We start from the raw sequence: 135,802 nt of genomic DNA on the forward strand, positions 1-135,802 counted from the left end.
TGTCTATGATAGCTCAGTTCTAGCTTGTGATGTTTGGAGGTAAAGTAATAGAGTATTCCTCCGCTTAAAAAAGAATGACCCTATTTCCTTTTTAGTGTGTTTCAAAAAGAATGATTCCATTCTTTTTTTTGAAAGTACTTTAACTTTTCACGTGGCATGTTTTAGATTACGAGATTAAAAGGCATTTTGATACATTTTACATAACTTTAATTTAGAACCACAAGATTAAAAAATCTTGTTTCCTTTCTTAAACTCCGTTTCAAGTCAAATTAGGTCATCCTTTTTGAAACGGAGAGAGTACTATATGATACATCCATAACACTTGCAACAATAGTGATGAGCCTCTTTTTTCTTTTCATTTCTTTTGGGATATATGTCCACTAATTCAATGAGGAATTATTAGCTTGTTTTCTTCATCTTCTTGTGTTATTTTATATATGATCCTTATTACACTGTGAAAGTTACAGAATTGCAGTCTATTGAAAACTTGACAGATGTATTTTCAACTTAATATATTGTTATAATGTCTTTAAGAAGTAAAAAGAGCCAAAAGAGAGACAAATTTTCATACTTTTGGATTCTTGACAAAAGAGAGTCTATTGCTAACTCTATTTAGTAGCATTATAAAGAAAATAGCATTAGAAGGAACTTTTAGAAATGGTTCCAATATTCTAAGGTTCCTTTTACACAATGAAACCAGAAATTTGTCATTTTCTCAGGAGTTGGAAATACCTGATAGAGCACCTACTTGTGTAAATGGAATTTTGGCTGTATTTTTTTGTACATATGCATTAATTTACCTTTCTTCTATGGGACAAAGACTTCTATTTCTTAGGCCCTTCTGAAGAAACAACGTTGTCATTGCTATGTCGTACGCAAAAAAAAAAAGGTATTTTCTAAGAATATACAAGGTACACTCAAGGGTTTAGTTGAGGAAATGAGTGGAGTGAAAACCATGGGTCAAATCCCAGCAGAAACCCAAAAATCAGTGTGATACTTTTCTAGTCGTCTCATTATTGGTAAATCTGTACTTGTGTGCCAGTAGGAAATGATAAGTAGCTGATGGAATAGTCGAGGTCCGTGCAAACTAGCCACTGAAACCACCATGACATGGTGATAATTTTAGGGTTAACAAGTGACAGGAAGCTACAAGGAATCTTTATTAATTTACTTGATCACCTAGCAGTTTAGTTATTTAAGTGAAATTCCACCTTAAAGTGCATTATATTTCACTACCATTTGTCGATATATCTTGATAATAACTCAACCATGTCCTTTGCCTATAAATTCGTAGTTTCTTTCATTTGGCCTAAACACCACAAAGATCCTATAGTAGTCATCTTTAATGGCATCAACTAGTAAACTTGAAAGCAAAAAGATCAATGGCACTGTTGTCGTTGTGAAAAAGAGAGCTTTAGAGCTTGTTCCATCTGAAGTGGTTCCACAGAAAGTTTATGAGATTCTTGGAGACAAGGTTACACTGCAGCTTATCTCTTCTGTTAATGGAGATTCAGGTGATCACTTTTTCCATTTTTCGAATTTCCTTATTCTTCGCTGTGGTTATCCTTTTGTCAGTAGAAAATATAGTGAATGTTTTGTACTTCTTTTTATTTTGTGAAATCGTGGTCTAAGATGAGGTTAAATGTATGGTCAGCGATGATTGTTGTTATAGTAATGATGTAGTCATCCTTTTGTCCCTTTGTAAATTTTATATTTACTTGTGATATTGTGGTCATCCTATTGGTCCTGCGTTATATATGAATTTTTAACTTTTGAATAATGGGGAATTTTGAAGTTGATGATTTTATTCTTGAAATGAAAGAAAATAAAGGGAAACTTGGGAATCCAGCACATTTGAGAGATGAGAATAAAGTAGGCGATGAATCAAAGTTCAGTGTCACATTTGATTTGGACGAAGAGTTTGGAGCTCCGGGAGCATTCATCATCAAGAACTTCAATCCTAATGAGTTCTTTCTCAAGAAACTGACTCTTGAAGTTGATGATCCAAGTCATGGTGGCATGCATTTTGTCTGCAAGTCTTGGGTTTATCCAGCTGAAAAGTACAAATCTGACCGCATATTCTTTGTGAATCAGGTGAGCACTTTGTTTTTCAAATAATATGTATATCCATACGCCTATGCAGTTTATGACAGAGCACTTTGTTTACATGATGCAGGCTTGGCTTCCAAGTGAAACTCCAGTAAAATTGCGCTGGTATAGGGAAGAGGAATTGTTGAACTTGAGAGGAAATGGAATTGGGAAGCTTGAGGAGTGGGACAGGGTTTATGACTATGCTTATTACAATGACCTTGGAGAACCTGAAAAGGGTTCAACTTATGTCAGGCCAATCCTAGGAGGATCTACAAAGTATCCTTATCCGCGTAGAGGAAGAACCAGTAGATCACCAACAAAAACAGGTAACTCATTTCTGCATCACACTGATCTTTACTATAAGGCATACCATTTTTCGTATGTCTGATTTCCTCAAATTTTGAGCAGATCCTAATTCTGAGAGCCGGCTCCCACTGCTAATGAGCTTTGACATTTATGTTCCAAGGGATGAAAAATTTGCACCCTTAAAGATGACCGACTTTATTGGAATAGCACTTAAGGTCATCGTTCAGCTCCTTGTCCCCGAGCTCGAGTCTTTAGGAAACATCAACCTTAATGAGTTCAACAGCTTTGAAGATATTTTAAAAATTTATGGAGGAGGAGTCAATCTTCCTGATGATGTTTTGCAGAGAAGTAGTGCAGAGATGCTCAAGGAATTTATTCAAAGTTCTGGTCATGAGTTTCTTAAGTATCCAATGCCACAGGTTATAAAAGGTACTTTTGGATGAAAGAGTAACAGTAAGTCAATCCCCAAAGGCAATATTTCCTTTTANTGCAGAGATGCTCAAGGAATTTATTCAAAGTTCTGGTCATGAGTTTCTTAAGTATCCAATGCCAAAGGTTATAAAAGGTACTTTTGGATGAAAGAGTAACAGTAAGTCAATCCCCAAAGGCAATATTTCCTTTTATGCTTTGTGCTTTCTCATAGTTTTACATGGTTGCAACAGAGGATAAGTCGGCTTGGAGGACTGATGAGGAATTTGCAAGAGAGATGCTTGCTGGAATAAACCCTGTCTGTATTTGTGGCCTCAAAGTAAACGAATGTTATCTTTTCTTCCTCTAGAATTTCTAATCTTGTCTATATGAAAAGAAAAGGAAAAAGGAACCACACATAAAGTATTCTTAGGTCCTAACTACTGAACAAAATTCACATTATCCCTATCTTTCTGAAGTTACTTATTCTTTAGTTGAAAAATTATGAGCTGAAACTCTTTTTCTGCAGGAGTTTCCTCCAACTAGTAAGCTGGACCCCAAAGTCTATGGTGACCAAACTAGCAAAATAAGCAGAGAACATATTCAAAATCAGTTGGATGGACTCACTATAGAAGAGGTTCTATGAGTTGATTTTATGGTTCTTCTAATTGCCTGTTTAACTAAACTGGACCTGTATCTGATAAATACTTACCTTATTAGGTGATCAAGGGGAATCAGCTTTTCATATTGGATCATCATGACACATTAATGCCATATATGAGGCAGATCAATATGACAAGTACAAAAATTTATGCCTCAAGAACTCTCCTCTTTCTACAAAAAGATGTGACTTTGAAGCCGCTAGGCATTGAACTAAGCTTGCCTCATCCTGATGGAGATCAGCATGGTTTCATTAGCAAAGTTTTTACACCACAGGAAGATGGCGTTGACGCTTCCATATGGCAATTGGCAAAAGCTTATGTTGCAGTCAATGACTCTGGGGTTCATCAGCTAATCAGCCACTGGTGCTTAAACTTGAAAAATGTTTTTTTATGGCCAATGACCATCAATTTAGTTGTTTTCTTTTCAAGAACTTCTTTGAAAATCTGTTATTTTTGTCAGGTTACACACCCATGCCACAATAGAGCCAATTGTGATCGCGACAAACAGGCAACTAAGTGTGCTTCATCCTATCTATAAGCTTTTGCATCCTCACTTTCGTGATACAATGCACATAAATGCATTGGCTAGACAGACTCTACTTAATGCCGGAGGAATTCTTGAGCAAACAGTTTTCCCTACAAAATATGCCATGGAGATGACCTCAGCAGCTTACAAGGATTGGGTTTTTCCTGAGCAGGCCCTTCCTGCTGATCTTATCAAGAGGTAGGTAATTCACTACTTAATCTCCACAATTTACTTGAAGGATTCGATAAGTACACAATGGAAAACAGTTTCTTCAAATGCTTTTGTGATTTGTATTGTGCTGTAGAGGTGTGGCAATTGAGGATCCTGAATCAGAAAAAGGTGTCCGTCTTCTAATCCAGGACTATCCATATGCTGTGGATGGGCTAGAAATATGGGCAGCTATCAAAAGTTGGGTTCAGGAGTATTGCACTATCTATTACAAAACAGATGACATGATTCAGAAGGACACTGAACTTCAAGCCTGGTGGAAGGAACTCCAAGAAGAGGGACACGGTGATAAGAAAGACGAGCCATGGTGGCCTAAAATGCAGACCCTCAAAGAACTGACCGATTCATGCACCATAATTATCTGGATTGCTTCTGCTCTTCATGCAGCCATCAATTTTGGGCAGTATCCTTATGGTGGCTACCTACCAAACCGCCCCTCAATGAGCCGAAGGCTCATGCCTGAACCAGGCAGTCCAGAGTATGAAGAGCTGAAGACGAACCCTGAAAAAGGATATCTGAGGACAATTACACCACAACTTCAAACTCTCATTGGAATTTCTGCTATAGAAATTTTGTCAACACATTCTTCAGATGAAATCTACCTTGGCCAAAGAGACACTCCTGACTGGACTAACGACAAAGCGCCATTACAAGCTTTAGAAAGATTTGGAAAGAAGCTAGCTGAAATTGCAGAAAAAATAATAAAGATGAACAATGACAAGAAATGGAAGAACAGAATGGGGCCTACTAAGATGCCATATACATTGCTTTATCATATAAGTGAACCAGGACTTACTGGAAAAGGAATACCAAACAGTGTCTCTATATAAAGTTGTTATCTTTACCATCATTTGCACTAGACTTCAATAACACTCTTCCTAATTATCTAATTTGGAAGTTAAGACTAAAACAGCAACAGTTTGTAACTAATATTTGAATTATCTAGTTAACTTTGGAAAAATATTTCTTTTTTATTATATATAAAAAGTAAATAAAAGTTGGTACTGTGATTTTGGAGTGATGACATTTTCTCTTCCAAGTCTTAGTTCTGTATATTTGACTGACTTATAAAGTTTTCAGTTGATTATGTAGATAATGTCAAGCTTAGAACAGAACTGACTTTTTATGAAATGTTTAATTTAATATGAAACTCTACTTAATTGATATTTAATCTTATAGTCCAACTGACATCTTTAAACTAAGTTAGCCAATTAGGAGCTTACAACTCTAGAGCAAAACAAGTTTAAGTTTAATTGACTTTCTTGAAAAATGCCAACTACGTTATTTAAAATGCTGCAAAGTATCCAATGACATGGGCAGTGATTCTTTATTGTAATTGCACATGTACCTAAATCTTATATTTCTGTCTGTAACTATTTATCTTTTTTTAAATAATTATCCTTAATTATTTGTTCATTTTAAAAAATTAAAAAAAGATAATTTTTTTTATCTATTATATTCTCAATTAAATGTCTAATTTCTTTGAAAAATGTAAAACTTTTCATCCACTTCATAATTAATAGAGGTAAAATGATTTTCACTACGTAATCGTTATTAATTATTTTCTTAATAGGTGTGTCAATTTAAAAGTGAACACGTAAAAAAGAACTGAGGGATGACAGTCATAATTTACTATGCCCTCCATTCAATTTTTGGAGTCTTTTGAGGGTTATTTGATTCGTGAGATAAGAATAATAATCTCTAAATAAAATTTAAAAATACATTTTTTCGTAATTGATCGTGAGTATTAAGTAAACCCGATATTATTTTATCCCACTATTTATGCTAAAATGATGGAATTAGCTATAATCCCATATCTTATACTTGTCTGTTCCATTACACCAACCAAGCAACCCATTAAGGTTTTAATTACACATTCATTATTAAAAAAAAACTAGTAGAAGGCGTTATTTATGAAGAATTGGCTTTATTTATCAAGCCTTACAACTGACAAATGAGTATATACTTATTAATTTTTACCCCTTCAATAGCAACGGTAAAATTAAATTAAGAAAAACAATCAATTCTCTCTTGATTTTTTATGATAAAAATTATTTTATCTTAAACATTTTATTTTATTTTAGACTAAAAAGACACTTAAAAATGAGATCAATTTAGTAGATTTTTCAAAAAAATAAAAGATGCAAAGAGAATTCAAAAAAGCAAAATGACTTTGAACAACTAGATTGTAAACAAATATAAAGAATTTTTTATTTTAATTTTGGTTCTTTGGTCACAGTGAGGATCTATTATCGGAAGAAGTGTCGTAAATTTTTAAAATATATTTGTACAACTTGTAGAACAGTTGAGTTGAGAAGAATTAAAGTGGTTGGTCACATCTCAGAGTATTCAATGACAATATGAAACCAAATTTGATACATGTTCTGGGAATTTTCACCCTAACATGGTAATAAATTTAAGAATGTAACTTATGTTGTTCGATAATTTTTATATTATCAGTTAAAGTGATTACACTTTTCGTGGACGATTATCTATAGTTATCTTTTAAATGACTTGACAAAGAAATGTGAAAGGAGTTAAACGCTAAATTTAATAACCATATATGAAGGAGTTTTACTTTTATAAAATGAGTNCATGGTAATAAATTTAAGAATGTAACTTATGTTGTTCGATAATTTTTATATTATCAGTTAAAGTCGTGAACGATTATCTATAGTTATCTTTTAAATGACTTGACAACGAAATGTGAAAGGAGTTAAACGCTAAATTTAATAACCATATATGAAGGAGTTTTACTTTTATAAAATGAGGCCAAGAGTCTTTGTAATTAATTGAAGGACTGATTTGAACAAGTGAAGCTTCTTGTGCATAGGCATCAATGCTTTTCTTTGCTTATAAATACAAGTGCTAACATGTCTCATTTTCAGTATGAAAAGTTGGTTCTCACTTGAAACTTTTTCTGAGCAAAAATGTCTAGAAAGCTTTCAGATCCAAGTATGGATGAGAATGCCAGTAAAAAGGCAAGATATGAGGCTGGTGAAACCAAAACCATAAAGGGTACAGTTGTTCTGATGAAGAAGAACTTCTTGGATTTAACTGATGCTAAGGATGCTGTTGTTGACCAAATTGATGAGATTCTTGGACATAAGGTCTCTCTGCAGCTCATCAGTGCTGTTAACACTGACGCCGGTATGATATACTTTTCATCATTTTTTGAGTCGTATACACTGGCAGTATAAAGAATTTTTATATATTGGCGTATTTTAACTGGTTGTAACATGTAAGCCTTATTTTCAAGATACTAATCCCAATTTTAGATGACATGAGAAACTGTAACTGTTTTTTTTTTTTAGCTAATAAGGGCAGAGGAAAGCTTGGAAAGCCAGCAAATTTGGAAGGTTGGAAGATTTCAACTTTAACAGAAAGAGAAGCTACATTCAGTGTCAACTTTGAATGGAATGAGGAGATTGGAATCCCAGGGGCTTTCTTGATCAAGAACTCTCACCACAATGAATTCTATCTAAAAACTTTGACACTGGATGATGTACCAGGCCATGGAAAAGTTAAATTTGTCTGCAATTCTTGGATCTACCACTCTGAGTACTATAAAAAAGATCGCGTTTTCTTTGCCAATCAGGTAAGACTAAAGTTAGATATTCTCAGTTGAGTTTCAAAAGGGACTTATACCAGTATTTAACAACATTGTGTAAAGCTTTATAGGATCTTCTTGGAAGTCAGAAAATCATGGACTAATTGTGTAGCAAATGATTCAACTTAGTTCTGATAATAGTCATAATATCAGAACTTCAATGTAAATTTATTTCTCTGCTTAAGTAAAAACCTTTGATTTCTTGTTGTAGACTTACCTTCCAAATGAAACACCAGCACCCTTACAGTATTATAGAGAAGAGGAATTGGAAAATCTGAGAGGAAATGGAACTGGAAAGCGTGAGGAATGGGATAGGGTCTACGACTATGATGTCTATAATGATTTAGGTGATCCTGAGAAGGGTGAAACACACGTTCGCAAGATTCTTGGAGGATCATCTGATTACCCTTATCCGCGTAGAGGAAGAACAGGCCGGCCACCTACAAAAATTGGTTAGAAGATCTCAAAGTTCAATCATCTGTTCAATTTTTATCATTGTAACAGCATGAATTTTTCAATTCAAGCACCTTCATTACAAGAAGGGTGTTGTCTTTTATCTTTTTTTACAGATCCTAAAAGCGAAAGCCGGCTTCCATTAAGGAAAACTTTGGATATTTATGTGCCTAGAGATGAGAGGTTCAGCCCACTAAAGATGTCTGATTTTGCAGCAACTGGACTGAAATCAATATTTCAGTTCCTTGTCCCGGGGTTTTTAGCTCTTTTTAATAAAACACCTTTTGAATTTGATTCATTTAAAGATATGTGGAAACTCTATGAAGGTGGAATCAAGTTGCCTAGTAAATCTTTCGTGGACAAAATACGAGACCACCTTCCATTGGAGCTGCTTAAAGAACTGCTACGATCTGATGGTGATTACGCTTTTAAGTTCCCAATGCCACAAGTAATCAGAGGTAAGGGCTAAAACAAAAGCACTTTTTTGTTTGTTTTCTAAAGAATCTAAATAAGCATATGGCAATGTGCATGTGTTATAGATATTACACTTTATTGAACTGGTACTAGACTTAGTTCATTGAAAAACTCTTCTCTTTGAAATGTTTGGAGGGCAGAGGATAAATCTGCATGGGCAACTGATGAAGAATTTGCAAGAGAAATGCTGGCTGGACTAAACCCTGTCGTTATCCGCTGTCTCCAAGTACACTCGAGATTTTCTTTTCTAAGTCATCCCTTGATAGTTAACAGAACATTCTTTACACATAAAAATCACTGGTTGACCTGTTGATTTTCTGCTGACAGGAATTTCCTCCAACAAGCAAGCTAGATCCAACACTATTTGGTGAGCAGAGGAGCACCATTTCTGAGGAACATGTAAAGCACAATCTAGATGGATTGACCATAGAAAAGGTAGGTGTTGAAAGTTTTTCTTAGACCAGTTTTCTTCAGATATGTCGATTGTAATTGCTTGAACAAGGAAACATACGACGTAGGCGATCAAGGACAAGAGACTGTTCATTTTGGATCACCATGACAGCCTAATGCCATACTTGAAACGCATAAACACAACAACCACACAGACGTATGCCTCAAGAACATTGCTTTTCTTGAAAGAAGATGGATCCTTGACACCACTTGCTATTGAGTTGACTCGAGAGAATGAACAGTCGAGAATTGTTAGCAATGTACATACACCGGCAGAAACTGGTGCTGAAGCAACCATTTGGCAGCTCGCAAAAGCTTATGTCACAGTGAATGATTCTGGGTTTCACCAGCTTGTTTCTCATTGGTAAACTTTGTTACCATATAGTCCTCATCATTATGCAATGCCTGAGTGTGTAATGTGTTAATTCATCAACAATTCACTCCTCATTTTGACTGAAGGTTGCACACTCATGCCGTAACTGAGCCATTTATCATAGCAACAAACAGACAATTAAGTGTTCTTCATCCAATTTATAAGCTTCTGCACCCTCACTTCCGCGACACAATGTACATAAATGCATTGGCCCGTCAAATGCTCATCAATGCTGATGGAATTCTTGAAATGACTGTTTTTCCGGGTAAGTTTTCTCTGGAAATGTCAGCTACCATTTACAAGGACTGGGTTTTCCCTCAGCAAGCTTTGCCTGCCGATCTCATCAAGAGGTACATCACTTGCCTAAGTTCCAAAGATCAAAAGAATAATCATTTACCTAAATTTCTAACTGACTTGAACTTCTTTTGCTTTGTTTATGTCAGAGGAATGGCTGTGGAGGACTCAAGCCAACCACATGGCATCAAGCTAGTTATAGAGGACTACCCATATGCAGTAGATGGGCTCGAGATTTGGTCTGCAATCAAAACATGGGTGAGAGACTACTGCAACTTCTATTACAAAACTGATGAAATGGTCAAGATAGACACAGAACTGCAGTGTTGGTGGAAAGAAGCACAGGAGAAGGGGCACGGAGACAAAAAGGAAGAACCATGGTGGCCTAAGATGCAGACTCGCGAAGAACTCATAGATTGTTGCACAATCATAATATGGATAGCTTCAGCACTTCATGCAGCAATAAATTTCGGGCAATATCCTTACGGAGGATACCCTCCAAACCGCCCCTCAATGAGCAGGAGGTTCATGCCTGAGCCTGAAACTTCAGAGTATGAAGAGCTTAAGTCCAACCCTGAAAAGGCTTTGTTGAAGACAATCACTCCTCTGCCACAAAGCATACTTGGCATTTCGTTGATAGAAGCATTGTCATTGCATACATCTGATGAAGTCTTCCTTGGCAAAAGAGCTCCTGAATGGACCACAGATGAAGAACCATTACAAGCATTTGAAAGATTTGGGAAGAAGCTAGAAGAAATTGAACAAAAGATCATTAAAATGAACCATGATCCGAACTTGAAGAACAGAGTTGGACCTGCCAATATTCCCTACACTTTGCTATGTCCTAGTAGTGAGCTTGGACTTACTGGCCGCGGAATTCCCAACAGTGTTTCAATATAACTCTTATCAGCTAGAGAGCGACTAAGATAGATTCAGTTGTATTCGTTGCTTCCGCACAAAGAACTATGTGTACATATAATAAGATTATATTACACCTAATAACTCTAAAACATGGATTCACCTTTGCTTTCAGCCATATAAGAAGCTTTTTTTCAGTCACTTTGTGTTGGTATTCACTAAGTACTGGGAAAAGGCATGTGCAGCCTAAGTTTGCAACACTCTTTCACTTTCGATGCCACACCCGTGTTGAATTCTCCGAAAGTACACTACTTTTGGCGAATCCAACATGCAACCTTCATATTCCGATCAACATAGTGTGCAACAAACATGAACGATCAACATAGTGTGCAACAAACATGAATATGATGTTTTTGTATCTTACTTAAAAAATAATTATCTCATATTAATTGTCTACATTACCAAAACAAGAACTTATTTATTAACCCTATAATACCGTTGCAATTAATTATTGTTTAAGTATTCATATTTGTTTATATTTCTTAGGGAAATATTAGTAAAATTATGTTATTATTTGTAATTTTTTTAATATGCACATGTAAAAAGGAAAATAATCAACTAGCATAGGACGAAAGAAATTCTATTTAAAATCTGTTTTCTCCGCAAAACCTTTCCGGCCAATAAGTGGTTGAAATTTTAGGATTTGCGATGACAATGATCGTCAAAATCCAAGTGGTTCCAATAGTGCAATAATTAATTTTTTATTTTTGTGTATGGTTGATTAGATGAATGAAATTTCTTTACTTCGACATGAAAATTAGAACTACAAATTTGGGATATAATACTATTTTTTCCCTATGTTTCATCATTTTACTGTTGTTGTTTAAATTTAAAAGGAGAAATAGCCAAATAGGTAGAAATACTATGTTGTTGTCTTATTTTGATTTAAATCCTACTTAACATCCAATTTTACCCATTTGCTTCCAGAAATATTTATTTCAATTTATTTTTCATAAGAAATACTATGTTAGTTTGATTTTTCGGTTTTAAAGAAATATGTTGTATATTCTATTTTCTTGTAATTACTTTTTGTGTTTAATTTTATAAAAATGATAAAGACGTTGTTTTTCTTAAACAGTTAAACTTCTAAGATAAGATTTCAAAAATATTTTGAGAAATATCTTAGTAGGCACATGGACATAGATTTGACACTAAAAAAAGGGTTTTTAAAGTTGAAATTGAAAAGCAATGAATAAAATGAAAGTTATATTTGAATATAAATTTAACATCTTGAGACATTTAAACATAGAGTTGAGTTGAAATTTGGGAAAAAAGTTATTGAAATTGAAAGACAATATTTAAATCAATTTATAGAATTTAAAAAACTTATTATATAAAACTAACCAAAAATTCATTTCCATATAGTATAAACAAATTACTCTGTTTTAAAAATATTTTTATTAAAAAAGAATTTCCATGTTCAATCGCTACCCTAGGATATTTTAAAAACTTTTTAGTGCATCCATTTTATTTTTTATTAATTCTTTTTTTTCTCTCTCTTTATATATAAAATATAGTTGGGCCCGGATCTACCCGACCCAAATCTTGTTAAACAAGTTTCCAAGTTGGAAAAAAGTTTCAATGCCTCTTAATATAAAACCGTGAAAGCGGCGCCAAACGGAACTGGTACCGATTCCAAAAGCAGATGAATCAGAAACACCAAATTGAAGAAGAAAATGGCGGATTCTCAGACCGATTCGAAATTCTTCAGTGTTCGAATTGTTTCAATTGACTATTACATGACCGCTCCCCTTCCTGGTTTTGACATTTGTTACAGCAGTTTCCAAGGTCCTTGAATTTCACTACTCCGCTCGCTTGAATCGGGAGCACTTGTTTGCGATTCTTAATTTTTCTTTATATGAACAGGTGGGAGAGTTAATGAAGTCCCTGTGATAAGAGTGTACGGCGCCACTCCTGGTGGCCAGAAGACATGCTTGCACCTTCATGGAGTAAGCCCGAATTTTATATACTCGACTTTCTTGTATTTCTTGTTCTAAACATCTAACGAGCGGAGAGACTGTATTTAGGGTTTGATATATAAGTAGACTTTAGATGTGCAAGATTGTGCCAACTGTAATTAGAAAATAGGGTAAAGGGTAACCAATAGATCAGTTTTCTGTATAGTGAGAAAACATATGATATAGTTACCAAGAAAGAAGGATATCGACATAAAATAATTTCTGATAGGGAGAAAGCATATGATGGGGTGCCCAAGAAAGAAGGGTATCTACATAAAAAAAAAAGAACTTCTGATAGCTAGGGAGAAAGTATATGATATGGTGCCCAAGAAAAAAGGTTGGTAGGTGATTAGTAAGAAATAGTTTCGTACCAGGTATGTAAGTTCCATGATGATGCTTTTATCCATCAAAAAAAGTAAATAAATTCCACAATGGATATGTTCAAAAGAGTGATCCCAATGGCAAGAACAGCGAGAGGTTGAACCGGTACTTGTTTACCCTAGTTATAGATTATTTAACCAATATAATACATATTGGGATTCCGTAATGCATGCTATTCGTATGAGAAAGTTCTATGTTGTTTTTTTAAATTTTAAGAAGTCAATATTTTATCTCACATATTCAATTTCTCTTAAACCCTACTTAAATTCAAACTAAAGGCATTCTATGAAAAATGAAGTTATATCATTTTATTTTTTTGAACCTTTTCCACTTGCACAAAGAACAGTTTTGCTCTTCGACTGTACTCTTTTACTGTACACACCACAGAATACTGGTTTTATTATTGTAATTTAACATTTTGAATATGGTGAACATATGAATAGTGAGACCTGGGATTGCTTTACATGTCTATCTGTACTGTTGCTGGCCCCTTTTTTGCTGTTATTGTTATTTCCCAGATTGTGAAGAGAAGACGGTTTGGTGCATTTGTTCATGAATTCGTTTGGAAATATGTCTGTTTAGTTTCTTTGTCAGTAGTTTTTCCAAATAAGTTTTTCAATAAAGAAGGGTTTGAAGTTTTTTTCATTGAAACACCTCTTACACGAAAAAACACTCATGAATCTTTAAATAAAGTACCAACTATTGAAACACACTTTTCTCATAGTATTTTTTTCCAAAAGTCGCCCAAATGCATTGACAGTATATTAAGATAGTCGGTTTTTTTTTTTTTTTAATTATTTAGTGTTTTGACTTAGTATAAAGGGGATGTATACTATCTGAAAATTGTCTCCTCGCCTTACCAATTGAGACTTGAGAGTCAATGGTGTATTTGGAGTTGCTAAAAGAATAGGAGTTGTGTAAACATATGATATTTCATAGTGATTGGAATCTAGTGCTACATCGTAACATGAATGATACTTTAGCAACTTTCTCAAATGTTTTAATGTTGATCAAGATATGTTTAACAATATAAAAGAGGAGATTTATCTTTCCAACAAGATGCTTTAATTCTTTGAGTAGGATTACAAGGAAGATCATATAATAAGGAGGGTGAATCTGCTGTTGGCACTTCTTCTTTTTTTTAAAAAAAAATTGCATGCTTAAAGGATAAAAATCCTAGTCTGTTAAAATTTTCTCTCTTTTTTCCTGTTCAACCTTGGAATGAAACACTCTTTGCCACCGTTATCACAAAAAATGGTGTGGGCATCGTAATTGAAGAAGTTGACATGATTATACAGAATATTTGCTCGTGACTCCCTGGCTGACCTAACATGCATCATGTTGCAGGCCCTGCCTTACTTCTATGTTCCATGCTCGGAGCTCTTCCTCCAATCAGATGAAAAAGGTAAATGCACCTTTTAATTTCTCTCTTTGTGGGGGGCCATTGTGTGTAGAGTAAGAGGAAGTTGAAGTGGTGTGTGTTTTGATCCAAAACTAATTACTTAAAAGTGGAGAAACTTTTTATTGACACCTTTAATTATAGTAAATCCGAAGGGATCTATTTCAATTGGAAAAATACGTACAAGCTTTTTGAATGCCTTGAGTTGTGTACTTTGATTGCTTTTACCTAAGGTTCTTATTATACGAAACCGTGGCGTGCATTAGTAGTTCAAGTTGTATGCAGAACATAATAAGAACAAGTTAACTCAAAAATGCGCGGGCATAATAAATTTTAGAAGCTTGTTAGATAATTTGTTTTCTACTGAAGTTGATGTTTCACACTGTTTCCTCTATATAATTATCTGGATTCAAATCTTTTAGGGAGCGAATGCACGAATGCTCTAGCTCTTGCTCTTGAGAAGGTGCTCAAGGTAAGTCTGATCTGAGAGGAGTATCCTTTATGCATGTGATTTTACAGGTGACACTTTTCTGCAAATTGCTGATTGAAATTATGCATGGACTTGTCTTAAAATTTCTTTCAGCTTAAAGGCAATGCTGGTTCCAAACGTCAACATGTCCATGGCTGCAGCCTTGTACGAGCAAGGAAGTTTTATGGTTATCATTCTTCAGAGGAACTGTTTTTGAAGATCTATCTGTATCCTACATTACCTAATGTTGGTGCTTTTTGCTGCGATTTAATGTAATAAGGTAGTAAAGAGGCATAGTAAATTCAAAAATAGACACGGTCAGATGGTCCCTGCCTCTTTATTTCTCAAGCCTTGAGGTTTGTTAATAACTGCCTGGCCCGAATAGTCATTCTGCCCTCTTTGGAATGAAGCTTCTTCTTCTTTTAGGATATTGAGGATAGAATTATTTGTAGTTTTCTTATACTCTCTCATCCCATTTTAATGTGCTGGATTGGTCTTCGCTAAATTTTAAGTGTAACATGCTGGAGTAATTATTGTATTGAGTCTGGTGAAGAAGGAGAGTTTGAGTGTGAAATATTTATGAGTTGGTTGAGGATATGGAACTCCAAATCTGAAGTAATATAAAGTAGTAATACTTCATATTAGTTTGAAATATTGGAGGCAGAAAAGACTTCCGTTGTAGGAAAGAGGTCATATTCTGAGATTATGGGTGGCAAAAACCCACCCAACCCATTTAAGTTTTGGCGGGTTGTTGACCCACTTATTCATTACCTCAACCCATTATAAATTGGTTGATATGTAACCCAAATTGGCTAATGAGAGATCTTGTCAAAATATTTTTTAAGAACTTTTTTTTTTCAATTTGATTTGTTATATATTGTCATAATAAAGAAAAAAACAATCTTATTAGGCACTAAAATTAATTTAAAAGAACAAATAAAACAATTAAGCTTAGTAAAATTTGGGAATAGATACTTGCTGCAACCTTCCTAGAAGGTGGTGGTGATACTGGATGCTCCTTAATTCTGTATATGGTTCTTGTTGTTGCAATGGTCATATTTCACAGTTATTACCAAAAATGTATTTTAACTGGTTGTAACATGTAAGCCTTATTTTCAAGATACTAATCCCAATTTTAGATGACATGAGAAACTGTAACTGTTTTTTTTTTTTAGCTAATAAGGGCAGAGGAAAGCTTGGAAAGCCAGCAAATTTGGAAGGTTGGAAGATTTCAACTTTAACAGAAAGAGAAGCTACATTCAGTGTCAACTTTGAATGGAATGAGGAGATTGGAATCCCAGGGGCTTTCTTGATCAAGAACTCTCACCACAATGAATTCTATCTAAAAACTTTGACACTGGATGATGTACCAGGCCATGGAAAAGTTAAATTTGTCTGCAATTCTTGGATCTACCACTCTGAGTACTATAAAAAAGATCGCGTTTTCTTTGCCAATCAGGTAAGACTAAAGTTAGATATTCTCAGTTGAGTTTCAAAAGGGACTTATACCAGTATTTAACAACATTGTGTAAAGCTTTATAGGATCTTCTTGGAAGTCAGAAAATCATGGACTAATTGTGTAGCAAATGATTCAACTTAGTTCTGATAATAGTCATAATATCAGAACTTCAATGTAAATTTATTTCTCTGCTTAAGTAAAAACCTTTGATTTCTTGTTGTAGACTTACCTTCCAAATGAAACACCAGCACCCTTACAGTATTATAGAGAAGAGGAATTGGAAAATCTGAGAGGAAATGGAACTGGAAAGCGTGAGGAATGGGATAGGGTCTACGACTATGATGTCTATAATGATTTAGGTGATCCTGAGAAGGGTGAAACACACGTTCGCAAGATTCTTGGAGGATCATCTGATTACCCTTATCCGCGTAGAGGAAGAACAGGCCGGCCACCTACAAAAATTGGTTAGAAGATCTCAAAGTTCAATCATCTGTTCAATTTTTATCATTGTAACAGCATGAATTTTTCAATTCAAGCACCTTCATTACAAGAAGGGTGTTGTCTTTTATCTTTTTTTACAGATCCTAAAAGCGAAAGCCGGCTTCCATTAAGGAAAACTTTGGATATTTATGTGCCTAGAGATGAGAGGTTCAGCCCACTAAAGATGTCTGATTTTGCAGCAACTGGACTGAAATCAATATTTCAGTTCCTTGTCCCGGGGTTTTTAGCTCTTTTTAATAAAACACCTTTTGAATTTGATTCATTTAAAGATATGTCGAAACTCTATGAAGGTGGAATCAAGTTGCCTAGTAAATCTTTCGTGGACAAAATACGAGACCACCTTCCATTGGAGCTGCTTAAAGAACTGCTACGATCTGATGGTGATTACGCTTTTAAGTTCCCAATGCCACAAGTAATCAGAGGTAAGGGCTAAAACAAAAGCACTTTTTTGTTTGTTTTCTAAAGAATCTAAATAAGCATATGGCAATGTGCATGTGTTATAGATATTACACTTTATTGAACTGGTACTAGACTTAGTTCATTGAAAAACTCTTCTCTTTGAAATGTTTGGAGGGCAGAGGATAAATCTGCATGGGCAACTGATGAAGAATTTGCAAGAGAAATGCTGGCTGGACTAAACCCTGTCGTTATCCGCTGTCTCCAAGTACACTCGAGATTTTCTTTTCTAAGTCATCCCTTGATAGTTAACAGAACATTCTTTACACATAAAAATCACTGGTTGACCTGTTGATTTTCTGCTGACAGGAATTTCCTCCAACAAGCAAGCTAGATCCAACACTATTTGGTGAGCAGAGGAGCACCATTTCTGAGGAACATGTAAAGCACAATCTAGATGGATTGACCATAGAAAAGGTAGGTGTTGAAAGTTTTTCTTAGACCAGTTTTCTTCAGATATGTCGATTGTAATTGCTTGAACAAGGAAACATACGACGTAGGCGATCAAGGACAAGAGACTGTTCATTTTGGATCACCATGACAGCCTAATGCCATACTTGAAACGCATAAACACAACAACCACACAGACGTATGCCTCAAGAACATTGCTTTTCTTGAAAGAAGATGGATCCTTGACACCACTTGCTATTGAGTTGACTCGAGAGAATGAACAGTCGAGAATTGTTAGCAATGTACATACACCGGCAGAAACTGGTGCTGAAGCAACCATTTGGCAGCTCGCAAAAGCTTATGTCACAGTGAATGATTCTGGGTTTCACCAGCTTGTTTCTCATTGGTAAACTTTGTTACCATATAGTCCTCATCATTATGCAATGCCTGAGTGTGTAATGTGTTAATTCATCAACAATTCACTCCTCATTTTGACTGAAGGTTGCACACTCATGCCGTAACTGAGCCATTTATCATAGCAACAAACAGACAATTAAGTGTTCTTCATCCAATTTATAAGCTTCTGCACCCTCACTTCCGCGACACAATGTACATAAATGCATTGGCCCGTCAAATGCTCATCAATGCTGATGGAATTCTTGAAATGACTGTTTTTCCGGGTAAGTTTTCTCTGGAAATGTCAGCTACCATTTACAAGGACTGGGTTTTCCCTCAGCAAGCTTTGCCTGCCGATCTCATCAAGAGGTACATCACTTGCCTAAGTTCCAAAGATCAAAAGAATAATCATTTACCTAAATTTCTAACTGACTTGAACTTCTTTTGCTTTGTTTATGTCAGAGGAATGGCTGTGGAGGACTCAAGCCAACCACATGGCATCAAGCTAGTTATAGAGGACTACCCATATGCAGTAGATGGGCTCGAGATTTGGTCTGCAATCAAAACATGGGTGAGAGACTACTGCAACTTCTATTACAAAACTGATGAAATGGTCAAGATAGACACAGAACTGCAGTGTTGGTGGAAAGAAGCACAGGAGAAGGGGCACGGAGACAAAAAGGAAGAACCATGGTGGCCTAAGATGCAGACTCGCGAAGAACTCATAGATTGTTGCACAATCATAATATGGATAGCTTCAGCACTTCATGCAGCAATAAATTTCGGGCAATATCCTTACGGAGGATACCCTCCAAACCGCCCCTCAATGAGCAGGAGGTTCATGCCTGAGCCTGAAACTTCAGAGTATGAAGAGCTTAAGTCCAACCCTGAAAAGGCTTTGTTGAAGACAATCACTCCTCTGCCACAAAGCATACTTGGCATTTCGTTGATAGAAGCATTGTCATTGCATACATCTGATGAAGTCTTCCTTGGCAAAAGAGCTCCTGAATGGACCACAGATGAAGAACCATTACAAGCATTTGAAAGATTTGGGAAGAAGCTAGAAGAAATTGAACAAAAGATCATTAAAATGAACCATGATCCGAACTTGAAGAACAGAGTTGGACCTGCCAATATTCCCTACACTTTGCTATGTCCTAGTAGTGAGCTTGGACTTACTGGCCGCGGAATTCCCAACAGTGTTTCAATATAACTCTTATCAGCTAGAGAGCGACTAAGATAGATTCAGTTGTATTCGTTGCTTCCGCACAAAGAACTATGTGTACATATAATAAGATTATATTACACCTAATAACTCTAAAACATGGATTCACCTTTGCTTTCAGCCATATAAGAAGCTTTTTTTCAGTCACTTTGTGTTGGTATTCACTAAGTACTGGGAAAAGGCATGTGCAGCCTAAGTTTGCAACACTCTTTCACTTTCGATGCCACACCCGTGTTGAATTCTCCGAAAGTACACTACTTTTGGCGAATCCAACATGCAACCTTCATATTCCGATCAACATAGTGTGCAACAAACATGAACGATCAACATAGTGTGCAACAAACATGAATATGATGTTTTTGTATCTTACTTAAAAAATAATTATCTCATATTAATTGTCTACATTACCAAAACAAGAACTTATTTATTAACCCTATAATACCGTTGCAATTAATTATTGTTTAAGTATTCATATTTGTTTATATTTCTTAGGGAAATATTAGTAAAATTATGTTATTATTTGTAATTTTTTTAATATGCACATGTAAAAAGGAAAATAATCAACTAGCATAGGACGAAAGAAATTCTATTTAAAATCTGTTTTCTCCGCAAAACCTTTCCGGCCAATAAGTGGTTGAAATTTTAGGATTTGCGATGACAATGATCGTCAAAATCCAAGTGGTTCCAATAGTGCAATAATTAATTTTTTATTTTTGTGTATGGTTGATTAGATGAATGAAATTTCTTTACTTCGACATGAAAATTAGAACTACAAATTTGGGATATAATACTATTTTTTCCCTATGTTTCATCATTTTACTGTTGTTGTTTAAATTTAAAAGGAGAAATAGCCAAATAGGTAGAAATACTATGTTGTTGTCTTATTTTGATTTAAATCCTACTTAACATCCAATTTTACCCATTTGCTTCCAGAAATATTTATTTCAATTTATTTTTCATAAGAAATACTATGTTAGTTTGATTTTTCGGTTTTAAAGAAATATGTTGTATATTCTATTTTCTTGTAATTACTTTTTGTGTTTAATTTTATAAAAATGATAAAGACGTTGTTTTTCTTAAACAGTTAAACTTCTAAGATAAGATTTCAAAAATATTTTGAGAAATATCTTAGTAGGCACATGGACATAGATTTGACACTAAAAAAAGGGTTTTTAAAGTTGAAATTGAAAAGCAATGAATAAAATGAAAGTTATATTTGAATATAAATTTAACATCTTGAGACATTTAAACATAGAGTTGAGTTGAAATTTGGGAAAAAAGTTATTGAAATTGAAAGACAATATTTAAATCAATTTATAGAATTTAAAAAACTTATTATATAAAACTAACCAAAAATTCATTTCCATATAGTATAAACAAATTACTCTGTTTTAAAAATATTTTTATTAAAAAAGAATTTCCATGTTCAATCGCTACCCTAGGATATTTTAAAAACTTTTTAGTGCATCCATTTTATTTTTTATTAATTCTTTTTTTTCTCTCTCTTTATATATAAAATATAGTTGGGCCCGGATCTACCCGACCCAAATCTTGTTAAACAAGTTTCCAAGTTGGAAAAAAGTTTCAATGCCTCTTAATATAAAACCGTGAAAGCGGCGCCAAACGGAACTGGTACCGATTCCAAAAGCAGATGAATCAGAAACACCAAATTGAAGAAGAAAATGGCGGATTCTCAGACCGATTCGAAATTCTTCAGTGTTCGAATTGTTTCAATTGACTATTACATGACCGCTCCCCTTCCTGGTTTTGACATTTGTTACAGCAGTTTCCAAGGTCCTTGAATTTCACTACTCCGCTCGCTTGAATCGGGAGCACTTGTTTGCGATTCTTAATTTTTCTTTATATGAACAGGTGGGAGAGTTAATGAAGTCCCTGTGATAAGAGTGTACGGCGCCACTCCTGGTGGCCAGAAGACATGCTTGCACCTTCATGGAGTAAGCCCGAATTTTATATACTCGACTTTCTTGTATTTCTTGTTCTAAACATCTAACGAGCGGAGAGACTGTATTTAGGGTTTGATATATAAGTAGACTTTAGATGTGCAAGATTGTGCCAACTGTAATTAGAAAATAGGGTAAAGGGTAACCAATAGATCAGTTTTCTGTATAGTGAGAAAACATATGATATAGTTACCAAGAAAGAAGGATATCGACATAAAATAATTTCTGATAGGGAGAAAGCATATGATGGGGTGCCCAAGAAAGAAGGGTATCTACATAAAAAAAAAAGAACTTCTGATAGCTAGGGAGAAAGTATATGATATGGTGCCCAAGAAAAAAGGTTGGTAGGTGATTAGTAAGAAATAGTTTCGTACCAGGTATGTAAGTTCCATGATGATGCTTTTATCCATCAAAAAAAGTAAATAAATTCCACAATGGATATGTTCAAAAGAGTGATCCCAATGGCAAGAACAGCGAGAGGTTGAACCGGTACTTGTTTACCCTAGTTATAGATTATTTAACCAATATAATACATATTGGGATTCCGTAATGCATGCTATTCGTATGAGAAAGTTCTATGTTGTTTTTTTAAATTTTAAGAAGTCAATATTTTATCTCACATATTCAATTTCTCTTAAACCCTACTTAAATTCAAACTAAAGGCATTCTATGAAAAATGAAGTTATATCATTTTATTTTTTTGAACCTTTTCCACTTGCACAAAGAACAGTTTTGCTCTTCGACTGTACTCTTTTACTGTACACACCACAGAATACTGGTTTTATTATTGTAATTTAACATTTTGAATATGGTGAACATATGAATAGTGAGACCTGGGATTGCTTTACATGTCTATCTGTACTGTTGCTGGCCCCTTTTTTGCTGTTATTGTTATTTCCCAGATTGTGAAGAGAAGACGGTTTGGTGCATTTGTTCATGAATTCGTTTGGAAATATGTCTGTTTAGTTTCTTTGTCAGTAGTTTTTCCAAATAAGTTTTTCAATAAAGAAGGGTTTGAAGTTTTTTTCATTGAAACACCTCTTACACGAAAAAACACTCATGAATCTTTAAATAAAGTACCAACTATTGAAACACACTTTTCTCATAGTATTTTTTTCCAAAAGTCGCCCAAATGCATTGACAGTATATTAAGATAGTCGGTTTTTTTTTTTTTTTAATTATTTAGTGTTTTGACTTAGTATAAAGGGGATGTATACTATCTGAAAATTGTCTCCTCGCCTTACCAATTGAGACTTGAGAGTCAATGGTGTATTTGGAGTTGCTAAAAGAATAGGAGTTGTGTAAACATATGATATTTCATAGTGATTGGAATCTAGTGCTACATCGTAACATGAATGATACTTTAGCAACTTTCTCAAATGTTTTAATGTTGATCAAGATATGTTTAACAATATAAAAGAGGAGATTTATCTTTCCAACAAGATGCTTTAATTCTTTGAGTAGGATTACAAGGAAGATCATATAATAAGGAGGGTGAATCTGCTGTTGGCACTTCTTCTTTTTTTTAAAAAAAAATTGCATGCTTAAAGGATAAAAATCCTAGTCTGTTAAAATTTTCTCTCTTTTTTCCTGTTCAACCTTGGAATGAAACACTCTTTGCCACCGTTATCACAAAAAATGGTGTGGGCATCGTAATTGAAGAAGTTGACATGATTATACAGAATATTTGCTCGTGACTCCCTGGCTGACCTAACATGCATCATGTTGCAGGCCCTGCCTTACTTCTATGTTCCATGCTCGGAGCTCTTCCTCCAATCAGATGAAAAAGGTAAATGCACCTTTTAATTTCTCTCTTTGTGGGGGGCCATTGTGTGTAGAGTAAGAGGAAGTTGAAGTGGTGTGTGTTTTGATCCAAAACTAATTACTTAAAAGTGGAGAAACTTTTTATTGACACCTTTAATTATAGTAAATCCGAAGGGATCTATTTCAATTGGAAAAATACGTACAAGCTTTTTGAATGCCTTGAGTTGTGTACTTTGATTGCTTTTACCTAAGGTTCTTATTATACGAAACCGTGGCGTGCATTAGTAGTTCAAGTTGTATGCAGAACATAATAAGAACAAGTTAACTCAAAAATGCGCGGGCATAATAAATTTTAGAAGCTTGTTAGATAATTTGTTTTCTACTGAAGTTGATGTTTCACACTGTTTCCTCTATATAATTATCTGGATTCAAATCTTTTAGGGAGCGAATGCACGAATGCTCTAGCTCTTGCTCTTGAGAAGGTGCTCAAGGTAAGTCTGATCTGAGAGGAGTATCCTTTATGCATGTGATTTTACAGGTGACACTTTTCTGCAAATTGCTGATTGAAATTATGCATGGACTTGTCTTAAAATTTCTTTCAGCTTAAAGGCAATGCTGGTTCCAAACGTCAACATGTCCATGGCTGCAGCCTTGTACGAGCAAGGAAGTTTTATGGTTATCATTCTTCAGAGGAACTGTTTTTGAAGATCTATCTGTATCCTACATTACCTAATGTTGGTGCTTTTTGCTGCGATTTAATGTAATAAGGTAGTAAAGAGGCATAGTAAATTCAAAAATAGACACGGTCAGATGGTCCCTGCCTCTTTATTTCTCAAGCCTTGAGGTTTGTTAATAACTGCCTGGCCCGAATAGTCATTCTGCCCTCTTTGGAATGAAGCTTCTTCTTCTTTTAGGATATTGAGGATAGAATTATTTGTAGTTTTCTTATACTCTCTCATCCCATTTTAATGTGCTGGATTGGTCTTCGCTAAATTTTAAGTGTAACATGCTGGAGTAATTATTGTATTGAGTCTGGTGAAGAAGGAGAGTTTGAGTGTGAAATATTTATGAGTTGGTTGAGGATATGGAACTCCAAATCTGAAGTAATATAAAGTAGTAATACTTCATATTAGTTTGAAATATTGGAGGCAGAAAAGACTTCCGTTGTAGGAAAGAGGTCATATTCTGAGATTATGGGTGGCAAAAACCCACCCAACCCATTTAAGTTTTGGCGGGTTGTTGACCCACTTATTCATTACCTCAACCCATTATAAATTGGTTGATATGTAACCCAAATTGGCTAATGAGAGATCTTGTCAAAATATTTTTTAAGAACTTTTTTTTTTCAATTTGATTTGTTATATATTGTCATAATAAAGAAAAAAACAATCTTATTAGGCACTAAAATTAATTTAAAAGAACAAATAAAACAATTAAGCTTAGTAAAATTTGGGAATAGATACTTGCTGCAACCTTCCTAGAAGGTGGTGGTGATACTGGATGCTCCTTAATTCTGTATATGGTTCTTGTTGTTGCAATGGTCATATTTCACAGTTATTACCAAAAACAATAAAATAAAATTTTGGAATAGACAAAGTTATGAATTTCAAAAAAAAAAAATTGGGTTAGGTTGGGTATGATCTTGACCCGTTATATAACCCATTGCCTAACCCGTTTTGACCCAAGCAATTTTGGGTTGTGTTGGGTCTTGACCTGATTGTTGTCGATCCACCCAAATTTGACCCAACTCGCTCAATTGCCACCCCTATCTGAGATGCGACTATGGAAAAAGCAGGGTAAATCAAATAAGATTATTATATTTACTTGAGAAACTATTTGGTGTTTGTGCTCATATCTCTTATTATTTTGAGTTTTGCCTAGAAGTTCCTTGACAGAAATATAAGCTATCATCCACAAGACGTTTCACGTGCTGCCAATCTTCTTCTGGTACGTGTAACAAGTTTTTATTAATCTAGGTATTTCGGTCAAACATAACAGAGGAAGCAGTTGTTTGCTTTAAAAAATTTCCTAACATCATGCTGTTGTGAATTGTGATTGTACTACTTAGAAATCTAGGCTAGATATATGCAACTCCATGAAAGTATTTAAGATGCTGATTGGGTCTATGCTATAAAATTTTGAGATTGTTGAACTGCATTGTAACTGAACTTGGTGAATGAATAGCCTCCACGATATATCTTTAAATCAAATTATCAAACTATTTTAAGCTATTGCATGTTTTATTTACTGTTAACTAGAGTTTGCCTCTTCTTCTTCTTCTTCTTTTATTTTTTGCACACTGTAGTGCTTGGACTACACATAAGCCATTCCTTGGTAAATTAGAATGTGATATATCTGCTATCTTAGTGTTGCAACTGGCAAAGAAGCACTCCTTGACACTGAAATTTCTTTCACTGCCTTTGATATCTTAGGAATTGAAGGATGGACAATCATTTTCTTTTTCCTGTTATCATTACAATTTTCTGTTCCTTCTATACAGGGAGGTGCAGTACTGGATAAGTCATTACAGCCCCACGAATCTCATATTCCTTTCCTTCTTCAATTTCTGGTAACCACTTTTTAATTCATGGATAGTGAACTCTTGTATTACATACTAAAGTTATAAGGGGTTAAAAGTTCTGCAGGGACAGGGGGATGTTGTATCTCAAGCATATATATAAGTTTAGAAGTACTTAAAAGGCAAATAGATATGTTATAATTTTTTTAATTTGGGAATACATTTATACATACCAATATTAGCAGCACGTACATCTAGTGATGATTATCTCTGCATTTAAGCAATTGCCTTTTTATTTGGCCCTCCTTTGTGAATATCATAAGCTTTATTCCCTTATAGTAATTCTTTTGTCCTGGTAAGTGGAGAGGTCCATGTTTCAGATCTCAAACCGAAGGAGCATGTTTCACCTGTTATTTTTGTTTCTATTCTCAACCACTGATTCTTAAGTTCAGAAATATAGAGTGATTACTCAAAACTAAGAAAGAGAACTATAAACTATTGTTAATTTCAAATAAATTAAGTTACTCAAAGCTAAGAAAGCAATTCTGTGTTTGTTAATTCTCTGAGAACTGGTTTGCCGGCTTCTATATGGACAATTCTGTATAGTTGATCCCTTGATATGTCTTCTGATTGAACCTTATTAAGAAGTGATTAGTATGCTTGGTTGTTTTTGTATGGTTTATGATTTCTTATTAACAAAACTTGAATAGAATAATTTTGTTGTTCTCTCTCTTTCTTTTCTCGATTGCTTTATTTCTGTTAGATTTCGTGGTTAACTTAAAATTTTGATAAAATATATGCTGCTGTTTACTTGTCTCGCATATTATGACAGTGTACTTTTTTTATTTTTTTTTTCCGGGTAGACTCTCATAGTTAATAACTGGTGATGTTGGACATGCGCTTAAGGTGAAGATATGATATCTTAGTTTCAAAATTTCTTCTTAGTATCATATACCATCTTCACAAGTGCATTATGAATGCTGCCTTAGTTTCTACTTTCTAATAACATTTGAGATCCTTGCTTGATTCTCTCTGGCTTACTTATAAAATATTCTTACCCTTCATGCATAAAACTTTCAGGTTGACTATAATTTGTATGGGATGGGCCATCTACATGTATCTAAGATGAAGTTCCGCAATCCAACTCCAGATACTTTCTCCCCAAGGAAAGCCAACTGCGTTGACAGAAGAAGGTCTTCTGATATGTCCACTTCCACAACTGCAGAGTTTCAGGTAAAAGGGCTTTCACACTATAATAGATATGTTTGCTGTTAGTTTAATATGTGCTATTTATGGTATATAATATTTGTTACATCTCTTAGGTTGATTTAGATGGTGAGTCTTGTTTCAATATGCCAATTTGGATATCTTCTACAATTCCGGACAATTGGATGTGGAAATTCTCTATTCAGGCTGATCCTTCAACAGACCCAGATATCCCTAACATTAAGCGACAAAGTATCTCTGAACTTGAAGGAGATGCTAGTGTTGATGGTAGGTTGGTTTTTATGACTTGACAGACAACTTGTATGTGCTTACACTTCGATTAAATTTCTTAATTCGGTGTATGCTTATGCAGCAATTATGAATCAGCAGTTGATATCCTATATGTCGCTTTCACAAACCTGTTCCCAAGAGAAAATGGTTCAGTCACTAATACCGATTTGGGAGGTTTGTTAATAACCAAGTTTATTTCAGGCCCATTTATTTTTTCTAATCACTTTGGTTTATTTTATATGTTCTTTCTTGTATCAGGAGGAGTTTGCAAGGAATGGGGTGCATGAAGTGGGCTTGCCTCCTGATCCTGGTAAACCACTTCGAGATGATGTCTTGAGAACACTTTCACATTGGATTGGATATGAAGAGATCCTAATGGAATTAAGCAATGATGTGAAGGTTTCTTCTGATATGCTGCAGTCAGTCAACTCATCAATGAATGATGGGAACATTGCCAATATTGGACACTGTGGCTCTTTAAATAGTATACGAGAACCGTCCAGATGCCCAGAAGAAGGATTATTTCAAGATCATGTTTTGGAAAAAAGGGTGGGAACTGATGCATGTCCCAAAAAATTGTTAGCTGATCAATTGGAAGCAACTGTTTCCATGGTAGCCTCACAAGATGTGAAGGTAAATTAGGCCCCTGGTTGTTGACTCGGTCACTCTGTGCAACATTGCTGTTGTTTCAGGTGCTGTTACTTTGTTTACTAGGGCTCATGCCTTGCTTGGATGTGATCTCTGGTTGGACATCCTGAGCATTTGTTGCTTTCTATTGTTTGCTTTACATTTCTTTAATCTTCCAAGTATTCAATACTAAATTTTCCAGAATCCTTTTCCGATTCATATTGTTTGCAATGTAGGCTTCAGATCAGGACGCCTTAAGACTTCTAAACTGGCTTGCATCTTCTCAAGCTGCAGAGGACATAAACTCTGATGATGACCTTGCTCGGGAAACCATTTTGAGCCCTTTAATGCCAGCAACAACTATTGATACGGCGTTAGAGAAGGCAAATGTAGCCTATGAGAATGAATCTCAGCAAGAGTGTGAGGACATTCTTGATTCTGTTCACGATTGTTATTTTGAAGAATTAGACAGAAAGACTTCTCAGTCCATCAGCAACGATCATTCATGCAGAAGTTCAACGAGTATGATGATTCCTCAGCTGGATGGCTCCAATGATGATCCAAGCCCCATTTCTTTTGTTAATGAGTCATCTGAAACACCAAAAAGAACTGCGACATCTTCCCAAGCAGATTCTTGGAATAAGGCTACTTTAGCTACTAGCAATAAACACAAAAAGGAAAAAACAGGATATTGCTCTTTACCAATTGCTTTGGGTCAGAATTTGAATGATTCACATCACACACCTAGCAGTCACATTTGTGACGAAAGAGATGGCAGAGGAACTTCTTCTCACATGAATTTTAACAAATACCCTAATTTTCTAACGAGAAGTTCAAAAGAATCTGCTAATTGTGAAGTGGAATCTGGTATGATAGTTGAATGCTCTACACGTGATTTGATGAGGCTGAAAAGATCTTATCAGGCTGAGCCTTCTGAATATGGAAATCAGGTAAAAAAGGTACAACTTGGTGCAAAAGGAAAAGAAGATTCTTCTTTTAATTCAGAATCCATTCATGATGAGAAAGAGAAAATGCCTCATGATTTCTTGATATCTCGATCAGCGATCACGGATCAGCCTAGAGAATTTCATGAAAGGAACCCATCTCTTGCACTTCAGTTGCAGGTTGAGCCTGGTGACTTCAAAGCTGACAAATCAAATAGTCCTCCTCATGATAAGTTGCCACTTCTATCCAGCTCTATGCAGGAAAAGGCATCAACATCACAAGGGACTAAAGATCTATCCCAGCTTCCTGATGTTGAGAATAAAAAATCTGCCGTTTACATGGGAGGCTGTGGATGCTGTAGTTGCGAAAATATTGACAGCTGTGTGATATGTACAAAAATTTCAGATCCTGATCTTTGTACTTCTATAGTTGCTCCATGTTCTCGGTTCACATCTGAAACTGAAGAAAAATTTCCTGGTTGTGGGAAATTGCTGCAAATGAATGCTGTAGGTTTAAGTCAATCTTCTGCTTCTCCTAGTTGTTCAATATCTACAGTAGTCGGTGTATCTGCTGATGTTCTGGAACTTAAAGGCATGACCTTCATCAAGAAACCTCCTAAGGTGGAGTTCACAGATGAACCTAGACGCAATGCTCAGTCTGCATGTGGTACTCCTAGTTACCATGTCAACAAGAAAAATAAAATAAGGACATGTGATCAGGATAGAGGTTTAGATGAATGTCCCCCTTTCTTTGAGGGGAATTGCCTTGTAGGAGAAAAGATTTCCAGTGCAAATTGTGGAACAAGCAACTATGTTCCTTGTCAAGACAATTTGTTGGGTGTACCTGTTCACTATCAAAATGATGGATCTTATTTATACATGTTGACTCCTGTATATTCACCACCACGAAGTGAAAGTGTTCGTCGATGGCTGTCACTTGATTATGTAGATTCTTCTAAAATGGATGTGGTTTCAGGCCCATCAGTGTACCCATCAACAAAGGTTTGCTCTGATCCTATAGCAGAATCACAGGATTCTCAATCCACTTTTTGTGATCAACCTTTGATGTATTCTGGTTCAGAACCAAATCCAAATCAGCTTCAAGCTAACAAAAAATGTCAGGAAAGGAATGGCGTACAAATGAATCCTGTTGTCCCTGATGCGAGAATTAAACAAGATGAGGAAATTATTTTGAAATGTGAACCATCAATGCGTGGATCTCAAGATCTCTCCCAGATATCTGGTCCGGATAGAAAATCAAGGCTAACTCCGTTAAGTCAAACTGGCTTTCGAGACCCGGCTAGTATTGGTTGTGGACAGCAGTTAACAATATTAAGCTTAGAGGTCCAAGCAGAATCCAGGGGTGATCTGAGACCTGATCCTCGGTTTGATGCCGTAAGAATTATTGTTCTTGTTTTTCAGGAAGATGATGATTTTAGATCTGATACTCATGTACTTTTGCATTGCAATGGTGAATCAGTTCAAAGAAACCTTGATGGAGTATCTGAATGTAAAGTTTTAACCTTCATTGAAGAGAGGCAAGTGTTTTTTCATTTCATAAAGATGATTAATTCTTTTGACCCAGACATATTTATGGGCTGGGATATTCAAGGTGGTTCCCTTGGTTTTCTTGCTGAACGGGCTGCATACCTTGGCATTGGTTTGCTTAACAAAATATCTCGCACTCCATCTGAGGGCAATATAGCTTCTAGAGACTCTGAAGGAGGAAAACTAAGTGATATTTTATCTGAAGCTGTTGCTGCTGACCCAGTGTTTCATGAAGATGCTGCTATAATAGATGATGAATGGGGCCGAACTCACGCCAGTGGCGTCCATGTAGGGGGTAGAATTGTCCTTAACATTTGGCGACTGATGCGTGGTGAAGTGAAGTTGAATTTGTACACACTTGAGGCCGTGGCTGAAGCAGTGCTGAGACGTAAATTTCCATATATTCCTAACAAGGTATTGACAAATTGGTTTTCAAGCGGTCCTGAACGTGCAAGATACAGATGTATAGAATACTTTTTAGAGAGGACAAAGCTGAACCTTCAAATCATGAATCAACTTGATGTGGTAAATCGAACATCAGAGCTTGCACGGATTTTCGGCATCGACTTCTTTTCAGTTCTTTCTCGGGGTTCACAGTACCGTGTTGAATCAATGTTTCTGAGGTTGGCTCATGCACAGAATTATGTTGCCATTTCTCCTGGAAACCAACAAGTTGCTTCTCAACCTGCCATGGAATGTATACCCCTTGTCATGGAACCAAAATCTGGATTTTATGCTGACCCTGTTGTCGTTTTGGATTTTCAGTCACTTTATCCATCAATGATAATTGCATATAACCTCTGCTTCTGTACTTGCCTTGGTAAAGTTACTTCTACGAATGCTAATATCCTCGGGGTTAGTTCATATTCACCTGATACAAATGTGATGCATAATTTAAAGGACGAAATATTGCTCACTCCAAATGGTGTTATGTATATGCCTCCCAGGGTCCAGAAGGGGGTATTACCTCGCTTGTTGGAAGAAATTTTGGATACTAGGATTATGGTTAAAACAGCAATGAAGAAATTGGCTCCTGGACAGCAAGTTCTTCACCGGATATTCAATGCTAGGCAACTTGCTTTGAAGCTCATAGCAAATGTGACCTATGGGTATACAGCAGCTGGATTTAGTGGGCGCATGCCCTGTGCTGAGCTCGCTGACAGTATTGTCCAGTGTGCCCGTAGAACATTGGAAAGTGCTATTTCATTTGTTAACACAAATCACAGGTGGAATGCTAAAGTTATTTATGGTGATACGGACAGGTATTAGTTTATGCTGACTATCTAATTGAAATGCTTGCCAGGTTTTTAAAATCTCAACAAGCAGTAATCAATATTTAATGCTTGCACAGTTCCATTGATCTTGAAATGCCACATGGTTTTGAGTTACATATGAAATAGCTAGGAGGTGTAATGTAATGGAAAATAATTAGTTTTATTGAAACATTTAATGGTGATGAAATGCGTTTATTCATGCACATGCACTTGCTGGACTTGTTGATTCTTTTTTCTTCCAATCAGTATGGTATGAAGTCCAATAATTTATTTTCATGCTCCTCTTGTTTCTCTCCCTTTTCTGTGGTTTCCGACTTTGCACATTGTGTGTCTGACTGAGTTGGGGCATTGTTATCTGTCATATCTCACATTTTTATGATGGATAAGGAATGGTTGTGGCATTGGTGACTACACTAGGACTGCCAAATATTTTTAAAATGTCTGTGGGACATAATCAAGTTCTCAGTAGTATGTTTTGATTGCATCGTATGAGATATTTCTCATTTCAGCTACCATCTGATCTTGTCTGTGAATCCTAGTGGAAATTGGTGGTTAGTCTTTGGCAATAAAGTAGTTTTTCAAGTGTCCATGTCAGTAGCATCTTTTGACTGGATCATATGAGATATTTCTGAGTTANTACGGACAGGTATTAGTTTATGCTGACTATCTAATTGAAATGCTTGCCAGGTTTTTAAAATCTCAACAAGCAGTAATCAATATTTAATGCTTGCACAGTTCCATTGATCTTGAAATGCCACATGGTTTTGAGTTACATATGAAATAGCTAGGAGGTGTAATGTAATGGAAAATAATTAGTTTTATTGAAACATTTAATGGTGATGAAATGCGTTTATTCATGCACATGCACTTGCTGGACTTGTTGATTCTTTTTTCTTCCAATCAGTATGGTATGAAGTCCAATAATTTATTTTCATGCTCCTCTTGTTTCTCTCCCTTTTCTGTGGTTTCCGACTTTGCACATTGTGTGTCTGACTGAGTTGGGGCATTGTTATCTGTCATATCTCACATTTTTATGATGGATAAGGAATGGTTGTGGCATTGGTGACTACACTAGGACTGCCAAATATTTTTAAAATGTCTGTGGGACATAATCAAGTTCTCAGTAGTATGTTTTGATTGCATCGTATGAGATATTTCTCATTTCAGCTACCATCTGATCTTGTCTGTGAATCCTAGTGGAAATTGGTGGTTAGTCTTTGGCAATAAAGTAGTTTTTCAAGTGTCCATGTCAGTAGCATCTTTTGACTGGATCATATGAGATATTTCTGAGTTAGGAAACATTTATTTTGTCAGTAAATGCTTTGGGAGATGGAATCATGAGAGACGTTGACTAGAAGTTCAGAAACCAGCTTTGTTGATTCGTTGGTCAAATCAAAATGTAGTTTATTTTATTGCAGTTTGAAGCATTTAGAGCTTTGTTAGTGTTAAGTTATGCCACGTAGCTTCACCTATAATGAACCCAAATACTATCTCATTAGAAATTGAAAAACTGTGGATTCATTCATCAGACTTGATGTGTCACCTTTGATAATTTAAAGTTCATTTCTCTCATCATTTAGAGCTTTGTTAGTGTTAAGTTATTTTATTTGTCTTTGTAGCATGTCTTTTCTCCTTAAAGGATACATGATAAACAAGCTTCCAACCATGCCACAAAGTTGCTCCTGTAATGAACCCAAATACTTTCTCTTTAGAAATGAAAAAACCATGGATTCATTCATCAGACTTGATATGTTGCCTTTGATGATTTAGAGTTCATTTATCTCATTATTGTGTTGTTCTCATGCTTCAAGGTGAATCCCTGCTTTTGTTTTCGCAGTATGTTTGTACTCCTCGAAGGACGGTCTGTTGAAGAAGCTTTTCGAATTGGTCATGAAATTGCATCAGAAGTAACTGCAATGAACCCAAATCCAGTCACGTTAAAGATGGAAAAGGTTTACCATTCGTGCTTCCTCCTTACTAAGAAACGATATGTTGGTTATAGTTACGAGAACGTTGGCCAAAGCAAACCAGTGTTTGATGCTAAAGGTATTGAGACAGTACGAAGAGATACATGTGGGGCTGTGTCCAAGATAATGGAGCGCTCTTTAAGAGTCTTTTTTGAATATAGGGATATTGAGAAGGTAATTTTGATGTGTACCGACCTACGCCGCTTCCTTTAGTGTTATTAAAATTCTTTGAATATTTAAAATCGACAAACTTAGAACATGCTTGACTATGTGGGCTCAATAGCGAGTTCTGACATGTCACGACATATTTGTCTGTGCATGATTTGTGCACAGTTTTCAGGCATTTTACAGACCAACTTCTTTGCAAGAAGCCTATCTAAGCATGGATAATTTTCTGACTGGTAAATTGCATTAACACAGCATTGATAGGCAAAATAACCAGTCTTGAGTTGATGTTAGGCAACAAATACTGGTAGGCTAATGATTGGTTTCTATATCTAATCTGGTTTAGAACCAGTGGCTATTCGACTTTAAGCAGTCTTTTTATTATGTGTATACACATGTATGTGGTTGCTGAATATTTATCTTCAGTTCCTATTAATCTGTCATCTTTTAGCCTTCTAGAGCATGAAGTATAACTTACATTGATTGCCAAGTCTTGAAAGAAATCCCTTTGGAAGCTATTTTATAGGACTACTCCAGGTGAAACATTGCTAACCTTCATGCACCTTTTCCAATTGGGGATGGGGATGGGGATGGGGATGATTCGTATTGCTGACCTAACTAGTTTGGATTGAGATGCAGTTGATCTTTCTTATCTGTTTGGTGACTGGTTTGTGAATCCTAATTTCGGAATCTCGAGATCACCAATAAGAGGAAGCAGTACAGCAGCTCCAGCTAGTTCAATTTAAAGTAGTAAATTTACTAGATACTCATTTTCTGATTGGGTTGAAACAGTTATTGTCACTGCCATAAGGTTGATGTGTATGTTGATGGGAATTCCAAACTATGTATTATCTGTTATCAAAGATCTTTTTATTTGTGCACAGGTAAAATCTTACCTTGTGCGTCAGTGGAAAAAGATTATATCAGGCAGAGTATCTCTTCAGGATTTTGTGTTCGCAAAAGAGGTACGATTAGGCACCTATTCTGCACAGGCTTCTTCACTTCCACCAGCAGCAATTGTTGCCACTAAAGCAATGAGAGTTGACCCAAGGGCAGAACCTCGGTATGCAGAGCGAGTGCCTTATGTTGTGGTTCACGGTGAACCGGGTGCCAGGCTGGCTGATGTCGTGGTAGATCCCTTGGATGTTCTTTCAATTGATTCGCCTTACAGGTTAAATGACATATATTACATCAAGAAACAGATAATCCCAGCTCTGCAACGAGTATTTGGGCTCGTTCGAGCTGACTTGAATCAATGGTTTTCAGATATGCCTCGTCCAGGGCGGGAGGCTTCTGGTAAACGTCACCGATTTACTGCAAATGCACACAGAACTAGGATTGATTATTACTATCTGTCAAAACATTGTATCATATGTGGAGAACTGACCCAGGCATCTAGTTACGTCTGTCAGAACTGCTCCAGCAATGAAGCTATAGTTGCTGCTGCTTTAACAGGAAGAACTTCAGTATTGGAAAGAAACATCCAACACCTTGCTGCTGTGAGCACTTTTAACTCGTCAAGTTTTATTCTTTTATATTCTCTTTATAAAATTGATATTGATAGATGTTAACTTCAATCAGGGTTGATGATGATCCTTCTTCCCCCCTACCTGCTAATTGAGCTTCTCCTTTCTTCTCTTTAGAGCCATATAATGATCCACTTGACAGAACACAATTGGTCCTGAGAAATTTCCCCCTTGGCTACACATACGCTTTTGCTGCATCCTAGATTCTCCAATATCATTTTACACCTAATAGCATGTTACTGTGATATGCATGCTTACGATTATTACTTCCTTTTAGATATGTCGGCATTGTGGAGGAGGAGATTGGCTCATAGAAAGTGGGGTGAAATGCACATCTCTCGCATGTTCTGTTTTTTACGAAAGGAGGAAAATCCAGAAAGAACTGCAATCTCTCTCTGGTGTTACTACAGAAGCAGGTTTTTATCCCAGGTGTGTAGTGGAGTGGTTCTAACTAATGCCTCATCTGTGTCAAAGATGTAGACCGTTAAAAGGGTATTTAGATATTTAAGGAACAGTGTCTATATATATGTTGTACAACATTCTATTAAGTCTATTGTAAATATTCATGTGCTCCCCTAGTAGATCTTCCAATAGTCCTGTAAAATAAATTAAGCCTTGTATACTAACTGATTTTCATATTTAGTAATGGAAAGTGTAACCCAAAAGTTGTAAAGAAATATTTTATTTTTTGACAGAAAAAAATTGATATTCGAAAATCCCTTTCTACTGTTGCAATTTACTATAATTTGTGGTTGAAATGAATTGTCAATTCTAAAATTAATAAACCAAGAAACGATTTCGCATCAAATTTGAGTTTATACAGGGATATATAGTGTAATAAAAAGTAAAAAAGAAAAGAGACAATCTCAAGCTTCACATTCACATTTAAAGGTGCCTTTTGAAACACAAACAGAATCATATTTAATAAAAAAACAAAAGAAAAAAAATACTTATATTTTCTATATCAACTATCAACAAATAAAACATGGGAAAATATTTAGTTATTTGGTAAGAAGCAATCTATAGAAACAAAAGATTCTCTTGTCTCCTGAATTTTTTTTATTTAGACATTAAAATTAAGAGCCCACTTGAATTAACTTAAAAAAAGTAGTTTTTAAGTAAAAAATAAAAAGTCAATCTGAATTTAATTTTTAAGTTAAAAAATAAAAAGTGGGGAAAGACTCACTTTGATTTTGGACTTATTGGATTTATTTTTAGTTATTTTTGAATTTCCTAAATTATTTTTTACTTTGTGGAAACACTTCGTAACTTATTTTAAGTCATTCAAACGGATTCTAAGTTATGTTTCATGAACTTGTAATATAAGAACATGTTTCAATTAGATTCTTTGAGTTTTTTTTTACATGAGTTTATTATTGATTTATAAGGTAATTGAATTAAAGTCATAAAATATGTTATTTTCTTTAATTATACACATTTACCTTATTAAGTCATAAAATTCTAGACATTTTCTAGTTGAGATTGATATTTATAATTAAAAAAGATAAATATATATTATATATTTAATAAATAAAAGAAAAATTCGTATAAAAGTTTTTCAAAATTTTAAACATTTTATTAAGAGTTAAAATATTTAATTAAAATAAAATCTAGTTCAAACATCTAAATACAATATCTTGACAAATTTAAAATATTTCACATAAACTGATATTTGAATATTACAAGTTAATCAAAATTAAATCAATTTTCTATTCACTTGCAAGGGTTTAAGGTTTTCTCCCTCCAATGGCAGTGAGGGTTTAGCAGTTCTCCTTCTTCCTTTCTCCATCCTCTCAATCAACACAACCATGGTTCTTTCTCTTCTTCTCCTCAGACGCTTATCTTCCTGTAGAACAAAACCCTATCTTTTCACCCTTTCGCAAACGAAAACCTTCTCTTCTTTTTCACCTTCAGATAAGCCTTCTTCTTTATCAGCTCGGATGAGCTTCGTATTCGACCAAATCGATGCTATTGAGAAAGAGCGGTCAGAGAAGGACCAAACCCTTCAACGAATTCGGGCCTGGCGTGAATCCAAAAAGGGGAATCAAACCCAAAACCAAGACCCGGTTGGGTTAAGTTCGGGTTTTTCTGATGTGGGGTCATCGGAAATGGAGTTGGAATCAAGAAAGAATGATGGGTTTGAAGGTGGTGGTGGGTTGATGAGTAAGAAGGTGGAATTGATGCATCCGTGGCCTGAGTGGATCGAGTTAATGGAGCGTTTGGTTCAGCAGAATTACTTTGATCATAAGAGAAAAGATGAGGATAAAATGATTGAGAATTTGGGGTTCAGTTTAACTGGTGTCGCTGAAGATGAGGGTTTTGATTTTACCAGGGATTGGAAGACTGCTCAGACTGCTGTTCTCAATTTTGGCAAAGATCGTTTCGATATATTAAGGTCTGTTTTTTAATGAAGAACACCATTTTAACCGTTTATTGTTCCCATTTTTCTAATTAGGATTGAACTTTTAACCATCAGATGAATTTTATTGAGCCGCATTGTACTCATTGCTCAAGTATTTAGCTGGGCAATACTTGTCAAGCTTAGAAATGATGGTGTTCATTTTGTCCCCCTTAATTCACGTTTACTTTAGGTAGCTACTTTTGTAACTTAATTGACTCACTATTGAGGAGTTCTTGCTTTCTTCTTATATGACTATACTGTGAGAAGTACTGATGAATGAGATCCATAGTTGCAAAAAATGAAATCAGGTAACAACCTGAGAGCCTAGTTAATTAACTTGTGCAGTTTCCACTGTTCCTTTTCTTTCTAATTTTTTATGATATAGCGGGAGGGGGAAATGATTGAGGGGATTACTAGATGGGGAACAGATTCTTTACATACTGGAGGTTGAGGCAGCCACCAAGTAACCCCACAGTGAGTTTTTACTGTTCTCTCAAAAGCATTGCTGATAATTAGATTGTTTTGATTATTGAGTCGGAAGCCATCAATTTTTAGTTGATTAACCTCACCTTTTGTATCCCCGTCCCTACAGTTTAACTTGGAAGGAATTGAGCTGTTTGTTAAAGGACACTTAGAGTGTGCCATGACATTCTAGTGACAGACAATAACTCTTAATGCATGGGTGATCAATTGATTTCAGGTCATTGTTGAGACAGGATCTCCAAATTTTGGTTGGTTATGGATGCCCTAGTACAGACAAGAAGGTGGTTTTTTCTTCCAAGTTATTGAGGAAACACGTTCATCTGGACGAAGGGGATGTAAGTTTTGATTCTTTGTTGTAAATATGTATTTCTTGTCTTTTTAGAAGTCCCATTATTGATTCTTTACGAAATGTGGTTTCTCATTCCCATATTTCTTGTATTTACTTCTTGTTTTGGCTCAATTTATTATCTCGATGAATGTGAAGTCTTGACGAGATTTGCCATGTGATGGAGGAAGTTCACAGTTCTTGTCATTTCGTGCATTTTCTGAAAAGCATTGTCTATTTTAATCTTCTTGTTCTCAAAATGCATCAAGATCTCCTGTTAGTGACTTTGCTTTCAGAAAGGGATAAACTCTAAACTTAGCAGCACAAGATTTTGATAATAGAATGTTAAAATTCTATAGCTTTTCGGTGTTAACTTTATAATATAGGAATATTCTGTGTACAAGCAATATACCAAAAAGTAGAGAGCCTACATGAAAAATGGTTCCTTGAGAAATAGTACTCAATATGGAGAATAGGAACCTCATGGTGGTGCACCAAAATGAAACTAAAAACAAGAGGTTATATTATTCTCCAATGTGAAAAGTTACTTTCTGCTCCACCAAATGCTCTTTATTAACTAAATAAAATTGTTCATTTTGTAGCAGACTATGCTTTTATATGAGGCAATTACTCCATTCAACAATGTATTAGCTTAAGATCTAAAGAAAAATCAAGCTCTTCACCTAATTCACATATAGAGATGGTTTCAGATTAGCTGAATTGCTGGTAATGTTTATCTTGGACTTGGAGTGCTTGAGATTGTATCTTTAAAGCATCTGAAGATAGCTGTCGTATTGGACATACTGTAACATCATGAGCCAGTGTAAGGAAGCTTTTAAAAGTCTAAAGTGAGGTGCACATTGTTCTTTTGTACGGTGAATATTCACTATGATGACTTCATGATTTGTTGAGTATACTATGATCTGGGCTTTCACTATATGTATTATTCAATGACCAATCCAAGTTATTGCATGATTATATTTTGGTATATCTCTTGTATATGGCCAAGATGACCTTGTTATTATCAATGAAAACATTACTTGATAAGAAATAAATTGCATGATTGTATCAGGTTTGCAGTTCTTGCAATTTGAGGAGTTCTTGTGAAAGGGCATATTTACTTACCAATAAGGAGGATGAAGCAAGGACAATGGATGTCATGCGTGTCCTATTGACTTATGGTTTTGATGCAATCAATGGATCAGTTGATAATGAGAGTCTTATGAAGAAGAAATCTGTAAAGACTGTTGTTCGCAAATTGCTTCACGAAATAGTGAAGTTGAGTGCTGTTCCAATAGATCCAAATCTTCCACCTCCAGTTTTTAAAAAACCACCTCCAAAGGTGAAGCAGCCACCTCCCCCTCCGAGGAAACGAGTCGGACGTGATGACATTGAGATGAAAAAAGGAGATTGGCTGTGTCCAAAGTAGGTTTCATATCTTTTCTTCTGCCCTAAGCTTCCGTCATCCTTCTTTGGGAATCCACATAGGGTTTTCAATATAATGAAGTTATATTTCCTGATCCATCTTAAAAGTTTATTTGGACCTTTTCTATGCTGTTCAAATGCTATTGTTCAGAAAACAGTCCCAATTGATATCTGTAAGGCACTGTATGGCATGATGTGCTTCGACATCAACTTTTTTCCGTTGGATGGTCCTGAAAGGTCTGCTGTGACCGTTTAGTATGTCCAGCGCAAGCAAAGCAGGGCTTCACCTCAAATAGGGCAGATTGCGTGGTGATGAATTGTCTTATCTTCATTCTTAGTTCACCCTTGACTCTTATATCTGTTGATCTTGTATTTGGTTTTTATGATATGAACTTAGAGGGTTAGCGAAATAAATTGAACAAAATTTGTCAAATTTAGAGTTGAAACATCATTAACAAGTTACATTGCCAGGTGTGACTTCATGAATTTTGCGAAGAATACCATATGCTTACAATGTGATGCCAACCGGCCGAAGAGACAGCTGCTTCCAGGAGAGTGGGAATGTTCCCAGTATGTGCTTTACTTGCCTTTTCTTATCAATCTTCTCTCTTCTGCTGACATGAGTATATTGTTGATTTCAGAGCAAATGTGTTGAATTAATCAGGAAATGGTGTTTATTTTTGCTAAATTTATTCAAGCACCACAATGATAGATGCCTAGGCTTAGGCTTGAATCTAGTAGGAGTGGCAGTTTAACAAGTTCATCTTGATGAGGAGGACTATTAAGAAGCAACTTTTCGGTCTTCTCTTCATAGTCGGGAAATGGTGTTTATTTTTGCTATATTTATTCAAGCACCACAACAATAGATGCCTAGGCTTGGGCTTGAATCTAATAGGAGTGGCAAGTTTAACAAGTTCATCTTGATGAGGACATTTCTTTTCTTCATTGTCCAATCACCTTTCTCTGTTGTGCCTGGAACAAGCTGCAAATTCTATTAATGATTGCATATATGCCCTATTAAACTTGTACACTCATTTACATGCTCGTCTAAGTTGGCAATTTCCATTTGTTGCAAAATGTTCAGAAAAACATTTGTTGAAAGGCTTTTCGCTTGAGGCTTTCACTTTCTGATATGTTTCTTACATATTGATTTACCCTTTCTGTGACACTGACAAAAACAATTGTTTCCTTTTATGAATTGGCAGGTGTAATTTCTTGAATTATAGGAGAAATGTGGTATGTTTTCATTGTGAATGCAAGCGCCCAGTTGATGACTATATGGTTGCTCAACAGCAGGAGAGGCAACAAGGATCCAGGACACAGATGGATAAAATATCTCGCCGCCAAGATGTTTCTAATGCATGGAATTTTGATTTTGATGATGATGAGTCAGATGGTGCAGACATTGCTGCCTTCGAGACTGCAGATTCTCAGAAACTGGGTGAAGATTTTCCCCTGGATAGGCAAGAACGAAGAGATACTTCTAGGAGCAATGAAGATGGTTTCCACAAGAGCAGCAGGCCTCCAAAAGGTTACGAAACTGAATACCCTGCACCTGGGAAACCAGGGGTAGGCTTTAACGACTTTGATGATGAAGAAGATGATGTCGACAGCTATGAGATAGACAGTAATGGAGCAAACAGAAGTTCTAAAATAGATTTCTCGGATATTGAGGTCAACTCCGAATCTGAAGATATTGATAGTGTTGATGACACTTTGTTTGTTGGTAGAAGGAACAGTTCCCCCGCAAGCGATGCACATTTTAGACAGAGACATCAGAAAGGGGCATTTCGTGGTTCTGAGGATGCTGAAGTGGATTTTGACACAGATGATGAGCTTCCAATTAAAACTAATATGAGATCTAGTCAGGCTTCTTATTCTAAACCAAGATCTAGGAACAAAGGTGCCAAGAGTTTTGACTCTGATGACGATTATGGCCTCAGCTCCGACTCCGATGATAGGGATTTCAGAAGTCAGCAGAATAAAGGGAATAAATGGGGATCAAGAAAAGAATTTGGACGGAGAAGCAGCTCCTATAGTGAAGATGAGCCCTTCTCTGACTCAGAGAGCAACAAAGGTAGGTCATTTCACAAAAATAAGCAAAGAGGTGGTAAGGCTGGCAGATGGGACTCATCCGAAGGTCGTGGTGATAGGATAAGAGACAAACGATCCTCTTTTCGAGATAACATGAAAAGAAGTCCCAGAGACTCACGTGGAAGCAGCAGGAGAAGCCAAGATAATGGATATAATGATTCTAGAATCCGTGGACGTGAAGAATCTTATAAACAGCAACGAGGAAGAAATAGTAATTATGGTGATCAATCAGATAGTTACTTAGACGATGAAAGACATAGGAGACCAAGAATAAATGTACGATGAGTCTCAACATTCAGTTTATCATGTTGGCTTGCAGGAGTAGCACTATGGTCTCCTGAATGAGGAAATGGAAGGGTTTCCAGAAGTCAGAAACAGCATGTTAACTTCTGAATAGCCATCATCACGTCAGCTTGAGAGCTAGAATCTTCTTACACCTAAAAGAGATGCGCTACAAGAAGAAGTGTTTCAGTGACTGGGTACAAAGTTGATTGGCGAAAGCTTCATACAAATAATCCAACTGGGAAGTAGTGATGATTCCCAGGCGATGACTTCCTTGTAGCAACCCTAAGCTTGACCTGCAAAGATGCTTCAATCTTCTTCTAAGTTTTTCATTTACTTCAGCTGATGATAAGATCTACATGTTGTAACTATAGACGTTTTTCTGTATACAAAATAATTTGCTAATTATTGATATTGGTCCCCGTTGTTCGTAGTATCCTACAGAATTACACTTCATTAATGCTTTTGTTAGCTTATCTGGTTGCCTAAGTCAATACTGTAATCAAAACGACATGGAAATGTTGAGGTTCTCAGTTAATTTGTATACTAAAATGTAAATACCCCACATCATTCAGCTACTTCTACCGAGTGGGGAATTATTGTATATATTTTCAAGTTAAAACTCGAAGAGCAAATGTTAGTAATATAACTTTTTTTCATCCCAAACAGATTAAAATATTAAAAAGTTGCTATAAGAATTTGGTTATTTTGAAGTATATAAGCCAAGAAAATAATACTCTCTCTCAAATATAAAGAACATAAAAATCTTCCACTCTCTATGATTCATAATATATCTTCTTCCTTTCATAAATTTGTGCGGCTACTACGTTTACATCCCCACCATTGTCACTACGCGCCCCAAACAATCCTCACCGTCTCCGCCGCCACTATCACCCATCTCTGCCGTACTATGGCAACAGCCGTTGACCCATCCAATACTCGTCTCGGATGGATCGGTACCGGAGTAATGGGCCGCTCTATGTGCGCCCACCTGATTAACGCCGGATACACCCTCACTGTCTTCACTCGGACTGCATCCAAGGCTCAGGAACTTATCTCCATGGGAGCCCACTGGGTTGACACTCCAAAGGCCGTCGCTTCTCAATCCGACGTCGTTTTCTCTATCGTTGGCTACCCTTCTGACGTTCGCCAGGTAATCCTCGACTCGAACTCCGGCGCTCTTTCCGGTCTGCGTCAAGGCGGCGTCATCATAGATATGACTACTTCCGAACCTTCCCTGGCTGTTGAAATTCACTCCGCAGCTTCTGCCGCTGGTTGCTCCGCCATTGACGCCCCTGTTTCTGGAGGAGATCGCGGAGCTCGGAATGCTGCTTTATCCATCTTCGCCGGTGGAGAGGAATCCATTGTCCAAAGGCTTAATCCATTATTTAACCTTCTTGGCAAAGTTTATTACATGGGTGCCCCTGGAAAAGGGCAGTTCACAAAATTGGGGAACCAAGTAGTGATTGCTTCCTCTATGGTGGGACTATGCGAGGGCTTAATTTACGCGCATAAAGCTGGTTTGGATTTGAATCATTTTGTGGATGCCATTTCAACAGGCGCAGCTGGCTCAAAATCACTAGACTTGTATGGAAGCAGGATACTTAACAGGGATTTGGAACCTGGATTTTATGTGAATCATTTTGTCAAAGATTTGGGGATATGTTTGAGGGAATGCCAGAACATGGGTCTCGCTTTGCCCGGGCTGGCATTGGCTCAACAGCTCTATCTGTCGCTTAAAGCTCATGGTGAGGGTGATTTAGGAACCCAAGCTCTCATTCTAGCCCTTGAGAGGATTAACAGTTTGTCCCTTCAATCTGAGGCTTCTGCTATTGGCAAACCTTAGACTGATTATCTGTTTGATCCTTGACTACTCTGTATCCATTTCTTAATGTTAAAATGTCCTGACATTTGTATTTTGTATCGTTTATCCTTCTATGAGTGTTAATTTTCTTACACATATATAAGAAGGTGAGAGTTTGAATAATCTGTAGTTATTGATGAGACTTCCAGGGCAAAAGATCTCGACTTGAAGTTGTTGGCTACAGTTTCTTTAGTGTTCATTGTGAATCAGGCAGGAGTATAAAAGGCCCTGGATTTAGGTTGTCCAGAGAAGGTCTATCCGCAAGACAGCTGAAGAGCGCGTTGACGTCCATAGTGCATGATCTAAGCTATAGTTTTCTAAAAGTAAAAAACATTAAGAAATTCCAGGGAAAAACAGAGTCATCCTTTTTTATTTACTGCAATAAAATCAAGTACTATGGAGAAAAACAATACAGCTAAAGAACTACTAAAAGCATAGTTAAGCAGAAACAGTTCCTGGTTTTAACAAATACTTCCTTGTGACTCTGAAAATCCTAAACAAGCAAGCCTTGAAAACAATACAGCACCTGATAATTCTTTCTCCAAATTCCTCTGAGAAATGGAAGTAACTGTATCCCCATGACTTCTTTTATTGTCAAGCTGCTAAACGTCACCAAAAATGTTATGACAAAACCTATTCCTGCGCTCATTAAAAACCACAACCTTTCATCTTCTTCTTCTTCTTCAAATTTCTTGAGATCTCTTTTCTTGGTGGAGAGCAATCTGTAATCAATGGTTTCCCACAGAGTTCTGGATTACCTTCAAAACTCAAGGATTAGTGAAGGTTCCAAATTGGTTTTTTGATGGGATAGGGCCACCAAGGTTGTTATATGACAAGTAGTGTAGCGATTAAAGTCATGCTCAATGGGATAGAACCAAAGAGATGGTTAGATGAAAGGTCTAGTGTCTCCAGTTGCTTCATGCTCCCTATGTCTTCTGGAATTCTTCCTGATAATTAATTCCAAGATAAATTCAGAGACCCCAACGCTGACAGACCTGTAATTTCATTTGGGATTTCATCGTGAAGATTGTTGAAAGAAAGATCAATAAGATTCACTTGATCTAACGTAGAGGTGTATATCATCCTTGTTCCCTTCTTAATCAACACCATCTTGGGCGTAAAAACATAGTTTAATAGTAGTAATTTGGATGCCACTTGTAAAATTTGACGGACTTAAGACCTCTCAAATTTCCTAAGCAGGAAGGGATAGAACCTGTCAAATAATTATGGGAAAGATCAAGAATTTGAAGGCCAAAAAGTTGGTTAAGTTGTGGTGGAATGTGTCCACCAATCATGTTGTCTGTCATGCTAAGCTTTTGCAAAGATAATATACTTTCTCCGAACCACTTGGGTATGATGCCACTGATTTTGTTCTCTCCAATATCTAGTGTAAGCAAGCTTTTGCAGTTGCTTAATGATTTTGGAAGTTCTCCAAAGAGGTTATTACGACTCAATCTCAACCAAAAAAGTGAAGGTGGTGAACATAATGGAGGAATACCACCTGAAAAATTATTCCCGGACAAATCTATGACATGAAGTTGTCGCAAATCAGCCCACCAGTTAGGTATTTTTCCAGACAAATGATGTTTGAGAGGTCCAATCTCATTAGCTGCTTCACTCTTGTTATTGAAAATGGTATAGATCCTGTAAATGTATTTCCAGAAAGATCTATAACTTGGAGTTTTGTCATCACATGACCAATGTTTATGGGTATTAATCCTGAAAACAGGTTGTTTGCAAGATTCAAATGTGTTATATTTGGCCAAAGAGGTAACAAACCATGGAAGCTCTTGGAACTTAAGTCCACCACAACACCTTCACTGTAACTAGAATAGAAGTCCACTGTCCGGCTTTGGGATGAAGGAAAATTTACTAACCTTGGAAGATTTCCACCGATCACGCTATCTGATAGATCTAGAAACTGCAACTGTGAGCACATTGTCCAAAGCCAAGGTGTAGGATCTGAAATGGAGCCGTTGGAGAGAATAATAGTACGAAGCTGCTTTTGAGTTTTCAGCCATGTCGGCAACTTGGAGCCCAAAGCACATTTCCTTATCTCGATATATGTGAGGCTAAATGGAAGAATCCATTCACTGCTCAAGTGAGATTAAATATGGTTTCAGGTAAGGCTCCCTTCAGTTGGTTTTGTCCAAAGTCCAAAATTTCCAACCTTGACAGCTGCTCAATAGATGTGGGAATCGTTCCAGATATCTGCTTAAAAGATATACTAATCATCCTTAAGTTCTTCAAATGTCCTAATGAATTTGGAAACTGCCCTGTCAACCGGTTTCCAGCAAAGGCCTAACAACTCTAGGGTCGTGTTGCTGCAGCTAGACAACCCTTCCACTAATCTGCTTGTGTCTCCGTTAAGTTTATTCTGTGTTAGATACGAATCCTGCAGATCACAGAGTTTACCCCACTCAACATTTGATATTGGGCCTTCTATGTTGTTGATTGCTATATCAAGTGTCTCAAGGGTGGTGGCATTAGACAACCATTTAGGCAACACAGAGTTAACAAAGTTATTGCGTGAAATGTAGAGATAAGAAAGGGATGTCATATTCCAGTTGGGAAAGGAGTAAGGGAGATAGCGAAGATCACAGTTTTGCAAACTGAGAGTCACTAAAGATGGCAGCTTATTAAAAAACTGAAGCCAATGTGTTGCCGAAGAAAGGTTCACATAAGAAAGATCAAGATACTTCAAAGAGGACAAACCAGAAACCCAATTCAAATCTTTGATCCAACTACTTTCAACAGAAGCGTAAGGATAGGAGTATGCACGTAGGCTTAAATATTGTAAAATTCGACAGATTCCCAAATGAAGGAGGAATACCAATGAGAGATGAATGGGTGAGGTTAAGATATTGTAATTTTTCAAGAGAACCCAAGAAAGTGGGAGTGGAAAGTCCTTGGAAGTCATTTTCACCAAGGTCTAAATACTCTAAATGTATCAAGTCAAGTAAAGCAGGACTTATCTTGCCACCCAAGCACGTCGAAATGCCAGAAATCAGATATCCCATTTTCTTCTGATAGCAATTGCCTGATGTATCTTTGAGATCAAGCCTGATGACATTACAAGTTTGTACGTCACAAGAAACACTTCTCCAGATGCAGCATTCTTTGCCAATCCAAGAAGCCAATCGGTCAGAGGGATCCGTGAGACTTTGCTTGACTCTTAATAGGCCATTCCTCTCACTCTCAATACATCTTACTTTGGCTTCAGTAGTGTTTGTGAGAGTTAGAGAAGCAGTGCTAATTGCTTCAACTGAAACAAGTAGAGGAAGGGATTGAAGAAAGAAAATAAGTACAATAACTAAAACTTCCCCACATGCCATTTTGAGATAATCTTACAAGTAAAAGAGATGGTAAGTTTAAAGTATATTGCTTTTTAGTTGTGTAGTGCCTGTTCATATAGAAAGGCAACTATAAAAAAGGATAAATGTCACTCTCTAATCTTAAGATGGAAGAAGTAGCCTACCTAGTTGGTCTTCATTACCTATTTGATAAGGCATAAGTTTAAATTGAATACAAGTCCAACTCATTTAACTCTGTGGACTTTCCAAAAGAGAGTTGAATAGTACAAGTTTCTGCATTCAACTATGTATTTTAACTCAGGGCACTATTGTGAGATGAAAGTCTTTGTAGTATTAGTTGAATCATTAAGTGCAGTAGTACAGACTTCAATTGAATTTCAACTGTATATTCTAAAACTAAACTAGAAGTACTATGATTTAATTTTGCTTTTTAAAACGGTTACAGTAATTAGTAATGGAACTAATAAGCACTGACAGCATAAAATCTTTTGCACTATCAGTGTAATTTAACCTATGATATTATGTCAGTTTACGTTTATAAAAATAAAGGCAGCCTGGTGCACTAAGCTCTCACTATGCCTGATGTCCATCAGTGCATTGAATTAAATTCTGGTTCCGCCATATGTGCCAACACTAGCAGGAAATGGACGGTAAAGACAAGTATTATTTGTGGTCCTCTATGTACCGTAACTGAGTCAATAGCAAAGATATAGTGAGACTGATTATTCAACTCCAAGAATGAAATTTTACATTTATCTCTAGTTACATGAAAACAAGTAAGAAAGTCAGCTTACAGTAAATGCAAATTTAAGCAGCAAGAGAAATAAAAGGAAAAAAGACACTGATGTGAACTTTTTGGAAATAAGTATCACCCCACTAGTCTCACAGGCAAATAAGGACCACTTGAGTGGCTACAATATTGAATCAAAATAAGTATCTATTGCCTTTTTTTGTCTTTCTCAATCATGAAGAAAGATGGAATGTTCATCTCTGTACAACAAAAAATCTGTAATTGGAACTTCAGCTTTCTTTCCAAGAACCACTGAGAATATTAACTACCACACTTTTCCATCAACCTGTACTTTTCCATTAAATTCTACAAAACCCTTTGCTACCCTTTCTTCTTCTTTTACAGTGAAGTGTTATGGACAGAATTATGGGGATGAAGAACCTCTTTCTGCTTCTCTGGCATATGATGTTCTTGGTGTTGCTCCGAATTGCTCTACAGATGAGCTGAAATCTGCTTTCAGGAATAAGGTACTATTCCCTCCATCCTAATTTATGTGAAATTGTTTGATTGGGAACCGAGTTTTAGAGAAAAGAAAATTTTGTTTTTGAAACTTCTGGTCTAAAATAAGTCATATGAATATCTGTGGCAATAAGGGTAAAATGGGAGGTTTGAAGTTAAATTAGTACTAAATATAGAAATCTTGACATTCTTTTTCTTGGGGATTGATTAAAAAGAGAAAGTGTCACAAAAAATGAGACAGCGGCTGTATAGAATTTGCAGTTTTGGATAAATCATTAAGAATCCATGTCGATTTTCCTGTTTTCTTTTGAACTTCTGAAAAAGATGGACTCTATACTTTTTTGAGCTTGCAAGGTTCTTTATTTTTCTGGCTATGGATTCATGGAACATCACTTACTAGTTTAAAGTAGTAAGATAGACTTCATGCAGATTGCACACTGAGTTTTTGGTATAGGTGTTCTGGGGCTAATGATCTACGAAGAAAGGAGGTGGAACTGGGGAGTCTAAAATTCCTGAGAACTCTGTTTTTTTATGATTACGTTGGCATTAATCCGGCAAAACGAGGATCATTCAGTGTAGGTTCAATGGATAACGGGGATGGAATAGCTGCTTGAAAATTGCTAATGATGCTTCTTTTGTTTGGTTTAATAATTGATGGAAACAGGTTAAGAAGTTTCATCCTGATGTAAGGAGAGATGGGAATGGTTCGGATAAAATGATTCGCCGAGTCATTCAAGCCTATGAGGTAAATAGTCCTTATTGCTAAGGACGGCAAACAAATCAGCCAATTTGGTTCATGCTTTTTGCTCAACATTCTAGTTAGCTTTGCGTTATATAAAAGGAAAATCCAAAGGATTTGTCTTTCAAGGGACAACTAATTTAATATGCAGACAGTAAGATAGAAAAGCTGGAGGTAGATAATCCTTTAGTACCAGTTTTTCGATGAAATGGTAGAGTGCAGAGAATTGTAGGATCATTCTATACTTCATTATAAGATTTGGTTCCAAACTGTTCCACAAAACCTTAGAAAAAAATTTAAGGCCTCTAGTTTTACAGAGGAAATTCCAAAATCATAATGCCTTCTTTTAGTTGCTTAAATTTTCTTGCTCAAATGATAGCTGACTCCTACTGTTTGAAATGAATGCAGAAGTTGTCCAACTTCACAAAGTCAGAGATAATTGAAAGGTAAATTGGCTATGTAAGTTTATAATCTTAATGAATCTAAATCCCAAAATATCGAATTTTCACATCCTAATCTAGTGATCATCACTGCAGCATTTCATTGTTTTTATTTTTTGAAGTAGTGGTCCTTCAGGTAGTAAATTTTTACCATATTCACTGTTTGAGTTCTGCAGGGAATGCTTAGATCCGTTTGATCAGCCAGAAGGTGAAGCATTTGATCTCTTTGTTGATGAGACTGTTTGTATTGGAAAAGGTAACAACTCCTTTACTAGAAATTTCCATCATGATCAGCAGTTGCAAATAGCATAGAGGACGTTAGAAATAGTAGTTTGCTTCTTGTGAAATCCTGCTATATCAACTTCTTATTGAAGGCCTGCATTTTATGTTTGTGAAATAAATGTGGCAATGGACAAAAGTGCAATGGATGTCCATGATGTTTTTATTAGTTCAACATCTGGCACCAGTATATTAAACAGTTGTAATATCATTACAATCAGTATTTTTTTTTTGACGACAAGGGAAACCCGCAGCCGCTACCCTTTTGGGTGCACACAGGGTAAAATACCGCTCCTATGCAATAGCTCGCAAACCACATAGGAGAGGTAACCCGCACTAGGCAAGCCTGGTGCGACGAGCTCGACCCAGAAGGCAAACCCCTTGCTTTCGCTGGCAAGGGGTTTCGAACTTGAGACTTCTAACATGGAAGTTCCAAGCTCAAACCACTGGGCCACCGCAAAGGGTATCATTAAAATCAGTATTGATGCTTTGGTAATACTTTCATACTGTTACTGATCAATGCAAACATACTAATGCAGCTAAAAGAGCTCTGAAGTGTAGCAAAACCTTGTTTTCCATATTAAAGGGCTCTGTTTGCCTTGTCTGAGTACTTAGTAGTAGTTAGTAAGTTGTCACGCCTTGCACAAAAGGATCTCCTGGCTAATCCTGATACTAGTAGCTTTCTAAGGTCTCCACAGATATCTAAGCTGTACTCCAGCAATTTCATAATAATTTTTTTTCATTAGTGAATCCAGTGATGACCTCCTCCATCAGTTCTGTGATTTTATCTTCCGAAAAAATGTCATAGCCTGCAAGTGATTCTTCCAGTAGACTGTCTTTATGGAAACTATCCCTTCAATTGTCAGCATGTTTTGAATAATACAAAATTTGTATAGTTGCTGATCTCCCTCTTTTACAATAAATGCAGGTTGCCCATTTTCATGCGTTAAGAAAGCACCTCATGCATTCACTTTTTCCTCGTTGACAGGAACTGCACAAGCAACTTCTCAAGGTCATATAGTAGTACTGAATACTGCAACTTCTTTGTTACTTCTGTCAGAAATTAGTCAGCTAACAGGAAAATTTTAGTGAAATTTAGTGAACAAAAGGAAATCACTGAAAAACAAGATAACCTACATTAATTTTGTTTGGCCTATTAAACGAAGGTTTTATCCTCTCTTTTTATCTGGCTACTGAACCAAAAGGTCTATATATTCAGGACATGGTGAAGATTACCAAGTCCATCTTGCAGCTGGACAATGCCCCAGGAGTTGCATACATTATGTTACACCTTCTCAAAGAATAGTTCTTGAAGAGCTACTTGGCAGGTATCTTTACTCCGTGACGCAAATTTCATCCTGCTTTTGTAAAAGTGGAAGAAGGTAAACTTTTGAACAGGAAGAATCCCAAAAAAAAAGTTTATATAAATGTTTACTCAGGATAGCACCTTAAGTTATAAATCAGTTTGCTCTCCTTTTGGCTCCAAGTCGTTATGATTATATTTAACTGTTCTTTTTTGCTGCTGCTGCTGCTGTCCGTTATTTTCTAATCATTATTTTGTGAATTTTCTTCTTTGTAGCATCATGAGCACACCTTATGATACATCAGCAGAAGCAGACTTGCTTTATTCACTAATTGTAAAAGCTCGTTTTGAGAACAATCGCTACCAGAAGCCCAAGAAGCAGCCTAAGGCCTCAACCGAACATGTAGACTGGTTCTAAATCCTGAAAGTCCTCATAGAAAACCACCTTGTTGTGTGTAGAAACTCGGAATATGAATATAGAGACTGCCACTTCAAAGGCTATGCAATGCTGAAGTTTATCACATGAACGATGGGGGAAATTTGATTTGAGTTGACTGTCAACCTTATGCTATGTTATCGAAGACCTAAATGGTCTTCACTCTGCAGCAGCATATGAAATGCTGGGCACAAGTGTTGGGAAAAGCAGCTGCAACTGACTGTCTGAATATTTGGTAATATGAGATTGATGTAAATATTTACTAATCTTATTTTTTATGGTGGATTATGTTGTTTTACGCCCCACAAAATGATAGATTAAAACTCCATGTCTGTATGAAAATTGAAATGATACAGTTGAAGCAAATTTCGTCTTTAGGAAAAAACCATTGTTATTTACCTTATCGAGGAAGTACCTCACAATTTTACAAAACAAATTATACAATCTTGAAAGTAATAGAAGTTGTAAAGGAGAAAACTCTCCTGTTGTACCAACTAAGAAAGGACATCGAGAAAATATCTTCAAAGAACGAAGAATCTTTCAATCTTCAAGCAAAATCAATTTACATTCCCTGAACTGAGAATTGCTTTGATGTGGTTGAAGCTCGTGGTCGCTGTTTGAGTCCACTCATCATCATCTTCATCCCATCAATCTTCTGTACAGATTTTTTGCTCTTTAATGGTGAAGCTAACCTACTTACCAATCTTGATGGTGAAAATGACCTCATTTTGGAGGGTGAAGAAGCTATCTTGTTTGCCAATCTTGATGGTGAAAATGACCTCATTTTGGATGGTGAAGAAGCTATCTTGTTTGCCAATCTTGATGGAGAAAATGATCTTCTCAGTTTGGCAGCTGCAGACATCTTTGGGGACCTCTTGTTCAAACTTGTTGCTCTAGTAGGAGAGACAGAAATTTGTGGAGGGCTCCTGATTTTTACTTGAAACTTTGGTGGAGACTTCACCAAAGACTTAGTGCCCAAACTTGTTACTCTGGTAGGAGACACAGAAAGTTGTGGGGGGTTCCTGATTTTCACTTGAAACTTTGGTGGAGACTTAGCCAAAGACTTAGTGCCCGAACTTGTTACTCTGGTAGGAGACACAGAAAGTTGTGGGGGGCTCCTGATTTTCACTTGAAACTTTGAGGCTTTGGGTGGAGACTTTGTCGAGAACTTAGTACCCAAACTTGTCACTCTGGTAGGAGATGTATGAAGTTTTTGGGGGCTTCTGATTTTCATTTGAAGCTTTGGGGCCTTGGGTGGGGACTTCACCAAGAACTTATGGGGTGATTGTCGATTTCTTGCAATCACTGGAGCTTGTGTTTTAGATAATTTCTGCTGCTGTGAAGTTGTTGATGAATGGAACAGTGGGTTCGGAAAAAGGACAGTCTTTTTCACCCATGGCCTATTCCTTGGTGAAACTCTATTTGCAATGTATTTGCAATTTTCTTTTTCACACTCCTTCTGCTGCACTGGAGAAACCTTGAAGTTTATTCGTGATTTTGCTCGTCGTTTTGATGGTGTATCAGACTCTGTCCTCATCGTTTGCAAGGTTACCTGTTTCTCTCTCTTTCTACGTGATCGGAGCTCAGAGTTTTCGGGGCTTGGCTTCTGATTTTGCCTCTGTATAAGTGGAGTTTTCGGGTCATCAGACCCCTTGGGACCTACTGCCTCCACTATATCTCTAGCAAATTGACTTGCCTGTTTAATTTCAGCCACTGTCTCTCCTAGAAGCATTGCTGGTAATGACATTCGCCGCCATTCCCCTGTTCCCACCAAAGCCCAAAAATCATCAACCTTTGAAACTAAAAGGGTTGGAAGAACACAAAGTCAATAATGATATAAGACAGCTAGTTACCTCCACTTGTTGGCATTTTTCCTGGAGGAGATTTACGCGAAGTAGCATTCTTGATCCTTGGAATTAGAATAGAGAATTGCGGTTATTACACAAAGATATTAAATTGTAAAAGAAAACAAAATCAGCAAGATTTAGTATGTTGTACCTCAAAGATTCTTGTTTGCATCTGAGGCTAGTTCTCAGATAACCTCTGGTGCTGCGGGGACTGAGAGTTACCCCAGAAATCACCTTATGTCCACCTGTAACTGTATATTGAAGCTCTTGCAATCTAGCCATACATTTATCAACCTTCAACAAAATCACCTCAGAAGATTAGCTTAAGTTTTCAAATTTTCAACAACTTTCTATCAAAAGATCATATTTTTAAAGATCCCAAAAAGGGAATTTCAGAAATAGCAGTCAACAAACAACACAAGAGACATTTTTTGTCAGAAAGAGCAGACACCATGGAAAGATCAAAGGAGCTTAGTATCAGAGACACCAAATTAAATTTCAGAAATTATAAATCTTGAAGTCCAAAGATAGACCCTTTATCAGTTTAACTACCAAATGAAAACTCATTTCACAGAAACAACAGAACCCCATAACTGAAATCACCTGTAGAAAAATAAAACCCTGTTGTAAGAATTATTAAATTCAATAAAAAGAGAATCCAATTAACAATTACCCATCACTGATACTTTAATAGATTATACTAATCCACTTCAGAAAACAAGTACAATAAAGAAGATCAAAAGAGGATGTAGAGAGGAGTGGGGGAAAAAGGGGGATTATTTCTTGATTGTAATAATGAATCCACCAACCTTGTTTAGTGTTTCTCTAAGAAGAATGGGGTTTAGAGGAGGCACCACCATTTTCTTGTTCTGCAACTTTGGTGGGGTTCTTGCTACCATTTTCTTTCACTTTGTTAACCCAACAATTAGAAAATCAAAGTGTGGGTCTTCTCTTCTCTACGCTCCCCAAAACTCCCTTTGTCTCCGAAGTGGGTGGGGGTCGATGTTGAGTTTCTACACGAAGCAGAGAGACAAGTATACAAGGAAAGAAGTGTCTGACTTTTGCTGCCAACGGATATTTGGCTGTAACGGTCGAATTCATATTCAACGCCCAAAATAAATCGAAACGGCTAATTTAAGAATTATAGATTTATAATAAATAAATATATTTGTTTCTTTTATTGATTTTGCAACTTTTGGGCGGATTACTTTATTTGAAATCTTTTTGGGCTACAATATAATACACGAAACTTACATAATATACTATAATAAAAAAATATGGGAAAAGGGTCTGATATACTCCTCTATTTTGTCATTTGGAGCTGATATACCCCTCGTTATAAAAGTGGCTCATATATACCCTTACCGTTATACAAACGGCTCATATATACCCTAGTCGTTACAAAATGGCTCACATATACCCTTCATTTAACGGAAGTTAAAAAATTAGTTTTAAATTTATATTTATTACTTTTAATTTTAAAAAAAAAATATATTTAGGGATATATATGATTCTTCTATCAAATTTCAAGGTATATTTTAATTTTGTTCATACATGAATTATTTTTTGACTTCTTTTATTATAATTATTTGAGTTTCTTATCCTTATTTTATTTTTTTCTTTCATTCCTTAGTTTAAAGAGAAAAAAAATTAAACTATTTTTTTTGTGTGTATTGTAATTTAATTTCGTATTCGAAGAAAAAATTTGGTCATCGACAATAAGTCTTACAAGAATATTAGTGAAATATTAATAAATTTTGATTATCAAAATAATAATTATAAATTGGTCATTGAAACAAAAAAAGTCAAAAAAAATATATTTGACGAGGATTAAATTTACTCATATGAGATTATATTTTTTAGAAAAAAATAATAAAAATTTAGATTAAAATTATTATTTTTTTCATTTCCGTTAGAGGAAAAGGGTATATGTGAGCCATTTGTTTACAAGTAGGGGTATATATGAGCCACTTTCATAACAAGGGGTATATCAGCTCTAAATGACAAAGTTGAGGGGTATATCAGACCCTTTTCCCAAAAAATATTTACTATTCATAGCAATAACATTTTTTTTTCATTTGATCACTTTTAATTTATTTATAATACAAGTTTAATACATATTACAAATATAAGTTTATTATTCAAATATAATACAAGTTTTAATGATGGATAATACATTTATCACACATCTTAATACATTTATAATACAATGTGACAGTATTTTACCAAACAAACATAATATATTTAAAAAAAAATTATAATTCAAATATACTGTATACATAGTACACTTTTAATACATATTAAAGATTTATCACAATATTGCTATAAATGATAATAAATAAAAAGTATCGCTAAAGTCACTAATTATTTTTAAAAATCTATTCATTCATGCAATTTTTCCGTATAATAAAGGCTTTTTTGTAGGCCCTTATGCTTTTATGGCGCAATCATAAAATGGAAATTTTAAAATTCACTAGTTTATGTAAAAAAAAACTTCAAACTAATAATCTCTAAAATTTTCAATCATTTTAAGAATTCCAAAAATCTCTATCCATTCTCGAATACATCCATATCCACTCTTAAATATCTCTCTCTAATGTATCATTCGCAATCCATGAGCTATGTATCGCATGTTTCGTGATGTATTTGAAAGAGAAGAGTTCTTTTTGTTCCAGAGGATCGCTTCATCGGAAACTTTATTAAATTATATATAAATATTAAGCATGATACATTGTTAATGTCTCTTGTTGCGTTGATTAGCATCCAATTCAAATTTTGTTCTCTTTTGAGATATAACAAAAGTAAATTATCTTGAATATTAGAATTTCTCATAATGTTTATGAAGAGTGGATCATTTCCAAGGTATAAAAATCAGTCACAAGTAGGAGCTCATACGAGCTCTAAACTTGGTCTACTTTTTGCTTTTCAAGAATTAATTAATTTGACCACATACGAATAAAATTGGACGTGAAGAAATTCAACTCGAGAGTGAGACTAGAGATCAATGTGAAAATAAAATGTCAAATCCACATTCTCTGGACTAGATTGAGAGGCTACGCTTAATTGATAACCATAATTTGCTACTTGGTTCCGTTTTGAGGATATGAATATATCAAAAGCCAGCCAAGGTTTGTTCCATCATTGAGACCATAAATGTATCTGACTCGATGACCACATCCGACGGTCACCAAACTGTGTCATCATCAAGCAAGATTTGTTTAGAGCACCAGAGAGATATTACAATGAAGAGAAATAAGGAAACCAAGATTACTTTCCATCAGCAACCACAGCATCATAAGAAACTACACAGCTAACCAACGCCTTCATCGCCATTCTGTCAACTAGATGATATAAAAATAGAGCAGCTATACTATGACATGGTTGATGATAATAAGGTTGTGAAAATTAAAAATATAAATAAGGGAAAATTTGGGGATCCTCTCAATTTACAGACATTTTCTTTCTGAACTCACTTCCTGAAAAAAGAGGGGGAGTCAAAAGCATGAGCCCATCAGGACTCCACAAATTCCGACCAATTACAAATGCAACTATGAGGAGAGGGCGTTGCTGAAGAGTAACTAACATGAGTGCCAAGCAACGGCTTCTTCATTAAAGCCACCACAACAAAGCCCTAAAAGGCAGGGTGAAGGTGGCTGTATCAGCAGCCGAGTAAGAACCTAAATACATCAGTCACTGAAATAATGCCTTCCACGCGCTTGCTGCCAGCCTCCACAATGACAAGTCTCCTTGCTCCTGAAATATACACGAGATCTTCAATAACTCATAAATACATCAGTCACTGAAATAATGTGCAGGAAAATTTGCTATAACTTTTGATTCATACAGTAGATACTCACAAGGTAAGCAATACAAACAAGGAAGTGAGGGGGAATACAGCTATAGCAAAATCAGGAAAAAGAAAAAAGAAATGTAACGTTGAGATAGTGGTAAGGTCTTTTGGAAAAAGCCTCTCTACCTCCACGAGGTAGTGGTAAGGTCTGCGTACACTCTACTCTCTCCAGACCCCACATAGTGGGATTTCACTGGGTATGTTGTTGTTGTTGTCATGTTGAGGAACAAAAGAAGGCAAACAAGGTAGAGAAAACAGTAGAAGGCTGATATAGTGGTACAAAAATGTGTTGTACACATAATAGACCTCATGTAAAGGGCGTTCCAAGAAAATGGGATATTTCCATCTGAAAGATAAAAATGCTGATATTTATCAGTGCTTGCATCACCCCATTACATCAGAAACAGATACAGATAAGGAAAAGACTCCCCCTTTGGCATAAGTTCAGCAGCCAAAACATCATCATTTAGCCCAAAGAATCTCTGCCTCAAGGTAATTATCAAAAGCAAAGGCAAGAATGTAAACTGACTCTCAAGCAAATGGAAGACTGAAGACATTTACCAGGAACAGCAAGTCGCTCCATTACTTTATGCAAAGGATCGGACCTTAGACACATTTGACACCTCTGTCCATTGAATAATCCATGAGGAGAACTTGCATCTTGTCCCAATTGTATTGCCTGCGGTAGAAGCAGATAAAACGAGAGATCTAGTAACAGTTTGGGCATTAAATAGCAGCCTAAACTTGCATAAAAAGGTGCATATACATGCAAAAAGATGCTGTCAGTGCAATTTTCGTCTAAACTCCTCGGTATTATAGCATTATGGATAAGCATAAGCTACCTAATGTGGAAAAAAAGAAACAAGTAATCTCGTACTATTCTCACAGAGCATATGGCATATTGCAAATATTGACGAAACGATATCAAGGGGGAAATTTCTCAATACAGCTCAAACTTAAAGATCAGAAGGATCTATAAACCAGATAAAGTCTGTATTTCCCGAATGTATATAATCTGCTCAGAACAGAATCGTATTAACTTAAGCGACTACTGAGCCAGTCAACGCAAGAAAATTGCACTAACTCAAACTTTTGCAGAACAGTCCATCTAATATGAATGAGGATCCACAGATCTTGAAGTGAACTGTATTAGCAAATGGGACCAGCCATGCATCGTTAAATAGTGGAAAAGATTGAAAACATAAAGGGAGAATCTGATTGAACATGCATATAGAGGATTATAATAGTAAAAGAATCTAATGTTGTAGTACAAATAGCTCTTAAAAGTTTTACCTGATGAATACTCAATTCATCAAGCCGAATCTGTGCGTACGCTCTGTCCTTTGCCAAAGCAGTAATGTCACTGTCACAAAATGATAAGAAAGCACATCATGTTGAACCAGGATTATAATAGTAAAAGAATATGTTAGAAGACTACAAAGTAATAGCTGCACTGTAGGTTTAAATAGAGCTAACTACCTTCTACAGTAGATATCCAGCAAGGAGTCATTATCATCCACAATTGGTATCGCACTAACTTCAGCTGTAAGGCACAATAAAGAATAGGTTGGATGGCAAAGTGAATATATACTTGGAGCAAAAATTTCTTACGTATCTCAATTGGATTATGAGAAAGATTCACGTTATCTGTTGGCAAGTTGAGCAATTACCAGCAAATTGAACCAATTTTGAGAATCTTAAATAAATGCTTGGACATTCAACAAAGAAAAAAAAACAATGAGCAGATTTCTTTTTGTGGAAAGCTGACTGGTAGAGAGGTAATAGTTTCTAACTTCCATCAATTCTTTTACCGTGTTCTATTCTTAACCTACACTGAATAGAGAACTCAAAATGTAGAGGGCTTGGTAGTTCAACTGTTAGGTCTTATTCAATGATTTTATACTAGGAAAGTTCCTAATTTTTCCTCCATCCTCGTCTTCTCTTTACTAGTCTTGAGCCCAAAATACAGCTCAGCTGCTCCTCACTTGACAGTATATTGAGTACTCCCTCCATCCCAGTTTATGTGGCATCCTAACTTTTTTAGTCTATCCCAAAAGAATGTCACCTTACTAAAATTAGAAACAATTTGACTTTAAAATTCCCTTTTTACCCTTAATAAAATGATTTTCAGCCACACAAATATCTAGGGATTGTTTTAGACCACAAGTTTCGAAAGACTTCCTTTGTTTCTCAAATATAGTACCAAGTCAAACAGTGCCAGATAAAATGGGACAAAGGGAGTACTAACCCACTACAGTTACCAAGAGCCACGAAAGCTACATTTGATGGTGGTGACGTGAGGAGCATTTAATCATCTTTTACTGTTCATCTGATAAAGTATTGCAGAAATGTTTACTTCATTTCCAGTGCTACACCCTCTACAACTCTAGACGTTAATCGTTATACAGAACTCTTGTGTTAGCACGAGGTAAAGATCTTAAAGATGCTATGTCTACTACAAGTCTACAATGTAATTTATTTGGGTAGGAAATGCACAATACCAAAATGCTGATTCCAACTATGTATCACTCTATGTAGTTATCTTCGCCCTAGGGTGTAAACAGTTGGAATTTGCCTCTACAAACACATTATTATCCTATTTGCTAAATATTGGAGTCGTCTATCTTATTATTAGCTTCAAAGTATCTGAAATAGAACAAGTTTTTTGTCCGGGATTTTTTCTTCTCATTCACTAATCTATTTCCCATCTACTTTTACAAGTCCTTACAGAAAGCAAAAAGAGAAAATCAGGTCATTTTAAGAAACAAATAGACAAAATAATCAAACGAAACCAGAAAAATACAATAGCGAACATGGGGAGATCAAACAAGGATTATCCGAACTTCAACTAAAGATTCAGAAAATTAATAATACAGGGAAGAATCACCTTGAACTAATAAGGACAGAGCAGCACCAAGAGAAGCATTTGGTCTTAGCATTGCGACTGGTTTTCCACTTGATTCACCAATTTTCGGGACCCAGGTACCAATAGGAATTGAGCAAATTGGTTGCTGAAGAATTGGCAAGGAACTAGAAGAATGTTTAAAATGCCGGCAGATACCTGGACATTGATTAGACATTAGCCAAGGGCAAACTGTTCATTCAGCACACGAAAGAGTAACTTACACTTTAGAATCCCAGAGAGGGTGGCCAGGTGTAGCAGCTGAGGAAATGAACCATCAGGTGAAGAAGAATGGATAATGGGAAGAGTTGAGACCTTGTTTTGCAGAAATCTTAAAGCAAGATCCTTCAATGAGTCATAAGGCCCACCCTGCATGATGCAGAAGTTGGCAGATATTAATGCAAACAGCGATATGCAGAAGCTAAATTAAAAGACAAAGCAACATAATAATTACGGCCAGTAGAGTGTCAAATGACAAGCAATTTTACCTTAATGTCAAATATCCCTTCCCCATCCCCAAAACAAATTCACACGGCTAAAATACAAGCAAAAGAGGTTCAGTTGGTTCTGAGACAAGCACATTTTACAGATAAAAGAACCAAATCAATATGCAGAAAGGACTCTCAAGGAGGCTTTCAAAGATGATTCTTCAAACCAGAGAAAAAATCAAGTAATGTGTAGTGAGATTTCCAAAAATAGCAGCAGCTCTGCCTATATTATGTTGCATAAGCATCCACCAAACCATGAAGTTCATACACCAGTCAGGACACCAATCATTTAACACACCATACAGTGCATCTCAGCACTCTAAAGCCAAACTTCCAACCAGAAGCCTGCCAGAGGCTTATTTTACAGCAGTAACTAGATTTTATGCTACATATATACCACTTAACAGCACATTCTGGAAGGCATTTCTGTGTTTTTTGGTAATATCCATAGGTATGGAATCTTTCTCTTTTAATTATCTCTAAGATCCACTCAAAGTTAAACTATAAATTGCATCATTCATATCCTATTTATGGACTTGTTTATCACGCCTCTACACAACAAAATGCCAACCAGAGGCCTAGACTACTGAATGTTCCATAACAAATGTATTTTAGTCCAAAATATCTTCACATACATGAATGTCATAGTTCTTTTTCTGCACTCCTACCACTACACCAGCAAACTGCACATGCTTCAAATTACTTAGAAATATTGAAACACAAAAGGCAAGAAAATAATGAAAGGGAAAAAGACTGTCTTGTCAACAAAACGCTAAACAGGAAAACAAGCAGGTTCTCCGTAATCAAGATAGGATACTCGCTTAAAACTTACGAAATGGCAAAAATCAACCAAAACAAAGATTCTATTCTCAATGGTTTCAAAGGCTTGAAGGAGCTAGCTTTATTCAATAGGAATGGATAGGATTTTCTCCTACAATATGATAAGAGGTAAGAAGCAAGGAAGACTGTTTATGGACAAATATCACATTCAGAAAGACTACTGGCCTACTTGGCCTAATTTCACTCAATTATATAAACTACACTTAGTATGATTCCTTTATGTCATTTCATCAATTTACACACATCTAGGCTAAAAGTCTGTTAGTAACTAGTATCAAAAAATATTTAGATTAATAAGTTAATGCTACAAGCAGTAGTAATTTAATAACAATATAATTTGAGATATAATTTAGCAACCCACATATCTGATACACAGCAACATCAACGATACTCAACCAATTAAAGTTTCAAACAGACTCCACTTTCTTCTTTTTCTGTTTTTTCTCGCTTCTCTCCCATCCGTTAGATTTGCTTAGCAGATTATGATGGGAAGACTTGGTTAAGGTTCTTAAGAAGCTAGAAGAGAAAAGCTCAAGGTCACTCATACAAAATCCTGGAGAAGTTAAGAGAAATCCTAATACCAATTGCCCAAATCAAGAAAAAAACATGATAAACAAATGTCAGGATAAATGATGAGAGTATTGTAAATGATTAGCTAAGAATTCCACTTACATGGACAAGACTTCTTGAATACGAATTCAAGTTACAGTCGATTTGCCTGTTGATGCGTAACTTTCCCCCTTTCCAAGCAGATATAGAGTGTGTCTCGAGCTCTTCCTCCGTCAAATTAGATCCATGAGTCCCAAGCTGAAGTTGGATAACAAATTAGTATTTATATTCATTTATTTAGAGCAATAGTATTTATATTCATTCAGAAAGAACGATGTCAAGTCCCTTAAAATTTAAGAGGAAGGAAAGAAACTGCACAGAATTAGTTGACAAAATATGGAACCTTACTTTCGAACCCCAAAAAACATACTTGACCTCCCCTCTAACACCAGGTAATGGACAAGAAATACTCTGATACCATTCACAGCCTCAAACATATACATTTTTTTGCTAGTTTCTTGGTGTAAATTAGTTATTGTACAAGTTGTAGATGCAATGTTAGACAAAATAGCTGATTTGCACAACCCGTACGCTTGTAGCACTGGCTTAGTGATCTATTCACATATAAAAAAGAAAAGATACTGTGATTCCACGAAGAACACACACAACATGTTTACAATGTAAACAAACAAGTAAACCTTTACTTTCAATTTAAATAGCTCAATTTGACTTTACACAATTGGCAGAAAAATATAATCATTTGCTGAGCAGGAATCCAAAATACAGATTGTTCCGTGACAACTGATCCAAAAGTAAGCTGATGGACTTTTAGATTCACTTGGATGTCTGAAAGCTAAAAGTGGGACACTCAAAATTTGATTGTAAATTATAAATGGTGAGATATTTGATTTCAGGGAAGTTAACGTTGATTTTAGTTGGCACCAGAAGGAGAGCATAGCATTTAATTTGGTCAGGGACCAAGTAGCCATGTTGCTCCTTTTACAGAATTTCTGTTCGAAGATAAAAGCTTTATCTGGCTCTGATACTTAACAACTTCATCGAACGGAGTTGTAGAGGAAGAGAAAGAAATTTGAGATAAATCAAAATCCCAAATTAAGCATCTTCTATAAATAAGAACAAAAAAAAAGGAAAGTTTTCCATATGAAGTAAGCAGAACTGAAGGTTGAAGTAAAGCTCAAGAATGACTCCACATATAGGTGGTGAGACAAGGAAAAGTTTAAAAAGTGAAACCAATAAACAATTTCCTCAGAGAAGGATATCAGCCACTTATTCTCCATTGCAAGTTTACTTCTTAGATATGGTATAAGCTCTTCAACAGCTTGAGTCTAAGAAGGTGTATGAGATGCTCTATTCTCCATTCCTTCAATGTTGGCATGGAAGGGGTATCCAAGGCTTCTTACTCCCTCTGGAACACCATCCCGGCAGCCATTTGGTGGGCAATTTGAAGGAAAGACACTAGAGATTTTTTTTGAAGAAAGAAGATTGTGTATTTAAGATCAAGAACAACTGTAAAGTTTTGCTTAGACTATGCAGCAACATGACCACAGTAGATGTAAATGATAGCTTGCCTATTCTTGACTTTATTAGCTCATTACATAGATTGCAATGGCCTTCACTTTTGGTTGTAACTTCTCACTGGACTCTCTTTATGCATATTTTTAATAAAGTTCACAAAATTTATTAATGAGGGAGCAAAGCACCTGTATACTAGTATATCCAAAAGTAGAAAATAGTACAAAAAGATATGGTTTTCTACAAAAATCTTACAGGAATCTCGTGGGTGCACCAAAAAGCAATAAGGGATAAGAGACTACTCCTTAATTGTACAAAATCATTTTCTATTCCATCGGAACTTTTTATGCTGTTTTATGAATGAAAGTTACACCTTCCAATCAAAAAAAAAGAGAGAACAATATCCTGATAGAAGGAATTACTATGACGCTCACCTCCATAAGGATTAAGATGAAGTCTATCGCAGTGAGAACTCCAACAAACTGACCCTTGAAAAAATCCCACAAAGGAGCAACAGAGATTCCCTGGGATAAGCTTTAATCAGATGTCAGCAATTTCAAGCTGTTACTTAATGACATGAATAGCAAGATAAATTCGATAACTGTCCACAGCAGTAAAAGGAAGGCAGAAGCTACAATTGCAAAGACAAAGTAAACTATGTCCTAATATTTCCAAAACTTAACACAATCATTATCAATATTTGCGCGTACAACTGCATCAAAATGTTGGTTTTGTAAATATGTATTCCAATTATGGTTGTAACTAAAAGCCCCTCAACATGTCACATAGTGTGTTGCACTCCCCTGCCCCCCCCCCCACACACACACACACCCATCAATGATGCAATATTAGTTATTCAATTATCCCATATTTTACCTACTTACTTAAAATTGTTCCATTATGAAGATATTTAAACATTTATAATTATATATTTTCATTCTCTTTAAAAAATGCTAACTATGTTTAATCACATACTCCCTCCATTTCAATTTGTTTGCCTTACTTCCCTTTTGGTTCCTTTCAAAAAGAATGTCTCTCTTCTTTTTTTGGCAACTCTCTAAGTCTAACTTTCCACATAACACGTTTAAGACCACAAGATTAAAGGGCATTTTGTACATTTTACATATCTCTTGAAAATTCTTCTTTCCTTAGTTAAACTCCATGTCAAATCAAAAACCAAACAAACAAGTTGAAACGGAGGGAGCATTATAATGAATATATATTTAATTGGATAAAGTAAATACAAAAACAATAGAGGGTATTATTGGAAAATATTTATTCAATTTTAAACCAACAAATACTTGAAATCATATATAGTCCATCTATATTTTGATCCAATAAAACAAACATCCGATAACAATTAAACTATTACTTACCATGCATTTTGAAGAAACCAATTAGAGCATGTATGACTTGTATGCAAACATTGGCACCTTAATGCTAATTACATGCAATATATGTTTTCATAAGAACCATAAAAGATATATAAGCAATCAGAAAAAATGAATGTTTTCTTTTGATCAAATTAAAACTCCTTAATAGATTGGATAACTTGTAGCTAATTGCACATGAAGGCTTGGCATAGATTGCTGTGAGAAATCTAAATATACAAATTTATAATTCCTAATAATCAATTGCGTAGCAAGAACTATTCCAAGCCCTCAAAGCAGAAAAACACTACGAGCACATATAGACCGACTCATTCCCCCCGGTTTCTTCTGATTGCCTACCTAAACAACTAGCAAGAAATTCTAATGCCAGCAAGTGGACAGCCAGTTCTTATACAAACAAAATATAACTTCAAGAGTCTACAGCCTAATAACAGCATGTCTTCAATATGCATAACAGTATTTACCTGCTCATAGAGAACATGAAAAGCTTGTTTTACTGGAAGATTTACATCCAAGGCAATCACCTACAGAAGAAAGGAGAAGTAACTTTTTAACATCTTATCTAATAAAAAATGCAAAAAAAAAAACTACATCTTCTCATAATTATCCTGGACTTGTAGCCTGTGGGCAGAGAATAGAGACAACATAAATGTGTAGTTACCTTGCCAGACTCTGGGAGTAACTCGTAGGCAGTATGTGTAGACAAAAATGCAGATATACGTTGACGTGATAACTCTATTTCAGCCTGTGATATCTGTGGAACTGCATCCTGCACATAGTATCTGATGGTGTGACCAAATTTGTACATCACATAATAAGGTAGTGATGCTGCGATATAACTGTTTATTTGTTGAAATGTGATGTCCTTGATATTGAATATCAAAGGTCAACTATTCTACCAATGTACTAGGTAAAATCTCAAACAATTTAAGTCTTAAATTCCCCCTGCAGGGAAAAAAGCAGACTTCCAAATTTCCGACCACTGGATTATATTCACGGCAATGAAAAATGTTGCAAAAACTAAGCTGAGAAACCTAATTGTTGCACAGACATATCTCTTCTTTTTTATTAGGGTCACATAGGAATAAAATGACAGACTATTCGATCAGTTGAGAATATTCCTTTACCCCAGACATCTTTATCCACTCAATCCAAGTGGATATCGAATTCGTGGCAAAAAGGAAATCAAAAGCAAAAAGGGCCAAATGCATCAGCTAATAGAACATTTTAGTCATATGAGGTACGTTTATCCTCTTACCAGTCGAAGAAAATCATTATCGACATCCATATTAGATCCAGCGGGCACATCGGGACTAAGAAGTTCAGGAATAGCATCTGACTCCCTGGGCAAAAAAATTGTGTTGACTAAGCCATAATTTCCACTTACAACTGGCTGACGCTCATCATGACGCCATTCTCCATCAACAAAGAACTTGTACTGCAAGTAAGTGGAAAGGCAAATCAATTTATGCACTATAAAAAAAACATTTTATTAAAATCCTAGTCTTTATTGAGTATGTCACTTGAATTTAAGTGAAGTACTAATATTTTCTTACAACTGCCATTTAACTATGCTTAACCAAACGAGGGGTGACAATAGCCTCTGCTAAACATATTCCCTATCAAAAGAAGAGGGAACAATGATAAAAGAACTACTTGCAATGAAGCATTGCTTCACTTTGTTTCTTTTACACTGAAATAGAAGCAAACATAAGCTTTGGCAAACATGATAGTATGGAGCAATGAACAAATTGGTTTTTGCAAAATGGATTATGCTTTGCCCCGCCATGTATGTTACGCACTTGTCGACTTAAAGGATGCCCAGTAACAAGGGGTTGCTGATTTCCTTGAGCACACAGCAGACTGAAATAGTGGAAGCTGATCCCTAAGATCAAAAGGAGCTAGGAAAAGTGAGTTCCTAATTAGCTGGAACTTTAGCACTTCTATATCTTGTGCTAAGTTGTGTTTATTATGCAGTTCCAGAAGTGTGTCTGATTATGCAGTAATGTTTGCCTCATTCTCTGCAAATAATATGAATTGCTGAAAACATGTATACTAAATTTGATTTATTAATAAAATTTTAAAACTCTATAGGTCAACCACTCATATTTCAGTTTCCTACTTCATTGTGTGTGTGTTTTTAGAACAATTCAATGTGTTTGTTCAAATCCATCCGCACAGAAACAGAGATACTTACCAATATAATACAGGCAAGAATATATTCAAAGAGTCCATCATCTTCCTTGACATGCTTACAATGACTTTGCATGCTACGATTGGAAGATTCACTAGTTTCTGTTATTATAGGTTTACATTGGGATTTCCTGAATTGATGTAATGATTTTAGATTTATCTTGTTTAATTTGTCATAAATTAAAAGAAAATTTCACTCAAATGTATCTTTTGTTGCAATTATCCTCCCAACACAATCAAACTATCCTCCATCAAGCAAAACTATAAATCTCCTTCATCCGAAAAACAAAACACTTTTCATAAGATGTTTTTTCAATTTCCTGCTTCACAATCTTTGAAAAGTTTACCCAAGTGTCTTGGAAAGCAAGAAGCAGGAAAAGGCGATAAGGGATCACTTCACCGAAGCAAGTAAAGAAGCGCACACTTTTTTCAACTAAAGCGCAGTTTAATACAATAAAAACAAATATAAAATCTGCTTAGAAAAGAAAACCAAGAACTCGATAGAAATAACATTTTTAAATTAAAAAGTAAATACTCCCTCCTTCCTATTTTGTGTGGCACTATTTGACTTGGCACAATGTACAAGAAAAAAGGAAGACTTTTGAAACCTGTGGTCTAAGACAATCCTTATAAATTTGTACGGTTGTAAATCATTTCATTAAGCGTAAAAGGGAAATTTTAAAGTAAAATTGTTTCTACTTATAGTAAGATAAGTTTCTTTTTGGGACAAAATAAAAAGGATAGGGTGTCACAAAAATGTGATGGAGAGGGTAATAGATACTAGAACTAGGATAACAATGGTACAGATTTTCACCAGAATCAGAAGCAAAAAATAAACTGAATATTTATAAGCTACAGCAAATATGAAAAGCTAAAAAAATTACAAAAGCGAGATCAGAAAAGCTGCAGTAAACTAATAGAGGAGGAGAAGAATAGAAAAAATTCAAAGAAAAGAGGAGAAGTGAAGAACAGAAAACAAATGAGAAAAGAGAAGAAGAAAAAATCGAAGAAAGAGGAGACAAGAAGAAGAGAAGACCTTACCTTGAAATCCTAGAACTGGGAAAAGCAACGGCAAGAAGAACCGAAAAATGCTAAGATTGTTGCAATCTTTAAAAAAAATAGACCTAAAAAATGCTTCACACTCGCCTCACTTTTCGCTTCTTCAGCAGAAGAAGAGCTCTCTTTTAATCTCGCCTCGCTTTAGTGCCCTGAAGCGCTTGACCCTCGCTTCACGCGTTAAGCGCTGAAGCGAGCGTAACACTGGTTTACTCCCTTTCACCTCTCAAACATATTAAAAGAACTAGTTTTTTGAGTGAAGTTACCATTTGACAGTTGCAGACTACCAAATAACAGCTCATAAAAGCTCACTGCTAAGGAAGTTACTAAGCATTTCTCTTACAACGGTCAGCGACACAGCCAATATGTTTGAAAGATACCAAAAATTTTACAAAGTACAAATTATAGGCTTGACAAATGCTTGATATAATACAAACCTGGTGATATCCTGGTATTAAGTTGCAGACAACCTGAAACACAGTTGGGCAGCCCTCCATGGGTGACATTGTTATGTGATCTTGCCACCTGCATAATCCCAAATTCCATTTTAAAAAAAAGGTCAATCTCTTATCTAAACCAACATAAATATGAATAATAACAGAAAGAAGAATAGCCCCCGGTGCTTTGGTCTGGTGGTACAAGCGCAGCACATAAGTGGGTTAGGCACGATTTCAACCCTGCCGGATTACTTCCAAACTTCGCCTCTGGATTTATCGGTATCGAAAAATATACCAGACAAAAAAAAAGTAGATAATATAACAAACAAAAGAGAACTTCAACAGCTCACCTAGTGAAAGAGCCACTGAGCAACACTCTTCTTCCCCCATAAGGCCATACAAAACGTGTTGGCATCAAAACAGTACCTGCAACCCCAGTATGATTCTGCCCACTATCACTACCAGACCCAAACATCTCCCCTTCACAAAGATTTACACTTGACCCCCAAAAAAAAAAAACTAACCCAATCAAAAAGCCTGAATTTGCACTTCAATTGATAAATAATCCAAATAAACAATCAGCAAAAACTAAATTTCTCCAATGCCCCACTAATTTCCAAAAATCACCAGTACCTTCTAATTAAAACCCAATTCTGGGATCCTCCATGCTATAGCAGGGGACCCCTCCTCACATTCTACACATGCAAACACAGAATCGAAACCCTAACACAAATCCTCAATCCGAAATCTCCAAAAAAAAAAAAAAATCACCCGAGTTTCCAAGAATAAACGAAACCCTCTAAATTATCATCAATTCACAAAATATAACAAAAACAATGCAATTCCAAGTCTGATCTGCAGTGAATCCAGAGATTTTCCGTACAAATCGAACAAGAACAAGAAAACCCTAAATTCAGAATTTGGAAAGATAAGAAAAAAAAAAGATTCAGTTTTTAAGAGTAAGGATAGATAGTATCGACATTGATAATAGATCTTTGAAGTTTGTGTGCAATGTGGCGGAAAGTGGAGAAGAGAGAATCATCTATGGAGAAAAAGGCAAAAAATAAGTTAAAAAGAGAGAAAAAATAAAATAAAAAAGAAAAACAAAAAATGGTGAAATAATTGTATGTATGTGCGTGCATGTACAAAAAAGATTACGTGTACGGATGTGCAGCTGAGGTGAAGAGAGAAGGAGGAAGTTAGAGCCTACTTTCTTTATAGGGATTATTAATTACACTTTTTGCAACAAAATTCAACCCAAAACACAAGGAAAATTAAATTAAAAGTTCTAATTCTAAGGTCAAATATATGGAGAAATGATTGTTATAATCATTTGAAAATTACGTATTTGGTGTTCGATTTGGATTTTTTTAATTTCAGGTTTTAATAATTCAATCATCAGTAGTGAAGATATCGAATATCGAGTTTTAAAATTTTGATACGATAATTTGATAATCGATAGTTAAAAGTAGATAAATAACATGGTAACCTATGCATCTTTCTCTTCCTGTTTTGTGGGTCACATGAATGGAACGTGTCCAAAGAACGTTTTTTCTTCTTGACATCTATTATTTTAGTACAATTTATTTTTGATTTTTAAATGAGTTCGAAAAAGTACAATTGGCCAAAATAAATTTATAACTTCACATATTTATCGACATTAAGTTTATAAAAGAATCAAATTCTTATTAGCGATTACTTAGAATTAAAAAATGAAATTATGAAAAGTTTTTTTCTTATTTAAACCCTTCTGAACAATCTACATTACATAATCATTTTCTACGAGATGTTGAGAATGTCGGACTCGAAAAACCATATATGCATGTCTGGTCCAGATCCAAGGCTTTCACAAGCAATCATCTTGGTATGTTGTGTGAATTTGGGGTTTCATCCTCATGTGTACTTTTATATTAGTTGTTCCTCTTTTACTCGTGTCAAGTATCAAATCTTTAAATTTCAATTTGGTAATGAATAGTTAAAGGTAGATATTAAATATCGCATATTAAAATTTGTTTTGATAATACAATATAGGTACCTTAAACTTTGATTTGATATTATATTCGGTAATACAAGTTCATTATNATATTAGTTGTTCCTCTTTTACTCGTGTCAAGTATCAAATCTTTAAATTTCAATTTGGTAATGATTAGTTAAAGGTAGATATTAAATATCGCATATTAAAATTTGTTTTGATAATACAATATAGGTACCTTAAACTTTGATTTGATATTATATTCGGTAATACAAGTTCATTATTCTAATAGTTCTTTTTTCTTTTAAAAATTATTATAATTGCCCGACTCAAAATATATTTTTTCATTCACTTTTTTATTACAGGGCAAAACAATCATTTTTTAAGATTGAAATATTAATGAGATTGTATTAGGTATATATTTTGAGCATTCTCCTCAACTCAACTATTAGTAATGAAAAGAGGAGAACTATTAGGGGAAAAAGTTGTCTTCCATCTAGATTTAAAGAAGATGCGGTTTGGTGAATTGAGAATTATGCAAATCTAAGATGATATTTGAACATCTAAAGAGGATTTGTAGAATTCTCACTTCCCCATATTTTCTCTCTCATATTTAGGAGATTTGTTTTCTTACAACATTATAAAAGATAAATTATTAAAAAATCATATTAATGTAAAAATCCATATATATGTTATCACATTGAACAAGAATTTAATTATAAACAAACTCATCATGCATTAGTTTACTAAGAGGTTAGAAATATCCTATTAAAGAAGCAAAAATAAAATGTCCGTGCATATAATCTTATTTGATGAACTCATTGATGATCAAAGTTGAGAATAAAAAACTAACACAATTTACTCAAAAGGAGTGAGGTTCTTTGTATATTTTACTCCTTCCAAACCCTATGTTTAGGACTACACGTGATTTTTTGTTGTGTGAAAGTTGCCAAGAAGAAGATAGTGTGGTAAACGTCAAATTCGTCTGTGTCTCCGTATTTATCCTCTTCATTACAACTTTCTTACAACAAGAAGCCATATGCAGCCCGGAACGTGAGATGTAATGAGAGTAGAGTATACAAAGATCTTGCTCCTACCACAAAGAGATTAAGATGTTCTCGACTCGAGTAACGTTTACGCACAAAATTGAATATCATTTTGTGAAGAAATGAACAAACCTTAGGATTGCTCACCGTTAACGTGAGAGGAAAAAATATTTGTTTATTTGTACAACATAAGGCCAGTGAAGTTTGAAAAAAACCCTAATTCAAAAGGTTTGAAGTTGGGGACTGCCAAGTCTAATTCAAACCCAAAAAACAGATGTTTGACTTGAACTTCAATCATTTGGATTTGAAGTTAGGTTTGACATTCTCAAATTTCAATCACAGGTCTGAAATTGACTATGAAATGGCTCAATATGTATATAAAATGATTAGTAATTTTCAACTATATTTCTTTAGACAATGTTCCGCCAGGCTGTTATTTGTGCACTTGCCCTGCACCCTATCCCAACTTGGACCTACCCAAAATGTCTGGAATAAGTCCAACCTTACGAAGAGGCCAGTTGAAACCATTGAAGAGATTATGGACGGAGCTAAAAATGAAGGATACGATACCCAGAGCTCGAAACTTAGATACTGATATTGTTCAACAGATATTTCAATTTATGCATATAAAAGCTATACTCTGTACAAGCTCATATGCTGCATGTGAACTCACTGAACAATGTCATTCTAAAGAGAGAACGACCAAGAGATCTGGCCAAAGACAGCAAACTGGTTAACTTTCGCTGGAAAATTTGCTCATGAAGATTGTAGGCAAATTGAAACTACATTAAATTATATACAAGCAATTAAAAGGATAAAGCATATGTCGAAGCAAAGTCTGTTATAATATCTGAGCTATTGCAGTTTTTTGGTAGTTATGATTGCATTCCTCAGTCGGCAAAATACATATGAGATTTCTGCATCTGTTCAATTAAGAAGTATCTTCTCCCCTGTAAGAGATGTATAGCATATACTGCAGAAATGTGCAAATTAGTAAAGTATATTTACTCCTAATTAGTAAAAATGTTTGCCCTGCTAAATCCCTAGACACGTTCAGATATGAGTATTGCCAAAAAAGGAAGTAAGGACCTAACTCCAAACAGCACCATTAGTGGAGCCGCAAAAAATAGATTGTGTGAGAGTTCATCAAAATCTTCACTGGTCAGTAACACTGTTGGGCTTTTTGTTAGTGTTTTCTGTTCCCTTTCCTGGGGTACTGACACTATAATGCTGGTAAAAAAATGTCACTTCTTTACCCAATGCTTAAATTGGAACATCTGGACAATAATTCCTGTAACGAAATTCAAAATAAGCAATGTTATCAGAAATTACTTATATGTAATTATTTTTTACAGTAAGGACGTACAAGTAATGTTATAAAAACTGCACTGTAGAACTACCACATGTTCTCCCTCAGGGGTTAAGATCCAGGAGGAACCTCAGGTACTAGGCTTTTCTTATTCTTCAACTGTGAATTTCAGTTTAAATGAAAGACCATGCAATCTAATGAAAATTTTGCAAGATCTGATTTGTTTCAACGACAAAGAGACTTATAATGTAGCAATTAAAAAGGCTACTAAGAGTATTTTGTCCTAAAGCCCACATTTGTTATTATTTTCAAAAATTTCACACACATCACAGCACCAGAATCAGGATCATCTAAATGTCACGAGTTCTGAAACTCAACTTTCTAATTGTCCACATTAAATGATACAGAACAATGCATTTTAATCTTCCCAAGTAAGATATAGACAATGGTGGTGCAAGTTGTGATGTTCTGCAGATACTGATGCAATATAAAATTGTAGGAGGTGCATTGAGAGCATTAATGTGTATTCTCTTTTAGCATATAGAGACTAATAAAAAGAAGCAACCTGATATTTTGTTGAATTAAGGTTCTCAGCCTTCTGTTTTTCAATCAGCTGGCTTCTAGTTTCACCACTCAACTTCAGATGCACAACCTGAAAAGAATTTTAGTTCAGAGTCACTAACTGGTCCACTGACATTCTTTTTTTTATGTAGTTCCATTGATACCCATTAGATGCAATGAGTTGTTTCACTAACATATTTTATCAAATGAAAAAGATTTGGTGACCAAAATTACAGTGCCCATTCTCTCAAAAAGTAACATTCTTCAGAATGATAGTACAATTTAATGGTTTCTAAATCAACTGCAAGGCATGGGTATGAGAAGCACTTGGAGAAGTTATTTCAAGAACTAAAGTTGTGTACTGTTTTGCAGGGTTTGGTCCAGTCACAAAACTCATCAACTCCTGAGCAGGAGCATTCACTTATTAGTAACATAGAAAGGAAACGAACAACCATTCTTCCACCAAGCGACATTAGGGCAAAAAGTATCGCTAAAAGGTATATTTTTCTTGAGAGAGATACACTTGATTAAAAGTTTGCTGGCACAATGTTGTGGCTTCATTTAAGCATATGCAACTCAAGAAGAATGGTCTATCCTCATGGTTCTCCCATGTAGAGCAGTTAATACAAAATAAGTTAGCAATGGTCTGTCTGGGAGGTTTCTGACTTAAGAATTTAGCTAGTCGTAAGTGCTAAAGCCACAGTTTCAAGTTTCAACGAGCACTTAACAGTCAGCTAAATCCAAGTAAAGAAATATCGATAGTCATGTATCTTTGAACATGAGATGTTTTGATTGCATCTCAACTCCAAATTACTTCTTGAAGGCTAGATGTCTTACAAACCTATCTAGTTGGTCAAAATTGACCACTGTAAATAGCCCAGGATAATTTTGTTAGCTCCCTAGATTTAACTTAATTTACTTATCTGGAGCTAACCAATCTCTTTTTGTTATCTCAATGGTGCACCTGTTTACTTCATAGAAATTAATTTTTTCACCTCAAGCTATGCAACATATCCACACACAATGCTCAAGTGATCATGTCCGATTAGAGACTAACATTAACCCCATGAGACCAGACGCTTAGCTTCTCAAAAAAAATTTAAAATAAAAGCATAATTATGTGAAACCAATGATTACGAATTTTATACATTGAGAATACTAAACAAGGCGGATAGAACCTTTATACCCTCAAAATAAAGACTGCATCATATTTATCAATGTTATGATAAGAACAGACAAGTTCAGCAAAACATACACAGATATGAATCCTTTAGCTCACATCATCAAGTAACATATTAAGAACTTGATCACAAACTGTAAGTAAGTAGAGGAATAAACAGCAGTACCTGAAGTAGCTTCTCTACAGAGGAAGGATACAGGTACTGACTCAACCTTCCTCTTTCATCATTCAAACACCGTTCAACCTAACAATAGCACCTTTAATTAGAACAATAGTAGAGAAGAACATTTTGTTAGAAATGAGAAATCCTCTGAAAGAAACAAATTCATCCAGCACACTGCTGTTTTCAAGACAAACATAGAAACCTTCAATATATAATCTGCTGAAGAATAGCTAAACAGCCACTCTGAGGCAAATCGAGAGTAGCAACTGTCTGTATCTGCAAGCAATTTCTCCTCAAACATGTAATAGTACGTTCCTTTCTGTGGCCCACCATTTTCCCAGAAAAATGTAGAAAGGCCCTGTAGTAGGCTCCTGTCAATTGGTTCCTCCCTACGGTCTTGACTTATCTACATGTGGCATACTGTAAATAACTAGTTGTTCATAGTTGAAATCAACAAACAAACTTGACATGCTACATCAAATTACCAGTAAAAGTGCAGCATCAAAAAGTTTTGGAAGGAGATCACAGCAAACCTGAAATGGACAAATGAAAATCAGTATATTACGAAGTTTCTGCTTCTACAAAAAATTAACTGGAGACGATTTTCTGTAGAATATACAGAGACATTTACCCTATTCTGGAAACAAGAAAGAGCAACCTCTTTAAGGGGTGCAGAACTTTTCTGATCGCTGCATTTTCTATCAAGGTAAAGGAAAAACCCTCCGAGACACTTCACCATTGCTTTGTAATTTGCCCAGACACGTAAGAATTCAGCTAACAGAGAGGTACCACTCTTATCTTTCAGAAAAGGCAGAACCTAGAAGCAAAGTGAAAGTGATATTCAACACAGGATATTAGCCAGTGTAAGACAAGGAGAAGTTGCTAATAATAGACAAACCCACATTCATTACATTGCTTTACTACCAAGTGCAGATGCAGCTGGAAACTACTAAATGTTTTAGTCTGCAATCATGGCCAAAGTTCAAGAGACAAGGAATCAAGGACCAACATTTTCTCTTAGCTAAAATAATCTCTAGTCTAAAATTCATCATTTGAGAATATAAGCTCTCTAAATAATGTAATTTAGTCAAATCACAATTATAATGACAGAGGTCGACTGCGTCAAAGAGCACATTAGATCACTTACTAACCTTACCACCGAGTATACTCTTAAACTTAAGCTGCTCAAATGGAACACATTCTTTGAACAGCTGAGGCTCTGATAGTAATTCTCTTATTCGTTTTTTTGGAGTGTGTGAGTGAAAAAGTTTTCCTTAGACAAGTACTAAAGAATTTCAGCAGCATTTAGCTACAATATTACAAAGAAAAAACAATTTTATGAAGCATTCTATATTCAAATTAACCAACAAACAGAAATAAACTGCACATCCTTTGCATTCTACCTGTTCAAAATGTGAAGAGTGACTTCTTGTGTGCTACTGACCAAAATAAGACAATAAGTTCATATTGAATTAAGATATTTTAGCAGATGTAGTCATAGTTAGGATAACACTGAAGTCTGAAGTTGTTCATAGAAAATATGATTTTTTTAATGAAGTTTCCCACTGATGGTCCATAAAACTAACCTTGAAGTGTATACTCTCATCCAAGACAGCATGATACTTTTGAAGAAGTTCTGCTGATAAATCATGTGGCGGAGGTTGAATACACGAGCGATAAACACAGCTATCAAGTGTTAAAGGTGCAAACTGAAAGGGAAAATAGTAGCACCAAATTTTCTGGGACTATATTACATTATTGCTACCTAAGAATTAAACAAACAGGACAAGTATAAAGGCAAAAATAATAAAAGATATGCTAACACGTCACTTGGATCATTAGTGAAAGGAACATAGTCTTAGATCTAATTAATTTGGGTAGTACTCCAATGCAACTAAAGAAAATAAGTGAAAAACTGACACTCAGGTAGTTTCACGTAAAATTGACAATTTCAAAATCAGGAAACACGGAAATCATTATCTTTAGCTAATAAGCTGGTAGAAGCCATGCTGATGTTGACATACAAACAAGTTGGGTGAATGTACATGCATGAACCTCTCTTGCATCTCTTTTTTTGCACAAATGAAGATTAAAATAGTATTTCAGACAATAAAACAGCAAATCATTTTGATCAAACCTATATGCATATTACTTGAACAAGCCATGGTTGTTGTACTTATAATTACCATCAGCTTAATGTAAAACAAATTAGAATACCAACAAGGAAAATACAAACAGAAAGGATCAAACAAACAGCCGAAAGAAAGGGAAACACAAACATCAATACCTACTACTATCACTACACTTCAGTCCCAAAAGAAGTTGGGGTCAGCTATCTGAATCTTCATAATCTTGTTGCTTCATTTAAAAGGAAAATGCAATAACGACAAAAACAAAACCAAATAGATCATACAATGTCGTCTACCAGTGATACACAGCAAATTGATTGACATAAAGAGAGAAAATTCATCTTTGGTAATTCCAAAATCCAAGCAAAGTTCATCTTCATCAGGCGAAAATCAAGAAACAAAAAGATTTGAACCATCATTAGCTGATCAAAGTATTAGTTTCTGGCTGCCACTTGCGTTAGGGAATTCTCAGTTACAATTTCTTTAAAAAAAACACATCTCCGTTCTCCCCTCAAAACATAGTGTTATACTAGTAGCAATACCTCAAAATATAGTGTTAAACTACTAGTAATAAGAATAAGGTAAACCATAACAAATTTCCAGGATACTCATAATATCTCATGTATTCTTCTGATGTTACCAGCTTACTGGCAGGGTAACCATCCATAATCAACTTCACTTTCGTAATGCCCTCCTCTAACGTCTTCAAGCTCTCATCTAGTCTCTTTGCATTACTCATTCTCTCAATTCTTCCACCTATTCAAATTTCAACAAAACAACCACAACAATCAATAACAACAACAACTTTCCATTGTCATATAAAAACTATATAAGAAAAATATAGGTAAACCCTAAAAAGTACAAAAGAACACGCACAGGGTACATCAACTAACATAATCCCTACACATTCATTCATTCATTCATCAGTTCAGATACACTAGTATATCACAATTTTCATACACTAGTATATCACAATTTAATATGCTTTATCAACCCAGTTATACAATTGTAAACACTAGTATATATTTACTGGAACGATCATTACTGTATACATGTACATTAAAAAAAAAAGATCAAAAGCACGAAGAACAAACGATTAATCACTGAAAATTACCGAAAATTAATAGAAAACAGAGAGAAAATCTGGCGAATCAGAGTGTTACCGATTAGGGTTTATGAGGGGGAATGGAAGGAAGTTTTGTACTTTGCTTAGACGTCTGTTTCTATGTGATGAATGCATGAAAACTGGGGAAAAAAGCGAAAATATAAGTAAAGTTGAAAGCTGCCTCAAAAGCTGATTTTCCAGTTGTAGAAAATAAGACGGTGTCGTTCTGTTCTAGGTAACTCTCCATAATTATATTGGGACATTCGGCGCATGCTTAAAATGTGGAGTAATTAGATTTTTATTTTGTTACACCTTAAATGAAGCAACAATTATTCACTTTAGACTAGCAAATATGTCATGTTTCTTTTCCCACCTACTTTATTGTACACCATTTATACATATTAATCTTTCATATAATTTATATTCATCGAAAGCAAGACGAAGGGTTTGTGAGGAAGATTCAATGGTTCTACAACTGTAATAATACTTACCAAAACGACCATTTCACAATCAGTTATCTACTTAATTACACTTTCGATATGGATAATATAATCATCGAAATTCCAATAAAACTTACTAAAAAGACCATTCAACGACCACTTGCCTACTTAATTACACTTTTGACATGGACAATATAATTATCGAAATTCCACAAGTATAATTGGAAGAGGGTGGAGGTGTAAGTAAACCTTACCTCTATTTTTGTAGGATAGAGATGTTTAATCCTCCATCTGTTTCTATTTGTTTGACCCAACTCATTTTTAATCTCTTTCAAAACGAATGACCTTTTTTCCCTTTAAATAAACAACTCTTTAATTTAAACTTTTCAAATGATATGTATTTGAAATCACAAAAACNGAGATGTTTAATCCTCCATCTGTTTCTATTTGTTTGACCCAACTCATTTTTAATCTCTTTCAAACGAATGACCTTTTTTCCCTTTAAATAAACAACTCTTTAATTTAAACTTTTCAAATGATATGTATTTGAAATCACAAAAACTAATGACAATTTAATATATTTAGATTATATTTAATTTAAGACCACAAGATTCAAAAAAGTTTTTTCTTTTCAATTTTTATTAACTTCGCGCGAAGTCAAAATAGGTCTTAAAGAAAGAATAATTTCTAAGTTGCACATAATTACTGTACTGGAATATCATACGAAAACACCTGGCTTATCAAGTGAGACCCACTCCAACAACTAGATCGATTTAGTACTTGAAAAGATAGTAGAATAGAAGCAATAATAAGAGAATAAGAATGAGACTTGACATGATAAATGAATGAAAATGACAAAACACATATGCCTAGATATCTTGTTACAAGTGTAGTGTCCCATCAAACTATGACAGGGAGATTTCTTTATCAGTGCTCCTGTAAGAGGTGTCTATTAGTGCAAGACAAGGATCCAGGTAAAGTAGAATAAAATGATCTTTCTTTATATTATTCCCCCCAAAAGTGGCATAATCTTTTGCACTTTATATGTAAAAGGAAAAGGAAACCTCTTGCCAACAAACTTGCCGAACCTCTTTACCTTCACAAGGTACGTAGGGATATGGCTGCATATACGCCACCATCCCTAGACTCCACTTGTGGAATAAACCTGCCGTACCTTTGGGTTCTACAGTCACAAGTCCAGTTTTAACAGCTCAGTAATGATGGTAAAGAAGACACCATTATTTCCCAATTAATTGATAAAGTAACCATATTTGAGTCCAGAAACACATGCATCTTCATATGAGTTAACTTGTAATATGAGTTACAAGTTTAAAAATATAAAAAGAAATGGTTATTTGGCCACAAAGATATCAATGGGACAAACTCTAATCTATGAAAACTTTGTTTCTACGTTCCATTTTGTTACATAAACGAAAGAAGAAAACAAGAATCATGGTAATATTCCGTCAGAACAGAGAAAGGAACAAGATTTTATCAACAGCTAAGATTAATTTTAATTTGGAGAGCTAACTGTAGTACAAGGACGGGCACTTCGTTAAATATAAACATCTTCTTCAGGTTTGACTTTGTCTAATAACCTTGATTCCACTAGCATATGTGCATAGGTACGTTGTGCTTCTTTCAGCTCCTTCCGAAGCTTATTAACCTGCAACAACCACATGAAAAAGACATGTGATAATTTTCAGTTTGAAATCAGGTCACTTTCAACTACTGACGAGTTAATAAAGGAGACAAGTTTACTTAAACACACCTTTGAATGAAGTTCTTCCTCCCTCTTCTCACATTCCGAGCACCTGGGACAGGAACGAAGTAGTCTCACAAATATATTTTACGAATACACAATGGTGCTGCAAACACTTGTTTGACGTAGTAATTGAATTTAATATTTTCCTACGGGATAATACAAAAACTACACCCTTCAACATGTTACATTTTTCAACTACACACTTAAACTTGAGAAGTCCTATAACCCCTCCCTAAACTTGTCTGAAGTAGAATCATTACCCCTGAGACAAAAAACATATTTAAATGGAACAATGCAAGTCATGCACTACACTTGTTCCAACTGAAAGAACTTCCTGCGCAATTCATGCCTGAAGTCGGCAGCAAATTCTTGTTTCGAGGTCACCAACCTTTGCTTTCTCATTATTGAAAATGTGATTTTCCCCCACCTTTTTTCACTTATTTTTTACCCTTATCTCTGGTCATCTTCTAAATTGATTTTTTACTATAATTGTCATCTATGTTTCTCGGATTCTTCAAAAATGTCAACGGGTGCGTGCCGGATTCGCCAAAAATAGTGTTTTTGAAGAATCCGAGACGGGTGCAGCATCAAAAGTGAAGAGTCCCCGCAACTAAGATTGTCATCTACAACACACTCCAATGTTCCAAAGATTTGAAAAGAAACCCTTAAATCTATCACCTTTTCCGTGAAAAACATACCCCAATATCCCATTTTTGACCGCGCAAACACCAACATTTCCGGTGAAAATATGGTCTGTAACTCTCAAATGCTTAGGACCTTGAATAGAGCTCTTCATGGTTGCCACACCCACTGCTTCTCAAGACGGTATTGTTTTTTGGTATGAACTATGAAGTGTGAAGGAATGGGTTTTCTTAACCAGTTACGGTATATAATGAACATGATTTCGGCGTTTAATGGAAAATGGGTCTCTTGGGAGTGGATTTTGTTTGGCCTTCGTGCTAAAGTACTCGTTGTTAATATGTGCTTATGCCACATATTGGAATGTTATGCAAGTTCTAAAATAGGAATAGCTTTCCATATGATCTGTTGAAGACATAATTAAGTAAATAAAGTGTGTCTTCTCTAACAAAACTTAAGTTTTTTGATAAATATATTGTCGAATATAGCAGAGATCCTTAGGAAGTCTCATGGCCACCCATCAACCTAAAAATCAAATTCCCATGCTCGGCTCTCATAAAAATAGAAAATCAAGCTCCCACGTGAGGGACGTGTTGAAAACATAATTAAGTAAATAAAATTGTGGTTTCTAAGAGTTTAAGCTAAGGTATAGATAACACACTTCAATATAGTCAAAGTATGTTTTGAAGTGGCTTGGTACATCACGTTTTCCTACTACTGTCTTGAACACCTCATTGCACAAGGCCTTCTCTTCTAACAATCTTTGCTCATCTACCTTCTCTTCTAACAATCTTTCACTTATCTGCGGAAGTTGCTAGAGGAGAATTTCTAATCGGAATTAGACTGGAAAAAAAAGAGGTCAAAATAACTGGAACGGGATTTGGAATACAAAGGTAGAGTGCAAAGACAGGACAAAACAGAGGAAAAGAGCTAGCACAAAAAGCTGATTGTCTGTGCAATATGGAGAAAAATTTATCGAATGTGTATGAGTGAACAAGAATTCCCTTTGAAACTGAGTGTGTGTTTATTATTATTTTCTTCAAAAGAAGCTTTCCTCTGTGTTTGAGTAAGTGGGGTGTGAAGACATGAAGCTGGCGCGTTAATCACTAGATGGAGGAGTGATAAAGCACAAGGTTGTCAGCTTTTTCTGACAAGTACTATCAATATATTTCTAACCGTAACCAAATTTTGAAAAAAGAGACAGGAGGAACATCAGGGTTTTTTTTGCCATTCATTTTCTACTTTTCACAAACTCAGTGGAGGTGCATAGAATTTCTCATGATAGCGCTCAAGGGTGTAAAATTCTACTGCAGATAAACGTGAGGGTTATAGGTCGCCCGCAAAGTATAAGTATGTAGCTCATAATTCAGCCAAAATTGAAAGGGAAATTTATGTATTATTCCTATGCGATATAAATATATTTCTATTTCTACGTAAACACACTACCCCTTCATGGACCTCACAAGAAAGAGAGATGAGAAAAAAAAAGTTAAGTTGTCAGACTACAGAACGTGTTTGTCATCCTTGCATTTTCTTCTATATAACAAGATAAAAACAATTTGGAAATTACATTATGAGAAGATGACAGACTCATTTATGAGTACACTTACTGTGCGCGGAGCTTTTCATTCTCTTGAATGAGATGGGCAGCCTCTTGATCTTGTGAGCCACTTGAAGTGAGAGTCTACAATGGTCAAAAGGCAGAGATATTGAAAGGGAGAAGAAATAACACTAGAATACACTCATTATAAATGGCCATATCACTATGTCTCATTTTTGTTATCAATCTTAGCTCTGCAGGCAAGTAACTTATATGCAAGATAAGCGATTAAGGTCCATATTAAGATCTTTAAGAAAAGATCAAGGAAAAATACCTCATTAACCTGTAATTTACTATTTTTTACAAATTCAAGAAAACTTAGGTTCTGTTGGTACAAAGAGGAAAGTAGTTACAAAAATTAAAACAAGCACTGAGCAATGCACCCTGAAGGAAAACACTCTTCTACCACAACGTACAAGGTATTTCTTCTGGTCGTATTGTGGGTTTCTTTTTTAAACGAAAAAATCCCAAGGGCCAGTGGGACACGGTTCAAAATTCAGTGGAAATGTGCTTGTCCCTCTATCTTTCTCCACTTTAATACCAAGTTTTTTGCCAGCAATAAGTCTCACCACTAAAATACCGGACTTTTGCCTGCAACAAGCCTCAAGATCAAAGCCTTGGTGGGTTTTGACAAGTCAAAATAACGATAAAAATAAAGATATAGGAACTCAATCGCTCATAAAAGAAATTACAAATAACACTTCAGTGATAGTCCCTCTTTATACGAATTAATAGGTCATTGTCAGCAGTTAAGCTACCTCTTAAACTTAACATGCCTTCTATGCATAACATGCAAACAATAAGCTAAGTCTATTTATCCCTTCCTCAAGCTATAACGCACATCCAATATGCAATCAATTAATTGTCAAAAGAAAATATTAGGTCTGACGAAGAACAGAGATGTGGCAATATGCCTAAGCGATTTCACAAGCCAAATCCAAAAGTCAAAATATCATCCAGGAATAGTGATGCCATACTTTTTATGGATCCAACTCTATAAACAGTCCTAGTGAAAGGAGAGGAGAGCACACTGAAGAATACATACCAGAATTTCTTGACTTCGCTCACCACCAGTTAAATCAACTACTAGTCCAGCTGTCCGTTTCACATTTTCATGTTCTATTGGGTGATCAACTGCTTTCCTTTTTGAAGCTCCTGAGGTTCAAAGCAGACAACAATATTGTCAACGGTTGAAAAAGTTTTACATAGTATTCCTACTATAAAAGGTAAAAGATGGTGATTCATCTAATTTCAAAAAGTAAAAGGTGGTGATTCATCTAATTTCAAAAAGTAAATGATGGTGATTCATATATCCAAGAAGGCAACTGCACAAAATTGCATGAGTTTTGTGGGGATCACCACTACAGCATCATAACAGCATACCTAATGTAATCCTACAAATGGAGGTTGGGGATGGTAGAATGTACACAGACCCTAACCCTACCTCATAGAGATAGAAGGTTGTTTCTGATAGATGCTCAACTTAAATAAAGAATTTCCAAACTGTTTGGAGAAGGAAAGACTGATATGAGAGCAATGACACAACGCATTAATAATGTAAAATGGAGAGCATACAAACAAACATAAGAAAGAACGGTAACGACAATGAAATAGTGCGATAACCGAAGCATAAGAAACACGAGTGATAACAAAAATCGAATAACAAGAAACTACGAGAATAGTGTTAATACTACGTAAGAAAGAAAATCCAAGTACGACCACTAAGCTTATCCTGAAGGAAAGCTAGATAACAATCAACTACCAACAAACCTTCTACCATAATCCGCAACCTTTGAACTCTCCTATATAAGGTCATGTCCTGGATATATTCATTCCTAATCTTATCTCTCCTAGTACGCCCACACATCCACCTTAACATCCTCATCACCCCAACTTTCATCTTCTCGACATGAGAGTTCTTGACCGACCAACACTCTGCCCATACAACATAGTTAATCTAACCACCACACAGTAAAACTTACCTTTAAGTTTTGGCGGTACCTTTTTATCACATAAGTAATGACTTCCTAGCGTAATTAAATCACAACCTACAGAAATTCTGACAACAAAATAGGAAACCCATTGCAGATGCAATCATCTCACTTAGATAACTAACAAGGCATTATGATAACTCAATGGCAGGAAGTGAAGCCAAAGCATTGAAATTTGAAGCGACAGTTAGTTACGAATGACAGTCAGCAAATGAAGCCAGAGATCCTGAATTTACAAGCCATGGTTGGGGTATGAAAGTAAGTAAATTGAGGAGCTCTGCAACCAACCACCATATGTTGAAACTTTCACTGAGTAGTCATGAAGAACTGGAGGACATTGGTGGAGAATATACTGCCACAAACACCAATATTTCCAACAGAGCCAACTTATGTGGCAGAGATATGTTCAGCAGTAATGAACCCCAGAAAATGCGTGTTCGACATCCACCACAGGATCTTTCCATCATTATTAGGCCTAAAACCCCAACACTAAATATGAGCAACGAAAATATATACTTCACGATGTCTTCTTGAGCAGAGACGGAAAGCCAAGACTTTCCCATCATGCTACTGGAGAGAAGGATTTTACATCCCTGATGACTCAAATCCCAAGTTCATATTAAGAGAATTGAAAATAGTTATGTTATTAAGAGAATCTATTCTGTGATGGCAAGTTACTAAAAATAATCTAGAGAGAGAAGGACCTCCATCTCTCTAGAACTCCATTTAGCAACACTGTTCAATCTTCGAAATGACCTTCTATCGCTTTGACCAAACCAAACAAACATTCCATTGTAGCAGCCTTGTCATACCCTGCCACACTAGATATGCTAGAAGCAGAAAAGCTCAATACAATAGGTTGAAAGAGAAGCCTCAATAAAATAAGTTAAGACTGCCTACAGAGGAAAAAGAAAAGCTCCTTTCTGATTTTCAAGGCCGTTAAAAATCTTCTCAACCATGAAATAGCAAGCACAATAGAACTAGGATAACTCCCAAAGGTAACATTCCATTGTAGCAGCCATGTCATGCCTACCACAGTAGATATGCTAGAAGCTGAAAAGTTCAATACAATAGGTCAAGAGAGGAGCCTCAATAAAACAAGTTAAGACTGCCTATATAGGAGAAAGAAAAGCTTTGTTCTGATTTTTAAGGCCATTTAAGATCTTCTCAACCATGAAATATCAAGCACAATAGAACTAGCATAACTCTCAAAGGTACATTAATTGATCAAGCACATAATTTTAGAGAGAAATGTCCAATATAGAGGTGAGACATAGCTCTCTCAATCAATACATTACCTTGTTTAGAGTTATTTTGAAAGACTGGTGTTACAGTTCCCCGTACTGTAATGTTTGAACCAACCGCACCAGAGGAGTTTCCCAAGACAACAGGTTTATATGACCCATGTTGTTGTCTAGATTCAGATGAAGCCTGAGAAGTTACAGTTCTCCTAACTGTAATGTTTGAACCAACCGCACCAGATGAGTTTCCCAAGACAATAGGTTTATATGACCCATGTTGTTGTCTAGATTCAGATGAAGCCTGAGGAGTTATCGGACCCTGAGGTCTTTTCTTTGGAAAGTAACCGAGGAGCCCGCAGTGATAATCCCTGTCAAAGGATGTGTGTTAAGTGAGGAAATATATAAACAGCTGATTATGAAGAACTTAAATCTGCCTTTGCCATCTAATCCCATGGAAACATAGAAAATTGCAACTAAAAGCTTTTTAAATCAATCAATGCAGACAAGCTAAAAATCTACTCCTCCAATGCTTGCAAGTTACCTTCACCAATACAGAAACAATTCACTGACCCATTATTAAATTCCAGTAATTGCTTACCAGTATTCCCATGTCATCTCCTTTAATCGTACTTCAAGCTTTTGAAAAAGAGGGGTTTTCTCGAAGTCCTGCTTATTATGGGTTGGCTGAATAAAGTTTGCTTCTAAAACACCTGGAGTGGAAGGAAATCGTCAAATAATCTCTGTAACCGGGTTAAGGGGGAAAGTGGTACAAGCATAAGTAACAGTGAAACAATAATAAGTGGTTTAGAGGCTTCTTTACCAACAACTCCTCTGCCTCTACTATCAGAGTACCTCACAACATGCCAAAACGGCTGCAAAGAGATGATAAAAAAGATATAAGACTTTAGGTGTTAGGAAAAGGTATGTAAAGAATGTCTATCTATTGAATCATTGCGTAGAAGAATAATCCATCAAAATTGTAGATAGGTTATTGCAAGCCCAGAAAGCAATTCTTACAGAATAGAGAAGGTAAAGCAAAGAACAAACCCGAAGAAGACAAGATATTGAAATTCTTGCATAGAACATAATTATAGTTAGATTTTTAAAAGTAAGATTCACTTTCCACGAAGAAAAAGGTCAGTAGTTTCACAGCACCAATTTTCTTTCTAAACTTACACCATGAAGGAGAATTACGTAACATGACGATAACGAGTCCCCAAGTCCCAACTGATTTAACCCGAACAATAACAAGTACTCGAGTCTCAATCAATGCAATCAAGGATAGCGTGAGGACTCCAAGATCCGTCCATATAATTCAGTTTTCAAACCTCACTAACTACTCAAGCATTTTGATGCAAGAACAAAATTGTACCCATAGGTTAGTTAAGTTTCAAGTTTCTTTAGAACTTATAAGTTATAATTCTATAAGGAAAAATACAAAACATTAAAAAGAAGTCAAAACTCGGATTTATTGAAATTAGAAGAAAAGCCCTTTTGCCAGAAGTAAAGAAAGAAGTAAGAAAAAACTCTCTGTGAAAAGAGGACTGAAATCTATAAATCAATTTAAAATCTTTTTGACCATATGCATCAAAAGGCGCATGTATGGTTCTTAGAGGATACAATTATTTACCCTAATCAAACCACTTCGTAAGAAAAGTTACTTTTTTAAGCCAAGAGGTTGATAACAATATTTTCAATCAACTTATTGGTCTTACGGTGTATCACATTAGTGACGCGTTTTAAAGTGCAGGTCTAGGCCTAGAGCGTATAATATCACTAGCGGACAGGGCCGCTACAGAAGCTATCAAACCCACTCATGTGTCAGCCTTATTGATGTGGGCCAGAGTTCAACTTTGTTTAGGCAAATACTAATAAGACGGGGCAAACCTTAGTGCTGCGGTTAGGCAAGTCCTATGTAGTGAGGTAAACCTCAACGGAGACGCAAGAGACATGTTGAGTATATCAGTAAGCAGTCCTTACACAGTAGTGAAGCGTTTAAAAGTCGTGCGGATTTAGGCCCAGAGCGAACAATATCACTAGTGCATTAGATGTTACAATCACATAGGATTGCTAGTGGATTGTGTACTATCCAACATACCATTTAGGTTGTGCAAAACAATATCATTGCCTTAGTAAATTTATTGTTTCCAAGGAAAATAGCAAGTGTGACAACCAATTTTGCTAAGCTAAAGAATTACTCCCTCCGGCCCATTTAATATTGCACTAATTGACTTGGCACGGTGTTTAAGAAAAAAAGATAGACTTTTGAAACTTAAGGTCTAAAACAATTCTTAGATATTTCATATTTGTGTGGTTCAAAATCATTTCATTAAGGGTAAAAGGGGTATTTTATAGTTAAATGTTCCAAATTATAGTAAGCTGACATTCCTTTTAGGACGGACTAAAAAGAAAAGGGTGTCCCATTAAATGGGATGGAGGGAGTAATTGATAAGAGTTGAAATGCCCAGTACTGTTTTAAAATGTTTCATATGACTTATGAGTACTAAACTGTATCTAAAGAAAAGTTCAGTTTGGGAGTAGACACTTGATCCTGTAGCTAACACGGGTTTATTAGGCCTGGTGTACCTTGTATTTACAATTACTGTTACAGTCCTCACTAGTGAGAAGGTAGAACTAGCATAAAATTACCGAAGCTGAAGCATGGAATAAAGACATGTAGTAAGTTGCTCTTAATAAGCACTTCCTTCCCTCCTTTGGACAAATATCTTTTCAGCCACTCTGCTAGTCATTTCTCAACCCTCTGAAGAACCAGATTCCACATCGTTTGATACTTGTCCGAAGCACCTAAGGATAGTACTAGATAAGTAGTCCAGATGGCCCAAAACTTGCAACTCAATACTTGAACAAGTGATCCAATGTTATTCACCTCCCAACAGAAATAATCTCACTTTCTTAATTTTAAGGCCTGAAACTAAGGACTTGGTCTACATAATCCAACTAGGTTTCGAATCATATCACAAAAAATCAAGATATCATCCCCAAACAAGTGGACACTAAGACTACCCTAACCCTTAAACCGCAGCATTAAAAACCCTTTAAATATCCCCTTAAAGACAGCTCTAACCATCATCTGACTCAAAGCTTCCATAATTCAAATCAAACATCACTGAAAGAGGTCCCTTTGTCTCAAACCCCTCGATCTCCCAAAAATACGCACGAATTACCATTAAACAACACAAAATACCTCATCAAAGCGATGCAAAAATGAATCCATTTCCTTCACTTATCCCCAAAATCCTATTTATAGCATAATGGAATTAAGAACCTCCAATTCACATGATCATAGGCCTTTCAAGATCAAGTTTGTATAACACATTTGGCACTCTCAACTATCCTAGAATATACCACTTTGTTGCCGGTACGTTACATCCAAAATTTGTCTGCTAAGTAGAGAAAGTCTCATCCAACAACCTTTTTAAGTCTAATGGAAAACACCATAGAAATGATCTTATAAATGTTCCCCACAAAATTGTAGGTCTATAGTCCTTCATTTCCGTAGCTCCATCCCGCTTGGGGAGGATCACAATGAACAAAACATTCAAACTTTTGTAAGTATGTGTATTGTTAACTTTTAGGAAAAATAGTGTTTAATGCATGATTGTTATTTTGTTCATTTTGGTTGCTTTAACCCTTGTATTACTGAATTCCGTATACTTATTCCAGTATCTATGCATATAAAGGCATTGTTTGTTCCGATTATTCTAATTAACTCAATTCTAGATGCTCTTCCCTACATTTATGTTATCTATCATCCATATATCCCAATAAGCAGTTCAAAGGTTGGATAGGTTGGATAAAATCGGAAGAAATTTCTTGTGGCAAGGAAACAAGGAAAAGAAAGGTTTTCCCTGGCCAAATGGAAGAACATTATCAGAAGCATGGAACAGGGTGGACTAGGTATCAAGAATTTCAGAAAGCAAAACAAAGTCTCAAGGTGAAGTGTCTATGGAGGTACCATCAGGAGGACCAAGCCCTGTAATCAATAGCAAGTATGAAGAATTGAACAAATGGGTAACTAAAGAGGTTATTACCACCTATGGTATTAGCCTCTGGAAATATATTAGTCTTCAGGCATTTTCTCAATGATCAATCAACTGCCAAGGTTCAAATTGCATAAAACAAATTTTTGGGTTGACAAATGGATGGGTACTGAGATTATGTTGCAATGTGGGAACTGGGAGCCTGTGAAATCTTATTTCAAATTTGAAAACTGGTGGTTACACACAGAGGGTTTCTTGGAAAGGGTCAAGGAGTGGTGGATTTCAATAACATGTGAAGGAAGACCTTATTTTATTCTAGCTTTCAAGCTAAAAAATTTTAAAAACAAACTAAGGGACTGGAGCAAGTTTGCTCAGGGCAATCTTGCCTTGAAAAAACAGAGTATACTCAGTCAACTTTTTGTACTTGAGGAAACACAGGACCAGAGAATTCTCAATGTGGAGGAGATACATTCAAAGGCTGAACTTCTCCTAGAGTTTGAGAACATTGCCAAGTATGAGGAGATTTCATGGAGACAAAGGTCAAGGGTTAATTGGTTGAAGCAAGGGGACAATAACACTAAATTTTTCCATAGAACTATCAATGCACATAAAAGATATAATTCTATTGATGAGTTTTATGTGAATGGGGAAGCTGTCAAGAGTCCAGAAGTTATAAAGAAAGTGATAGTGGATTTCTATCGGGAATTATACACTGAAACTGAGACCTGGAGACCATCAGGCAGTTGCAGGGGAGGACACAGAATTTCTGAAGAAGATAATCTTATGCTTCAAAAGGAATTCGAGGATCAAGAGATATCGGAGAGCGTAAAGCTTTGTGCCGGAGACAAGGCACCTGGGTCAAATGGTTACACCATGGCTTTCTTTACTCACTGTTGGTAAGTCATTGGAGGAGAGGTAATCAAAGTTGTTAAGAACTTCCATGAGAGATGTGTTTTTGAAAAAAGCTTCAACTCAACTTATGTTACCTTGATCCCCAAAAAGATAGGTGCAAAGGAACTTACTGAATTCAGACCAATCAGCCTAATTGATAGTGTTTACAAGATCATCTCTAAGCTTCTTACTGAGAGACTCAAAAATGTGATGCATAAACTAGTGGACACTCAACAATTGGCCTTCATTAAAGGTAGGCAAATAATGGATGTCATCCTCATGGCAAACGAGTGTGTGGATTCTAGAACCAGAAGCAATGCTCCAGGGATTCTCTGCAAGCTGGATATACAGAAGGCATATGACCACCTGAATTGACAGTATTTGCGGGAAACTCTTGATAAAAGAGGTTTTGGTGGTAGAGGCTAAGATGGATGAAATTCTGCATTCAAACTGTCAAATACTCAATTCTTATCAATGACTCCCCTACAGGCTTCTTCTCTGCTCAAAGAGGCCTATAGGTGACCCTCTATCACCTTTTCTATTCATCATTACAATGGAAGGGCTAAGTGATATACTGAAAACTGCTCGAGAGAAGCTTTGGTTAAAGGGATTCAAAATATCAAACAGCGTGGGATGTGAACAGGAGATCACCCATTTACAATACGCAGATGATACTCTCATATTTTGTGATGCCAATAAAGAACAACGCAGGATGCTGAGGGTGATTTTTGTTCTCTTTGAATCTATATCAGGACTTCATATAAATTGGAACAAGAGCTTCTTATATCCATTTGATGTAGTTCCTGACCTATCCTCTCTGGCTAGGACCCTTGGTGGAAGAATTGGTGACCACCCTACTACTCATCTAGGGATGCCTCTTGGAGCAAACAGTAGGTCTTCAGATATTTGGAATGGGGTGATCGCAAAGAATGAAAGAAGATAAGTGAATCGGAAGAGCTTTAATAGTGTCTTGGACTCTATGCCTAGTTATATGATGTCCCTTTTTCCTATCCCTGATGGAGTAATTGATAGATTGGATGCTCTAAGAAGGAACTTTCTATGAGAAGGCAACAGCGAGGGAAAAAAATTTCACCTTGTTAAATGGGCAGCCTTGATTGGGAATAAACAAGTTGGAGGTCTAAGGGTGAGAAACTTGAAGACTCAAAACCAATGTCTATTAATGAAATGGCTCTGGAGACTAGCCTTCAATGAACAAGCTTTGTGGAAGGAGGTGATTCAAGCAAAATATGAAATGGAAGATCATTGGTCAACTAGCATGGTGACCAACACTTATGGAACTAGCATTTGGAGAACCATAAGGAACCTATGCCAAAACTTAGAGGGAATTGCAAAATCAAAATTGGAAATGGTGTGAAGGTCTCATTTTGGGAAGATAACTGGCTGGAACTAAGTCCCTTAAAAACACTTTTCCCTGATGTGTTCATCCTCAACCAACAAGAGAGGGCTACTGTGGCAGAGGTTTGGTCAAACCAAGGATGGAACCTAAGGTTTAGAAGACCTTTCAATGATTGGGAGATCCAGAGAGTAGTAGAATTGTACAGAACTCTCGAACAATTCAGAGGAGGAAGCAACGTCCAAGACTGCCTGGAATGGAAGGATCACAAGCAAGGAAGTTCAATGTCAAGGGGGCTTACAAAAAGTTCAACCCTTTCAATAACCAAATTAATGGGCGGCCCTGGAAAATGATTTGGAAAGCCAAAATTCCCCATAAAGTGTCTTGTTTTACTTGGCTATTTGCTAAACAGGCTGTTTTGACTCAGGAAAATCTCATGAAGAGGGGCATCCAGTTGAGCCCTAGATGTTTCCTATGTGAGGAAAAGGCTGAGACAGTGACTCACCTGTTTCTTCACTGTAGGATTACCAACCAGCTGTGGGACCTTTTCATCAATAAAAAGGGATTCAATTGGGTGATGTCAAGGGGAGCAACTCAAACCCTGAAGATATGGAGTAGCTATTCCAACATCTCTGGTCATAGGGAGAGATGGAAAATCATCCCAGCTTCTATTTGGTGGTCAACGTGGAAAGAAAGGAACCTTAGATGTCATTAGAACAAGAGCAACACTATTCAGAAGATGAAAATGAATTGTCTTGTGTTGTTTCATTTTTGGTGTAAACAAGAGTATATGGAAGATCTAGAATCAGTTATGAATATCTTAGGATCACTGTAATTTTTGTCATAGGATTGAAGATCTTCTGTTATACTCTCTTTGATCTGTAATTAGGAATCTGTAACATGTTGTGGCAGGTTTTGATTTTTTGGAAATACAAATACAAATCGTTACCTTCTCAAAAAAAATGGATGGGTACTGAGAGCCTTAAAGATCTCTTTCCTGACATGTTTGCTTCGGCTCAACATCAACAAAGCACTGTTGCTGAAATGTGGTCACAACAAGGATGGAATTTGGTCCTTAGAAGAACCTTGAATGACTGGGAAATTCTTAGAATGATTGAACTTTTCAAGTTACTAGCAGTTTCCAAGGAACACAAACAGGTGAGGATTGTAGGTTTATTTATGGTGCCATGGGCACAACAGAGGTATATACATGGTGAAGGAAGGATATAAACAAACAAGTCTTAATGATCACCAAGATTTCAGATGGTGTTGGAAGCATTTCTGAAGAATCAAACTGCCACAGAAAGTGGCATGATTTACTTGGCTACTAGCCAATGAAGCAGTTTTGACACTGGACAATGAGGACCAACAGAGGTTTCTCTATGCAACAGATGCTCCCTATGTGGTAACGATCTCACTATGTGGTAAGGATACAGAGATAGTGAGATGCCTCTTTCTACACTGCGATTTCACTGACAAACTGTGGCAGATTTCCTTAATCTCAGAGGTATTTCTTTGGGTATGCCTAGTAAGATTGACGAGATTCTATTCTGTTGGGAGGAGGCTGGAGTTGGGGCTACAACCGGAGAAAGATGGAGGATTATCCCTGCTTGTATATGGTGGACTATATGGAGAGGAAGAGAGAGGGGGAGAGAGAGAGAGAGAAATGATAGATGTTTTAAGAATAGGAACAACAACCTAAAGTCAAGCTTAAATGTATTCTGTTGTTCTGTTTTTGGTGTACAAATGTCTACTCAGTTTTGGGGAAGATTAACTTCTTTTTTCTTCTTATTTGTAAATGTAAATATTGTTTTAAGTACCGACTTAAATACATATGTTACTTGTGTCGAAAAAATTAACATAACATGAACCATATAGCATGAAGAATCAATTTCAAAAAAATTGATAGTTATAGGTGGTGCACCACTACAACATCAATCTCCAGATCTCCACAACCTTTGTATTCTTCAATAGGCCACTGTTGCAGAGATGTGGACCGGACAAGGATGGAACCTAAACTTAAGAAGAAACCTGAACGATTGGGAAGTGGGAAGAGTAGCAACTTTTTACACCATTATGGCCAGCTTCAACAATCTATCCGAAGAAAGGGATAACATAGTATGGAAGAAAAAAAGGAACGGTATTTTCTCTGCGAACTCAGCCTATAGAGAATTGAATAAATCAAATCATAGGGAGGAAAACTGGCCATGGAAGATGATATGGAAGACCAAGATCCCATACAAAGTTAATTACTTCATATGGCTGCTGGCTAAGGAATCAGTACTAACACATGACAATTTGAACAAAAGGAAATTTCAATTATGTTCAAGATGCTTCTTATGTGGGGAACAAGTGGAGACAATTAGACATCTCTTCTTGCACTGCAAATGGACGGAACAGCTTTGGAGGATGTTCATCAGCTTGAGAAAAATAAATTGGGTAAAGCCAGGGAGCATCAGAGGAGTCCTTAACAGTTGGAATAGTGATGGTAATGCAGCAACAAAGGAGGAGAGATGGAAGATGGTCTCAGCATGCATATGGTGGACTGTATGGAAAGAGAGAAATCAGAGGTGTTTTGAAAACGAGCAGAATGGACTTCAGAGCTTCAAGATGAATTGTCTAGGGTTATTTTATTTTTGGTGTAAAGAGAACATTTTAGTCCAAGCAGAAGATATCTGGGATGTTTTAGATTATTTGTAAGAAGCAGAGGTGATAGACGGCAATATGACTAGACTGTAATACCTTTTGAAGGGGACTACATATTTTGGATGTAGTCTACCTGTGATTATATAGATTAGTGTTACTATCCTCAAAAAATAGTGGAATGTTGTTACTGCAAGATGGATGTTTTTTTTTTACAATGCACTAAATTATGTTTAAAACAAGGTTCAAAAGGTAACCCAACATTGTATTACTAAAGCAGAGTTTTACACAATTGTTATAACTGATAACATCTTAGAAACGCAACCAAACATCCCCAAAAGTGTATTTTTCATGTATTTTCTCCCTACTCTCTCACCCCAATGTTGACAATATTTCTAGAACTCATATTCATCCTCTTCGACCTCCTCTCTATACAACACGCAACTCTCATAGAGTTGATGCTAGCCCTACGCCCATACCAATATTCTACCCTTACCCCCTTTCCTCTATCCTTCACATAATGGTTTCTTTCATTTGCTAATTTTCTCTAAGACAACTTACAAACTGAGTCGAGACACTTTTTAATCAATACCTCTTGCTGCTAATGTATCTCCTCACCTCCGAATATTCTCCTACCCGTTGACAATGGTGCTCGTCTTCCCCATCAAAAGAACCACTACTAAAAAAGGTGATCATAGGAACCCATTCAGGAAGCCAAGAAAAATGAAGTTTAGTGGTGATTGCCCCCATAGATAAGATGGATGTGTAGTAAAACGGAGAAAATGTTCCACTTCTTGTATCAAATGCATATTCCTCTTCTTCTTCTTTTTTGTGGTGTACATCTGTTATGTAACCTAACAAAGAAACTATCTCATGATCCGTCAATTCTCCTAAATATGAATTATTTGACTCTTATTCAGCTTACTTACAAGATTTAGAGATAAATACAAAAAAAAAAACACTAATTTTTCCCAGAAGTTCAAATTCACAAATTTTTAAAATCATAAAGCAACAGAAGCTAGTCACCAGTATTAAACGATTTTTGTGGTAGACATTGAACCCATGAATATTCACAACTGGAGCTTCCTTTAGGAAGCCAATAGTAGTAATGACTGAACCCTGAAACCACCAAAACAAGGAAAACATTTAGAGAAGCTCTGGAAACACTGGAGCTTAAAATGTTAATATCAAACTTTAAGGATGCAAAAGTAATTTAATTGTCAAAGGTCAAGCATGCAGTTAGTAGACTACCTTGAGTAAAGGGAAATACATATGCTACAGTATGGAGCACTTAAAATATATGATGTCACAGTTGCTAACTCAAAATTTGAACAGTTCCAGAATTTCCTCGTATACCTCAACCTCTATTGCTATAATCAAGAAAGTTAAAGAACTGTAGATAGAAATATTGATACTTCAGCCAACTTTGTGTACATTTCTTAACAGACTTGACCCTTTTAGTTAATAAAACTATTACCTATTAAAAAATCTCTAAGTAAACTTTAATGTTCAGATCCATCTAATCAATGTGATGGTCTTCCACAATTCAAGCAAAGAAAGAAGTTCAGATCCAACTGATCAATGTGAAAAGGTGTTACAAGTGATTCCTCCCTCCCAAGTCCCAACGTACTCAACACACTTTCTGGCATTCAAAATTCCAATAATGATTTACACTCTTTGAATAATATATTGCTCCAGATATAATTTCGCAAGTTCATATAGCAATCCGAATTTTAACCGTCATACAATGTATTCTGATCAAACGAACTTGTCAAAAACTTGAAATATTTAACCATGCCTTTAAATAGTGAAAAATGAACTTCACACTTCTCCAAAGTAATGCATAATTATGAAATATTACTGTAATAATTAAATTGCAATTAGAAATGACTAATTTCATGCCAATATATATAATAATGTCAATGTAAACCAACTTCTCGAGGTTGAGATTCAAAAAAAACCTACTTCTCTTTTGAATCACTAAAAGCACTGTTTGAAGTGCACAGTTATCTGAAACGCATGGCTTTGCAACGTGAAAAGGGGTGGAGTGTGCAAACAAATCATAATATCTATCCCACAATATACCACTCATATATTAAAGGCAAAATCTAGAACATACCTCTTTGAATCCAAGAGTTTGGGGCTTATACATGATAAATTCGGGGTACTTGAGATCCTTAGCGATGTTATGGAGTTCAACAACACGTCCACGTAACAGAATACAGAAGTTGTCTGGGATCCGCAAGTACAACACTGATAAATATGCCTGTTCAGTATGGGAACACCAGGAAGATAATGACCAATAATCCTCTGATATAAATATAGAAGTATCAAAGGGAAACAACTAGGAAGATAACTTACACGGAGTGAGTAACGAAGACGGTTCGCAAGATGCTGGTCAGTTACTTTAATACGAGAGGCATTCTTCTCATTATCGTTTGCCTCCCCCGAAAGGCGAATATCCTGCAGTTACAGAAAAAAAAGACATCAAATAAAGCTATAAATGACACAAACAGAAATAAGAAATCCCATAAAGATAGTCAAGTAAAACCTCAGAATCTGCCTCAAAGTCGAGCTCCATTCTTCCTTCATCATTATACCACAAATTGTAGACAATCACCTTTGTGCCATGATCACCAATGTCATCAAACTGCAAATAATATAAGGGAGGGAGCCAAAGTCGACATTCGTAAAAGGTCAGGAATAGCCTCACAGGATTGTAATGCAATACAGCAAGCTTTAATAGGAAAATAGGGAATTGCCAGGGAACACAGCTGAGAGCTATATTTGAATTGACAACATCGGAAGGAGCTGCTCAAGGCTTGGGAGTTAAATTAGAATGTTTGCAAACCCGCATGAATTTGAAGTCTTTTTGACAACTTTCTGCCACTAAACCTGCTGCTAAGTCTCGAACATTGGAGCATATATATATTTTGAATACTATAGGTATTTGGCACGTTTTCTGACTGGTCCACAATTAAAAAATTGTGGTTAAGCCTTATTACTCACCAAGCTAGTGACTCACTCCTTGATAATGTTTTCTTTACAGAGACAGCAGTTGAAGCAGACAATGATTGAACTAGCTAGAGCGCACAAATTGACAGTTTCTGGTGAGCGCCACATCGGCTAGCATGAGCGAAGAGATTATTTATTTATTATCTTACTTTGTTTAAAACTATTAACAGTCACTCTTTAGTCAGTTTGTCAGTCAGGTTTCATAAGTCTTTGGTTATCGTAAGACTTAATGACTGATAATTGTGTTAAATTAGTTTGTCGTATCTACTATTGTGGTGTTGAAATTGGATGATCGATAAAGGTGACATAGTTTGAATTGGGTCTGTTTGTTGTCTTATATAGCTGACAGGAATTTTCTGTTTTTGGAAAGGTTACGGATACAAGGAAAACCCTGCGTGATGACATAGTTTGAATTGGGTCTGTTTGCTGTCTTATATAGCTGACAGGAACTTTTCTGTTTTTGGATAGGTTACGGATACAAGGAAAACCCTGCGTGATTTTTTGTAATTTCCAGTTAAAGTCTGCTTGAGGATCCTACCCCTTAAGCGAGGGTCATGGCCCTAATTGGGTTGTCAAACTAGGTCTGTTCTATAGAGGAAAGCATACTTGTACTTGGCAAATAAGGAGATTGTTTCATCATTACTTCATTCAGGTGGTTAAAAAGGGTGTGAAAAGAAGTGTCAAATAATATTTATCTATCAAAGTAATGCTGGAATTGTGCCTGTTCATCAGCATCACTGACAGATCAAAATATCAGCAGACAAAGCAGCATTAGCATTCTTTTTTGCCCGATAACCAAAAGATTGGAATTTTTAGCTTAAAAGCAGCATTAGCATTCTGAAATAACAATTTGAAGACATGTTAGAAACGAAATCCAATACCTTTATTGGAGAACCCAACAATCTTCCTGCTATGCAGACCTTACAGAATGAACAATTTGGAACGCAAGATTTGAAATACTATAATCATTGGTTATTTGGTGGATAATTTGGACAGAAAAACACACCAAATTCTTTTTAAGGCAAACAGAGGAATATACATAACCTAAACCAAAGATTTGAATTTTGCTAGCTTTTTGGTGCAACCTTGTAAATGATGTAGATTCCTAGATAGAAATGAACGAAGACTTCCAAAAACTGTAACTTTGGACGCCCTACCTATACCTTCTATAAAATTCACCCTTATTAAAAAAAGTCTATGACATTATATCTCGGGATCTTTTCAGGTACAATTAAATACTCAGCTATACTTCCAATTATGGCAACTAAAAGAAGACGAAAACTGACAGAAAGTAAGCAACAACCTTGAAGAGAACTTACTTGCTTAAGAAGCTCTGCCTCTGTTGCAAATGGAGACCAGCGCAACAACAACGAGAGGTTATTCCTAAAATGTTGTTCACCGTGTAATGAACTCCATTTTTTAGCTGCTGCACTGAACTCAAAGTCAAGCTGCATCACCAGAACGAATCTTTAAGGAAAACGAGCATGAATGTTGGAAGGAGAAAGAAAAAGCAAAAAGTAAGCGGGAGTAACTGATGTTTGGATTACTATTATTTAACATCTTATGATCACATGGGCCACATAAAAGAATGTTGGTAGTCATCCCCACCCCCACCCCCACCCCACCACCCAAATTTACGAATATATCTTATTTTGTCCTCTTTCCTTTTTCTTTTGGAGAAATAGAAGGAGCTATGTAATGATAAGACATGCATATACAATTTTGGAGACCCAAAAATAAAGGTTTCTCATCACAAAACTCAAATAAATTAAAAAGGAAACCATCAGACAGGTAGAAGTCCACATCTAAATCTTACTAATTAGTAATACAACACTTATATTTTTTTTTATGACAAGGGAAACCCGCAGCCGCTGCCCTTTGGGTGCGCACATGGTAAAAACCCCGCTCCTATGCAGGATTTCGACTTTGAGACCTCCAACGTGGAAGTCCCAAGCTCAAACCACTCACGAAAAGCAAACTATTAAAAACATCTAAAGGATATAAGGAAAAGGTATAATTTAATATATCTGCCAATAAATTTACATATTAAAACTACAGTAGTGGCAATATTGTTTTAATAGGGAAAAAGCACATATTCATCTGATTTTAGATGAAATAACAGGACTCTGATACATTGTTTAACTTATTGTATCATATCATATTAGTAAAAGAGGAACAAGATATTTGCTAAAAGGTCAAAGAGTGGTAAGAAACCACCATATCAAGGTTTGAGCTATTGAGGACTATTCAGACTCAAATGCACGCTTAGACGGGAAAGGGAAAAAGGCTCACCAAAGGAACCACTATTCTGTCAAGGCCTGCTCGAACCAGAAATGTCTGAGATAGAAGCCCAATGCTTTGTGTCAATTTCCTGGTCAAAATGGCAACACAAAATTAGAAGGGGTTATTCTGAGCATAGATCAGTAGCCTGGGTGAACAATTGATATCACAAACGAAATAAAGCTTCCATGTCATCAAGTTAAAATTGTGTTTATACTTTGTCTTTATTGCTCTGGGTGGGTGGGGAGGGTATGCCTAGAGATTTCAAGGCACTACCCTCCCTGAAGCTATATGCATAAGACAGATTGCAGATCATTCAGTACACAACTCTGTAAGAACAGGATGCTAGAGCAGCTTAAACGAAAAAGGTTCAAGCAAGGCAGTAATCAGTATGTGAAAAGAAACTGTTGTTACTTTTTCTACAGACAAAAAATATTATTGTCAATGGAAGGATCACAGAAATACTCATTATATATCTAAATTGTGAATCTCTAGAAGTATAATCAAGTAGGTCAAACAATGAGAATTTCTCTGTTCAACTGTATCTGTACATGCTCCTCAAATGTAGAAATAAAGCCCCTCAAATAATATTTATAAGCAAAAACAACATTGATAACCCATAAAGATAACCAATAAATCTGCAAGATCATCTGAGTAATAAATCACAAGTTCATAACTTTGGCTAGCATTAGTATTTATTTTTTATAGTAACGATTTTATCATCAGCATCTAGAGGATGTATGAAAAATTCAAAGGGATTGATCTCCTGTAAATATGAGTAACATCTCTGAGATGACGTCTGCACTCCTAAGCAAAAAAATACGGAACTAATAATGTCCAAAAAATATATTAAGTGTTGACATAAGAACTTAAGCAAAGCATGTATCAGTTTATGGGTTTCAACAGAATCAATTAATAAACACGGCAAGTTGTTTTCTACAACAACCACCCCTTAAGAAATTCAAAACGAGCTTATTCTACTCAAGCTCCATCACTCCAGTATATACATATATAGAGAGAGAGAGAGATTTTATCATCAGCATCTTGAGGATGCATGAAAAATACAAAGGAATTGATCCCTTGTCATTATGAGTAACATCTCAGAGATGATTTTTGCACTCCTAAGCAAAAAAATACGGAACTAACAATGTCCAAAATATATACTAAGAGAGTGTTTGGATGGCTTAGAAGTTGGTCAAACCTACTTTTAAGACAGATTTTGTGTTAGGAAAAATAACTTGAAGTAGGTCAAGAAGTGTTTGGCAAGGTCAAAAATCACTTAAAATAAGTTTAAAATGTCTAAAATAAGTATAAAATGTCTTAAAATAAGTTTAAAATGTAAAAGTAGGTCTCCCACTACTTTTTATTTTTTGAATTAGAAGTCATTTAAGTTTGACTTTTTACTTTTTGACTTAAAAACTACATTTTTTAAGCCAATCCAAACAAGCTCCAAGTGTTGACGTAAGAACTTTAGCAAAGCATGTTTCAGTCTATGGGTTTCAACAGAATTAATTTTTAAGCATGGCAAGTTGTTTTCTACAACCACAGATACTTTGGCAATTTCAAAACAAGCTTATTCTACTCAAGCTCCGTCAGTCCAGTATATATATAAATATATGTATTCAGCCAATCTTAATCTGTTGAATGTTTCTCGTTCCCTCACGCCTCAACTCTCCAACTTTTGGGAGACGGAACCCACCTTAGAACTTCACCAGAATAAATTCTTCATTGCTCATGCAGTCATGCATAACATGCCTATCGCAGAGGAGTAACTTCTATAGGAGATTTTTCTAGAGTTTGGCATGACACAATATATAGACTAAACAAAGATGTACACGATATTTACATACTATCTTGTTTGGACTCCACACCTATTTTTCCATTATCACCAAGAAGTTATCATGACCATGTTAGACAGAATGAATCTACAAAATAATACTATGTCTTAGTCAAAATTAGGCTGGGAGAGTCTCAAAAAAATACAAGCCAAAGAAATCATAAGAGACTCATTACAACTGCTAATACACTTGTAGTTATTTTTATCAGTGGAAAATGAAAAGAATAATCAAAATAAAAGGGAGAACAACGACAGATAAAACAGAAAGCACAAGAATACTACTGTACCTGTTCTTTTTGCAGCGGCTAAAGACAATAACATCTGCCCCAAGTCTCATTGAACTGGTCTTAAAACCATTTCCATCTAAAATGTTGAGAGTTAGGAATTATAACAAGATATGACGCAGAAAAAAAAATCATGATTATTAATATGCATACACTGTCCAATAGTTGAAGCTGACTTCTTATCTGAAAACCCAAAGCTCATACAACGACGTATGGCTTCTGGGTCCATTCCACCGCCATCATCTGAAACAGAGATTACAAAAATTCAGTATCTCATACAGCCATTTTCTTCAAACAAAACCAAACCAACCAAAGCCTTAGTATCAGGTGCTATTCACAAACAAAGAAATGGAATACCTTGAACCATTAAGGCTGAACTTCCGTTCCTTGGATTTGGTGTTTTATCTACAATAACAAAGGAGGCTCCATTTTGTATCTAACCAGTGAAAGAAACAAGGGTGCGACATAGAAAGGAAAATATTAGCATGATGGTTTGGACAAAAGGGTTACAGCATCTCAATATTGTTGAGACCATAAAAGGCGCATTACCATTAGGGATCCAGAATAAACTTTATTCAGCAAAACAAACTAGACTCTTAGAGCAAACTTTTGAATATATACATATCCATGTCATTAAGTACACATCCAGATGCCAAGAATATGTCCCATAGAGTCTCATCCAACGTGTTACCCATTATAATTTCACTATCAGGTCAGCAAAGCATTTACATACTTTATTTGCATAGGGGTTACCAACCATATTATACATAGCATAAGACTTCTATATTAAGAGCGCCTCTAATACACTGTTAATTAAGAAAACAAGTTTTCCTATTTCACATGGTATCAGTGCCTTTGCGATCATGGTAGAAACTCAAGTAGCTACCGCTTCCGGCTGGTGGTACCGGCCAATGTGTGATGCACACCGACCTAACTTTATCTTTTGTTGCTTCCTTGTGGTGCTGCCTAGCGACACTCTTCTCTTTGGCAATTAGTGTTGTTGTCTTTGGACGACTTTTGAAGCATCCCTCCTCTATCTACGATAGCTAAGCACTGTTCATCTCTTGGGAACTGATGCTTCTATCATTTACATGACCAAGTGCCCTCATCTACAACAACTACATCTCAATCCCAAACAAGTTAGAAACGGCTACATGAATTCTCATTGACCAATGTCTTAACGCTGTTCTGCCAACTCAAGTTACGTTGATGTTCTAGAGATTGCAATACCATCTCTTTTCGGTGATTGAGAATAGATATGCAGATACCAACAATTTTCCAGAGGAAAGAATTGTTATACCTCTTTTCTTTTTGGTGATGTGCACATGCAGCAAGATTTCGGCATCAATTTTCTATATTTTCAAAATAATCGAACTTAATTTGTTTTCCCCACTTTGAGTTTGAGGAGCATGTCAGATTTCAAGTGAATATGTGTCCAGATTCAAACGCGCTAGATTTTTTGTACTTGAATAAGTAAATCATATAGAGTGTTGCATATGATACTTTAGGATATTTTAATTATAAAATATTTACCTAGTTATTAGCGTATGGATTGACTGCATACCATATTATATAAAACCTATGACTCCTATATAAGGAGCACCTCTTGTACATTGTTAATTAAGTCACTTATAAGCTTTTCTACCTCACGCTGTCCCCTTTTGTGATAAATAAGTTAGTGTTTACTAAGAACAAAAAGTGGAATCCCAGCATCAAGAAAGAGCGTTATAGAAAAGAACTAGCTTAGTGTATCCAGACATCTACACATAGGGATTTGCTATGTGCTCTAAAAACACACCAGAAAAATGTTCTTTATGTGTGGCAGTGAATATTCCTTTCCCAAAAATGCCTCTCTGTTCCATACTTTCCAGATTGTCCAAATATGGCAGGTGGAAATATCTCCGCCATTATGCTCATACTTGCAGCACTCTAAGAAGTTCCCAGCATTTCAAGACTCAAAGCCTGCTTTTAACATTACCCTGTTATACCTATAAATCCTACTAGATGAGTAGTAAAAAGCACCATTTCACTAGAGTATAAAACTATAAATTTACAAGAGGATCGACTAATTAAGTCTATTTGAAAGGGCAGACTCCTCACCATCTCTATCTCTCCAGCTACCTCTACTTTTTTTCCTTCTCCTTGATATCTATCTATTGTTACCCTACTTTTTCCTGGACTACTGCTTCTTTAGCTTGCTATAACTTTTTCTTACTTTTCATGTATTATAGTTACCATTTATTGTTCATAGTGACCAATCTTCTCTCCATGTATTTCAGTTTTTGAAAATTTTCAGCTATCACCAATGACAATTATGTGCCCCTAATACAAGTATAGCCCGCCAAGAATGGAAGACAGCTTGTGCTACAAAAAAAACAGAAGAGCTAAAGACGGAGCTGCTATTGATTAAATCAGGAAGAAGATAACCTCAAGCGGACCTTAGTAGGCCTTTCTGCAGTCAAATTACTAATTTAAAGAAATTATTGACAGCTTAAACAATTGATTGAACGAAAAAGAATAAGCTTGAAAAAGAGGCTTACCTCATCAACAGCATTGTCAAGGAGCTCTGCCAAGGCTTTAGACATCACAGAACAACAATGACTATGTTAACACTCCAGTAATAGCATTTGCAATAATCCTATTACCACACAAGAATATGGAAACGAAAAATGAATCAGCAATAGCACATACCACCAAATGCCCACTTATGGGAAGTGGCGTTTGAGTGAAGGAACTTCGGGTGAATGTGCAAGAAACTGGAGCCTTCTGTATAATGCCACAAATAAGATGACAACATATTAGATGCAAAACACATACTTGAATTACAGATAAAGAATTAAGCTATAAGGCGATATAGAAAGGTAGGCAAAGAAAAGATTGACCAACTACTCAAAACATCAGCAGGCATGGTTTATGCATGGTAATGTGTTTGCTAAGAACAATTTTTAAAAAAGGAAAAAATGGGTACTTCAGTGCATAATACTTTTAAGGGTGGACTTGGTAGCATGCCCCTCATCATAATTTCCAGCTTTCCAGAACTGGCGAGATAGGGGTGCTGGACATATTTGTGATGTAGAACATAGGCTTGAATCATCTATTGGAGATTGATCTTGATCCAAGACGGAAGTTCTACTCTGTTCAGTAGCTGTAGAATCTTGCCTCCCACAGCTGCTTGAGGATTTTTTATATGGCAAGGGATCAGCTTCACAGCACTCCATTTGTGGAATTAAACTTTCAACCAATATTGTTTCCAACTTAACAGTCTCTATCTCCCCACCTCCAAGATTGTTACTACACAAGCCAACCATATTTGTAGAACTCATCCCCGGACTGATAAGAAATTAAACAAGGGAAAGTAAGTATACAACTAGATGCGCTAAAATGCGAGAGATAGAGAACTAGAGGGTCGAACATGAATGAAAATGACTGAAAGTACAAAAGGAGGCCAGTAAAACAATGCAAGACTACGGATACTTGCATCTCCTAGAAATTTTTTGGCCCTAATGTCAGACTAATCAAATCTTGAAACGAGTTGCCAAATAGGTCGTCTGTTTTGCCTTGATTAAGCAAGGCTTCACATAGAGCACTACGGTGAGTGCCTCATTGCACATTGACTTTGTCTTGTCATTGCAAATTGATTTGTGTGAGAATGACACTAAACAATAAATACCTCACCTAATTGAATTCCTTTCGATTCTTTTTGTCTAATTTCAAGAATCCTAATTGAATTTCTTTCAATTCTTTTAGTCTAATTACAAATTCTTGAAAGGACTAAAGATTAGAACGTCATCCCAATCAAAAGTTTTAAAAATTTTCTTGACTGGGGACTTTTCTTGACACCCAAAATTCTTTTTTAAACAAAATTAAACAACAAAAATGCAAGGCTACACAACCATTCACCTTATAAAAAAGATAAACCAAACCTGATACAAGAATTCAAATTTCCAGCCCTATCTGTTTCCCCACAACTGCTTCTTGCATCACTCTCCCCAAGATTTTACTCTTTCTCCACCCCCACTCCCTCTAGGTCATCTTCTTGCATCCACATTCAACTTCTTGAATTGTATTTTCTCCTCTAAGTAAGAAATAAATTAGCCTCTAAACGTTAATTCTGCAGAAACTTCAGAAATTACTAGTTTCAATTCCAATTAAAACAAATAAAAGAATAAGGGATCTAAGTTAGCAAATAAAAATCGGAAAATATTCAAGAATCAGTAGTGAGAGAGAATCTGAAGTTGATTTCAAAAAATTGGTTACTGTGAATTCAAGCTTCAAAGAGCTAGGGCTGAAGATCACTGCAATAAAATTTGTTGGAGAGGACGAGGGCCCGGTTTTTTTTCTTTATTATATATTTTCGCTTTTTGAAGGAATAAACCGGGTTAAAAAAAAAAAAGAAGAGTCAGGTAGTTTAGCTTCACCAATCTGTCCTTTGCCTTGCTCTCTCCGCTCTTTTTATAGAAATAATAAAAAATTAATGGTCCATCACTTCTTGTTTCATTTTATTTTTTCAATTTGATTTTTATTTTTAATATGTATATTTTTGAACTGTAAATTAAAATAAAATGTTGTTTAATATTATAATTACTAATACTAAATGAATCATTGTTTTAATATTATAAGGATATTTTTAATGGTAGATGATTGGATTAATTAGAAAATTTTCATTAAATTGACATAAGTGAAATTATGAAATATTATTATTTTATAAATGATATATATCATTTAATATACGAATTAATATTTATTACTAAGATATCACATAAATCCCACTAGTTTATATATTAATTACTAAGATTTTTGATAGTATCGAATATTACTTTCTCTATCATATTTCACGCTTAAAATACATGAGTTTGAATCTGCAAGATATAAGTATTTGTCAAAATTTAAAATTGAAATATATATTTTATTAATAAATTAATTAATAGTGATTGATTTCCTCAATTAAAGGGGTGATTTAAGGATTTTCAGAATACATAATTAATTCTGGAAAATTTAAAATAAAAGGTCGAAATCAAAGAGAGTATCTATATTTAATTCATTTTGTTTTATTATTTTTAAAATAATAAATTTTTATTAATATTATTGATAAAATATAAAAACATGTATAATTTGGTCATGTAATTTGATTAATTTTATTTTGTTACTCTTAAAATAATAAATTCTATAATTTGATGTATCTATATCAATATATAGTGTGTCTAACAAATCAAATATTTAGACATATAAGTATCATACAAGCACGATCATATATATCACGAAAGTTTCTAGTATTAATTTTGTGTATTTGTTATGATCTAATATTAATTTCATGTATTTATTTGTATGATCTTATTTTAATTTTATGTATCTTTTATATGTATCTAGGTATTAAATTGATGTATCATGTATTAATTTCATGCATTATATTTAAAAAAATATGTATCTCATATACATTAAGCATATACATGTAATTATATGTATCTAAATGTGGAATGTAACTTAAACACACAAATTTAAGAACATTAAATAAATTATGATGGTAGAGTGTCTATCTTATCATTAATCCAAAAAAAAAATCAGAATTTTTCCTTTTTTTGGCATCTTAAATTATTTTTTCCATAAATATATATAATTTTAATCCAGATATATGAACTCTTAAATGGATACATATACACTTAGATGTGTATCTAACATTGTTGCACTTGATATGTATCTAATGGTATATCTATTATGTTAATTAAAGTTTGACATAATTCTTCCATCTTGATCGGATCATTTCTATATTTAGATCTATTCTCGGCTTGGATGTTGGTGAATAAAGAGTCAGTCCACGCTATGAGGAATTCATGAGTGAAAGTAAACAAATAAAAGTTGTTAATAGGAAAGGGTCAAAAATACCCCTCACCTTCACTTTATTGTTTGACTTTACCCTCGCAGTTAAAATAAAGTTAAATTTACCCCTCCCGTCATTAATTTCACCAAAAAATTACTCTTGATTAAACTGAATTCCCAAATTGACTCAATTACCCGATTTTGTAAAAAATTAAAAAAACCTTATTCTCTATTTTTAACCCAAAATCCAACTCATCCGGTACCAATTAACCCTATTACTTATTCCCATTTTATTCAATCTTAATTGGATTTTTCCTATATTTAGATCTATTATCGGCTTGAATCTTGGCGGATGAAGATTAAGTCCATGCATTGAGAAATTCATGAGTGAAAATAAATAATTTGAACTTCAGAATATCATGAACTTAAACTTAGATACAAAACTAAGACATATGGAGACAATAAAACAACATAAACAAACATATCTATGTAATGTTGATTTGAACATGTAATCATGTATTGAGAGGATGAAGAAAAAAAAAAGGAGAAGATGAAGAAAGAGCGTAGGTATACGCTGGGAGGAAGATAACGACAAATGTGAGTAGAAAAAAATTTAACTTGTTAATGGTCCATTAATTAATGAGTTTAAATTTAAGATAATTATTGAGATAATGCACAAGTAACCCCTTAACAAATGCCCGAAATCTCAGAGACACACTTATACTATACTAAAGTCTTATTACCTCCCTAAACTTATTTTATTAATAATCTTCTGTCCCTTTCGGCCTATATGACACTATCTTATGGGCCCAACAATGGTTGATTTTTTTTTTCAAGCTAGTGCCACGTAGGTCGAAAATGGGTAGAAAGTTAGTTATAAAATAAGTTTAGGGGAGTAATAGGACCTTAGTACAGTATAAGTGTGTCTCTAGGATTTCGGACATAGGTTGAGGGGGTACTTGTGCATTTTCCCATAATTATATAATATCATATTTATAGAATGTGTTTATCTAGTTAAATTTTTAAAATACATGATATAAACATTAAAAGTTGTAGTATATGTATTATTTTAAACTAGTGATAAATACAGTATACATGGTAGTAATGTATGTGTAGTTAGATAGTTTTTCTTGTCTTTATTTATAGATGATTGAAATAATTATTTAAAAATAAATATATAAAGTAATAACATAAAATACAATAAAATTTTACTAATTAATATAAGTGGTTTTGATCATGAAATATTATTATTTTGTAAAGGGATACATTATTTAAATTTATGAATTAACTTTTATTAATTTAAATAGTGTTTTCAGATTCAGTTAATCTTACTAATTTATGTAGCATATTTATTGAATGCATATAGAAATAAATTTATTATACATAAATACAATGAATACATCAAATCATTGTGTCTTACTAAATTACGTATCATATTTATACGTCTTAGTACAATGTATGTATATGACTCATTGTAATATATATCTTTTTGGTTAAATGATTCACGGTGAAATAAATTCGTGAATTCAATAAGTTATTGTAAAAATTAATTTAATCATACACAATGTTTAGTGTTACTTATTTCTTTAGTGTTTCGTACTAAATTCCTTTGTTCATCAATCAACTGAAGAACTAATTAGTTCTTAATAATTAAATATCATTAATTATATTTTTACTAAAAACATTGAATGCATGATGAAGAGAGGAAAAATTATTTAAGCAACATATGAAATTTATTGAAATCATATCCAAAACGGCTTCTCATTTAAAAGGTGTCACAAAATCAACAATGACATATCAAATAAGTAAAATATTATGTGAATACAAAAGAGATCATTCCATATGAAGCCAAAAAGATTTGTAGTCGTGACGACACCAGAGCTTTTGGAGACAGTAAAATCTTTTAGAGATGAGCTTCAACTGAATTAATATTTTAACGAAAAACAATGAAATCATATTTCATTAAATTTTCTTAAATTTATTGTACTTTCAAAGAATTATCAACTTATTCTGAAAATTCATTATCTTATATTTTACCGAAATAGAAAATATTCATCCAATGTCGAGATTAGAAAAATATATCATCTTAAAAAATTATTAATTTATTCGAATATTAATTTAGTGGTTTGTGTTTGGTTGTTCGATATTGAAATGATCTTTATTTTAATGGAAAACGGTTTGAAAAATACTTCATCTTTAGCTGAATACGGTAACAAACTTTATGAATAACCTTTACCCCCTACACTATTTAATAGTGTATCTTAAAGGCATATATGTGCCATATGAACAAATTACTACTTATCAAAAGCTAGAAATCAAAACTTAATTCAAACTGCTTACTTTGATGACATTGATTAGTTGTGTTATAGATTTACGAAATAAGATAATTTTTTAAAATTTATTTTGGAATTCTATTGCTTAGCTACAACAAGGATCCTGAATTGGACTATGATAAGGTGTAACATTAATTTTTTTAATTGTTTTTTTTATGATTAAAATCAACATTAATTTTTGATTTGGTTCATAAAACAAAAAATTACCCCAATTGTGATGCAATTATATTAATTATAAATCGAAACCAGGGGCGGACCTAAAGTATGTCGAGAGGCTCAGTCGAATTTATTGGTAAAAAGTTACCTTGTATATTTAAGATATTTTTAAGAATTTTTATTTTTAGATATTGATTTTGAACCTCGTGAATATAAGATTAGAGATTGACTTAGTGATTTAGAGGTTCAAACCACTATTTTCTTTTTTCCGAACCCTTAATGGACATCGTGGATCCGCCCACCACTCATTGAAACCTCTCACTATTTTTTTTTTTAAAAAGTAACAATCCATTCGATTACGTTAAATTTAATTGGTTACTTAATTTAAGATAAAGAATTATTTTGAGACCGCTACCATTTTATATTTTAGTTTTGAAGGTCTTTCAGAAATGAAATGCCAGTTTATTGGAAAGAGAATTAGAATCGGCAGAGAGAAGATATGGCGGATTTCATGACATCTACTCATAAAACCAAGTGGATTTATACTCCCCAAGATATTGTGAGTTACAATTGTTCATCAAAACTTAAATATCATTTTTTTTCGTTTTCCCATTTGTATTTTGAGTTTTTGGGTTTATGAATGGTGTCCTGTATTTACAGAAACATAAGTATAAAGTTGCTAATCAAAGGGCGAAACAAGCACTAGAGATGGTATGCTAGTTCCATTTTTTTTTCATTTTCTGTGTGCTTGTGGATATGTTTTCTTTTTGTTGGAGATACCCTTTTCACCTAATTATGTTTTGTTTTGATGAAAAGCAATATGAAATTGTTCTTTGACCTTTTGTTGCTGTAGTTAGTCTTTATACTTAAGACATGGTTCAAACACACACGTATTGAGATGTCCATAACATATGATTTGTGTATTGTAGTTTGCTTAATCAATACAAACAAGGCAACATAAATGAAAATATGGCATAGACATGAAGCGATAAGTTAAGTGAATTGGATGAACCGGGTAAGCTTGGTCTTATTGATATTATTCAGAATAATAGAATCATAGAGTTTCAGAGCTTAAGAACATAATTTAAGAGTATAATGCTGGTAAAATGAGTGAAAATCAGATGGTTTACAATGAATTGGTATAAGATCATTTATAGCTAAGTCTTTGAGACCAAGTTCCATGGACTAGCCCACAGTAAGTCCATCAGTTGCACATTTATTTCAGTTACGTGACGAATGGCAGAGATCTCTGGCTCTTTCTGCAATGACTGACAGAGATCTCAGGCTCTTTCCACTATGGCTGGACCCCTGAACTTATCTCAACCTTAGCTTGTTTGGTCACAACTTGGTGGCTGGTCCCTTATTTGTGGAGCTAGGCTGTCTTCACCGTTATGACTCCGGGCCCGACTGTCTTGACTGCGGATTTTTCATTAATAAGATTTCCCTTACTGGTCATTTGGTGTTGTTCCTGCTGAGTCACTTTTGACCTATTCTTTTTTGCCACGTGTCATTTCTTGATTGTCCCAAGTCCTAAGTGCAACTTTTACCCCTTAGAGTTAGACTGTGTAAAATTTATTTCCATTTTATGTGTATGGTGTATGAATTCTATATGCTGGTCTAGTGTTTTTTTTCAAGCAGTTATGATACTTCCTCACTGCTTCAACGATTTGCCTAATTTTATAGGCAGCATTACCTGAAACTTTTGTGGCCCAGAAGGCCAGAACATAGGTCTGATTTATAGTGCTTGTGGGTTTATAAATAATACTGATAGCTAATTCTATTGTGAAGTTTGGAACAACTCGAATGGAAGTTGATATTGATGGGACTTTCTCGTATGCTGAAAGTCAAAATGACACGAAAGATAACGGTAAGATAGTATTTATTCAGATAAAAGTAAAACTAGAGAAACTATAAAGTTTTTGGTTTACCTCCCTTTAATCTTGGTAGATAATCATAATTCTTTTGGTTGCTATTTTGGTTGGCATTTTAGCTGAAAAGCGTCCTAAACCACTCAAAGTTGAAGAAGAACAGCTTCTAAGGGCTTTCTACGAATTCAAAATTCAAGACGTTTGTGATGCCTTTAAGTTCCCTCGCAAGATTCAGGTATAAAGTTTTGATTATTGGATCTGCTACTATAATGAGTCAACTAGAAGATTAAGCAGTTCTGATGGTTGTTTGCAGGCAACAGCTCTCATTTATTTTAAGAGGTTTTATCTGCTGTGGTCCGTGATGGAACATCACCCCAAAGACATTATGTAAGCTTGTTATCTATCTTCTCTGTGCTTTCTCCAACTCGTAACTAGTCTTCCCCTATGTTTATGCAATGTTTGGTTGGTCATTTGCATAATAGTTACTTTTGCCAAATTCAAGTTGAAGTGCATTTTAAAATAAACAAAGTCATTTGGAATCCACATATAATGATGCATGCAGTAGTTGATAGTTGACAAAGACAAAGCTCACTAGCTTCCTCCGTCTTCCTTTTTGTAGGTTAACGTGCATATATGCAGCTTGCAAGGCAGAGGAAAATCATGTATCAGCTGAGGAGCTTGGTAAGGGGATTGGACAGGATCATCATGTAATCCTCAATAATGAGATGCTGGTTTTTCAGGCATGGATTTTATTTAAAGGTTATTTTATTCTACATTTTCCTTTAAATCTTGCTTTAATTAACTTTTTTATAACCTTTCTTTTGCAGAGTCTAGGATTTGATCTTATTGCTTATGCTCCATATCGTTCACTCGAAGGTTTTATCAGTAATTTAGAGGTTTTTTTCTGTTGATCTGTTAAGCCTTCCCCTTAGAGTAATTGCTTTGTTGCCTTTTGATATCTTCCATTTGATTGGTAGTTGTTTCCACTCTTGATTTTTTCACTGCAATTATTGACTATTGCTCTTGAAACTTTAGGAGTTCTGTGGAGCTCAAGATAACGACCAGCTTCTGGCACTGAAGGTAACTGTTATTTCCTTCCGACAAGATAAGGTCGTTCATAAGAGAAGCCCCTCAACCTTGAGAATTCAAGTTACGAAGGGATCTAAATGGAGGAAAAGGCCACAATTGACTCCTGGGAGGGGGTTAGTGGTGGGGCAGATGTAGGTTAACATATAAAAAACAAATTGTTATTTTCTTTGCCATACAGTTATCTTTTTATCAAATAAAATGTTATTCAACTATTTCTGCTCCTTTTAAATTCTGGCTTCTAGCAATTGAATTTCATACAGTATTGTTCAATAACTAGTAGTTTTGCAGTTAAACCCACCCAAACCATGTAATCTATATGCGATATTGAAAATCTTCAAATCTCCCTCCAGTGGAACAAACGCTGATTTCGCTCTTCCCATTTTTATTGTTTCTAATTCTTACTTAGATAATCAAGTTTAATGCATCTTCTTGTTAGATTATCATCAATTTTTTTTGGAACATCATTAAAGTTGGTGGCATGTTGGAGATATGGTGATTATTATAATTCAATCTCTTCTTAGAGTTTCACACCATACATCCCTGTCTAGCTGATTGAGCTACCAACCAAATCTTTCTTTATACTTCAATTAATTTCTTCAAAACATTTTTGTGCATTCAACTTGTGACAAGAAGAAGGATCCAACTTCCCTCGTAAGTATTGGTAACATTCTGACATGCATCGATGCATTACTAACCGTGATTCATCTTCTGTAGATAATGAATTCATTTGGTCATTCCTGATTGAGTTCTTACATCTTATATGGGAAATAATTCTATTCATATTACTCTGACCTCTGGAATGGTCTACCATCTAAGCTTATTTTCTTCTGAAGTACAGGGTGCACTTGATACTGCTAGGATTGAAGCAGATAAGATTATGCGTAGTGATGGACCACTTCTATTCCCACCTGGGCAGGTTATATTTTATAATTTACATCCTCTATTGAAATGATTTTTACTGTATAGATGTGATTTCTGGCTCTTCTCACCTGCAGAGGATTATATTAACAGATACATACATTTTTGAGGCTTGCTTCATCTTTGTTGAAAGAAAAGTTTCATGTTCCACTCAGTCATAAACTTTTGATATTAGTTTGTTCCCTTCTCATATTTTTTGTTTTCATGTGAGTGTGGACATGGAGAATGGATCCTCTGCTATTGACAGTTAATTTTCCTAGTATGATTAGACTAGATCAAATCTAGTTCATTTGAAGCTTAATAAAAAGCAATCTGGCTATAATTTCCCATAAGCTCCTTCTAACTAGACCTGACAACAAATTATGACTATCTCTGACAACTAAGCGAGGCTATACTTTTTGTCTGATGATTGATCAGAACTTTTTGGGAGAGGAAGAATGATCATTAATTACATCTGATAAAGTGCAATAACTGGTTAAGTTATGAGAAGAAAGGAATTCACATCAAATATAATGCCATATACGATATGTCCAGAGGAGCGATCACAAGTGTAAGTATGGCGGGGAAGGGGAAGGAACAATGGACTTTTCTCCATGTGGATTTATACTGGGGATCTATCTTGAGTATGTACTTTCTTAACCTAGTTATGGATGAGCTAAACAATAGTAAATGAGATGCCATAGTTGGTTCAGGATTGGTTTTGTCCTAGTGATTTTTTCACTAATATACTGTAGTTCTTTTTTGAGTTAGGAATTATCCTCTGTTTCCTTTTCTCTCAACCCAAAGACACAGTATTTTGCACCCAGAGGCAATTCATGATTTGTGCATTGTGTGTTCGAGTTCAAATTATAATAATCCACTTACTTCATTGGGTTCAAAGTTTGTTATTTGTACTTATTTAGTGAATATTTAAACACACATGCAAGGTTTGAGCCAAACTTACTTGTTCCGGACGAACTCGTAATTTATTATCTGGGTCCTTCTCTGTTTGCAACTCTGGTTCATACTACTGATACTTCTTCTCTGACCATTTTAATGCTTTTCATTACCTTTACTGTCAATATGCGAGTTTGGCAGTTCCAAATGTTGTCTGTGGGTTTCTATAACCAAGGAAAGCCTCCTCTCATAGTTGGATTATGTGCCCATAAGGTGGTTGTAGATAGATTCTGGCGGAGTTCTTCTGTATTTTGGCGAGGTTGTGCCCATAGGACTCATATTTAGCACAGGACAAATTATGTGATTAGTCAATATTAGATGATATCTGTTTTGACACAGGACAAGACTGCATTTTGGAAAAAATTGAAACACAGGAAGGATAAACTTTTTCTGATGATCACTGAATGGTACCATACTTGACATATGAGAAATTCATCATCTGATGACCTTGTTGGATACCACAGTCAATTAAAAAACTCTGGATTTTGCATTCTCTGTGATGATTTGCTCTTTTAAAATGTGCTACAGAATACAGATAATAATAGTCACATGTACACCTTAGATAACTTTCTGATTTAAGTTTCTTTTTACTTATTTCAGTTGGCATTGACAGCTCTGCATAGAGCTAATGCAGAGCATGGCATATTCGATTTTGAGAGGTCTCAGTCCCTTTCTCATTTGGATAGATCCACAATAATCTGGTTACAGTCTTATTAACTTGATAATGATTCTTCTACCAGGTACCTGAGAAGTGTCCTATCACATCATGATCAGCCAGGTCATGCCATTTCAGAACTTACTGGTTCTATAAACGTCATCGATTCTTTGGCAAGTACTTAATCTTGTTACTACTGCATGCCTGGAATTGTTTATCTTTCTCTTCTTCTATCTGGAAATATTTCTGACTCCTCTTACTGCCTGAACTCCTGGCATTTGAACAGGTTGGTAAACTTTTGACTCCAACTTCCAAAGACGTGAAGCACATTGATCGGAAACTCAAATCATGTCTTGATCCGGGTTCACATGACAAGTGCGTTCAATCAACTCTAATTTGATTGTCATTTTTCCATCTTTTGATTTTGCCATAATTCATTCACCCAGCCAGGAAATGATGCTGGTTTGTATTTGCAGGAGTAAAAAAAGGAAGCATAGATCCAAAGATAGCTCAAATGAGGTTACAGACATCTCTTGAGCTGCTCTTAACTCAAGTTTGTAGCTTCAAGCATATGTTATTTGGCAATAGTTCATCATTGCTGCTCATCACAGTTTCCAAATATAGAGCAAAAAATCAAGTCATACAGGAAGACACCGTCTACTACATTTGCATTAGGTTTGAGAGAAGAAGCAGATGCGGAAATGGGATCAAAGTTTATGATTCTCCACATTGAACTCATTGTATTGTTAAAATTACGGGATTTATCTTATATTTGTTCAGATTTTAGTAGATATATCGAAAGTTATGATTCAGATGAACATGTAGTCAAAGCCCCAACATCTTGTCCCAGAGAAGATCGCATTGTTAAAGATGTGCATGTAAGAATGGACAAATTTTTCTGTTTTAATATCTGAAAATTTAAATTGCTAGCTAAAAATTATATTACGTGTATGAACTAAGATCGATAGCAAACATATGGTATTACGCATCATGAATGATGTCATTTACATATATGGTGCAAATCATTCAAAATTCAAATTAACTAGGGTTTGCATAATTCTATAATAATATTATTATAATATAATCACAACTTTTTAGTGAACAGTGGATTCAGCTCCCCACTAGCTAGGATCCCTCTTCAAGGAAGATATTGGAAGAGTGGTCCCCTCATTCCCTTAATTGCACAAACCCTAGGTTGCCTGCTTAAACCCTAATTCCAAAATTCATGCTTAATTAAACTCAAGTTGTCTGGTTAATCACAAGTTTTGAAAACCATCTATATGTATAAGTAAAGATAGCTATGAAAAATATGATATATGATTAGATGGTATATATCCTCACAGTTAAAAGTTTAAAGTGTCTTCAAGAGAGTCGGAGTAGATAACTATTTAAAGATATACTAAGATCGATCATGTGATAAATATGAACGATGAGTGGTGAAAGAGTATCCTGATTAATCCAATGCTAATTAATTAATATGGATGACAAGAATAAGCAAGATTAAAAATCAAGCTAAGACTCTAATTAATTAGTACCACATATTGATCTAACAAAATAAATGCTAGAAGGTCGCTTGTGAAGGTATGATTACAAGAGATAAATTGTCAATTAACGATACTGATTTCGGATGCCCGATACTAGAGGACAAAAGATCCATTTTCGATAACAGATAGATGTTCCTCAAGAGAATAAAGAGAGAACATTCTTCTCGTAGATAGATCAAAGGAATGTAATACAAGTAGCTCTTATGTCATTTTTCGATGGTTTCAGTTCGGACGAGATAGATAGAAAAGCATTGAAGTTCGAAGTTTCCGGCTTGCCTTTTCTCTTCTCTTAGTCTCAATCAACCTTGTTCCGGGCCTTATCTTCTACTCTATCTTCTTATCGGATTGATAGGTACAATCTTTCGTCTAGGCTTCTGATTAAACTTTAACATAACTTAAGAAAAGACAATCAACAGATAATTGGTAAGTAAAACTATGAACTGGGTTCTCACTCTAAGCCAGTACTATTAATTTGAAAAAATGAATCATCCGTCAACCTCCAAATCATTAGGTCCATCGTATATTAACGGAAAAAATGTCTTAAATAACTGTGGTCAAGCATTTAAACTAGAGGTTGGCATACACACATAAAGCAAAATGAAACAAAAAGCAACGACAAAGAAATAGAAACACCTTGACAAAAAACTCCATATAGTTAAACGATACATCAAAAAATCACCATAACACTACTGCACAAATCGAGAAATGATCCAAATCTTTAATTGAAGCGTCTACGTTGCACTCTTTCCATTATATTAATCTCCAATGGTGCTAGAGAAGTAGTACTAGCACTTGGAGCTTCTTCTTCTTCATCATCATCATCAGTATTATCATCATCATTAAAACCTAATTTGTTTTGATTAGCTCTTACTCTTTCAAAGTCTCTCAACTTATACAAGTACCTCAACATAACCTCAGCATAGTTGTCAAAACCAAGTGAACTCAGAGCCCAACAGATGTCATCTCCATTAACCGTTCGACGATTCTCCTTGTGACACTTGTCAGATGCTTCACCAGTTACAAAACTAATAAATTCTGATGCACATTCTTGCATTGTTTCCTTAGCTTCTTTCGATATTTTGGCTGTTGGTGGCAAGATTTGTTTCATAATCCTTCCTACATTGGCTATTGGTACCAATTTCACATGTTCATCCACCATATCTTTATAAAAATACTTGTGGATTTTTTTTTGTTGTTGATATGGGCGGATTTAGGAATTTATGTTGGTGGATGTTAATTCAGAGTGCGTGCACATTTTTTTTTATATATATTCTGATTTTTTAACTGTATATATATATTTAAGTTGAAAACAGTAGATACACATGTATTCTGNGCTATTGGTACCAATTTCACATGTTCATCCACCATATCTTTATAAAAATACTTGTGGATTTTTTGTTGTTGTTGATATGGGCGGATTTAGGAATTTATGTTGGTGGATGTTAATTCAGAGTGCGTGCACATTTTTTTTATATATATTCTGATTTTTTAACTGTATATATATATTTAAGTTGAAAACAGTAGATACACATGTATTCCATATTGGATAAGGTGAATTTCGCACTATGTATATGTAATACTCAACATATGCATGTGCATGGAGCAGTGTGATATATTATACGAATAATGTTGAACATATAATTAAGTAAATAAAAATATTACAAATGTTTATATTTTTTGTTACGACTTTGAGTATTAGGTACTTATAATTAATTAACTAAACAAATTAAATTCAAATCTTGAATGTTCGGTCAAAGTTGACAAGATTAGTGGTTTTAAAGTGAATTAAAATCTAATCGAATCCACTAATTCGAAGATTAGCATCATTTAACTTTTTAAGCTTTAGTCATGTCTGTTAGGGTACCATAAGAAATGGTCCCCTCCCCTCAAATTTCCTAAGTACCTGCTAAATAATTTTTAATTTCCTTAATTAAACTGGTTTTAAAATAATTAAAAGTATTAACACTAAAGATTAAAATGAATGGACAACGTTAATGCACGTTTACATGTGCTATTAATTAATCAAATTAAAGAGAAGAAATGGAAGGAATGATTTACTAATACGAAACCCTAGTGTTTGATTACTAATAAGATTTAGGTTTTTGTCGGCACAACCCTTAATTAATTAAACTTTTTATAATTTTACTAATTAAAAAAAAGAAATACTGTATCCCCACATGATGAATGTTCACTGCAGATTCTGCTTTTAATGGAGTAATATTATTTTTCCTCAAAATTATGAAATTCCTTTTAGTGTACTTGATCATGTTAATTACATAATTTATTTGTTTGTGGTATTATAGCTATAGGATTTCTTATTATTTTTCTTGCTATATTAAATTTAAGTTTTGTGGGCTGTTATTATTAATATTTTCTAGCCGCCAGCCCATAAATGAGGATAAAATGACAATATTTATATTTTATTACAAGATTTGCGATTAATTTGATGCTCATCACTTTATTCACAAAATAAATTCTAATTAATAAAAAGATTTTTTGATTTTATCCCCTTTTGTTTTAATTTATTTATGCTAGTGTCAGACACACATTTTTACATTTTCATTACTCAAACTATACTCTTCATTAATTCGTCATATAAAAGACTTTTTGACTAAATAAATCAAAGTATTTGCATGTAGACAATTTTTATTCAAATTGAAACTATAATATGAACTTTAAAAATATTAAATTCACTTTCTATAGAAAATTTTATATTTTAAAATGTGTATTGTTTTCCACAAAATTGCAAGAATGTCTATTTTTTTTTTTTTTGGAAAATACTAAAAAAAAAAAGAAGTTAAACGCATTCAATATATAAGTTCAATAAGTTAACTGAACTATCAAGCGGCTTGATAATGGTATTGGCTCATGATCAGAGTTAGGTAGGATTTAAGGGTATAGACGATCTTCTTTCAGCAAAAAAATTATCATGTTTATATATGGTTTAATATATATATTAAATGTTTTATCCTTTTATATTATTTTTGTGTTTATTTTTTCATATTTTAAAACCCTTAGCATAAATCGTGAGTTCGAGTGTGTGAATATATATATTCCTACTATAGTCAGAAGTCAGTACTCAAATTGAATTTATAATGTAAAAATTATATAATACTACTAAATAATTAATTGTAGTTATGCAGAACATTCTTTTTGGTCCGAGAAACTTAGTTTTGCAAATTAGCTCAATCTCTTATTTACATGTACTCCATTTATTTATATTTATATTTTAAAGAAAAACACCAACAAGCTTCTCTTATTGACACATCTAGGGTTAGAAACTTTATAGGTATTCCAAGCCATTATTTTATGTTAAAATCAATAAAGCTAGACTCTCAAGCACCACGTTAATTTTTGGGAACATGTGGAGTATCTTACTGTTGAAACAGCAAGAAAAAAAAAGATTGAAAAAAAGTCTATAATCTAATTGGCCTAGACTATTGCTACAGAACTCTATAGTCTATATTCACAATATTCTTCTCTAAATTCCAAGTAATATTTCTATACCCTAGACTCATAAACTGTCAATGTTTTGCGAGTTTAATATTTAAACTATGGTGATTGATGTGTTTATATTATTAATCACTTGAATTTTATATACTTAAACACCACTGGAAAGGTCTATTTTTAAGTAGTTAAGTATATTCTTTTCATGTATAGGAATGTAATAAACTTCTTGTTTAATAGTTTTTTATGATCTGTAATGTGTAGATGATAGATCATGTTCAATTTATGATTGAAATTAGGAAATGGACCGGAAATATAATTTGTCTCTTAATTATAATTATATACTATTGAAATGTATTATATTTTTGGGAATTTTACACAAATTTCATAGTGTTAAGAGCTAATTATATCATATTTCCATTTCTTTTCAAATTACATAAATCACTTAAATTTGGTGCAATAAGAATACATTCCAAAACGTCTCGATACATCGCATTCCGGTCTTAAATATATATTCCTCGAGTCTCATCATCATGATACATTGCCAGTTTCGAATACATCACTCGACGTCGCGATACATTGCCAATCCTGATACGGCCGTGTAAAATAATGTATCTAACAGTGATGTATCTGTGAATAAAAGAAGCAGAATTTTTGTTATTTGTTTAAATGATAGGAAATTTCAGAAAATATGATAAAATAAGTTGTATATTTAGATTAAAAAAAATATATATTTTTCATCCTATTCTGGATTACCTTAAGCTTGCAAATTGGATCATTTTGTGTGGGAAAACAAGAAAAGATTATTTGTGGGCTTTGGATAAAAGCAAAATGGGCCAGAAGCAACACTATGTATCCAATAGTTCAGTTTGCACGGAGTTTTCCTCATAATGGCTAGTACCAGTCTTGGACTGAGCCCAATGAGCAAAATGGCTAAACTTAATCGCTTATCAAATCAGTAAATTGCATCAGTTAATCAATAGTTCATTTGGCATAAGCTGGGTGCGAGGGAGCAACTTGTTTAGTCTTGCATACCGTTCATTCTTGTTATGAGAATGAAATAACGCCTGCATTTAAATTGAGTCTAAAGTTTCTGAATCTTTTCATTCAAAACAATAGTTATTTTTTTTTAGCTAATTTAATGGATAAGACGACTCCCCAACCCGATAATGATCATGTAAACGATACATGGACAGCAATTTAAGTTGGCCAATATCCCACTAATTGTATACTATGTGATCTCTTTGTCAACTGAGATAAATAATTCAACGTCCAAAACTTAAATTTTAAACCAAATGGAACTTTAACGGTCAAGCCCACCCACACCCTCAAAGTCAACGTTAACATATATTTATCTCACATAATTATGTATAATAAAATGTGTAGTAATTACTCTATCTCAGTTGATTATCTCAAATAATATTATTTTAACACCCAATTGGGTGCTTAGATTTTAGTGCTTTTTTGCTGTTTCCTTTCGGGATTTGCGCTTTATCCAAGCTCATGAACATGCCCATATGTGTTATAAACTTAGAATTCACGATTTTCCAGCTCTTTAGTTCACTTGGTGTTTGTTTCAAGCAATTTTTAATGCACACTTTTAAGCTGATATACGCCATTATATTTGAAGTTTTAGATGAACTTAGTGCGAGTTTCCAATTTTACACCTTGTCGACCCAGCTTGTTTGGAACTGAGACATAGTTATTGTTTGGTGCTAAAACCAGGTAATTAATTAATCTGCTTCTTCAGTTGATTATATGAATTCCATTTATGTGGGCAATGTTTGTGTTGAATCTTTGTTCTGTTTTTAGCATAGAATTGTTGGAACTTTAGTATTGATTGAGAATGGGTGAGTCCATCTTTTGTTTTAGAAAATGTAGATTAGGAAGAGTAATGGGTTGCATTCAGCTTGTGCTAGGTTCACTTGTTATACTCGTGAGCCTTTCGAGTTTGTTTAGGTTTTATTCTGCTGGATTTTTCTTACATGATGAGGATATATGTCGCCATTTTTATGGTGTGAAGGATGTTTATGATAGTTTTGATGTAAAGGCACTGAGTTCTCGCGTTGATGAAGTGCTCGATAAGATAGAGAGTTTGCAAGATAAGATTGAATTGATTGTACAAGATATGGAGAAGAACAAAAATGAGTTAGAAACAGGGAGTATTCCCAAATTGGAATACAAGAAGTTCTTGGAAGAAGAGGTGATTAAGCCTTTATACTCTGCTCATATTGCCCTTAGGCAAATTAGGATGCCTAGAGTTGAAGGAATTGGGAATGTGACTATTAAGGAACACCCCTTGATTAATAACTTTGTGATTGAGGAGATACGAAAGTATATTACCCCGAAGGAGAATAGACATAAGAAGGTTAATATTTTTGGAACGCAGATGATTTATAACACGATAGGGCATGCTTGTGTGTCGATGAAGAAAGAATTGGAGGAATATATGGATTATGATATTGGATCTTATTGTAAAGATGATTGGAACATTGCTCAGAAGCTTATGATTAATGGTTGTGATCCTTTGCCAAGGAGAAGGTGTTTGACAAGGGCCTCTAAGCTCTATCAGAAGCCTTATCCGATTAACGAGTCCTTATGGAGGATCCCAGATGGGAGAAATGTTAGGTGGAGCAATTACCTTTGCAGGAACTACGAGTGTTTATCGAGTAAGAATCCTAAAAGAGGCTACACTAAGTGCGCCGGATGTTTTGAAATGGATAAAGAAGAGATAAAATGGGTAACAAATTCTTCACTTCCTGTGGATTTCTTGATCAAAGATGTATTGGCAGTTAAGCCAGGGGAGATCAGAATCGGTCTGGATTTTGGCATTGGAACGGGGACTTTTGCTGCAAGAATGAGAGGGGAAAATGTGACAATCATTTCGACTGCACTGAATCTTGGAGCTCCATTCAGCGAGACGATAGCACTTAGGGGTTTGATTCCACTATATGTGACACTGAATCAAAGGCTTCCATTCTTCGATAACACTATGGATTTGATCCACACTGCTGGATTTATGGATGGTTGGATCGATTTACAGCTGTTGGACTTTATCCTATTTGACTGGGATCGTGTTTTGAGACCAGGAGGCTTGTTGTGGATTGATCGATTCTTTTGTAATAGGACGGATCTGGATGACTTTATGTACATGTTTCTGCAGTTCAGGTACAAAAAGCACAAGTGGTCTATTGCTCCCAAGGCCAAGGATGAAGTTTATCTTTCTGCATTATTAGAAAAGCCTGCTCGATCTTTATGATCATACGAAGCATTATAGCTCATGTCTTTGTGTTAAATTGACATGGTACTCATAGGATTTATCTGCAACATTTGTTCTAGTGTCTGCAAATTGTAAGAAACTTGTGTTCTCTTAGTTATACTTCACATGGTATTCATAGGATTTATCTTGTGTCTGCAAAACTGTAAGAAACTTGTGGTTGGTTCTCTTTGTTATCTAAAGATTCAGCCTCTGTTGTCGTAAAATGCATATTTCTTTGTACATTAACCATTTGATGTTATCATATCATAATTCAACGAGACAAACAAATGATATTTCTGTTTATTTGATTACGCGTTCTCATAATGATATGTATATGAATATATGATAGCTGATAGTAATCATAGTTGGAAATATACAGAAACCTAAAGCAAGATTGACCTTTAGTTCTTTTCTCTTACACCACAGCTACATTGCTTTAACACCATGGCTTACAATTGCATTTTGCAGTTGAACTCTTATTTACCCACAACAGTTTGACCTTTCTATAGTTTGCAGTTTCTGGACTAAAATAGAGGGGCTCACTTTGTACATGTTGTCTAAAGACTGGGTACTAATCCAAGACTCTGGTTTCTATGCGTAATTTAAAAGAATGACCTTGGAGGTGGGTGTCCTCGCTTGCATCATGGGCAAAACTTTAAGCTTAACAACTTTTGACGTTTAAGGTTTGCCCGTGAGACAAATGAGACTCAAGGTCAAGACCACCAATTATGGTTATTGGGAGTAATTTCCTGGTTTCTATCGGGAAATGGACCAGTTAATGTATAAGGCAACCTAATGCATAAAGCATCATCTCGCATTAGCATGACCCGAAGAAGGGCCCACACCCCAAGTAATGTGATATAGATATAAAGATAATATCAAATCAAAGTTGAAGTAAACTTTAGGTGTTGCTTAAAGTACATGTTTAAAATAATATATTATACATAAACATGACCCTTAACTTGACTTCATTGTACAACTATCTCCTTCAACTTTGAGTATGCACAAATAAAAACTTTAACTTGTATAAAATTGAATAGGTAGACACACGTGTCCTACATGACATGAGACATGTAGGACGCTAAGTAGGACACAGAATTTCCATGTAGGATGCCATGTAGCAGGGATGTGTCTATTTGTTCAATTTTATACAAATTTAAATAGTTACTTATGCATATCAAAAGTTAAAAGTTATTATTGTCAGCTAACGCCAAGTTACGTAATAAAAGTAAAGAGATAAGGAGCCATGCCAAATGCTAATCCCATTATCTATTGTTGAAATAAAATTAAATAATTTCAATGTTTTTTTATTGTTATAAATTTATAATACAGAGGAGATGGACATAAACTGTAGTAGTCAAAAGTCAAACAATAAATCCTCAAATTAAAGCATGAGAAATATTTTAAGGGACTCAGACAGCAACATCCAAATTAAAGATGCTTGTTATTGGACTCATACACTGACATTTCAATTGCTTTAATTAGTTTTTTGAAATAGAAATCATTATAATGACCAGTCATAACAAAATTCAAATTGCCTATGACATACCGATAACCACATATCTTTGTTCTTTGTTCTTTTTTTAAAAAAAAATAAAGAAATTAATATAGTCAATCATGTGCATGATTGCATATATTTTTGTATCCCTTTTCTAAATTTTAGCAGTTGTTACAATACTGTTATATAGCTCATATTGACCCAAATCATTACATTTTAAGTAATTAAAAAATAATTTAATATTGACCGTCTGTTCATATTAATCCTCTTAAGTATCAATTTACCCCCAGACCTCATTATTAAGGCTCTTACTACTGAATTTTTTGTTTGTTCATCTTGTACTAATAATTCCATGGAAATTGATGGCAACACACTTCAACAACATTGATCCTATAAATTATTATATATAGTTTAATAGAAGTTTAAATCAACGTTTCAAGAAGGCGTCAAACCTTGCTTTAGTTTTGTATTTTTCTATATTGAAGTTATGTAAGAGTGATGTGTCTCTTGTTTTAATTAATTAAAGTTTGGTAAGTTTGAAAGCATATATGAAAGTAACGTTGTTTAATTAAAGAAAGTGAATTATTGTCCCATATTACAGTAAATTTTTCACATATAGATATTTCAATATACAAAATGATACGATGGTTTATATTCATGGTAAGTATATATATATATATATACTAGTATATGGACACGTGCGTTGCACGTTACTTCATAACGATGAATAAAACGATAAACAATTTAACTTTTAAAAAAATGTTTGTAATGTACAATTAACTTGAAGAATTTTTTTTACATCCTCCCTTTATTATAATTTTGATATATAAATTATATATTTGTTTTAAAAAATAAAGTAGCAAAAATAAAAATGGAGGCACACTATCTTATGATTAACTTTCTTAAAATGTCTTTTTTGTCTCCTAAAAATGTTGAAATTAAATTAATATTTATACATTTCAAGAAGATAAAATGTTTGACATTAATTCATAAAAGATGAAATTCTCCTTCTCATTAAGTAGAATGCAATTAAGTAATTAAAATTTATAAATAAAAAACTTATTAGAAGAAAATAACTAAGATTTAAAGTGCAATGATTGATATTTAAATTGTGTAATTATACAAATAAAATATTAATATTAATTAAATAAATCAGATTTTAATTTAATGGAGAGTCAAAATGACAATATTAGTTTTCTTACAATTAAAAGTTTGTTGAAATATATTTTACATTTTTTTGTTAAAAAAATAATAGGAGCAATATTTGGTCAAAGGATAAAAAGATCTTCTAACTTCTTAAGCATTTTGGTGTATCATTTTTTCGACTTTGGAATTTGGATCTCATGATAATTTTAATGAAAATTGTCGAAAAACTTTAGATTTTATCCACAAGCACATGTAAGAATGATTCTTTACAAATATTTAAAATTTAAAATGCAAAAATATAATTATTAAAATTTGAAATTAGAATATCTTGTAAGCATTAATTGTTCTGCATGTCTTATACACTATTTTTATGATTGTATTTGTCTCATTTTCTAAAGCAAAAAATACACCCTTCAATCAAATATATTCTTAAAACAAAATTACAAATACAAAGAAAAAGTATCATATATAGGAGCAAGTTTAGCATAACGCAACCAACGAAAAATAGAAAAATGCTAAGACAATCTTTTTTCTGTTTTTTCTTGATAATGCAAATAGAAACAAAGTTATAGTAATCAACATTCAACTTTTGACCATAAAAAATTAAAATATTTGGAAGACAAGTTAATGGAAGTGATATTCAACTACATAAATGGAGGGGTCTTACCATAGTTCTGATCTCGACAAATAAGTAAAAATAAATAAATACATCAAGCTTCGATATTTTAGTAATTAACATTCATTCCTATAATCACATTATGCCTTGTAATCTTGACACAAATCCTCTTGCCTTGAAATTTTCTTCACTTGATTAANGAGTGTGTGAATATATATATTCCTACTATAGTCAGAAGTCAGTACTCAAATTGAATTTATAATGTAAAAATTATATAATACTACTAAATAATTAATTGTAGTTATGCAGAACATTCTTTTTGGTCCGAGAAACTTAGTTTTGCAAATTAGCTCAATCTCTTATTTACATGTACTCCATTTATTTATATTTATATTTTAAAGAAAAACACCAACAAGCTTCTCTTATTGACACATCTAGGGTTAGAAACTTTATAGGTATTCCAAGCCATTATTTTATGTTAAAATCAATAAAGCTAGACTCTCAAGCACCACGTTAATTTTTGGGAACATGTGGAGTATCTTACTGTTGAAACAGCAAGAAAAAAAAAGATTGAAAAAAAGTCTATAATCTAATTGGCCTAGACTATTGCTACAGAACTCTATAGTCTATATTCACAATATTCTTCTCTAAATTCCAAGTAATATTTCTATACCCTAGACTCATAAACTGTCAATGTTTTGCGAGTTTAATATTTAAACTATGGTGATTGATGTGTTTATATTATTAATCACTTGAATTTTATATACTTAAACACCACTGGAAAGGTCTATTTTTAAGTAGTTAAGTATATTCTTTTCATGTATAGGAATGTAATAAACTTCTTGTTTAATAGTTTTTTATGATCTGTAATGTGTAGATGATAGATCATGTTCAATTTATGATTGAAATTAGGAAATGGACCGGAAATATAATTTGTCTCTTAATTATAATTATATACTATTGAAATGTATTATATTTTTGGGAATTTTACACAAATTTCATAGTGTTAAGAGCTAATTATATCATATTTCCATTTCTTTTCAAATTACATAAATCACTTAAATTTGGTGCAATAAGAATACATTCCAAAACGTCTCGATACATCGCATTCCGGTCTTAAATATATATTCCTCGAGTCTCATCATCATGATACATTGCCAGTTTCGAATACATCACTCGACGTCGCGATACATTGCCAATCCTGATACGGCCGTGTAAAATAATGTATCTAACAGTGATGTATCTGTGAATAAAAGAAGCAGAATTTTTGTTATTTGTTTAAATGATAGGAAATTTCAGAAAATATGATAAAATAAGTTGTATATTTAGATTAAAAAAAATATATATTTTTCATCCTATTCTGGATTACCTTAAGCTTGCAAATTGGATCATTTTGTGTGGGAAAACAAGAAAAGATTATTTGTGGGCTTTGGATAAAAGCAAAATGGGCCAGAAGCAACACTATGTATCCAATAGTTCAGTTTGCACGGAGTTTTCCTCATAATGGCTAGTACCAGTCTTGGACTGAGCCCAATGAGCAAAATGGCTAAACTTAATCGCTTATCAAATCAGTAAATTGCATCAGTTAATCAATAGTTCATTTGGCATAAGCTGGGTGCGAGGGAGCAACTTGTTTAGTCTTGCATACCGTTCATTCTTGTTATGAGAATGAAATAACGCCTGCATTTAAATTGAGTCTAAAGTTTCTGAATCTTTTCATTCAAAACAATAGTTATTTTTTTTTAGCTAATTTAATGGATAAGACGACTCCCCAACCCGATAATGATCATGTAAACGATACATGGACAGCAATTTAAGTTGGCCAATATCCCACTAATTGTATACTATGTGATCTCTTTGTCAACTGAGATAAATAATTCAACGTCCAAAACTTAAATTTTAAACCAAATGGAACTTTAACGGTCAAGCCCACCCACACCCTCAAAGTCAACGTTAACATATATTTATCTCACATAATTATGTATAATAAAATGTGTAGTAATTACTCTATCTCAGTTGATTATCTCAAATAATATTATTTTAACACCCAATTGGGTGCTTAGATTTTAGTGCTTTTTTGCTGTTTCCTTTCGGGATTTGCGCTTTATCCAAGCTCATGAACATGCCCATATGTGTTATAAACTTAGAATTCACGATTTTCCAGCTCTTTAGTTCACTTGGTGTTTGTTTCAAGCAATTTTTAATGCACACTTTTAAGCTGATATACGCCATTATATTTGAAGTTTTAGATGAACTTAGTGCGAGTTTCCAATTTTACACCTTGTCGACCCAGCTTGTTTGGAACTGAGACATAGTTATTGTTTGGTGCTAAAACCAGGTAATTAATTAATCTGCTTCTTCAGTTGATTATATGAATTCCATTTATGTGGGCAATGTTTGTGTTGAATCTTTGTTCTGTTTTTAGCATAGAATTGTTGGAACTTTAGTATTGATTGAGAATGGGTGAGTCCATCTTTTGTTTTAGAAAATGTAGATTAGGAAGAGTAATGGGTTGCATTCAGCTTGTGCTAGGTTCACTTGTTATACTCGTGAGCCTTTCGAGTTTGTTTAGGTTTTATTCTGCTGGATTTTTCTTACATGATGAGGATATATGTCGCCATTTTTATGGTGTGAAGGATGTTTATGATAGTTTTGATGTAAAGGCACTGAGTTCTCGCGTTGATGAAGTGCTCGATAAGATAGAGAGTTTGCAAGATAAGATTGAATTGATTGTACAAGATATGGAGAAGAACAAAAATGAGTTAGAAACAGGGAGTATTCCCAAATTGGAATACAAGAAGTTCTTGGAAGAAGAGGTGATTAAGCCTTTATACTCTGCTCATATTGCCCTTAGGCAAATTAGGATGCCTAGAGTTGAAGGAATTGGGAATGTGACTATTAAGGAACACCCCTTGATTAATAACTTTGTGATTGAGGAGATACGAAAGTATATTACCCCGAAGGAGAATAGACATAAGAAGGTTAATATTTTTGGAACGCAGATGATTTATAACACGATAGGGCATGCTTGTGTGTCGATGAAGAAAGAATTGGAGGAATATATGGATTATGATATTGGATCTTATTGTAAAGATGATTGGAACATTGCTCAGAAGCTTATGATTAATGGTTGTGATCCTTTGCCAAGGAGAAGGTGTTTGACAAGGGCCTCTAAGCTCTATCAGAAGCCTTATCCGATTAACGAGTCCTTATGGAGGATCCCAGATGGGAGAAATGTTAGGTGGAGCAATTACCTTTGCAGGAACTACGAGTGTTTATCGAGTAAGAATCCTAAAAGAGGCTACACTAAGTGCGCCGGATGTTTTGAAATGGATAAAGAAGAGATAAAATGGGTAACAAATTCTTCACTTCCTGTGGATTTCTTGATCAAAGATGTATTGGCAGTTAAGCCAGGGGAGATCAGAATCGGTCTGGATTTTGGCATTGGAACGGGGACTTTTGCTGCAAGAATGAGAGGGGAAAATGTGACAATCATTTCGACTGCACTGAATCTTGGAGCTCCATTCAGCGAGACGATAGCACTTAGGGGTTTGATTCCACTATATGTGACACTGAATCAAAGGCTTCCATTCTTCGATAACACTATGGATTTGATCCACACTGCTGGATTTATGGATGGTTGGATCGATTTACAGCTGTTGGACTTTATCCTATTTGACTGGGATCGTGTTTTGAGACCAGGAGGCTTGTTGTGGATTGATCGATTCTTTTGTAATAGGACGGATCTGGATGACTTTATGTACATGTTTCTGCAGTTCAGGTACAAAAAGCACAAGTGGTCTATTGCTCCCAAGGCCAAGGATGAAGTTTATCTTTCTGCATTATTAGAAAAGCCTGCTCGATCTTTATGATCATACGAAGCATTATAGCTCATGTCTTTGTGTTAAATTGACATGGTACTCATAGGATTTATCTGCAACATTTGTTCTAGTGTCTGCAAATTGTAAGAAACTTGTGTTCTCTTAGTTATACTTCACATGGTATTCATAGGATTTATCTTGTGTCTGCAAAACTGTAAGAAACTTGTGGTTGGTTCTCTTTGTTATCTAAAGATTCAGTTATATATATATATACTAGTATATGGACACGTGCGTTGCACGTTACTTCATAACGATGAATAAAACGATAAACAATTTAACTTTTAAAAAAATGTTTGTAATGTACAATTAACTTGAAGAATTTTTTTTACATCCTCCCTTTATTATAATTTTGATATATAAATTATATATTTGTTTTAAAAAATAAAGTAGCAAAAATAAAAATGGAGGCACACTATCTTATGATTAACTTTCTTAAAATGTCTTTTTTGTCTCCTAAAAATGTTGAAATTAAATTAATATTTATACATTTCAAGAAGATAAAATGTTTGACATTAATTCATAAAAGATGAAATTCTCCTTCTCATTAAGTAGAATGCAATTAAGTAATTAAAATTTATAAATAAAAAACTTATTAGAAGAAAATAACTAAGATTTAAAGTGCAATGATTGATATTTAAATTGTGTAATTATACAAATAAAATATTAATATTAATTAAATAAATCAGATTTTAATTTAATGGAGAGTCAAAATGACAATATTAGTTTTCTTACAATTAAAAGTTTGTTGAAATATATTTTACATTTTTTTGTTAAAAAAATAATAGGAGCAATATTTGGTCAAAGGATAAAAAGATCTTCTAACTTCTTAAGCATTTTGGTGTATCATTTTTTCGACTTTGGAATTTGGATCTCATGATAATTTTAATGAAAATTGTCGAAAAACTTTAGATTTTATCCACAAGCACATGTAAGAATGATTCTTTACAAATATTTAAAATTTAAAATGCAAAAATATAATTATTAAAATTTGAAATTAGAATATCTTGTAAGCATTAATTGTTCTGCATGTCTTATACACTATTTTTATGATTGTATTTGTCTCATTTTCTAAAGCAAAAAATACACCCTTCAATCAAATATATTCTTAAAACAAAATTACAAATACAAAGAAAAAGTATCATATATAGGAGCAAGTTTAGCATAACGCAACCAACGAAAAATAGAAAAATGCTAAGACAATCTTTTTTCTGTTTTTTCTTGATAATGCAAATAGAAACAAAGTTATAGTAATCAACATTCAACTTTTGACCATAAAAAATTAAAATATTTGGAAGACAAGTTAATGGAAGTGATATTCAACTACATAAATGGAGGGGTCTTACCATAGTTCTGATCTCGACAAATAAGTAAAAATAAATAAATACATCAAGCTTCGATATTTTAGTAATTAACATTCATTCCTATAATCACATTATGCCTTGTAATCTTGACACAAATCCTCTTGCCTTGAAATTTTCTTCACTTGATTAAAACTTCTCTAGTCTTCCACACACAAAAAATTGTATCACATGTAAATCTTTCTATAAAAATAATATTAAAAGATTGTATTTATAGGAAAAAATATAGCTTTGGAATATGAAGATTAACTTACAAAGTTGAAAGGTCAAGTGTTACAAAAATTAAAAACAAATATTAATTAAGAACATAAATTAATTTAGAAGATAAACCATATACATGTATCTATTTAAAGGGTAAATATTTAAAGAAGATAAATTAAATTAGATATTTTAATTAAGAATTAATCTAAAGAAGTGCAAAAGTCATTAACATTTCTATTAAAATAATATAATTAAATATTTAAATTAAATAATTAAATATTTTTATATCATTTTAATTTATAATAAGGGTAAAATCGTAATTCAACTTTCAACTTTTTTGGTTCCCTCTTATAAATAATATATGATATATATATATATATATACCGAAAGTCCAAAACATGAGAAATCGTATCTTCGATTTTAGCAGATTGAATGAACTGAATTCTTATTTAATATGACAAATTTAAAATTATAGATTAAATATTAATATTTTAATATTCACATGTTTTTGTTATAAAAATGGCTCATATATGACTATATCGTTATAAAATTGGCATATATATGTCCCATAGTTATAAAAAGTGGCTCACATATATCCTACCGTTACAAAAGTGCTAAAATTAATTTTCAATTATTATTATTTTTTTTTTATAAAAATTACTCATGCATTTGATCTTTTTTATACATAAATTATTTTTTGACTTCTTTGATTATTATTACTTGAGTTTCTAATTATTCTTGTTTCAATTTTTCTTTCATTCTTTAGTGTAAAATAAGAGAAATAAAAAAAAAAGAATTGTGAATGAGAAAAGAGTGAAAGAAAATTAAAACTATTTGTTTGCTATTGTAATTAATTTAGTATTTATATTTGTAAATTTTTTTAGGATATTTATAATAAAGATTATAAGAAAATAAGTGAAAAGCATAAATTTGATCATAAAAATAATATATTTAAATTAGCAGTATTAAAAAGGTAAAAAATGTATGAGAAGGATAAAATTTATCCCTATATGGATTTTTTTAATAAAAAATAATTTTTTCACTTCCGTTAGATGAAAGGGTATATGTAAATCATTTGTGAAACAATAAGGGTATCTATGAGCTGCTTTTTAAACGAGAGGTATATCATCTCTAAATGACGAAGTTTAAGAATATATAAACCCTTTTCCCTACTTAAATTATAGGAAAAATGGCCTAAATACATAATTTATCTTACCATGTAATTTAAAGTTCCTAACATTCGAAAAAATTACAAAAATTTATATCCTCTTCAATTTTCAGATGCATCACTTTACGCGGTATATTAATTAAATGCACGATGTATAATATACGAAATGATATATCCAAAATTAAGACGCGATGTATTTTAATCCCACGACTTTTTTATAATTTGAAAAAAATAAAAAATAAGAGGTGATTGTTTTTAACACGAAAAATTGCGTAGAATTTCCTAAAAATTAAAACGGACGAAACACATATGGGCCAGGATGCCGGGCCAGGGTTCGAGTCAACTCTCAACCGTGACGAGTGAGGATCTTCTGGTCATTTCATACGAGCCTTTGCAGGCCTTATCGTGGTAATCTTGTGGTTCGGCAATAACTACAGGGACAAATCAGGAAATACATTGCTTTCGTTTAGACCACAACGAGAAAAGGACAAACCGGCAAATATAGAAAAAAGGCCCGCCCGCCAAGCAATATCCGAAAAGTTGTTAGGTTTAATTAAAACTATCTTTTCTAAAATTCATGGTCCCATAATTTTTGAATATGACAAGAAACAGCATATGTTTTCTTTTCCTCGTATAGTTTGAGGACATGGAGTAACTTTGTATTGAATACTTGAATTCAAACCCTATTTTCAGTCATCTCTATCTTTCATTCATAATAAAATACACTTTTTCTTAAACATATTGGTGTAAAATATACATGTTGAATCGAATTTGAACGAATTAAAATGAATTGAGTTTATAAATTGATTGGTTATTTGGTTAAAAGTTCATTTAATCTTTATCTAGTTTTAATTTCTTCGTTATTTTATTATATTTTATTTAATCACCCAATTTAATTTGTATCTCGCTTAAATAAGTTCAGCTGTTAGATGGATTGAATTGAACATATTTTTTTTATGAAAATTGAGACCTTTTATGACGTGGTCTTAGACTGATTAAATCATGATGGACCAGGAACTAACATAAATAAACGAATGATTAATCTGCGCGAATTAAACTTACCACGGGAGGGGGGGGGGTTGGTTAATCTATGGTAAGAGCTTTTTCTAATTTTTATTTCTAACTAATACCATTAGATAAAGAAGCAGTTCATATCCAAAGTTATACTATCATTCCCAAGGGAGTAGCTTCCATATATAAAACTCCATATTTGTTTCTCTAAATTCAAAGATTCTAACTACTTGCGTTTGTTTTTACAAGTCACAATCAAACTATGAATAGACTAGATAGTTACCTATGAGAAACGCAAAAATAAAATAAAAATACTACTATTTACTAATAAAATAAATTTAGACAGAAAACAAAATGGCAATTCCAAAATTATCACAAACCCTAAGGTTTAATTCACATGTATTCATATACACAAATACACTATATTATTGCATAGTACCATTAAACCATACAAGTAAGTTTACCAAATTATAATTATTTTTTTGGTGGCATCAACCACCCCCCCACCCCACTCCCACCC

General features: G+C 34.7%; 16 protein-coding genes across 22 annotated transcripts; 10 read left to right on the forward strand and 6 right to left on the reverse strand.

Annotated features, from left to right (window-relative positions):
- Positions 1-855: 855 nt before the first annotated feature.
- On the forward strand, positions 856-5,245 carry LOC107014742 (probable linoleate 9S-lipoxygenase 5). The gene is made up of 9 exons (XM_015214798.2): positions 856-1,514; positions 1,823-2,094; positions 2,177-2,417; positions 2,500-2,826; positions 3,060-3,145; positions 3,335-3,442; positions 3,526-3,830; positions 3,928-4,191; positions 4,298-5,245. The coding sequence occupies exons 1-9, from the start codon at positions 1,346-1,348 to the stop codon at positions 5,049-5,051; spliced, it is 2,526 nt and encodes an 841-aa protein (XP_015070284.1). The 5' UTR covers positions 856-1,345; the 3' UTR covers positions 5,052-5,245.
- A 1,862-nt stretch (positions 5,246-7,107) lies between these two features.
- On the forward strand, positions 7,108-10,901 carry LOC107014961 (probable linoleate 9S-lipoxygenase 5). Its single transcript, XM_015215098.1, has 9 exons — positions 7,108-7,371; positions 7,536-7,819; positions 8,043-8,283; positions 8,401-8,742; positions 8,899-8,984; positions 9,086-9,193; positions 9,277-9,572; positions 9,668-9,931; positions 10,025-10,901. Exons 1-9 carry the CDS (start codon positions 7,152-7,154, stop codon positions 10,773-10,775), a joined length of 2,592 nt encoding a protein of 863 aa, XP_015070584.1. The 5' UTR covers positions 7,108-7,151; the 3' UTR covers positions 10,776-10,901.
- A 1,490-nt stretch (positions 10,902-12,391) lies between these two features.
- LOC107029082 (DNA polymerase zeta catalytic subunit-like) lies at positions 12,392-15,858 on the forward strand. The gene is made up of 5 exons (XM_015230389.2): positions 12,392-12,581; positions 12,660-12,742; positions 14,480-14,537; positions 14,954-15,003; positions 15,115-15,858. The coding sequence occupies exons 1-5, from the start codon at positions 12,470-12,472 to the stop codon at positions 15,274-15,276; spliced, it is 465 nt and encodes a 154-aa protein (XP_015085875.1). The 5' UTR covers positions 12,392-12,469; the 3' UTR covers positions 15,277-15,858.
- A 173-nt stretch (positions 15,859-16,031) lies between these two features.
- On the forward strand, positions 16,032-19,541 carry LOC107025579 (probable linoleate 9S-lipoxygenase 5). Its single transcript, XM_015226358.1, has 9 exons — positions 16,032-16,080; positions 16,176-16,459; positions 16,683-16,923; positions 17,041-17,382; positions 17,539-17,624; positions 17,726-17,833; positions 17,917-18,212; positions 18,308-18,571; positions 18,665-19,541. Exons 1-9 carry the CDS (start codon positions 16,032-16,034, stop codon positions 19,413-19,415), a joined length of 2,421 nt encoding a protein of 806 aa, XP_015081844.1. The 3' UTR covers positions 19,416-19,541.
- Positions 19,542-21,031: 1,490 nt separating this feature from the next.
- On the forward strand, positions 21,032-42,664 carry LOC107005212 (DNA polymerase zeta catalytic subunit). Its single transcript, XM_015203747.2, is given in 22 exon segments — positions 21,032-21,221; positions 21,300-21,382; positions 23,120-23,177; positions 23,594-23,643; positions 23,755-23,867; positions 25,057-25,099; positions 25,653-25,721; positions 26,751-26,903; positions 26,993-27,164; positions 27,250-27,341; positions 27,426-27,800; positions 28,031-31,548; positions 33,398-33,701; positions 34,577-35,191; positions 35,496-35,654; positions 36,090-36,109; positions 36,905-36,922; positions 37,026-37,613; positions 38,320-38,437; positions 39,500-39,852; positions 40,324-40,422; positions 41,058-42,664. Coding segments are annotated over 22 exon segments (8,286 nt in total). The 5' UTR covers positions 21,032-21,109; the 3' UTR covers positions 42,232-42,664.
- Positions 42,665-42,947: 283 nt separating this feature from the next.
- Positions 42,948-44,215, forward strand: LOC107015047 (probable 3-hydroxyisobutyrate dehydrogenase-like 1, mitochondrial). The gene has a single exon (XM_015215247.2). It carries the CDS (start codon positions 43,007-43,009, stop codon positions 44,072-44,074), a length of 1,068 nt encoding a protein of 355 aa, XP_015070733.1. The 5' UTR covers positions 42,948-43,006; the 3' UTR covers positions 44,075-44,215.
- A 111-nt stretch (positions 44,216-44,326) lies between these two features.
- On the reverse strand, positions 44,327-47,427 carry LOC114075572 (receptor-like protein EIX1). The gene is made up of 8 exons (XM_027913935.1): positions 46,926-47,427; positions 46,321-46,825; positions 45,970-46,164; positions 45,306-45,736; positions 44,968-45,039; positions 44,755-44,850; positions 44,565-44,660; positions 44,327-44,409 (listed from the first exon to the last, which is right to left on the reverse strand). The coding sequence occupies exons 1-8, from the start codon at positions 47,425-47,427 to the stop codon at positions 44,327-44,329; spliced, it is 1,980 nt and encodes a 659-aa protein (XP_027769736.1).
- A 908-nt stretch (positions 47,428-48,335) lies between these two features.
- LOC107008271 (chaperone protein dnaJ C76, chloroplastic) lies at positions 48,336-52,180 on the forward strand. 2 transcript variants are annotated; one of them, XM_015207233.2, is made up of 7 exons: positions 48,336-48,663; positions 49,320-49,400; positions 49,803-49,840; positions 50,011-50,090; positions 51,042-51,125; positions 51,333-51,495; positions 51,693-52,180. In XM_015207233.2, exons 1-7 carry the CDS (start codon positions 48,382-48,384, stop codon positions 51,832-51,834), a joined length of 870 nt encoding a protein of 289 aa, XP_015062719.1. In that variant the 5' UTR covers positions 48,336-48,381; the 3' UTR covers positions 51,835-52,180. The 2 variants fall into 2 exon arrangements, with proteins under 2 accessions (XP_015062719.1, XP_015062720.1); XM_015207234.2 differs by having other exon boundaries at positions 48,341-48,663; positions 51,333-51,441.
- Positions 52,181-52,223: 43 nt separating this feature from the next.
- On the reverse strand, positions 52,224-54,787 carry LOC107008269 (probable microtubule-binding protein TANGLED). The gene is made up of 4 exons (XM_015207231.2): positions 54,509-54,787; positions 53,851-53,993; positions 53,706-53,761; positions 52,224-53,613 (listed from the first exon to the last, which is right to left on the reverse strand). The coding sequence occupies exons 1-4, from the start codon at positions 54,596-54,598 to the stop codon at positions 52,415-52,417; spliced, it is 1,488 nt and encodes a 495-aa protein (XP_015062717.1). The 5' UTR covers positions 54,599-54,787; the 3' UTR covers positions 52,224-52,414.
- Positions 54,788-56,809: 2,022 nt separating this feature from the next.
- Positions 56,810-70,071, reverse strand: LOC107008033 (sucrose nonfermenting 4-like protein). Its single transcript, XM_015206922.2, has 13 exons — positions 69,289-70,071; positions 68,939-69,026; positions 66,511-66,690; positions 65,914-66,021; positions 65,717-65,776; positions 64,296-64,385; positions 62,452-62,586; positions 60,676-60,820; positions 60,437-60,610; positions 59,029-59,092; positions 58,843-58,912; positions 58,111-58,228; positions 56,810-57,452 (listed from the first exon to the last, which is right to left on the reverse strand). The coding sequence occupies exons 1-13, from the start codon at positions 69,411-69,413 to the stop codon at positions 57,358-57,360; spliced, it is 1,452 nt and encodes a 483-aa protein (XP_015062408.1). The 5' UTR covers positions 69,414-70,071; the 3' UTR covers positions 56,810-57,357.
- Positions 70,072-72,614: 2,543 nt separating this feature from the next.
- Positions 72,615-78,628, reverse strand: LOC107013940 (cullin-1-like). 4 transcript variants are annotated; one of them, XR_001456169.2, is made up of 10 exons: positions 78,462-78,626; positions 77,907-78,054; positions 76,756-76,855; positions 75,801-75,986; positions 75,655-75,702; positions 75,372-75,575; positions 75,173-75,250; positions 73,831-73,917; positions 73,051-73,247; positions 72,615-72,929 (listed from the first exon to the last, which is right to left on the reverse strand). XR_001456169.2 is itself a non-coding variant. In XM_027917222.1 (9 exons), the coding sequence occupies exons 2-9, from the start codon at positions 78,035-78,037 to the stop codon at positions 73,209-73,211; spliced, it is 846 nt and encodes a 281-aa protein (XP_027773023.1). In that variant the 5' UTR covers positions 78,038-78,054; positions 78,462-78,628; the 3' UTR covers positions 72,615-73,208. The 4 variants fall into 4 exon arrangements, 3 of the variants coding, with proteins under 3 accessions (XP_027773023.1, XP_015069314.1, XP_015069306.1); XM_027917222.1 differs by having other exon boundaries at positions 72,615-73,247; positions 75,828-75,986; positions 78,462-78,628; XM_015213828.2 differs by having other exon boundaries at positions 72,615-73,247; positions 78,413-78,627.
- A 1,485-nt stretch (positions 78,629-80,113) lies between these two features.
- LOC107008228 (protein MICRORCHIDIA 6-like) lies at positions 80,114-106,797 on the reverse strand. 2 transcript variants are annotated; one of them, XM_015207166.2, is made up of 20 exons: positions 106,308-106,797; positions 105,368-105,714; positions 105,076-105,150; positions 104,925-104,959; positions 102,742-102,820; positions 102,538-102,627; positions 102,388-102,463; positions 100,276-100,354; positions 99,303-99,431; positions 97,520-97,618; positions 97,330-97,431; positions 97,088-97,234; positions 95,995-96,087; positions 86,900-86,951; positions 86,678-86,789; positions 86,137-86,447; positions 83,893-84,002; positions 82,858-82,931; positions 80,615-80,657; positions 80,114-80,509 (listed from the first exon to the last, which is right to left on the reverse strand). In XM_015207166.2, exons 2-20 carry the CDS (start codon positions 105,705-105,707, stop codon positions 80,399-80,401), a joined length of 2,157 nt encoding a protein of 718 aa, XP_015062652.1. In that variant the 5' UTR covers positions 105,708-105,714; positions 106,308-106,797; the 3' UTR covers positions 80,114-80,398. The 2 variants fall into 2 exon arrangements, with proteins under 2 accessions (XP_015062652.1, XP_015062653.1); XM_015207167.2 differs by having other exon boundaries at positions 106,285-106,797.
- A 4,275-nt stretch (positions 106,798-111,072) lies between these two features.
- Positions 111,073-117,082, forward strand: LOC107010098 (cyclin-H1-1-like). Of its 2 annotated transcripts, XM_015209362.2 has the most exons (13): positions 111,075-111,246; positions 111,348-111,398; positions 112,476-112,554; positions 112,678-112,790; positions 112,869-112,942; positions 113,175-113,295; positions 113,383-113,451; positions 113,591-113,635; positions 114,483-114,560; positions 116,099-116,157; positions 116,239-116,326; positions 116,440-116,528; positions 116,630-117,082. In XM_015209362.2, exons 1-13 carry the CDS (start codon positions 111,187-111,189, stop codon positions 116,688-116,690), a joined length of 987 nt encoding a protein of 328 aa, XP_015064848.1. In that variant the 5' UTR covers positions 111,075-111,186; the 3' UTR covers positions 116,691-117,082. The 2 variants fall into 2 exon arrangements, with proteins under 2 accessions (XP_027773027.1, XP_015064848.1); XM_027917226.1 differs by lacking the exon at positions 111,348-111,398 and having other exon boundaries at positions 111,073-111,246.
- Positions 117,083-118,182: 1,100 nt separating this feature from the next.
- On the reverse strand, positions 118,183-118,883 carry LOC107031029 (nuclear transcription factor Y subunit B-4-like). The gene has a single exon (XM_015232225.2). It carries the CDS (start codon positions 118,854-118,856, stop codon positions 118,416-118,418), a length of 441 nt encoding a protein of 146 aa, XP_015087711.1. The 5' UTR covers positions 118,857-118,883; the 3' UTR covers positions 118,183-118,415.
- A 3,660-nt stretch (positions 118,884-122,543) lies between these two features.
- Positions 122,544-124,641, forward strand: LOC107015996. The gene has a single exon (XM_015216468.2). It carries the CDS (start codon positions 122,991-122,993, stop codon positions 124,401-124,403), a length of 1,413 nt encoding a protein of 470 aa, XP_015071954.1. The 5' UTR covers positions 122,544-122,990; the 3' UTR covers positions 124,404-124,641.
- A 5,034-nt stretch (positions 124,642-129,675) lies between these two features.
- Positions 129,676-131,730, forward strand: LOC107016023. Its single transcript, XM_015216501.2, has one exon. It carries the CDS (start codon positions 130,123-130,125, stop codon positions 131,533-131,535), a length of 1,413 nt encoding a protein of 470 aa, XP_015071987.1. The 5' UTR covers positions 129,676-130,122; the 3' UTR covers positions 131,536-131,730.
- Positions 131,731-135,802: the final 4,072 nt, after the last annotated feature.

The sequence above is a fragment of the Solanum pennellii genome, chromosome 1 (assembly GCF_001406875.1).
Source record: "Solanum pennellii chromosome 1, SPENNV200".
Lineage (NCBI taxonomy): Eukaryota > Viridiplantae > Streptophyta > Magnoliopsida > Solanales > Solanaceae > Solanum > Solanum pennellii.

Excerpts from the sequence above, each read along its gene's own strand:
- LOC107014742 (XM_015214798.2), top strand. The coding sequence starts at position 1,346 with ATGGCATCAACTAGTAAACTTGAAAGCAAAAAGATCAATGGCACTGTT. Across the intron at positions 2,095-2,176 it reads GCATATTCTTTGTGAATCAG|GCTTGGCTTCCAAGTGAAAC; the intron begins GTGAGCACTTTG and ends TACATGATGCAG. Across the intron at positions 3,443-3,525 it reads ATGGACTCACTATAGAAGAG|GTGATCAAGGGGAATCAGCT; the intron begins GTTCTATGAGTT and ends TTACCTTATTAG.
- LOC107014961 (XM_015215098.1), top strand. The coding sequence starts at position 7,152 with ATGTCTAGAAAGCTTTCAGATCCAAGTATGGATGAGAATGCCAGTAAA. Across the intron at positions 7,820-8,042 it reads GCGTTTTCTTTGCCAATCAG|ACTTACCTTCCAAATGAAAC; the intron begins GTAAGACTAAAG and ends TTCTTGTTGTAG. Across the intron at positions 8,284-8,400 it reads CCGGCCACCTACAAAAATTG|ATCCTAAAAGCGAAAGCCGG; the intron begins GTTAGAAGATCT and ends CTTTTTTTACAG.
- LOC107029082 (XM_015230389.2), top strand. The coding sequence starts at position 12,470 with ATGGCGGATTCTCAGACCGATTCGAAATTCTTCAGTGTTCGAATTGTT. Across the intron at positions 12,582-12,659 it reads TTGTTACAGCAGTTTCCAAG|GTGGGAGAGTTAATGAAGTC; the intron begins GTCCTTGAATTT and ends TTATATGAACAG. Across the intron at positions 12,743-14,479 it reads CATGCTTGCACCTTCATGGA|GCCCTGCCTTACTTCTATGT; the intron begins GTAAGCCCGAAT and ends ATCATGTTGCAG.
- LOC107025579 (XM_015226358.1), top strand. The coding sequence starts at position 16,032 with ATGGTTCTTGTTGTTGCAATGGTCATATTTCACAGTTATTACCAAAAA. Across the intron at positions 16,081-16,175 it reads TCACAGTTATTACCAAAAAT|CTAATAAGGGCAGAGGAAAG; the intron begins GTATTTTAACTG and ends TTTTTTTTTTAG. Across the intron at positions 18,213-18,307 it reads CACCAGCTTGTTTCTCATTG|GTTGCACACTCATGCCGTAA; the intron begins GTAAACTTTGTT and ends TTTTGACTGAAG.
- LOC107015047 (XM_015215247.2), top strand. The coding sequence starts at position 43,007 with ATGATTCATAATATATCTTCTTCCTTTCATAAATTTGTGCGGCTACTA.
- LOC114075572 (XM_027913935.1), bottom strand. The coding sequence starts at position 47,427 with ATGGCATGTGGGGAAGTTTTAGTTATTGTACTTATTTTCTTTCTTCAA. Across the intron at positions 46,826-46,925 it reads CACCCATTCATCTCTCATTG|ATTTGAATTGGGTTTCTGGT; the intron begins GTATTCCTCCTT and ends GTTGGATCAAAG. Across the intron at positions 44,410-44,564 it reads ATTTTCAGAGTCACAAGGAA|AAAACTATAGCTTAGATCAT; the intron begins GTATTTGTTAAA and ends TTTTACTTTTAG.
- LOC107008271 (XM_015207233.2), top strand. The coding sequence starts at position 48,382 with ATGGAATGTTCATCTCTGTACAACAAAAAATCTGTAATTGGAACTTCA. Across the intron at positions 50,091-51,041 it reads GACTGTTTGTATTGGAAAAG|GTTGCCCATTTTCATGCGTT; the intron begins GTAACAACTCCT and ends CAATAAATGCAG. Across the intron at positions 51,126-51,332 it reads TGCACAAGCAACTTCTCAAG|GACATGGTGAAGATTACCAA; the intron begins GTCATATAGTAG and ends CTATATATTCAG.
- LOC107008269 (XM_015207231.2), bottom strand. The coding sequence starts at position 54,598 with ATGGTAGCAAGAACCCCACCAAAGTTGCAGAACAAGAAAATGGTGGTG. Across the intron at positions 53,762-53,850 it reads TGCAAACAAGAATCTTTGAG|GATCAAGAATGCTACTTCGC; the intron begins GTACAACATACT and ends TCTAATTCCAAG. Across the intron at positions 53,614-53,705 it reads AAAAATGCCAACAAGTGGAG|GGGAATGGCGGCGAATGTCA; the intron begins GTAACTAGCTGT and ends TGGTGGGAACAG.
- LOC107008033 (XM_015206922.2), bottom strand. The coding sequence starts at position 69,413 with ATGTTTGGGTCTGGTAGTGATAGTGGGCAGAATCATACTGGGGTTGCA. Across the intron at positions 66,691-68,938 it reads TAATACCAGGATATCACCAG|TACAAGTTCTTTGTTGATGG; the intron begins GTTTGTATTATA and ends ACTTACTTGCAG. Across the intron at positions 65,777-65,913 it reads TACTCCCAGAGTCTGGCAAG|GTGATTGCCTTGGATGTAAA; the intron begins GTAACTACACAT and ends TTTCTTCTGTAG.
- LOC107013940 (XM_015213828.2), bottom strand. The coding sequence starts at position 78,037 with ATGAGTAATGCAAAGAGACTAGATGAGAGCTTGAAGACGTTAGAGGAG. Across the intron at positions 75,987-76,755 it reads ATGAGAGTATACACTTCAAG|GTTCTGCCTTTTCTGAAAGA; the intron begins GTTAGTTTTATG and ends CTTTGCTTCTAG. Across the intron at positions 75,703-75,800 it reads TTTCTTGTTTCCAGAATAGG|GTTTGCTGTGATCTCCTTCC; the intron begins GTAAATGTCTCT and ends TGTCCATTTCAG.
- LOC107008228 (XM_015207166.2), bottom strand. The coding sequence starts at position 105,707 with ATGAGTTCTACAAATATGGTTGGCTTGTGTAGTAACAATCTTGGAGGT. Across the intron at positions 102,628-102,741 it reads TTCAGCCTTAATGGTTCAAG|ATGATGGCGGTGGAATGGAC; the intron begins GTATTCCATTTC and ends TCTCTGTTTCAG. Across the intron at positions 97,235-97,329 it reads GTCTTCGTTACTCACTCCGT|GCATATTTATCAGTGTTGTA; the intron begins GTAAGTTATCTT and ends CATACTGAACAG.
- LOC107010098 (XM_015209362.2), top strand. The coding sequence starts at position 111,187 with ATGGCGGATTTCATGACATCTACTCATAAAACCAAGTGGATTTATACT. Across the intron at positions 112,555-112,677 it reads AAATGACACGAAAGATAACG|CTGAAAAGCGTCCTAAACCA; the intron begins GTAAGATAGTAT and ends TTGGCATTTTAG. Across the intron at positions 116,327-116,439 it reads TAAACGTCATCGATTCTTTG|GTTGGTAAACTTTTGACTCC; the intron begins GCAAGTACTTAA and ends GCATTTGAACAG.
- LOC107031029 (XM_015232225.2), bottom strand. The coding sequence starts at position 118,856 with ATGGTGGATGAACATGTGAAATTGGTACCAATAGCCAATGTAGGAAGG.
- LOC107015996 (XM_015216468.2), top strand. The coding sequence starts at position 122,991 with ATGGGTGAGTCCATCTTTTGTTTTAGAAAATGTAGATTAGGAAGAGTA.
- LOC107016023 (XM_015216501.2), top strand. The coding sequence starts at position 130,123 with ATGGGTGAGTCCATCTTTTGTTTTAGAAAATGTAGATTAGGAAGAGTA.